The 141,977-nt window shown below is 49.2% G+C and overlaps 8 protein-coding genes across 16 annotated transcripts in view; 6 read left to right on the forward strand and 2 right to left on the reverse strand.

The window, feature by feature from the left end:
- Window positions 1-20,422: 20,422 nt before the first annotated feature.
- On the reverse strand, window positions 20,423-46,543 carry LOC143374830 (uncharacterized). The gene is made up of 2 exons (XM_076823345.1): window positions 45,558-46,543; window positions 20,423-23,511 (listed from the first exon to the last, which is right to left on the reverse strand). The coding sequence occupies exon 2, from the start codon at window positions 23,501-23,503 to the stop codon at window positions 22,325-22,327; it is 1,179 nt and encodes a 392-aa protein (XP_076679460.1). The 5' UTR covers window positions 23,504-23,511; window positions 45,558-46,543; the 3' UTR covers window positions 20,423-22,324.
- A 5,457-nt stretch (window positions 46,544-52,000) lies between these two features.
- Window positions 52,001-53,622, forward strand: LOC143374832 (transmembrane protein 45B). Its single transcript, XM_076823347.1, has 2 exons — window positions 52,001-52,128; window positions 52,318-53,622. The coding sequence occupies exons 1-2, from the start codon at window positions 52,020-52,022 to the stop codon at window positions 53,142-53,144; spliced, it is 936 nt and encodes a 311-aa protein (XP_076679462.1). The 5' UTR covers window positions 52,001-52,019; the 3' UTR covers window positions 53,145-53,622.
- Window positions 53,623-53,766: 144 nt separating this feature from the next.
- Window positions 53,767-56,631, forward strand: LOC143374820 (uncharacterized). Of its 2 annotated transcripts, XM_076823329.1 has the most exons (7): window positions 53,767-54,293; window positions 54,355-54,524; window positions 54,598-54,846; window positions 54,926-55,086; window positions 55,156-55,242; window positions 55,303-55,569; window positions 55,648-56,631. In XM_076823329.1, the coding sequence occupies exons 1-7, from the start codon at window positions 54,172-54,174 to the stop codon at window positions 56,389-56,391; spliced, it is 1,800 nt and encodes a 599-aa protein (XP_076679444.1). In that variant the 5' UTR covers window positions 53,767-54,171; the 3' UTR covers window positions 56,392-56,631. The 2 variants fall into 2 exon arrangements, with proteins under 2 accessions (XP_076679444.1, XP_076679443.1); XM_076823328.1 differs by having other exon boundaries at window positions 55,303-56,631.
- Window positions 56,632-56,782: 151 nt separating this feature from the next.
- Nfs1 (Nfs1 cysteine desulfurase) lies at window positions 56,783-59,455 on the forward strand. Its single transcript, XM_076823344.1, has 10 exons — window positions 56,783-57,162; window positions 57,249-57,328; window positions 57,403-57,519; window positions 57,610-57,747; window positions 57,827-58,032; window positions 58,121-58,242; window positions 58,316-58,473; window positions 58,546-58,817; window positions 58,888-58,977; window positions 59,212-59,455. The coding sequence occupies exons 1-10, from the start codon at window positions 57,057-57,059 to the stop codon at window positions 59,273-59,275; spliced, it is 1,353 nt and encodes a 450-aa protein (XP_076679459.1). The 5' UTR covers window positions 56,783-57,056; the 3' UTR covers window positions 59,276-59,455.
- Rabx6 (RAS oncogene family member RabX6) lies at window positions 58,985-60,686 on the reverse strand. The gene is made up of 3 exons (XM_076823359.1): window positions 60,316-60,686; window positions 59,904-60,148; window positions 58,985-59,818 (listed from the first exon to the last, which is right to left on the reverse strand). Exons 1-3 carry the CDS (start codon window positions 60,493-60,495, stop codon window positions 59,620-59,622), a joined length of 624 nt encoding a protein of 207 aa, XP_076679474.1. The 5' UTR covers window positions 60,496-60,686; the 3' UTR covers window positions 58,985-59,619.
- A 525-nt stretch (window positions 60,687-61,211) lies between these two features.
- On the forward strand, window positions 61,212-63,520 carry Csn8 (COP9 signalosome subunit 8). The gene is made up of 4 exons (XM_076823360.1): window positions 61,212-61,440; window positions 61,557-61,627; window positions 62,390-62,568; window positions 62,791-63,520. The coding sequence occupies exons 1-4, from the start codon at window positions 61,384-61,386 to the stop codon at window positions 63,045-63,047; spliced, it is 564 nt and encodes a 187-aa protein (XP_076679475.1). The 5' UTR covers window positions 61,212-61,383; the 3' UTR covers window positions 63,048-63,520.
- Window positions 63,521-87,275: 23,755 nt separating this feature from the next.
- On the forward strand, window positions 87,276-133,158 carry Hr38 (Hormone receptor-like in 38). 5 transcript variants are annotated; one of them, XM_076823325.1, is made up of 8 exons: window positions 87,276-87,986; window positions 122,798-123,024; window positions 124,478-124,752; window positions 125,148-125,675; window positions 126,199-126,526; window positions 126,639-126,947; window positions 127,311-127,545; window positions 128,207-133,158. In XM_076823325.1, exons 1-8 carry the CDS (start codon window positions 87,890-87,892, stop codon window positions 128,461-128,463), a joined length of 2,256 nt encoding a protein of 751 aa, XP_076679440.1. In that variant the 5' UTR covers window positions 87,276-87,889; the 3' UTR covers window positions 128,464-133,158. The 5 variants fall into 5 exon arrangements, with proteins under 5 accessions (XP_076679440.1, XP_076679438.1, XP_076679437.1 ...); XM_076823323.1 differs by lacking the exon at window positions 87,276-87,986 and adding an exon at window positions 88,004-89,059 and having other exon boundaries at window positions 125,148-125,660; XM_076823322.1 differs by lacking the exon at window positions 87,276-87,986 and adding an exon at window positions 88,006-89,059.
- Window positions 133,159-134,183: 1,025 nt separating this feature from the next.
- The window catches only part of Fs(2)ket (Importin subunit beta Fs(2)Ket), a 12,617-nt gene continuing 4,823 nt past the window's right edge, over window positions 134,184-141,977 (forward strand). The window contains exons 1-7 of one of the 4 annotated variants that reach the window (XR_013086758.1): window positions 134,185-134,659; window positions 135,260-135,318; window positions 135,406-135,588; window positions 135,670-136,023; window positions 136,103-138,114; window positions 138,807-141,876; window positions 141,910-141,977. The exon at window positions 141,910-141,977 is cut by the window's right edge and continues 1,874 nt beyond it. Coding sequence is in view for 3 of the 4 variants with exons in the window: in XM_076823318.1 (XP_076679433.1) it covers window positions 134,599-134,659; window positions 135,260-135,318; window positions 135,406-135,588; window positions 135,670-136,023; window positions 136,103-138,118 (2,673 nt within the window). In the remaining variant the exon portion in view is untranslated. Of the gene's footprint in view, window positions 134,660-135,259; window positions 135,319-135,405; window positions 135,589-135,669; window positions 136,024-136,102; window positions 138,119-138,806 lie in introns of those variants that run through there. The other 3 variants (XM_076823320.1, XM_076823321.1, XM_076823318.1) reach the window with 3 other exon arrangements.

The raw sequence follows: 141,977 nt of genomic DNA on the forward strand, positions 1-141,977 counted from the left end.
AACATTCGTGAACGTCTGAAAACAGAAGAGGCTATTTCGACGTTGGACATGTGTGAGTAACCTACTCGTCATTGATTTCACATTTTATGCTGCGTTTTAGCGTTTGGAGTGGCCAGCTGGGCAGAAATTTATCTTTACGCTTACATTAAGCCTGACGGACAGTTATACCGAACAGTTTTCCCTGGCCCTTTCGTTTTACGTTTATGTCGTCCATTTACTCCCGGAATGAAGGTGCTTGACCGTACCTGCAAATCCTTTATAGCGCGTCGTAGTCTGATATAGGAACGACTTCCGCTACGAAGCACCAAAATCTACGAATCCCTAGAACAGTTTCCTGTGAAGAAATAGGCTGACAGTAAATTTATTTACCATTTTATGGCATTCGTACTTCTGGATGTGAGAAAGTTACCTGGGGAGGTATCTTCGCTCCGTTCAACCCCTAAAATCATCGAAAAAGAAGCGTGCTACATTTCTGGCGGCATATTAAAAGCCTCCCCTTATCGAGGCACGATAATTTCATAGAGCAACGCAGGGGTAATATAAGCTTCCTGGGAAAATTCATTTAGAGCCCCCTTATCATTTTCCGGTTGCGTACAACTTTATCGACTCGGAATGGAAAATATTCGAAATACTACCCCGTGGATAGAACTGCAATTAAATTGCCATTTCCAGTTTTACCGTTTGCTACTAAGGTTCACAGAAGATGGATTGCACGAGGGTGAACGAGCTCCCTAGCTTACCGACTGAACCTCACCCCTATTCTCGCAGATCGATAGCTAACCTACCCTCCAGAGCTTTCAGATGTCAGCACCTACTGAGCCAGGGGTTGAAGCTGAAGAATTTGAACGGAACAGCTTCGAAGAGGGTGGAACAAATTTTTTCCTAAATTTAAGGTGACATCGTCTTTCTGTATTTTTAATGTACCAACCCCTGTGTCGTTCGCTTCTGCCAATAAAATACAAATTACACCCCGCGGCCACTATTTCGCCGGGCTGAAAATCGATGTCCTCGTGGTTCGAATGACTAAACCGTGATTTGGCTGAGACGCGTAACAAAAGAATACACGGTGCACAGGTAGCCCCGAATGTAATCGCCTTAGCCGATATCCTTGAATACCGTACCAGAAACGTCTGCGTCCCATAATGGACATTTGGCACACGTAATGATAATCCCATAATGCAAGGATCCGCTCCAAGTGGGGCGGGCCCGGCAAAATGTCGAATATCTTCCGCCTGGCATACGTCGAAATCATATTCCCTATTGAACTCGTCGTCTACCTTGCGCGTTACGCAGGAACGCGTCGCATTATGAAGTGGAATGCGAGCGTAGATTCGAATAAAAAGACGCACACTTGTGCGTCCAACGTAGATCGACGTAATTTCATGCTGCTGCTCAATAGAGCGATATAAAAGAAGGGATCGGATCGTAAACGCTGCGATTCCCTCAGGTTCCCTTTAATCTACGTCCGCAGAGTCGGATCACTTGGTGCTTAGCTTATCTAAACAAGCTTCTGCCTCTGTTTCAGCTGCAGCGACAGCCGCGATCGTCAAAGAGCCAGCTCTCGGTAAGCCCACTAATGTAATACACTTCTTTTAGGCGTCTTCCGCGGCGAACTTTCCTTTGCCAGTCGACAGTGTAAAAAATAGAATCGTAAAGAAGGAAAGTTGCTGGCGAAGTGACCAGAAAAGGGACACCGAGGGCAGGTGACACTCGAGGCCCCGAAATTAATTGCGACTTCGGGCGCGTGACAATAAACAAAGGGGGATGCGGGGAACTTGGTGGAGAGAAGATCGCGACGCGAGCAAAGATATTTACATATTTACGAAGAGACGTGGCCGGAGAAAGGAGAACGGGGGAGAGGGAAGAGTTTCAATTTGCATGATGGCGGTGTGGCTCTGCAGGATAACTGTAATCTCTCTGTTGCACCGCCGCCCACGAGAGAAGAGCAAATTTTATCGCAGCCATTCCGGGATTCGCAGCCAGGCGGAAAGACGGCCGGGGACGGAAGTCCTGGAAGGCTTTTGCCAAAGGGGCAAGCTTTAACCTTTCATATCCATGTTTGCACTGGGCGAAGCAGCCAGGAGGTACGGCCGTAGTCCGCAAGGACGGAAGTAAGTATACATTCGGCCTTTGCCGGCTCTACTGTATCAACCTACAGACCTCCCGACCTGTCTGCTGCCTACCAACCTTTTCAAGGCGTAATTAAATGGCGGCGTGCCGCTGCGCGACCTTTTCGCCGAGTGTGCTCGCCTGTCTGCGTGTAAACGTGCCACGCGGCTGGGAAAAGTGCGTTTAATTCCATTTGGGAGCCGTCCGCGGGAGTGTCGGCCGTGTGGTTTCGCGTTCACTGGAGAATCGACGGACATGTAAGATCCTCGTTCCCCGCTCCGGCTCCTCGATGGAACCGCTGAAACTACACACCGCCGTGTCGGACTCGTTCAGGTGGTACGTCGCTCGAGATTAAAACCTGCGATGCCCTGCCGCCTCTGTTTGCCATGCGGTTTTTCGCTGTTTCAAAGAGCTTTAAATGTGTTCCGCGGAGAGACGATTACACTGTCCTCGGAAGGAAGCTTGATGTACTCGTTGCGGCAGCAGAAATTTCCTACGCGAGATGGTTCTAGGATATAGGTGTAGAAAGAATTGAAACTCTCGAATTATTTACCAGTTTTGCTGCCATTTAATTTCGTAACGCGAAATGCGACGCGAACTCCACAAGAAATTGTCACGTCGAGAAGATAGAAGAAGCCTCGCCTCTTCTTTTGGCGCCCCATTCCGTGCTCACCTCCGCGAGCGAAAACGATACGCGTACCCCGAACGGAGAACTCGAAACATTAAAGAAAGCGCGCGCGCGGTTGTTAATGCAAAAATGCAAAGGTATACAATATGACGGGGTCATTATTTGAAAAGTACAGTTGAGCTTCGGGTGCCCGGGAGTTGTTTGAGTAATAAAGAGCGAAAGGTTCGCAGGGGCTGTGAGGACCTCGACATCGCAGTCGAGCCTTTGATCAACTTACCGGCGTTCCCCCATCCTGACTAAACGCGCGCTGATCTCCCATGAATATGGAGGATCCAGCAGCCGAGGTTACGCCGGCTACGACCGCGTCATCTAATTGTCGTCTTTTAAGCCGGTTTTAGGTGCTACGCGGCGCGGTGTTCCTAGGCGGACACCTCCGCCAGCGCAGAAACCTCCACCTAAACGAATCAGTAAAATAATTCACCTCCACCCCACGGAAACTCGACCGACAATCCTCTGCGATATTCAAAACCACGACTCCCCCACTGAAGTGAAAAAGGAAAACCAGGGAACTCGTGTCCACGTCGCAACTATGTAGTTAGTAGGATTTGTCCGCGACCACCCTCTCGTTGTATCCGCCATGCCGGAGGACGTTTTGGTCCAGTGACTCGGATACACTCGTCCTCCCTAACGAGACAATGGGTTCGTTTGATAAACAGAAGCCGAAAAAAAGAACGCGACGATTCGTCACGGTGGCGCGAGTCGCTCGAGCCCCCTTTGGCCGCGATCTGGGGTCGAATACGAAAAAACAATCGCACAGGCGTCATTCCTTTACCAACGATGACTACGAGGACGAGAGCATGCACGGTTAAGGGTACCTCCGACTCTCTGAAGCGTCCTCCAAGTGGATAAAATAACAGTGGGGGACGCGCGGGGGTATCAGGGCCGCTCGGATGCCGGCATAGATCAAAGCTAACCTGCGGGGGTGACCGACGACCTACCGAGAGGCTACCGACTCGCGACTCCCTTTCTCTCTCCCTCCGCCTCTCTATCCGCTCTCCGCCTTTATTTCTAGGCGTCTCTGGTCCTGCTCCCTCTCCTGCATTCGCCTGCACTCCAGCCTCGTTCAAGTGGCATCGGCTCTCGAGAATCGAGAAAGGAATAAAGAACGGTCGCGGCCTCATGCGTAAAACGATGCCACTGCAAACAATCCCCCTCCCGATTTGTTTAGGGTATAACAATCTGTCTCACCCCATCGGGGAGGCCCTCCTCCACCTTCCGCCTCGTCTTCCTTTCAATTTACATGCGCCTCCAGCGCTTCGTCGACCGACTGACCGAACGGTTCCTCAACTACCCCTTTGGATATGAAGCGTGTCTCTCTCCTCTATGTTTCTAATAACAGTTACGGTGTATTGCCGCAGCGGGAGGTCAAAGTCCAGTTCCCAGCAGCGTAAAAATATACCTACTCTGGATCAGCATTCTTCTCCAATTCACCATCCCTTACCCGCTTCACACTCGTTCGATCTCATAACACGCTGGAACAAGGGATCCCCGATGATTAGCTGTTATCGCAATAATGGGTGACGTGACGTGTGTATGAAGGTCTCCCTTCGGGGGGTTGAAGTCCATTGTCTTTCGATTGGGTGTCCTTTTCCACCGGTCGGCTTTGGCCTGCCAATCCGGAAACGCCCCGGCGAGCGGCACGATCGAACCGCGCTTTCCATCGTCGAGGGCCTCGCGGGGTCTTGAGAACATTCCCGCGCATACGTTTTACTCGCGGTCGATTGTCCCCCGTGAAATGGGAGCGAAATTGTCTCGAGGCACGCCGCCAGTGGTCGTCGAGCAACAAACGCTTCGGAGGGCCTCGATTGTCCCTCTTGCGACGACAATTTATCTAATTGCCAGCGCTTCCTATGCGCCGCCAGTTACTTTTGTGCCATCTTTCATCTCTCTTATGTACGCGAAGGGTGTTACCAAGTGGAGAATCTCTTATCCGTGGGGTTGAAGTGTCAGATCGGGAAAACAATAAACCGCCGGGGGGGGGGGGTATTACTTTGCCGGATAATCAGCCAATCACGGAATCGGCGTCGTTCGTGATCCTCTTAAGGGCGGCTTTTCGAGAGCGAGGCAAGCTCGTTATCGCATCTTAATCTGGGGAATCCTTTCAACTTCCAGCCTTGTCTACGCTTTTCCAACCTAACTAAAGGATTCCTCTGTTCCCTCCTTCCTCCTCACCCACCCCCCGGGCTCCCGTCCCCGGAGGATCAGCCTCCGCGTCTCTGTTTCCTGCTTCGATCCCCCTCGGCTCTCTTTGACTTCTCTTTGTCTTTCCATCGACTCCGCGATTTATTCCGTTCCGCTCGCGGCGAGGAACTTGGCCGGGATGCATTAACGAGTGTCATGGAAATTAGTGGAGGAAGGTGAACGGGAAATCGGGAGGAACACGGGCTGAATGCTTCCCTGCTCGAAAAACACTGCGGCCTCTCGACTTCCCTTCGTCTCTTCCTCTGCTACACTTATTTACCTTGAAATTTTCGACATTCTGCCGGCTCCGAGGTGTTCTCCGACTCGCGTGCTCCTCCTTTGGAAATATTCATTAAACATCGCTGCTTGAAATTCTGGATTTTGAAGTACGCTTGTTCACTTGGCTCACTTTGAAATTTCTACGGCAGCGCAACGCTTTCGACTCCTCCGCTATGCTCAACGAACGAAGACCATCGTTCAGCCAACAGAGGTTAAAATGGAGGCTGTGATGCGAACAAACCCGAGGCGTGGAAGAGAGGGTCCGCAGTAGCAGAGGCAACACCAGTGCCAGAGGCCGGTTTGGGGGTTGGGTGTGAAGAAGGAACGCCAAGGGATGGGAACGGATGGAGAATGGATATGGGGGGATGAAACACGGGGTTGGCTAGATAGATGGGCTGCTGGATGGTTGGCTGCTTAGCCAGTGGGTTCCTCATTACCGAGAACGCTCTATTCACACCTCCTCTCGAGGTCTACGGATGTCTACGAACCACGCTTGAACTTGACACCAAAACGTTTCCGTTTCTACAGCATCAACCACTCTGTAATTCTACAAAAGACGAGTGTACAATACGTTACGAATAAATGAAGAATTAATTCACCAATTTCCCGGTGACTATAATACTTCCGCCATCCACTGGAATGTCCAAGGAAAGTCTGACTTAATTCCCTTCGCGCTTGAATTGTGTTAATTCATCCAACTTAAGCCTCGTCGTGATTAATTCTCTGTCTCCTTTTCGAGTGCACCAGATTGGAGATAATTCTGGATTTTCGGCGCAGAATCGCAGCCATTGCTGACGGGAAAGTTCATTTCTCCGCGTAACTCCGTTGAACGTATGTACCATTTCACACAATGCCTCTCTCGCCTGTCCGACGAACCGACGAGCTGAACTACTGTTCCTCCCTGCGCTATGCACTTCGTGCAACACTCGAAGCCGCGTACAATGTAGCAGGGCCTCGGGGAAGTGAGAGATTTAAGAAGAGACAAATGTCGTGGGCAAACAATTCAGGGGACGTCGTTTAATGTGTGCCGTGAAAGTTTCTCTCGTTAGTCGGAGCCCGGCCGAAGATTGCACAGCGGGTAGAGCTGAGACTTGGATGTCTCGCCCGTTTTAACGCGCGTTCGCGGCCGTCTGACTGCGGATCATCTAATTTCCAATTGAATTTGAAGTGGTATGTAAATCGCTGCTCCCTCCGTACGCCCGTTTCTCTCACGCCCGCCGAGCGAAATGAGAAGGGTACGAACGCGGTCGTCGATCTACGGTCATCCGAACGAAAAGAAGGGTCCGGACCGGGCGAAGCAACCAGATGAGCGTAAAACGCGTGTGCCGGAGGGCAAACATTGACATATGTCCGCGTTAAACCTAACCGCGAAACTCGAATCGAAGCCCTCCCGCGCAAACACCGAGTCCCCCTCTTTCTAAATCACCTTAGCTTTTTCATCTGGACCCGGCCCCTGATTGCCGAGAGCGAAAGCATCGCGCCGGATCTCCTCTTCAACTTAGCCAGCGATATTTATAATGCGAAGCCGCTTGGAAATTAATTACTAATTTAAAGTACCGCGGACACCTGAGAGAGAAGCGAGACTTTCCGGAAGCGACGCATGGGCGCTATCTTTATTCGAACCTTGATTATCCGATTGATAGACCAGAGTAAAGTTAGCCCGAGGTCATCCGAAAGCAGGGTTATCGATTTCCCCGGCAAACACTAGAGAGATCCAGCAAAGAAACCGCGTGCAGCCCGCGAGCATAGAGGAGTCCAGGCAAACTGTATTTGTGTCGTCGGCACAAAAGTACCGAAAAACGTAAACGGGGTCAGGAGGATCGCCTTTATGCTCTAATGCCACAATGCCTCTGTGTCGGCAGCCTCATGGAAATGGGGTCGTGCGACGTAAGTGTATTTGCTTTTAATACCTAGGCAAAGCCAAAGTATTACCAGGATTAGGGAGATTAGCCGCGAGTCCCTTAAGCAGCGTCAAAACGCAGCCCGGCTAAATCTGCTTGTTGTTGTTGATGTAGCTTTAGCGTCGATGCTTACGGAAATGGAGCCTGTAAAGGGTTGCGGTGCCGAAAGAGGCGGAATCGTATCGAGGCTGCCCAACGAACGAGCATAAGTAGTCGAAATCAACGAAGCGCGTAATTTACTGGTGGACCAGGATATCCTTTTGAGAATTTTAAAGAAGCTTCTTTGTCCACCCAGCTATTACACCCGAAATATTGAATTGCAGGCTGCCTGGAAGCTTCGGTTCATAAACCCTACGAGTCTTGAGGGAGCCCCTGAAGGGAACACGTCGATAATTCTCAATTAATTGACCCGTAAGTATGCAATAACTGGGACCATTTTAATCCACGAATACATTCCATACGAACTCTTAATAGCAGTTATAATTTTGCGTAATAATACTTGTAGCGTCCCCCGGCTCCTCTACAAAAATTCCCCGCACGTGCGAAGCGGCACACGAGCGCTCTCTTCGATACTCCACTATTGAACGTTTCATAAAATTGATACAGCGCAATCGGGGGGGATCAGTAACAAGTGTACTGGCGCATCGGGAAAGTGACTAATTCTTCCCCTTGATATGAATGTATCAGATACAATGTCGCGTGTTGCAGACACATTCTGCCCCGGTGATTGCGAGGCGGGATGACGAACTACGCGCAGTATCAGTGTCTGGGAATGTTCACCTGACGAGATATCGCTGTTATCTTATCCGATCAATTACTGGGATTCGTAGGCGAGCGCGTTAGGAGCGGAATCGTCGCCAGTGCCCACGGACGAGGAGCTATGAAACCGGAGCAGACGTTTACAAGCGTGTGTTTGGAAAGGCTGTCGGCCCTTGTCATCGTCATCGAGGATCCGCCGTAGGGATTCTCCCCGCGGGCATTACGGGGGCAAGCTCTGCTTCTTGCATGGAGATTTCACGAGCTCCGGCACCGTTCCAGCCGGATACACGTGTACCGTGCGTGTGTACACGTATCCAGGAACCGCACCGAATCATCGGCCTATAACCTTTATCCCCAGTGGCGGACTTACTAAGCCCGGCTTAACCATTTATAGACCGTTCTTACGCCCCATTGGCGTCGAGCCACGAACTCTTCGGGGTGCAATGGGAACGTTACGTCTCTTCGTATCGTGCATACGTTTCAGCGCGGCTATAGCATAGACGTTAAAAAATGGGGTACTGATTTCTATCGATTGGAAGTTTTATGAAGTTGGAGTTAGAGGTATGAAACGAATTTTGTGACTCTTGCTTCCATTTGCGTATTTAAGGGGGGAATCCTATTCTTTGCGCTGAAAACATAGCAAAATTTGGGATTTTTTTTTTAAGAATCTAGCGTTTCGATTCATCTGAAATTTGGACCATGTTTTGATGCATCTTTGAAGAAGCTGTGGATTTTTTTTATTAATTTTTAACCACAAATATAGTAGTTATGCATGATCGACCATCACGCCACCAGATCACGATTACCAGGTAATCTGAAACAGAAAAATGACACGGCGCTTTATTTTATATGTATGTAGCTTGAAATTGATGAAACAGCAAAAAACAAAACAATTTATTGAGCAGTGTGGAGAGTTTTCAAACTGATAGGTCTGAACCTTTAATTTTTGCTATCCAATTTGGCGCCAATTTTCTTACGTAACAAAAGAAGTACAGAACTTAGCGGTATTCTGGTTCATCAAATTCAAGCTACATATGTATAAAGTAAAACGCTGTTTCATTTTTCTGTTTCAGATTACCTGGAAGATAATTTCAGATGAATCGAAATGCTAGGTTTTTAAAAAAAAATCCTAAATTTTGCTATGTTTTTAGCCCATAAAATAGGATTCCACCCTTAAGGGGGTGTTCTCGTCTAGAGGGACGAGGTTCTCTGTCCTCTGAAAATTTTCAAATCGTGCGCACCATGAGGCAACCATTTTTGCACACGCTTTACTATATGACACATATGTAAATTAATTATTATTCTAATATATGGCTGAAATTTTTTTTTACAACTTACTGAATACTCACCGTAAAAAACTGTACAGTTTTTCGTCCGTCGTCCCTAAAGAGGGGCAAAAAAATTGGCCTTCTGGACAAGAATGCCCTCTTAAGGGTTGAAGTGGTTAGGAAGGCTTGGTAAAAGTAATGATTCTTTATTGATTTTGGTATCGATGAACGTGGAGGATCGGGTGGCTGGTTTCGATCCAAGCTTCAGAGGTACCATGAATTTCCATGGTTTTTCCCTGAATTTATTTGCCGAATTCCTCTTGTCGAGGAGAAGAGTCTGTGACAAAGACCAATTGCCGCGGCGGCGGTATGAAACGATGGTGGGTACCTGTCACGCCGAGAGATCGCGTTCTATTTATTTTCATAGGGGTCTTTTTTTAAAATTTCAAGCGCTCGTATCACTCAACCGCAGTTTTCCGCGCTCTTTAACAACGGACAATCGTCCCTGTCACGGCAATACCACCGTCGCGGAATTAATCGAGATTGAAAAAGTTTGATCCCGCTTTGACGTATAGCGGATCCGTTCCTCCGCGGACGTATAATATTGATTTTTAATGGCGGGGATGTGGGTCATGCTTCTCTATCAAGAACGCCTGTCTCGAAACGAAAATGAAGAAACGTCTATAGAAATTTCGTTCTACCGGAAAGGAGCTTGCACATATTTCTAAAATCTTGGGCGTTTTAAATTATCCTTTCACGGCTCACGCTGGATTGTCCATTTCAGCCATCGCGATGGAATAAAGACAGGCAGCTCGGAAATCTTCAGTGTAAACTCAAGAGGCCGTGCACTTGTGCATTTTCCGAAGCATTATAATGCTACCATTGTGCGTTACTTTTATGGGCTAGATACATATGGATGGGTACACAGAGAAACATACTCGAGCACGCATCCCGCCGAAGGGTGAGGATGGCCTGGAATACCATTTGGTGCACGCGGGACCACTTTTTTTTGTGCCAGCAGCTTGCCACTTTGCTTCTAAATCGGGGCTAGCTCATTGTCCATCCGGTTTGTACAATCTCGATGCCCCTCTGCCACTGAAACTTCGCTGCCGCTTCATAATTTCTACCCTCCTCTAGTACGTACACTCAATACGAATCACATCGAAGGCAAAGCGCACTAAAACTAACATCTCCAGCAGAAAATTCTCTTTACGTTCCAGGTTTCCAGGATACATCAACGAAACACCCTTTTATTTCACAGATTAGCCGATGGCCTGCCAGGGAGAGTCTTCCCCAAAGAAGGTGGAGATCATCCACCCAAGGAGGGTGAACACCGTGAGCCAAAAAGATGGGAGGTTTCGCGGGATGAAAACGAGTGTCCCCCCTCACCCGTGCACAGTGAACGAGCAGACACACACACGCACAGGGGTGTGGCGAACCATCCCTCTAGAATTGGCGAGATTTCAGTGTCTGCTCGAAATCCACCCCTTCTGTTCCCTCGCGTTTCCTCCTCCTCGTCTCCCAGCGCTTCCTCCTGCTGCTCTGCCTCCTCTTCACCCCACGAAATCCCCGTCGGGCGTGTCATGCACGTTGTATTGTTGTATTGTCGGGTGCAATCTCGCTAAGCGTTTCACGGGGACACAGAAATCCCTCGTACGCGTTAACCTGTCCACCCACGTCACGCACATCCCCGCGTGCGCGACACGCGCGGCTGCTTGATTTCAAGAATCTGGTCCACCCACCGCAGAAAGCCCTTTTTGTTCTTTTGCCGTGGCGAGCCGCGACGTCGCCTGGCGTCCTTTTCTCTCTCTCTCCCTTCTCCTCTCTCTAACCCCCGCGCCCCTTTCATTCACCTATTCCGCGCTTCTTCCCCTCCGCGTTCTCTCTGTCCCTCTTCCCTGGCCGCGATCTAAAAGACGGCTTTTTTTTTATCGAAGAGGTGACGCATCCGCGGATCGCGCGGATAATGCTCGAATGGAGACGTAATTTCTGTGAGTGTGCGTGGCCCCGAGAGCTCCGTGAATGTTGTCACGTTCGGGGCGCATCGATGGCTCATTGGATTATCCAAAATACGAGCGGGTCAGAGGCCCGTTAACTCTTACGTGTCAATCGCAGAAGGCATTAAATACCGATCGACGGTCTTTGCTCGTTTCAGCCACCCCTCGCACCTCCCCTCGATCCGACGGGCTCACCCCGCCTACCAAGAGCTTCACCCCGCTCCCGTTATTAAATTAAATTGGACCCTAAAATTGCCGCCTCTTCCCCCGTGACAAAGAGACCGACGTCGCTCTCCACCATTTTTCGTATCATTGATTTATCCCCCGCAAATAAGCACCTGTTATTTTGATTGGACAACAGCCATCGAGCACCGTTATTCCCACATTTTCTCTTCGTGACAAACGCCCGGTCCATTAATCGAGCCGGCACCCTGTCACCGATCTCCCATCCGTGTCTTCTTTTTTATATTTCGAAACTCGCCTAGGAAGAGGCACCCTAGGGAGGTGCACCTCCGCTGTCGACGCCGAGTGAAAAAAAGAAGTCTTTCGTTCACACGACGACTCACGCGCTGTTCCGCTTCTCAGCGTAATCCCAGGTCCTGGACGGGAGTGCCGGCCGGTTCATTCAGAATTTTCAATGAGCCAGCCAGCCAGGCGAAGGCAGACGGGAACGTAAACGAGCCGCACTAAACAGATAATCGTTAATCTATTAGATTATTATGGGAATTAGTGAAATGAACCGTGGGCCAATTTATTGGTCATAATCTCGGCTACGCCCCCATTGTCGTCACTCCGCCTTGTTGTTGCGATTGCCGTCGACGGTCGGGGTCCTTTAATCCCTGGCCACTGTGAAGTCTACTCCACGGACGTCGGTTTCCTTTATCGTCAGCTCCGCCGAGACGATCGTTTCACGGCTCCGCCGCTGCGCGCGGGCTGGATCTCTCCGGCCATTGATACCCGGGATCCATCAGGAATACCTGCTTGCTTTAATTGACGCTGAAGCCCCAAGGATTTGCCGCCGACAATGCGTGGCTTTACTCCTTTCCTCTAAACCTCTCCCCGTCGATTTCAAAGGGTCTCGCGTTTCGTGCCAGTTCCTTCGACGGAATACTTGAAACCTGGAGTAGTTGCGGCCAGCAGTGGCAGCCTCTTATCTAAAATTATACAACCCCGAATTCTGCGCGCCAAGTTATGTAACTGGAATCGAAAGTAGACACCAGGAAGCAGGTATCCTGGGTCGTTACGTAAAAGTGCGTTGAAAAGATACGCAGGGCTGTGGGATCCTGTGGAGAGCCGATCGTTACCGATGCTGAAGTTTAAAAAAGAATATACAAGAGTCAAACAGAACGCATTCATTCGGCGGCAGCTTCAGAGTTCCGCTTCCTGAATCGCTGCCCGGTCCATTGAAGATTTTCAGGATGTTCGCTCGAGCCGCAGGCAGGTACGAAGCCAGACACAATGGCGACTGTTGCCCCGTGTTCCTCGTAACATCTCAATGGGCCCTTATTATCGCCCCTGTCGAAACAAGTTTCAGGAACACATTCGCTCGTCGTTCATTCACTGGCTCGAACGCGCCGCCTCCGCCGGCGTAGAAAAGAGAACGAAAAGAAAGGATGAAACGACCGTGGCTCGTAAATACGTAATTTCCATGTAGCCGCAATAATTGAATCGTTGGGGTACAGTCTCCCCTGGACGTGCACGAAAAACTGGGATAATACTGTGGCGGCCCTGCACAGTGGCCATATTCGAGGCACGAGTCTGGTTGGACGAATTATTGAAATCATTACGATCTTAATGAACATTATAATCCACTGCTTTGAATGGGCGATGGATTGCTCGAAACGAGTGACTCTGTGCAATATTCGGTGTCCCTGTTTCGATGGAGCAGTCAAGGGTTGTTTTAACCCTCCGTGGTCACACCTTCTTATAATCACAAATTGTCACACATTGTTCGTATTTTTGAATTTTTAAACTTGTGAGTGATAATTGTACATTTGTGATACTAATGCAAGCATATTCTAATAGTCTTTTTCTAGATATATAAATTTTAATATGTTGAAATATGTGCTTAACGGCCGATTGCGCCTTGGTGGGCCGAAAATAGGTAATTCTTTATGAATTTTTTATACAAAAACAGGTTTCTTGAAGTATTGTTCTGAATTTTTGTGTGACAGTGAAAAAACAGACATGACAGATACAGACGGAGCGTTGAAAAATAATCGGGTAGTCCTAGTAGATTTTTTGCCGTATCTGTTACCCTTCCTTTTTTATTTAAAAAAGTTTTTCCCGATTTTAAGGCAAAACCTTTCTCAGACTCAAATCAGGGCGCTTCATCTTCTTCAAAAGGCTGCCATTTTATTTTTTTTTTATTTTCCTTACAGTACTTTTCGTCAACGCCAGGGCCACCCGATTATTTTTCAACGCTCTCTCTGTATCTGCCATGTTTTTTTCACTGTAACACAAAAATTCAGAACAATAGTTCAAGATACAATAAAACAGCTTGCCAAACCTCAAATTAATTTGTCGAACTGTTTTTGTATAAAAAATTCACAAAGAATTACCTATTTTTCGGCCCAACAAGGCGCAATCCCCCCTTAAAGAAATAGTTGTGCATAAAAGCGTTTTTTTTTTGTTAAAATTCGCCGAATTTATAAATTTTATTATCAAGGTGTAAAAATCTACAGGAATATTGGCAAATATATATCCTGGGGTGCCATACACCCCGCGTGACCACGGCATCAAAGATCCTAAAAGAAACTACGAAATGCAGACTAAAGTCACCTAACATGCACCGAAAGGAATGCATCTCCTTCTGTTTCTTTTTCTCAAAATTTACATAAAGTCCCATTCCGTCTAGCGTTTAATTTTCCATACGCAGCCAGGCCAGGAGCCGTAAAGAGTCGAAAAAACAGAAAGGCTTGGGAAACGCAAATGTAACGCGCGATTGCACCATTGTGCGCGCAACGCGGGCCCGATTAATTACAGGGCACCACTTGATCCTCTCGCCTTGACGTCGCTCTCTCCTCTCTCTCTCTCTGGCAGCCGATGCGCGGGAGGCTATTTCCGGTTCGATGACCTTACCCTCGTCGTCGGCGGTTGGTCCGCGGCATACGGCTCGCAAAAGGGGTAGCTGGTTAATTATCCAACGAAAGTGGACTAAGGGTAGCGGGAGCGAGAGAGACGGGCTTCGGGTCGCCCATTCAACGAGCGATCAGAAGAGCGCAGCGAAAGCGAGAGCTGCGAGAGAAATGGAGAGGCGAGAGGGTATGTGTGGAGAGGAGAGAAAGGAGAGAAAGATTCGCCTCATAAACACTTGGAGTGTGACAGGATGGTGTCGAGTGCACACATCAAAGAGACGGTGCAAGGGGGCGCGCCAATCTCTCGCGCCGGGCTCGCGGCGACTTTGGCTGCTCTCGATGCTTAGAGCAACGGAGCGAGGGCGACGGAGAGATGGATGCGGGGGTGCGGCGGCGACGAAGACAGATTGTTTGTCGCTTTGTTTGATTTCGCATTCACGGAGATAGCTTTCACTTACGCACCGCGGACCAAGATTAAACAGATTCGAAAATGTCCCCGGCACCCTCGGCGACAGGAGGTCGCCGAGACCCTCCTTTTCGCCGCGCCTCTTCCAACCCTTCCCGCGGTTGCGTACGTGGCTGGCTGCGTGAGTCCTCGCCGCGATTACGCTTTTTCACCTGCTTGGCCGTGACTTGACCTACATCCCCGGTTAATTAAAGCGTGGCTGATCGCTGAGCTGGATAGGTAGCTGGTTATACCTGCGGGAGCGTGAAACGAACTCTCCTTCCGGAGGCGAAGGGAAAAGGGAAACTTTACCGCGATGCGCTAATGTCTACCAACGCTAGCGAGTCTATTGCGAGCTGGGGTTAAATTGGTTCTAGATTAGCTTTGAATCAAGTAGGTTTCGACAGTGGCTCTGTTCCTCTGTGCTCAGCAAGCTAGAGCTATTGACAGCTGGTAGAGCTACTAGGCAAGATGAGATAGGTGATGTTCAGATATCAGAAGACAAGATACCAGATTCTACGATAGGCACATGCTGAAGCCCACACTGGCGATTTAATCATCCTCTAGGCACCTCGCTGGAGAGAGTTTGCTACCTTCTCTACGAGCATCCTCAGCAACCACGCGCCTATAGCCGCTAATACGAAACTCCACAAAATGCATGGCACCTTCTCGTCATCCGCTGGGAGTCACTGCTAAAAACGTAACAGTCTTCTCTTTGATTTTGCAGCGAGGGGTGCAGCGAAGGTGAGCATGTAATGAGGAAGATAGCTGGTTGAGGAGGCGAACGACAGCGACAAGATGGTGGAGTAGATGGAGGAGGGCGAGGGAAGAGTAGGAGGTGGGTTGAACGAATCGATGGCACTCAGCTAGCAAGAATCGAGAATGGAGGTGTCGTTGGGGCAGGGGGTGAGAAATGGAGCCCTTCACATTTGCTGCCGTGGCTCGAAGAGGGCCGTCATTATAATACCGAACGTCGCGTTCCTCTCCTCCTCTCGGTACTCCGCTCGTTAGACGGTGCGCACGCAAGAATTCGCACTCGACCACTTTCTTCGCTATTTCCTCTATATCTTTGAGCCTCCGCCGTCAGCGGCGACACTTCTACCTGCCCGTGCAGCCAGCAATCCAATTTGTCCGCCCCCCCCCCCCGCCCTCTGCCGTGACACAATAAACTCTGATTATCATGATATATCCAGCTCGTTCCTGGCTTCAGCCAGCCAGGAGCACGTCATTATAATGTGCTCGGTTCCTCGTTAGCTCGCCAGACAAGCCTTTTACTCCGCCATCTCTCCGCGATTACTCTGCGCGGAATTTTTCCATTAGCTGATATACGCGGGGGCGCCCCGTCCGGCCAGAAACGGAAACAGACACGAGATTTAAACGAACCTCTCGTTCGATGCACGGCGGAATGTGTTTTTTTTTTTATTCCTTCGTCCGCCCACCCTCGTTTTTCAATCTTCCCTCGGCAAGGGTATATTCATCGAATGCTCGAGTGGAATACTGTTTAATGAAGAATTCGCGTTTATTAGCGCATCGGTGAAATGGACACGCGACTGGGAACGCTTTGTCGTCGATTGAAAGGGGGGTACGACGAGGCCGTCGCGTGATAACAAAAGGAAACGGTGTCAGCCTGAAATGGATACGCGTCGAACGGTCCGCCGCTCTCTTTTTCCTCCATTCTTCACCCTCGGTCATCCGAAGATCGCTAAGTATTCCGTTTAGTCGACTGACTCGGCCGAGTCGAACGACTCGGGGGATGAATCCACACCCCCGGCCCCCTCTTCGTTTTACGTAGGCGTCGAACCGTGCATAACGATCGACCGGGGCACAATGATCGAGAGAAGGGAGAAGGTTCAATTCTCCGCCGGTGACACCTGATAGCGCGTAATTAGATGGGGCGTAGGTTCAGGGGGTTGCAACCTCCATCATCAGAATGTAACTGAAGAATCGGAAATACTAATTGTGCAACTTTTCCACTGGGTTCCTCTTCGATTTTTCTTTGGATCTGGTTCTTCTCTAGAGTCTTCACAGATGGCAAATACGTTGTGTTTAACCGAATCATCATTAATCATCCGAAAGTACTATTTTTTTCTGAATAAAATGCCAGTTGGTTTGTATTAAAATTCGCAAAATTGTTGATTTGGCAGCTAAAAAGGTGAAGCGGGAACTTATTGCGGTCACTCATGAATAATTTTGCTTTCTTCTTTGTTATTTTTCCACGAATAATTATGTGAGTGGTCTCTGCCAACAACGTAAACCATTTATCCCGGCACCTCGGGAAACGGTGGTCAGATGTCATGACTTTAGTTTTCAACCTGATTTGCAGTAAATATTGTCTTAAAGCAAATATCGACCAGTTTGTCTGAATCCTCAGAAAATTATGAACACATTAGGTTTGTTCTGATAAAATAAGTAATATCTGTATTATGTTCAATAGCCATTTTATATTAGATCGACCGCGTTTCCAGAATTTACCCTAATTTTTTTTGTAGAAAAATTTTTACAAATATAAATAATTTTTAAAAACATAAATATTTTACTACAGAAAAATTACCAAATGATCTTTAAATGTTGCTCTTTTAAGTGCAAAAAGTTCTGTAAAAATATGTGCTTCCGCTATTTAAAAAAAAAATCACAAACATTCACCTCTTTTCGGCCTCCTAACTATAGGTACAACCCCCTAAATTTCCTCTTCCTATACATCCCCTAACGTTTCAATAAAAATATCCTACTATTACGAATTTGCCGAATTATTCTGCTCCTACAAACTCGCTGGTCCAACCCTTTCATTCCGCCTCGCATTCCCCGAGTCTTCCCTCAAGTTAAAAGCTCGCAGATCTCTCCGCGAGTATGATTAGCCGAATATACCGGTAAAGTTCGGCGAAACAATACAGTCGTGCACCCCGGATTTCACGGGATCACGCGTATTGCCGCGCCGTCGTTCTTTCCTCGTCGGGAGCGGAATTCTGTCGCGGCGTATTTCGAGGCGTGTAAATTCACTCGACTGAATTCTTTCATGAACCCCGTAACGAGCCAGGCGTGCACGGGCGATCCGCGATACAATGCAACGCCCTGGGACGGCGTGTAATGCCAACGTGCACACCGATATACCGCGATCTATCGAGGGATGAAGAGGGTAATGAAGAGGCGTTGAACCGTATCCTATAAACCCCTATCGTCGCGAGAACCAAGGGTCTCTTTGCATAATAACTCACAGTTCGCTCATCAGTTACGGGTTTTAACCAATTACGAGGATATTAATGGAGGAGGGATGTCAGGCGGGGGTAGCTGCCGCGATGCACACGATCCTGTGTGTCCCAAAACACAGGACACACACTGAGGGGAAGAGGGATGAGTCTCATTTGTGCGCGTCGCTGTGATATCGAGCGGCAGGGGATTCCTGCTGCGCTGCATTTTCCTCTCCCCCGTTGGAAATATTTGTTTGTTTTGATCGTATTGGCTGGTGCCTCGGTCCAGTCGCTCGTTAATTCCCTGTAAGCACTACCGTGGATGATGAGTTTTGCGCTGCACGCGAGGGAAAAGTGTAAATGCCCACGGTTCGTCACATTACGCTGTCCTCGCGGTAATAAAGTAATATTTGCAAAGTCTCTTGCGAATGATGGGATGCTTTACAATGGTACCTGCTAAAATACCATGGATCGTCTGTTGGGGGATGTTTCTCAAAGGAAACACGAATTTTCCCTGTAAACGACGACGAATTTCTTGTTGCCGAGCACGCTGCACGAAGAGCGCAGGGGCATGGGGCTGCGTTTTCAAACGATTTCACGGTTCCACGGATTTGGCGCGGCGTTTTCTACCCAGCGAAGGGCCGGATTGAAAAACCGGAATCGCGGTAGAACGAGCCGGCGTTAGGGGCGGTTACTTTGCGGTCTCCCTTGATCGCCGAGGGAAAAAGTTCTCGAGCAACACTCGGCCTATCCAAAGGCGAGGAAGCAGCGACTCAAGGAACAGCGTGATGCCGACTCCAGGTGTTAATAATCCTCCCCTAATTGTCCCGCCTCGGGTCGGATAATTCCCATTAAACGCCGCTAAATACTTGTTTGTATACAACCCCCGCTGATCGGGGCGAACTATTTTACACGTTTCTCGAAAGGTAACGGAGGGCTTCCTGCCGTCTTTAAGAACCGTCGGTCGTGTGCGCGCTGATTGCTGCGAGTTTGCAACTGACACGAGAAAGGGGTGGAAATTTGTGGGGCGTAAGTTTGAAAATGCTCCTCGTCTTAACCAATTCATGCTCTCCATTCAGCTTCGAAGTCTTCCCTATTCCGATATAATGCTGGAACGAAGTGTATTTCTATCCATTAAAAATTTAGACTACATTTAAGCTATTAAACGCGGAAACAATGTGGACGCTGAAGCACCCTCCATCCTCCCAATTTCCTTCATCACCGTCGATCGTTTCAATTAAAATATTTCCAAGTAAACCACGTACCTGCATAAATTTAGACGCACCGATTTGCGGCAGGGCTTCGGCACTGCAGCAGGAAACGCGAGGCTCCTTGTTGACACGTACGTCGAACGGGACGTACTACAGAGGCTGCGCTATAACGACCAGCATTTGATAAGGGACGGCAACTCCGGTGGGATGGCGGCTCGGATGACTCCCGATTTAATGGATAGAGGACAGATTCTGCAGATACATCAGAAGGCCGACGCGATATCTCCGGCGCAAATCAGAACAGAAGCACGTCGTCCTCTCTCTCTATCCCTCTGACAGGGCATCCTCCCGACACTCCACGTTCCAACCACCCTCTAATATCGATCCGTCTCTTTTTCCACCTTTGACTAACTTTTGGCCCGTCTCTCTCGCGTTCCATCGATACCCTCTGCTGGAGGTCGCGTCGCCTCTTTCTAACGCCAGCAGATCGCATCGCGTCTAATGGCAGATGATGCGCCACCCCGTTGTCTCCCTTTCACGCCACTCCTTTCTTCTGCTGGCGTTTCGATAATGCTTGCCACTTCTCTCTCTCTCTCTCCTTCTATCTGTCTCTCTATGGCTGTCGAAAGATCGAATCGAGGCGGACGATGTGCTTAAGGGTCGGTGCTTTCTACGGTAGCTGGAAGATTAGGGATCGAACGGATGATGCGGCTGACAGATTAGGTCGCTCGTATCCTCGTTACGTACGTTACACCAGGATTAAGTCCCTTTTTTCCGTGGGCAATCGATGGGATGGAGATTGAGAAGTTGTTGGGGACTTCTTTGGATTGTTAGGAATCAATGAGGGTGTTCGAGAATTCGTTACTGCCTCGAAACGTTAGGTTCTTTGAGGGTTGTCTTCGGAAAGATCAAATTATAGGTTCCTTTATTGGAGATCATATTCCAGTGGCAGGATAAGTCTGTGTGACACGTAGCTTTGACCTAAGTAACTCCTGAATTAGGTCTAGATGCAGCTCAGGAGGTTAGACGTGGATGCAATTCAAGTTGTATTGGATTAAGCCGGGAATCCACCTGGAAACTAAGCTAAGCTGTGCTATGTTTTAGCTTAGCTTTTGGTGGAAACGGTTCCATAAGAATGTGTTGAAGCTAATTTATTTTTTCAAACGTAGCATGGCAAAGCTTAGTTTCTAGGTGGATTCTCGGATTTAAGGTCTCTATGATCGTAGAGCCCTGGAAATGTCACTTGCACCGAAGTGGACACTCCCACGTTCGCATCGAGGATCTGAAGAGAATGAGAGGTGATTCATTGGTACCGATGATTTTATTGCATTGGATCGACTCATATTTACAACAGGGGACACATACATATGCATTTTCATCTACTCTACCGATTATCTACATATATAACTTCTTCTTTATTTTCGACGTTAATCATGCTTAATTAATGAAACCGTCGTTACTTGCGGCTTACCTAATTCGTACGGTAGAAACGTGGAATACGAATTCGTTAAGTCCTCCTCGAGAGATCCCGTCCGCTTGTACAAAACACGTGACGTGTAGAAATTGCAAATGTTCCCAGAGGAACGGAAATCATTCCTGTCGCGTGACAATCCCCCGCCCCGTCCTCGGGGGTGACGGGGGGAAAGCAACGCTGCTCCCCGAAACCGTGAGAGGTAAATAAAAATGCATAGACCAGATACACGCGAGAACGAAGAGTGGTAATAAACATCTTCTATTGCAAAGCTCTGGAATGATCGCGTGCGATCACCGCGGCCGCGATCGATCGCAGACGTAACTAGAATAATTACAATGGTAATAATAATGACCAACATTTCGTTCGCTATCTACGCGTCGCTTAAAGCTACTATCACACCGATTTATACATTTCGCCTAAAGGATAGAATAGATATACGCTCGACGTGAGTTCCTCTGTACGCCGTCAGAATTTTTCTACACGAATTTTCACACACCCCATCGCGGGGGTGATCCACTATTTCACTATTTCACTTCTCCCCCATCTCGATCAGCATCCTTGAGTCCTTAGCTTTCCCTCTGTTTATCGTTTCATCGATGACTCTCGCCGTCACACATCTCCCCGTCGCAGGTACAAATATTTACAAATATTTACACGAATAAATAATCATCTCGGAGGATACCATCCATTGAGCACTGATGCGACGATTAAACCGATATCACGGGGACCCGTATATCCCAATAACGATCGCGCCTCCGTTCTCTGTTGATTTAGCTTGCAGCGCGGTTTGTTTCGCCGATACCGCCGGCCGATTATTTGCGTTCTCGGACGTATATATGCGCGGCCCGTGTTTCGCAGCTGCTCGGTTCGGTTAAAATATCATTGTCCCGTCGGAATTGTGCGCGACGATTCGTCGTCTAATTCGATCATCCGTACTGTTTGCCCCCACGTTTTGTCGCACTGTCGGTTCCGAAATTAAGGACGCCCGTGCATGGTTTCCGCCGGCAAAGGTTTCGGAGCGAGCTTCCGTCGCGCGGTTACATATCTCGGGGGCTGTGGTCGTGAACTGAATAGAAGGAAAGGTCCAGACTGCTCGGCCAAAGAATAATGGAAGTCTTGATCCGGCACAGGTGCGGCGATTCTCACTGAGTCCGCGCACTCGAGCGGATTGGAAACGAGGAGTGATACCCGAAGTACAGTGTAAGCTCGCTTTGTACATTTCGACGAAGGCGTTACGCCTTGCTGTGGATCTCCTCGCGCACCTATCTTTTCATGCGGCTAATTTTCGCCGAGGCCGTTTGACAGATCAAGGGAAACGTCTATTAGCAATATACGACTGAAAACCTGAGACTAGTCTTAAGATAAAACAGGAATAATCTTCGCTCCCGCTGTTTGGTTGCCGTAGATGAGGTAGTTGGTTGTCTCGAAACCACGCAGCGACGCGCAACACGGTGCACGTTCCCCCATTTCCGTTGCGTCTTTGGTATCTGTTCCTGGTCTCCAAGTAGAAACAATCGTCTAGCCCGAATCGGCTGGATAAGCTTTCATCGAATCCCCATTCGTGGAGCATCTGTATCGAGCTACGATCAGCCGAGCCTCGTCCCCAAATACCCGTCTACAGGCCGCAGATTCTATCAGCTTCCCTTCACTTGGAGGGCTGGGCCAGCTGACCGATGTCCGCGGTGTAACAAGGCGGGCCAAAGATCATGGGGCACTGCGTCTTCCTCGGATAGTGGATGTTCTCGCCCTGTCACAACATCTTGCTGAGGTAATTGGCGGATCCTGGCGGCGGGAGCAGAAACGGGCTGACGAACGAGTGGCCGCCGGGGCCGTGATGAACGGACGCGTAACCAGACTGCTGATTGTGGCTCTGAGCGGACGTCCCCATGCCATTGAGGACGGGTGAGCCCGAGTCGTGCAGCTTCCTCATGTGCTTCTTCAGATCGAAGTTCCTGCAAAAGCCTTTCCCGCAGATCTTGCAGGAGAACGGTTTCTTCTCGTTGTGCGTGTGCATGTGGAACGTGAGGTTGTAGACCTGGTGGAACGCCTTGTTGCATATGTTACACTTGTAGGCCTTTTCGCCGCTGTGCGTCAGCTTGTGATTCTTGTAGTTGCCCTTCTGGTGGAAGCCTTTATTGCAGTGCTCGCAGACGAACGGCTTGAAGTTCGCGTGTATGCGCCTGTGTGTGTTCAGGGTGGAGCTACGGTTGAAAGCTTTGCCGCAGGTCGGGCACTTGTGCGGCTTCTCCGCCGTGTGGATGATCTTGTGCCTGCACAGGGTGCTGGCCTGGCGGAAGCCTTTCCCGCAGATCTTGCAGACGAACGGCCTGGCGCCGGTGTGCACCGGCATGTGTCTGGTCAGGTTGTAGTGGGCGTTAAACACCTTCCCGCATTCCGGGCAGGTGAAGGTCTTCTGCTTGTTGGTGGCGCTGAGCTCGCTGCTGCGCGGCGCGGGACTCTTCTTGCCGCGCTGGCTCTCGGGCGAGATGGCCGTCTGGCTCACCTTGGAGAATGCCTCCTGGATGGTGGTGGGCGACGAGGAGCTCTGCGGCACCGTGGGCGTCGGCGGCGGGGGCGCCGCGAGGGCTCTCAGCAGAGGATTCGGGTGATAATAGAGGAGAGGATAGTGGTGCAGGAGATTCTGATGCCTCAACGTCGGCACGTACTTCTTGAAGGCCGACTCGAGGTGCGTGGAATACGTCAGCGAAGGGATGCTGGGCGCCTGCTGAAGGATGTTCAACGTGGTCGGTGGTAGTTGAGGCGGGGTCGCCTGCTGGTTGCACTGCTCGGTCAGGCGTTTGTCCGGCTCCATGATCTTCGCGATGGAAAAGGTCAAGTTCCTGCACGGCGTCGGCGAGGTGACCCTCTTCGGCGGGAGGCTGGTCGGTGTCTCGGTCGCCATTGTGCTGCCGGTCGAGAACGGTTGCATGGTATGGCCTGGAAATGGAAACGACCAGGATCAGTTTATTTTACACGGACAGCTTTGTTTTCGCGCTCGATGCCGCGCTGCGTGGGTTGTGAGTAAAGGGAATGACCCTCCGTTGCGTTTAACACCGCCCATTTGCGATTTCGGTCACGCTAATTTTCTGGGGTTTCTTGCTGTCGGGACATTCCATGCGAACTCGGACAGATTTCGGAGTAAGTTTTTGTAAATTGCTGAAATTTGTACATGTTGTAGTCTTTGGTGATATTTAAACGTACCTCAGAGGATTTTTCAAAATTTTGAAAAATGTCGATTTTACAGCTGTTTGAAGTTAAGTGCTACCTTTTTTCAATACATTATAGCTATGGAAGTAGTAAACGGATGGAGATGAGCTTTACGGTGCTTCTAGAGAAAGAAAAAAAAGAAAATGAAAGAAAGAAACTCAATCTACTAGATAGATGGTTCAATATATTTACTTCATTCCTAACCTTGTGTGGCCTTGAAGGTCATAGTATACCATATGGTTGTATTGAAGTCGATGGTGACTATTTCGATTGATGAAATGCGTATTAGGTTTGTCAAGTAAAAGTTCAAATTAAAAAATCAGAAACGGCCATTTCATTTGCAACAACCTAATAATATTCACTTCTACGAGTAACGTGCTATCATACTGAAGTCTGTAAAAACTCGCCGTGCTCGAAAATCTTCTCCTTCGCGAAACACACAAACACGTACCCTGTTACTTGCAGGTCTGTCAGAATACTGACACTATACTACTGCGACATTTACCACCAGATGACACTGAAAATGCAGCGATAGGAATCGAGAAATGCAGCGGGACGAAATTTGGGTCCTTCACCCTGTATGTATAATAATTTAAGGATCTGGGTACATCGCGGTGAATCGACGCTGTAGAATCGTGCGGAGTCTGAGTGCATATTTTCTAAGAAGTAGAGAATCGCTATCTAGCACACGCGAGCTTGGGAAAAGTTGTTTCCTAAGCGTAATTGGATCGACCCGCGTAATTCCTGGCACGGCAGGCAACGTAGGCGATGCTTCAACGGTGGAGTAATGGGGGAGTGCCCGAATCATGGCGATCAATTTGATGACTTGGAGGAGTGTCGTTAGTGCCCGCGCGATCCTCCCTTCGCAGAACTCTGTTAGTGTTTTAGTGCGTGTGCACAGGGACTGGAACGGAACCCACATGCCGGCGAATCCGAGTGAAACATGTGGTACCGCTATTATATCCACTCAATTGGCCCTCGTGTTGACATAAAAAAAGAGTACGACGGAGATTGAACGATGGGGGCTGGCGAACGTCGAACGAGGGTACGCGCCACTCCACTCTGCATTACGCCTCGGAAGCTAAACGGGCCCCCGACATATCTTCGAGGAAACTCGAATCAACGACGAAAATCACGAATTAAAGAATAGGGGGCGCGAATTATTATTTCACGGGCGATCTTGACCTTGGGCCGCCGTTCGATCTAATCAACTATGCGCACGCTATTTGAACGTTGATTCCGCGCGCAAAACTGCATGAATATACAGGTAGCCATTAAGCATGTGCAAAAGGGGGATGAATGGCGGGGGCTGAATGAGAGACGCGAAATGGTCAGCACAGTTGAAGAGCAAGCTTCCCCGAGGTATCACAGAAGGTTTGCACGTCGAAAAGTAGAAATGTTTGCCCCGCGGAATGGCGTTATGTTTGGACTTGGAATGACGGTTGGAATTGGATAGGGCGTTGCTGGTAGCCTCGTGGAATACTCCGTTTCCGGTTCGCCGAGCTCCGCGATCCTCCAAGTGCAGCACAAATAGGGGATCGAACTTTTAATTCCCACCCCTTATTCGCCGATCGGTAGGGTAATTCCGGGTGAGATGGGCTTGCGGGTGAGATGGCTCCATCACGTTTATGTCCTAGAACGTTGCGATTTTCAGTTGTTTTTAGTGGTATATTGTGCGTCGCTCACACGCCGCATTAATCGTTTGCTTTCAACTGTGAAATCAGGTAAGTTATCTGTAATGTAAAAATTCACTGTTCTCGAAATTTTTCTACGTGTTCTTTAAATTATTATTTACTGACATTTTACGAAAAAGCAATGACTTGTTTTTAATGCAGTGCGTTAATATAATGTTTGGGGGTTATATTTGCGTTCTTATGATGAGATATTGTCGTAGCATTATTGATAAAACAAGCGAGTCAGCGCTTCTCGACTCTCGGGTTAGTTGGCCCGATTTTTTCGAGGATAGTTGGCCCATCATAAAATCATGCAAAATTGCTACTTAGTAAATGTTATTGTAGGACATGCCAACGAAATACAAACGAAGATATAATTAGCGTAGGAAGTTATGGACAAACGAGGAATTGTTGAAAGCCGTACAAGCAGTCCAAAGTGGCAAAATGTGTGTGTTGATGACTGGGTTTGCTCAAATGATGAAGGATGCTCAAATTTTTTGAACTTATGCAATGAGTGTGGATTTGTGGAAAAGATTTGTTCAAAAAAAAAATTTAATCTTATTAACCTCATGACATGTATTTTTATATGGGTCATCTCACCCGGATTGTCCTGCAATTTTATTTTATTTTTTTTAAATGTATGATTACCTTTTTAATTCAATTTTATATTATTTATCCAACTGTATTTCCTCTTGCAAATATATTTTTGTCCTTTATAAAACTACTAAATTCACTGTGTACTGATTGTTTTAAAAAAAAGTGGGCCATCTCTCCCCGACTTACCCTGTGCAGAGAATTTCGAGCCTGGAAACATTTCGCCGGCAGGCGGACACGGCACGTAACACGAGAAACACACGGTTCCGGAAAATGATGGAAACACCGAGCCCCTCGGCGCGGGGTGGAATTATGACGCAGTGGTCCTACCTAAAAGCCCCGCCCATTACCCGCTGCCTTTCGATTGTCCCGCGGCCAAAGGCAGCCCTAATAACCAGGGAACAAGGAGTGGAAAAGCAACCCCGGTGCGAGAAGCGAGACTCGAGAAGGGAAACGATCTCCTCGCGCACCCCCGAAACGCCCCTGTGACCTATAGAAAACCGTAGACGTCGGCTTCATCGCCATGGAACAGCGCAACTGTCGACGGAAATGACAAAGAGCAGGGATGATTATGCGCCTTCGAGTGTGTTCCAAAAAGTGAGAGACTCGGGCCTCACCCTCCCGGCAGCTTTCCCGTTTCGATTTCTACCCTCGTGCCTTTCTTTCCCAGCCCCCTCGTCGCAATGTCTTTCTTGCAGTCTCTACTCTTCTCCTTCTTAATGGACAGCTCTCTCGCGTTTGCACTTTTCCCTCTCGCACTTTATTTTCCTGCCGCGACGACAACTCTCTGCTTGTCTTTTCCACCCCCTCGCTCTTCTCGTCCTTTGCGTTACATTCCCGCTTCGCCGCCCCTCCTCCTTATCCCGCGTTTTCCTCCCCCTCGCGATTCAAATGCCTCCCTCCTTCTCTCCCGCGCGCGTCATTCCGTCTTTCGCGCTCTCCTCGGTGTCACTTTCCCTCCCTCTAATCCCTCGTTGTCCCTCTTCGAAGGGAGGGAGACTCGTATCCGTCTCCCACCCTGCCTCTTATCGTCGCCTAGCGTTTTGTGACCCGTCGCGCTCGGGCGGGAGCGACGGAGACGCGAAATGCACGGCGCGGATGGTGGGAAGGGGCGCGATGGGATTGGTCGGTGGCTCTATCGCCCTCTGAAAAAGGGGAGCGAGAGGGGAGACTCGTGGGGGACGTGGTGGGGGCCAGTATTGTTACAGTACTTAACGAGCGGCCGAGGTAATCAGTATCACTCCTTGCGGCCGCCGACAATTCCGCCAATTTGCTTCAATCTCGACTGAAGTATGGCCGACGGTTTACTCTGGGACCATTTTGCTTTCTTTGGTGCACTAGGAATCATCCGCGCGAAGCTTCCTGGTCTTCGCACCGCAAAATTCGAATTTAAATTCGGCCGGTTTCAACAGAAACCGTACAGTTTTCGTTTCTTGAGACTCCTTAAATTTTTCAACCATTGTAACATTTTTAATCACGCCTAATAACTCGCTGTGGGTTCAGGGAGGCACGAGGAATTTTCGAAAGCTCGTTCTCGTGGTCGATACACGGGGGGTGAAACGTGATCCGGGTTCCGTGACCCACTCGAACAGCCCTATCGCGATCCATCGCAGGTGAGGCCGGCGTTAAATGTACAAAGTTTACCGATGCGGTTACAAATGGTCCGAAGAATCCAATCACCTCCTGTAAACTATTAGCGGGCGACGGGCGTGCGGCTGGGAGCCGAAGAAAGTTGAAGGAGCTCGATGGAACTTGAAATGGCTTTGCAAATTTACCCGCCTCGTTGTCGGCCCCGTTAATTATCTCCTCTCCTACCCCCTAACGATCAGCCTTTCGTTCCGGTGCTCCACTTACATTTTCATTGTTCCTAAGACAATAAGAGTCACGTCCCCGACTGACCCAGCCTCGAGTAAACTGCACCTCGATTCCAGAGGGTACACGTTTCTGTTCGCCGATGGTTACGTACGCTGGAGCATGTATAGGCACAGGTTGACACGCTCATCAAGATAAGACGGTTAACCCCGAAACGGTAAGCAACGATGATTCGAATCAGCTACTCCCCAATATGAACATTCCGGATCGGGGAGGGTGGAAGTGGGCGGATAGGAGTTTTGCGTGTGCAATGCGCATCAATCACAAGCTCCTTCTGCGAATATACCTCTGCTCATGAGGTCAGACGCCTATCGCTCTTTGCCCTTAAGTGGAGATAAGGGAATAACCCTGGCCCGAACGAATCCTATTGCTTAACTTTATTACGATCACGCCCTGGCCGCGAGATACCGTCGAAATGTGTCGCCGCTCGAGGAGAGCCTGCCCGAAAATGGAGAAGACGTTTCTGTTGTGTAAAAGCTGCGCTGCGGACCTATCGCGAGGGGGACGACAGCTCGCAGCCCCGGCGCGAGAGCCGCCAGACGTTGTGTAATTTTTAGCAGAACGTCTGGAGGCCTGAGCGTTGTCTTTGGTGTGGAAGAGGCCCATTAGACGAGCCTCCCTCATTGTTCCATCTCCGACACTCGGCCTCCCGTGATATGGCGCGTGAACGGTTGACATATAATTAGCATTTGGGGTAACGAAAGCTCGACTGAGGATGACAGGAGGCACAATACACACCCCCTTGGTTATCCTCTGTCCCATAACTCGGCCACAAACCCGCCCTTCCTGTCCCGTTCACTCCACGAGTTCGGCGCGTAAGCCGATTCGAAATTAGCCGGTTTAATCGCCCAAGGGGTTCACCAGCTTTCTCAGCGAAATTTTCGGCAGCTCTTCTCCCTCGAAAAAATTCAGACACGTGACGGAAGTTGCGTGGCATGTGCACGTAGCGGGACTCTGCCCCTGTATTAAAATCTAATTGATTTTTATCAATTTAATAACGATGGAGGATTTTCAGCACCTTAAATTGATGTGTTCAATTTATTTGCAATATATTTCGGGATTTAAGGAGAGGCTCCGGTCTAAAAATCGATTTTTTTTTATTTCATTCTTCGAATGTTCAACCTATTAAGAATACGCGTTTAAAAGGATTCTTTGATATTCATAAAATTCACGAAGTTATAGGCATTTGAGAAGAGGGAAATGCATGGGTAGCACCCGGCCACTCGGCGCTGATGTAAAACTTTAAACGCCTTTTTGTTGAAACAGTGTTCTTAAAACCTACATCTCGAAAAGTTATTATCCGATTCGACTGAAACTTTTTTATTTTTGCAGAATATACTTCTGGCTAGTGGAGAACCAGTAAAATTTAAAAAATTGAGAATTTGTGATTTTTAAAGGCGTTGAAAGGGCGAAAAATGTAGGGAAAAGGTGATTTCGAAATTCAAGTGTCGTTATTTTCTCAAAAAGGGCATTTTTGTAATTTTTTTTTTAGTCTTAAAGGGTGATAGAATATAGCTACAAACGTGCAAAATGATAGGTGCAATACTTGTTTCTGTTTTTAATTCCCGAAAATTCACTGGAAAAACTGTTTAATTGAAAATCTGAAAACCCACAGAAAGTTTACAATGTTGAAGTGCCCAAAATAGACAGCCCCATTGCCGAATCTCTACGAAACCATGAAAAGTACAGTGAACGAGGAGGAATGGAGGCTGAAATTTGGTATTTAACGGTGCCAGGAGCAGAGGGCATGAAAACGATATCGTCGCGCTTTTTTCCAGGGATTTAACCGCGCACCATGACTGGATCTCAAAGTTTCGCGTTATGTGGAGGACCGGCGCGGGGGAGAGGGTGATTTAAAGTTAATTGAAGAGTGGTGGTGGCAGAGAGGCGAAGAGGAATAAATTGCGAATCAGGCAGGAGGGGCCGGTATATTCCGCTGGTGTATTCTGAATTAAGTCGCTCAGTTGTGCGCCGTTTACTTTGCTCCTCGGCTGTTCCCGAATCGTTCCGGGGGACGGCTTAATTTTAAGGAACTTTCCGGTCGTTGCGTCAAGTTCAATTTCATCCCCCGGAACAATGTTGTATGCCCCCGCACGTTCAACGACGTGTCCTGACACGCTGACTTGAGAATCGCTTTCCGTGCGTTACGCCCATCAGATTGCTTTACATTGAAAGCGAGGAGTTAGCACCTTCGGCGAGTTGAGCTTGAGGCGCGATTACCGCGAGCGTGGAAATTAATTGAATTGGAAGGATTTCTCGCGGCTTATTCCGAGTCCTTTAATCTTCCCATTCTCCCAGAGGAAGTCTACGGAGATTAAATTTCAATCGCAGAATTAGATTCCACATTTCAACGTTTTCGATTCATCGATTCCCCGGCGGGAGAGGGGCACACGTCGCTGCGAATCTTTTAAAAGCAAATCTTCCTTACTCGCCTGCACGTTGAGAAGAAAAGCCAGAAATTAAAGTCACGAGTCCTCGACGAGAGGCGCATTGTTTCAAACGGAAACGAAGTGAGCTTAACGAGCCCTGCGTATGAGCAAGCGTGGAAGGGTCGAAAATAAATCGGTGCCCACGTGCGTGCCCGTATGAATACGGGGCGGCTTTCCAAAATGGCAACGAGTCCCGCTGGGCTCGATGCATCTCGAATTCACGTAGTTCGACGTATCGTCGGGTCGAGGGTAGTTGGCGGGGGGTTCACAGCTGCGCAGTCCACGGGGGGTTTTCCACCCCTCAGCCCGTGGCGTCGCGACCCCGGCTGGAACACCTCGTTATCACCGATTCGTCCTTTACGTTTCTGCCTTTAAGTCGAGCCTGACTTCCGTCGCAAACGCGACCTATCCGCGGCTTAACGAGGTCCACCAGAAACCTGCTTCCCAGCTACTTATCTTCGCGTTCAAACGGCTTTTCGTCACGGCCGAACCTTGCCACTCGGCGACAAAGTAATTAACCTGGCACATCGACGCGGATAATTACGCCAGGAATGTTTCTAGGGGATGATTCTGCGGTCTTCTGTTCCATGCTCACAGAGATCGAAGGATAAGGGATGAGGACGAATTTCTGGGACTAATAGTCGACCTCCGCGCTTCGTGAACAGCGGTGGCTCGCCGAGGGAACGCGCGCAAACCGCTCGACAAATTAAATATAAAAGTGCACACGTGCCCGCTGGCTACGCGAGCCGGCGATCGCCGCAGCGGGCGTCTCGACACGCCGTCTGTGCGCGTTCATTTCGCATTTTCGGCGTCGTTGCTGCGCCCCGCTGACAATGGGGCCCCGGTAACTTGAGATCACCGGCCTTCGCCGAGCATAATGACGATCGCCAACGACGATCATAATAGTCTCACGGAATAATAAGTGGGATAAAAGTCAGGAAAACAATTGGTACCGCCATTGTCACTTCGCGGCCCATTCAGCCACCCCGCAGGACTGTTTGCGTTCCGCCCGTTCCGTCCAGGAGCGATGGGAATCGTTCGCTCTCACAATGCCCGAAATCGAATTATTATCGGCTGGCTTCGCGTAATAACCGCCCTGACATCCTCGTGATCGAGAACGTCGGCTCCTTGAGAACTCTTCCAAGAACTAGGGGGCCTCGAATTAAAAGTAATCGGGGTAGGCTCCATTCAGGATAACAATATTTAGAACCCTGCTTCAACAGCTTCTAGAATCCCCTGACTGCTAGCCATTCACCACTCGGCGAACAGTTCGCGTCCTCGCGAGCAGGGAACATCCAGACTTCAAGAAAAATCCCGTAGAAGACTGGCTTACGGAAGACAATAATTCCAGCTTATCGTAGACGCGTTTACGAGTTATCCAGGAGTCCCGCTCCTCCGCTCCCGTTCCCAGCCGTCTCCTCCCATCGTTGTAGACAATGTGCATTACAAAAGAGGTTTCTCTCGTGAGCCACGCTGCGTACACAAACGGTGGCGTACGTCTGCGAGCGCCCTTCCGCCGCTTCCGTTCCTGCTATTCAATCGCGGTCTCGATTCTCGAACGAAGAATGGACCAAACTCGACACCGACCAACGGGGGAGGCAAGGGGGAGTGTGTGCTGGAAAGATGGATAGGGGTGGCACCGGAAGTCTTGCGTGCCATTTGCCTCGTACGACATACTTATCCACGTCTTCAAGAATCATCGGATCGGTGAATGAGGGATCTCCTTGAGTGGCGCGTGCCGGGCCACCTCCGGATGACGAGTCTATAGCCAACCTTTAAAATGATCAGCCTCCAAGGATCGTGTTTTCTTTCGGGGGTGCAGAAAGGAACGCCAGATGACGGGGGCTCACCCCTTTCCTCGCGCCAGATCACGTCGAACCTTTCGAACCGGCGACTTCTCTCTTAATTAAAGTGAATGTTGATAAAGGGTGGAAAACCCTAAATTTACACTGCGCGTGTAATTTTGTCGTGGAAAGTCCGAGGTTTCAAAGTCAGTGAGAGAAGATGGCTCTGATTATTCTTAGTTTAAGTCACGTCCAAATGTTCCGTTCCGGGGATATTCCAGTGGCAGAAACGAATAGAAGAAACTCAGACACGTTTCTCACATTTCGCACCAGCAAGATTTGCCGTTTCGTGTGTCTCGAAATCGCGAAATACATTTCGAACGGCACGAAGGTACCAAGGGTATAGGGGTGAATCGTCACACGCAAATCCCGTCACGGCTATTGGTTCCTTATCAGATATCAGTTATGCGCTCGATTTGGGGTGCGTGCAGCCTATTACATTTGTGATCCATTGATAAGCACGTCAAATCCGCCAACAACACGTTTCCTTGCCAGCCGAAACGACGTTCTCGGAGCCCCTTGGAACGGTGCCGCGCTTCCTCGCCACTCGAATCGATTACCGAGACCTTCCGAGATTGGAGTAACTTCGATTCGACCTGTCTTACGGTGTGTCTCAATCGCTCGTCCCTTCGCCCATTCGCTTCGGCCCTTTTCGAAAAGGAAATAATGAACCGCGCCTGTTATTTCGAAGCAGGTGAAATGATCGGAAGGTCCACGATTTTGTGACACGATCGCAGATCGTTGCTTTCAATTTCTTTCCGCTTTCGTCGTGCTTCGATTTCTAATTAAACTCAATGATTATGGCGTTAATGAACGCATAAGGGACACTCTGTTGCGATCATTGATCCCACGACGTGCTCCGTTTTTTGGGGGTTGAGTGTCTACCGATTGTGACGGGTTAAAGTGTTGGAAAGGACTAGTCCGACGGCTGCCATCTGCCACCCCCAACCCCCGGGGGTTTCTACCGGCGGACGCAGAAGCAGAGAGCTCAGAATTCTCGCGAGTGGCTTGGACGGCTCAATGCCTTTAACCGTCTCTTGGCCACCCTCGAGAAACCATCTCCCCCTCTCTCTCTCTCTTTCACGTCCCGTCTCCGTCCCGTCTTTATTCTACCGTTGAACCGTTGCGCGAGGCTTTTCATACAAGATTATATAGGATATTACGCATTAAATGTCGCAATTCGCTTTCTACCCTCGCCTCTCAGCCACGCTCTCCTCGCGAGTCGTTCAAACACGAGGCGAAGGAGCCAGGCACCGAGAACCCCTTGCGGAAATGGTTTGCTCAGAAAAATTGGAAAAGACACACAGCATCGAACGGTCCGTTATATTTACTCGCGAAACGATCCTCGGCTTTTCTTCGCTTCACAATCACCGAGGAGGGAGGAAAGTCGATTCGCCGCTGAAATGAGAAGTGCTTCTCCATGCGTGACTTTCGCGGTTTCAAACCGATCGAGGATATTTAAGACAAAGAAATTTTCACTGGCCTCGGCTCTCGTCTCCCACGAAGTTCGGTATAGATGTTCAGTGAGCGATTCGAATGGCAAGCTCTCGCTACAGCGGTTAATTTTCACACAGGACGACCGACCAGCGAAAGGGTTAAAGGTTTGACTCCCGTCTGGCCAGAAATCCTGGCCGCATAATGGGGCGGGCAGCAGCGGAAGGGAATGAAATGAACACAGGCGTACGGCAGAAAAAGTGTCGTTGGTACGTCGCGTACGGCCCACTCCCCCAATTTTGATCCGAGGGCAGCTGGCTCGTTCCGTGAATTCCATTTGAATAATTCGCTGGTCCCGGGCGCGTGCCGACGCTTCTACTGGACCTTCGCCTCGATCACCGGCGAGATTGGCCTCTTTCCTTCGTATCTCGGATCTCATTGGTCCATATTGCGAGGGACACGTGGCCGGATGTCGGGTCTACCTTCCAAGCGTTTCCGCTCGCCGATGAATAATACCGTCTCGCCTCGTACCGCAGCGCTCGTCTTTCGATCGATCTTTTGTTCACCCTCTTGCCTCGTCCCTCCTCAAGATCGCAAAGGTGCGCGAGCTCCGGATCGCTCTAATTTCTTCGCGAAAATAGGGAATCCCAGTTGGGGAGCTGATACCGCAAGTTCTGCCGTGACTTCTTTGAATATAAAATAGCTGATTCCGAGGCGAAATATTAATTTCGCGATAAGAATATTCGAAAGGGGAATGAGACAAAAACACGGACGTCAGCTGGCAGTAATAAGATAAAATCTGCGAGGGCCCAGTGCTCTTTCCCGGGGAATCGAATTCGATTCAAAATTCGAGAGGGACTGAAGGAGGCAGCAAATAAACAAGCACGAGGGAGGTGAGACCATAATCAAAGTGACCACTCGACGATTTATACGATAAACGGGCCTGGATCGAGGATGGGGGATGCGGTCTCCGTGGATGGAGGTGAGAAGTTTATTTAAGACCAAATCATCCTTCGTCGATTAAGGTAAGAGAGGGTGCGTGCAACCGGGCCGACGGGGACGCGGTCTGGGGGGGAGGACGGAGGAAGGCGGTACGTGTTATTGCTTGTATTGTGGCGCAACCCCTCAAATCGTCGGCAGGGGTTGGTTTTAGTCGGCAAACTCTCCCCGGAGACTTGGAAGTTCTCGTTGCCGTTAAACGGGACGGTGACATGGGGGTTCGAGTGAAAGCTACTTGTTGGCCAATACCGAGGAAACACACTGTCAAAAGCTACGGCAGCGTTTCGTTGCTCGAATCGAGTCCGACGGCGAAGAAAATTCGTTAAACCGCTTCAATTCATCGTCTCGCAATTCGCTCCGTTATTCTGCCAGAAAATATACCAAGAAACGTCCCATACAGCACACTCCATTGCAGGAATGTTCCAGGAAGGTTCCTACGTCCGCTCCTGCGGAACATTCCACGGCAACCCCCATGGAACCTTCCTGCAAGCTTCGGGCAACGGAGCGTGCTGTATGGGGTGGAATGGAATAGATGCATCTCGGTATCTACGATCTTGAGCCATAATAAAAAAATCTTCATTCCACCTCGACTACTGCAACGCGAGACACGCAAATTCGGAGGCGTAAAGCGTAGCGCTGGAAAGCACCGGGTTGCGGTGGGAGCGCGTTTCTTACCAGATGCGAAACGCAGCCCCTATTTTCCCCCAGACAGGGAATCAGATGAAAGAAAGCAGCGACGGATATTTTTCTGTTACGACCATCCCGGCAGATCGATATCGGCCTCCTTACATGCCCGTAGCAACTTGTCCGCGAATAATTCCCTTATCTCGGGGGCGAGCATTACGCGCCCGTGCCCCTGGCCGTAAATATTTTTTCAAAGCATTCCACTTCTCACCTTCGCAGCGGGCGCACCGCGTCCGAAACCGAAATTTCCCTGGTCTCTCCCCGGCCTCGTTTGCATTAATTATCCTTCGCCGTACTCCGTCTTGCGCGTAATTGCGGATGCACACGCACGCTCGAGCACACGCGCTCACCCACACGCAATTACACGGCCAGGAGCGCAGCGTGCACGTACACGGAGCGCTCGTCCGGCCAGGGTGCACGTTTATCGCCGAGCAGCAGATATATATCGGGTTATATCAATCTTGCTAAGTGAGCAATGCATATGCTTATGGCGACGGAAAGTTTTCGACAGGGCGAGAGAGCGTGGGCGTAGAATGCCCGCTGGGCATCGTTCTTTTTATGCATATCGTATGCATATGTATGCACACGCATGCGGCACCGGCCGGATATAAACACCTGCCCATCATGCTCGCCTTTACGGCCGGTCTTCGTCCACGTGTGAAGGGCCCTTTAAATTCTAAACGGGGGAGTCCGGATATTTATTGCCAAAGGTGCTACCGCGAGCGTTTATGATCCTCCGGTGAAATAACGATACCAATTAGCCACGGACAAAAGTCCACATTGTCGCGCTATCTTGCACCTGATGACGATTACGCCCGTCCATCGGCATCCCGCGGCGGTTGGCATTTAAATTCCTCTCAGACAAGTCGCGTCCGTGTATAATGTCCGAACGTCTGCCCAGCAAATCCGTTATCGCTTAAGGGGCACCGACGATCTCGAGCGCGGCCGATTTTCTATCGACACCTGTAACGCAGTAAATCAAAGCGACATGCTCCCTCGCTTGCTCGTGGAAGCCTTGGATTTCTGCAAATTGCCAGGAACCTGGATTTTAATGCCTGAAGCATTTATACATATTTTCTTTGCCCCATGCGTCAATTTATTCCTACGACTCGGCACTCGATTAATCGAGTCAAGATTAAACACTCCGTCGATCCATTGTGCATTAAATACTTTTCAATTGCGGCGGACGTCGAACAGCGCGCATCAAGGATTCAATTGGGCCGAGGCTCTTTAGCGAAAGCATGATCGGCGGCCTTTTTCGTACGGCTAAAGCGCACAACGATCCTCGTCCGTTGATTGTCCGCGAGGAGATACGAAAAACCTTCCGTCCGCGTTTTGAAAAGCACTCGGCTGCTGAGCAGCCAATCTTATCTGATGCCGAGAGCTGATTGATATCGCGATACGGCCTCGACTGGGTGGTTCGAGTCTCATCCACCATAAACCACCCCCATCGTTGGCTTTATGAACTAGCAAGCGGAGGGCAGGCGGAAGGGCGGCGCTGAACATTTAGTGCCTCCGAGGTAGGTACACATTTAATCATAATCTAATATTTAAAAGGTAATTTCACGGCCTGTTTACTTCGTGCGATCCACCCTCTCTACCCACGGCTCTCCACCCTCCTTACGTGCATGACTCCAGCCGCGACCAGTCGTGAGAATCGTGCCTCGGCTAACGATCGAATCGTCACGAATCGCTCCCGATATCCCGTGCTGGATCGTTTACCGCGGATCGAAGTTAGCCGGCGGCACTTTCGCCGCTGCATTCGTCGAACAGGCGAGTCCGAGGAATAAAAGGCGATCGCGTTTGTGCCAGGAGAAGCCAGGTATCGGCGGGCGAATGGTCTGGCACGATAGACGAACGCGTCCACGTGGCGGAATAATGAAGAAGCTAATATATTCGTTTACCGCTCGTAAACAAGCCCGGCATTGTTATTATCACCGGGTCGAGCCATTGCGATTAATCGTCTGCCGTTGATTCATTCCGCTTAATTTATACGTAAATTATACCCGGTCGCCCTTTCGGTGCTCAGTGAATAAGCATGAACTTCCGGTGACCGTAAACTTCTGTTGCATTCTAGCTCGCCTGCTCCGATCGAGCTCGAACTCCGGTTCCCTTTCGCGATAGAAAAATTGGAGTCGCTCGGGAACAATAGAGCGCTGCCGTTGATAACGAGATCGCAACCTTTGACGCGCGCTGGAATCGTCATAATCTACTTTGCACCGCAATGTTGAGCAAACGTGGGAAGGCTTGGGCGCTCTTGCTACGATCTAGCTGAACTTCTGGGTAGAAGAATTAGGGGGGAATGAAATTCAAGATCGTTGTAATCGAAATTGTAGTTGCGAAAGGAAATACGAACGACGTAATCCGCTTTAATCCACGGTATCAGAGGAACGTGCGAAACGTGTGGCGTGAACGAGGTCATCGGCTAATGGAGCCGCGCATAAAAATTAAAATAGCAAATTGGTGACACGACAGTTCTGCCGGCTTTGCATATGCATAGCGCGCGGCGCCGCGCTCGTGTTGGTGCACGTACAAAACGGCGGGTTAATTAAAGTAATCGTGATAATCCGTACGTGCGAGTAATTAGTAACCGCGTCTGTCGAGATAATGCGATCTCGAAGTCGACCTCGGGCTCTATCTACCTTGGGAAACGTTTGCGAAAAAAAATAAAAGGAAACGGCACCCTCGGTCTTGGGAACGCCGTGCGTCGCTGGAAATCAAGGAAACCACGTGGAAATTTCGATGATTATGCCCGGGGAGCGTTCAAGTTTGAACAAGCGTTAATAGGATGCGTGTTAAATTGCATTACATCTGCTTATTAGTCACGGCACGGGCAAGCCGCGTGCGACGTTGAAAAGGCAATCGTGTAATACGTCATAATTTCCATAGCGTGACTGGACACTCCTCCGTTGCCCTCCATCCAACATCGCGTTAACACCTATAAATGGGAATTTATTATTTTCTCAAGTCTCCTCTGCGTAACTCCTTGCCCCTTACACGCTGGGTAATTAAGTGCAGAACGAGAAACAGTCTTTCTCGCTGCTACTTTCTTGGCAAAATTTGAGGAAGAAGCCTCTCTCGTATATATTTCTACACGGTGGTATAGAATTTTTTACAGGGATCGCAAAAGTTCTGGAACTCTTATTTTTAAAAAAGTTCTGTTAGAACTTATACGTTTCGTTTAAGAAAATATCTGTCCCTGTGGAATTTTTATTGAAAGCAATGTTACCCTTAGGAACTTCTTTAGAAAGTGTTTTCATGGAACAGATATTTTAGAACCTATGTAATAAAAGTTCCATGGAAACAGTTATATTAGAACGTTTATTAAAAAAGGTTCCATAAGATAAAGAAAAGTACTAAACTATTATTTCATTTAACAATATAATATCGTATTCTTCGTGTTTATTTAATAAAAGGTATGGAAATCATAACATAAGTAATTAATAGTTTCATAAGAAGTATTGAACAGAAAAGGGAAGTTGTCAAGAATAATACCTAAATGACATTTTTTTATAACTTACATGAACCACTATACACGAAAATATAATATCTGCGTAGAAATTATCTACGTGGGTAAATATTACAAATAAAGAACACATTCAGAATATCATTTTAACTGTAATAATTATTTATTATTGTTTTAGTACTATTCATTAAATAGTATTCAGTACTTGTTGCAACGATTGAGAACTTTTTTAACATTGATGGACAAAATATCTGTTCCTGTCATAGAAAAATTTTATAAGTTCCATTCCAACTAGAACTTTTATTTTCAAGAACTTTTACTTTATCATTTCTCATGGGAACTTATAATGTGAGAACATTTTTAAAAACGTTCCAACGCGATCCATGTTTCAAATAGAACCTATTGAAAGGTTGCAGAACTTTTTCGAACCCTGATTTTATTTATAGTAGTATGGAATCTTTCACACTGCTATTTTTTAACGTAGTATAGACGTTCGTTCTGGAAGTTGACGTCCCTTATTCTTTTATCTTGTGATTCTACAACACCCGAACGAAGAGTAGGTAGATTCCCTTAGCCCCTATTATTCTTCAGCAGACATTTGGAAAAAGAACTGCCATCGTAAAGCATTATAATCTTGCTACATATCTCAAGCATGAAAACTCGCAATTTTCTCCCCACCAGCCCGTAATGCGTGCCGAGCGGCTCCCCGAGGTTTCCTGCATTCGCGTAGCAGTAAAAGTGCGCAATAAAAAGTTGATATTCATTTCGTACGGAAGCTCGCAATTCTTTCGTCAACGTGCTGGAACGTGCCCCGTTTTCTTCGTATTCGTTGCGCAATTAAAACGAAGACCAGCGAAGTAGACGGTTTTTGTACACCGCCTTCATTGTAACGAAGCACAAAAGAGGGAGCGTGTCTTGTATGTATTTTTACGCGCTGATAAATTGACTTGATACTCGTTTTGACATGTAAACTCGCGGCCCTTGCCTTCTGCACGGCGGAACGCGTTTATGCAAATGCCCGCCACATTGTGCAGTTCCGGCTAACGAGTTTCCATTTGTACACGCTGCGATTTTTCCCTCCTTTCGATTCGAGCGAACAGCGTTTTTATCGTCCGCAGTCGCCGAGAGAGGCTCGATCCGCGATGCACGATGTTTTACGAGCGCAGCGAAGGTAAACGACACGTGGATCATCAGCGCCGCCTCACCTGCCCGCCACTCGTACGTTTTTACTATAAACTCCTGAGTGGCGGTCGAAATTAATGCGGTCGTTTCCTCGGGGCGATAGCGGGGGCCGGGCGAATAATCGATATCTCTCTATCTCGTGTAAAAGACGGGATATGTCGCACCTTTCGCCCGCGACCGAGCGTTCCCGTCGATAATGACGAGGGACACGAAATATCCGCGGCCAATTAAACCGTCCTCGTTCGGCAGCCCCGTGAAAATTGGCGCCAATGACGCGCGCGGCCCTTCCACCCAGGATTCCACGCTGCAAACCCTGGCGAACGGAGGCAAACGGAGCAACTGATAAATTTTACACGGATTAGGGAACAATGCGCGGATGGCTGCATATCCGCGGGCACCCCGCCGCTTTTGGAACGCTGGCCGTGGCGTCGCTTCACACGGAATACGATTAAATCCGTTTCGATGAATTTTTTATCGGCCTGGCCGGAGCGTTCCGCCCGAAAATCCGGAAGAACCGTGCTCCAGCGAGCCGTGGCCCTATAGGAGCTGCGGTTTTCAACGAGATTTTCGATGCGTGCGCGGCGATATATTGATCAGCGAAATTGAAACGAGTTGCCATGCAGCGGTTAACGAGCTTCAATCGAGGAGCGGGATTTGAGCTTATCCTGCGAAGGATAAACGAAAGTCTCGTTGCCGAAAGGTCGAAGGGACCGCGCAGAGTTGGGTATTAACTAAAGAATTATTTAAATAACGAGAGTTACTTTAACTTTAGATTATTTGAAGAATAAAGTCAATCCTTTTATGCGACACATGACGAATAATTTTTTCAACCTTTATTCGACATTCTATTTAAATAAAAGTGTTGCCCATCTCCGGGAACGCGGTACCCAGTCTTCGACCAGGAAGTTCTACCGATCGTATAAATAAAAGGCACGCTGGCACGTTGCAATTCGAGGTTGCGCACGGGAGGAAGTGGTGCATTAATTTCGAGTTACCCCTCGAATTTCCTTCAACCCCCGTACGTGTGACCGACACAGAGGCGGCCGAGGCTGGCGAGTAGCAGTTACCCCGAGGTGTTCGGGACGGCTGGTAATTTGTAGGTAGATATACGATAGACAATAACACCGGTGAGGGGCGGGCAGCGCCGACTAATTTGTTTATCATAACTTTATCTTGATTTATGGCGGCCACGGTGCTCGGCCGCTTTCGTAACGCCAATCGCCCACGTTCGTCCGTTCCCTTTGATGTATTTACACGGGCATGAATTAAAACAGGAATCGCACTATCGCCAGGAAGTACTCCAACAATCTCGTTGCTAGCGAATCCTCCCGTGTTTTGGAAAAAATGGAATTACGTATTAATGATCATTCTCTTTAGACACAGAGAGAGAGAGAGAGAGAGAGAGAGAGAGCTTGAAATTCATCCCTTCTGGATCTGAGGAAGAAGAAGACCACAAGAAAGAATTAACCCCCATCGCTACGCTTAAAGATCCGTCGCTGAAATGTTACCACGAATCGGTAGCGTCTCAAACTTGAGATTACAAGATGAGCGAACCTCCCCGCTATCATAGATCCCGAGATTGTTTCATCGCGCGTGAATCACCGGTGGAAAAAAACGCGGTCACGACGGTGGGGAAGGACGAGGAAGCCAGGCATGCGACAAGATAAAAACCGCGAGGCGACGTCGCATCGAGGAGCTAATTTTTTAAAGAGCACAGCGAAAAGGGGGTGCGAACAGGCGGAGCAACCCCCGGTCCCACTGTTCCCCTCTCTTTCCCTCTCCTTCTGGCAGCTCGATCGTGCACGCAACCCGCTGGAAGAGCTTGGTAGCCGGCTCGTATTTCTCGCCCTCCAACAAGATACCAACCACCTTTAGCCCCATCCTCGACTTCGCGGCCACACGTACAGGCAGGGTGGCGAGGGTGGAGGGTAGATAACGCCTCGTACGAATGTACAGGGTGTCCAACACAGAGAAGCCTGCCTGTACACCCACGGAGTGACTAACGTGGTCACACTGGCGCGAGCTCCTGCACACGTGAGCCAGCTCGGAAAGGTAGATATCGTCGTACGTGTTCACGCACGGCCTCCCACACCGATGGAAGGCACCAAGACACGGCGAGGGTGAGCTGGTATAACCGACATCCACCCGCCACGGTGCGGGCTCTGTAACGCTGCCGGTGCTATCTGGCTAACTATCGCTGATCCTTGGCGCGAGACGGGCACACGGGGGAGAGGAGGAAGGTGAACAGGCGGAAGGGGTGGTCTTCGAGTCACGGATAGCTTGAAACAGCACCGACGGCTACGAGAACCTCTCGCGCATCCGTGAAATATTCTGCTGAGAAAGTCTGCCTCGCCGTCGAGGTATTAATTCGTCGAGCGTGACGCGGAGGTCTTGTATCGCGGGCGGAGGCACTGCATTTAGGTTGTCCCTGAGTTTCGGTGACCCGAGCAGCGTTAATTACTCGACTGTGGAGAAAGTAAGGTGGACCACGAAGGGTAGATATGAGAGAAGTAATAAATGCGATACAGGAGAGGATATATTAAGGGTTATGGCCCCGAAGGGGTGGTTTTTGGGGAAATCTGTTTGTACGTCTAAGATGACAGTGCCAGGAAGCGAGTTTCTCAAAAGGTGAAGTAGTGGACGCTCCACGTCGCAGTAAACTTAACCCAGCTCGATGTCCCTTCGAGAACGATTCAACCCCCGTTCGGATACTTAGAATACTTGGGTTTGCTCTTCCGGCTCGCGTGTTCTCCCCCAAGTTTCATTGTTTCGCTCGTGTCTCTTGGGGCTTCGCGATAAAAAGCATTTCAGTCGAGGTGCAACGATCCTGAACATCGAAGGACACATTTCTACCCCACCGAGGATCGTTTCATTAATGTCTGCACGCCATGAAACACTGGATTTTTAGACGATACCCGCGATGAAGCGACGCTACACCTACTCCCGCCCGTCGTTGTTGGGAGAACTTGTAATCTGCTGGAGAGAAGCAACGAATCTCAAAGGGCACAACAGAAGCTGAAGCTTAAGCGTTCGGTAGGGCCCAAGTCGTGCGGGGCCTCCTCAAATATTAGCGGAGGACCGCGGGGTCCCCTTTGAGCTCCGATCCCCCGAAATTTCTATGGTGAATAATCGGAGACAGCTGGCACGATGCGAAATCAAGTAGCGTAATAATGCTGGAGCACTGCGGCAACCAGAACGGGGAAAAATGAAATGGGGAAAAAAGGAAAATGCACGGGCTCCCTGCGATTCGAGGATCCCGTCGTCTTTACCCCCCGACTGTCTTATTTCAAATATTTACGGAGGAAAAACATCGGGCGAGCTCGTTCCGACGACCGGCAACCTTTCGACGCGAGTTTTCATTCCTGAAAAAAACTGGCCAGGAGCAGTCAATTAGAAAAGCAATATCCGCGGGTTGATTCGAGGGCGATATTTAATTATTTATAATTCCAGCGAGGCCCCGATGGCTTTCCCTTTCCCCTAATCTCTCATTGCCTGTTAATTAACAGCGTCCATCAGAGAAGCCACGAATTTCGAGTCGATCCTTTTCGCCAGTCTGTCCCTGCTTATCTGTCAATAAAAGTGGCGTTTAGCCGGGGACACTTAAAAGCCACGGGTGCATAAACCGCGGGATCGGCTAATAAAGCGATATCTCGCCGTTTCAGCGGGAATACGCGGCCACATCTCAGCGGTCGGATCGGCAATTAACGTCGTTGTATAGTCGCGTTTCAACATCGGCCCTTTACAAATAAATGACACGCACCACGCGTGATAGGTATGCTAATCGCCCGAGCCGCTGTAAAATTCGCTCGTCAGCTGCCCTCGCAACGATCAGCAACAAATTTGACGTGCTCGACGTATCGGCCAAATTCGCTGGCAATTTCAATCCCCGCGAATTAACGAGCATCCTTTACGACCGGAGGAGCGAACCTCCGGCAAAAGTCGAGGGGGGAAGGGATTCGATTACTGTCGCCCGATTTCATCGAACCCGGCGATCCTGCGGCGCGATGACACGATAATTCGAAGAGTAATGATCCGTTCCGCGAGCGTCCCGTGCGGAGGAACGCGCGTTCCACCGGTTGGAGAAGGAGAGCCGTGTAAAGCTGGAGGAAACGAAAAGTGACGGAACCCTGGTATCGGGCAGTTTATCCCGCGGGAGGAGCTGCGATACAATGAATAAAGAACGAAGCAGCTTGGTCGAGTGAGCCCCGTGAACGAGGCCTTATTGGGATATTAATCGTCGTACCAGGCGAACGCCCTGTCCCCGAGTGTTTGCACGAGGTTTGAAGAGGCTGCAACACCAAAGCTGCCTTGCAGCGAGAAACCCTCTCCGTGGAACCCCCTCCTTTTAAGCGCAACGAAACACTACAAGACCCCTTCTACAGCCCCTCCAACGTGTTCCTCATTCGTGCCCGTGATACTCGAAAAGCCTAAGTACTACCACGCTCGAATACTGCTCGGATACTTCGGACACACTCGAACCGGAGCCACTTAGGTAGCTCGCGTATACACGCGGCAGATAGGTATAGGTAAGCTGATTGGCGCGTTGCACGAATGCTTCGAAATAATGGCCCGTCGATAGGCAGTATAGGCAGCCGTGTTTATAAAACATAAACGGGGCAAGCTAATTGTTCGCTAATTTCCAGTGCCACTTGTAGGGCCGTCCCTCGGTTAATGCGTCGGGGGTAGCGGTACGCGTTTTGCGCACGATTGTCCCCGCATATGCCACTCTCGCGATAGGTACATGTTGCGGAGGCTGCTTGTGTTCCTTTTGGAGAAGCGTCTTTCATCTCCGCCGGCCATTCTGCGCCCGTCGCTCGCGAAGCTTATTCCGCTTCGGGAGTCGCTGGGATGTGAACATCGGGGGCGATTCGGTTCGGGTTTCTGTGACTTGGGTCGCTCGTTGCGGGGCTATTTTGTGAGCTATGATTCGATGAGAAGTGTGGGGGCATTTAGGTATCATATAAGTGTACTGTATTCAGGGTAATTGATGGTTAATGGACGAAAGCTTGAATGGTTTCAACGTTTGCTTCTGTACGTGGTATTCTAATTGATTTCTAATGATGTCATGTATGATACAATTAGATTACTACCGAACTACTTTATCTTTGAGGATATACATTAAGAACAAAGTGGGAATGCAAGTAGTTTAATTTTGTATGGGTTTTTGTTCGATGTTTGTGGAGATTAGGGACTGTTTCATAAAAACTGTAGTCTTATATTGAGGTTGTTGGATAATTTTCAAAGGATTGAAACGTTGAAATGCATTTCTCGCGAGCAAGATACTTGAGCCGCGCCAGCTTGCAGGGGCATTCGAACGCGACGGGCATTTTAATCCTTTTAGTTGCCAGGGTGGATAGAAGCGGCTCCTCCGTTTCATCCACTCATGAAATCTGGCTAATTGTGCTAAGTCATTCGTCTCGTAATCCTCCCCCGACTTCGTACCTAAAGTCTGTCGGTCCTTGCGTCCAAGTATTTAAGTCAATTACCGTCCAACGGGTCCCAATTAATTTACTGTCAACCCAAACTGGTAACGTCTGCGGTTACATGACTCAACGGAGGGTCGCGTATTAATTAGCCAAAGTGAAAATCGAATACTTACAATGCGGATGCAAATTCGGCGACGGTTCCGCTGATTCCAGGCAACCAGTCCCGCAATCTGAACAGGTTCTGGCCTTCCGATAATCCTGGACACTTTCACCAACCCCGATTCACGTGGGACAGAGTTTAAATGCCGCGACGATGTTGCTGCATTAATTTCGATGCTTGATTCTGCAGTTCGTTCGACGGAGAGGACGTTGCTGCAAGGCGAACAGTTGCGTCGGGGTCACCAATCCAGGAAGCCTTCGGTCTTCATGAAGACAAGCGACGGACTGCGATACGTCGACATCCAGTTCCCGAAAGTCCCTCAGATCTTCCGTCGACATCATCGAAAATGCGCGATCAATTCTTCAGCTTCGATCTCCGACGGTGTGCCATTGCCACGCGGACGGCTGACACTGAATCTTTCAGCAAATTGATACTTCCTCCTTGTCTGCTCGAGTCACGTTCATCGCGTGAACGAACTGGATTCTCCAGGGGAATGGGCCTCGGGATATGCAGAACACTTTAGTTAGCAATGCATTGCAAGTGAAATGGACTCCTGCCTCTCATTCCAACCAAGATCATCGGATAACGAAAGCTGACACGAATTAGGTGGGCAAGACATCAGTCATCCTGGTTGTACGTAGCATCCACGCCGCTTCAAGGGTGGAGAACGTTCTTCCTTGAACCTGATCACTTTCTTCGACTATGCCATTGTCATCCTACAGTCGTGTCTTCGCGGAACAACACTGTCAGAGGTGCACAGACGGAACGCACGCGGGTGTACTGGCAGGAAGCCGCTCTCACCAGCTGCCCCGTGACATAATAGTTCGATCACCCAACGCACGGTCACTGGCGGGTCAGTTTGCAAAAGTTCTCTCGCGATTTCCGAACGATATGATCGGTGATCCGTGGCAGATGATCGACGGAGATCGCGAACGATCCGTTGGCCGTTGGAGGCGCCGTTTGCCGCTGCTGACGTGTGTGCGGTTGCTGCTGGCGAAACCCGACGAAGGTTTCAGCTGCAGACAGAAGGGTGAAGGGAGGTCGCGAGTTGAAGGTAGCAGCAACCACCAATGGGGCGGTGCCAGGGGCGGAGCAAAGAGCAACCTAAAAACACGCCCATCTCGTTGCATGATCATAGGTTGCAACACCCCAAGGAATGCTCCATCCCTGTCCCTCTGTCCCGTTCCATCGCTCGTCTTTCCTCCGCGCAGCCCAGCCACCTTTTTCCTCCCTTTCGCTTCTCTTTTTTTTTTCTCATTCAATTGGGTAGGAAGGCGACACGGAGCGCGGCGACAGTAAAAGTGCAGGCGAGCGACGACGGTTTCCTTGTTCGCCTCGTTCGACACTTTTCATCGATCCTTTCATCCCTGGCTGCCTCGCCTCTTCCTTGGCCAGCTTCGGTACAGCTGTGATCGCGATTTTCGACACCCTAACTTTTCGGGCTACTCCAAAATGAGTTCCTTTGATGCCAGCGATCCGTTTGGGTGTCTGTGGCTTCCCTTCAGGGAAATTGATCGCCCCGGTCGTGGAGGAGGCGTGAGATAATGAGAAGTGTTCGGTAGCACGCGCACGTCAGACAAAGAGAATCCGTTAATCTGAGATACCTACGCGAGAGAATTTTCCAAGTTTGGATGGATTCTAAAGGCACGCAGCCACCGCGACGCGCTCCATTTGGCCGAAGTAGCGAGCGAGCGCAAACAGCCTCGGGGAGGAATGCAATTTTCCCGCGACCACGTGGGGTGGAAAACAAAAAGTTCGCGGGTAGAGTGGCATCGCCGGGATGCATTAATGGCGTAGCCGCGGTACGCGTGCTTATTAAAAAAATATTTGCTTAGAAATATCCGACGAATGGTGAAAGCTGGCGGTGAAGTGCATTGAAAAGATTCCCGCGGCGTACGTAGGGGGTGAGTCGTCGCATCGGACTTCTGACGGGTGGGGGGGGGTTAGAGGGGAAAAGGGAAGGAGAGTAAAAGAGAGACAGGGTGTCCGGATCGAGGGGTCGACGAATGAGGCAGCGAATGAATACCGAGTATGGATCCGTGAGGAGCCAATAGGGGTGCATGATGTCCTCCCTCGTTCGAGGGAGCCACGCCAATCGGGGGCGTCCGTCACCCCTAGGCTTTCCCCGAGGGGTGGCGGTGAGAGACGCGTAGCTGGCTTTCGAGGGCTCTACCTGGCTGGCTGATAAAGACAGACAAACCTCTGTCTTCCCGTGCCGGATCATGCCAGCTTTGCCAGGCAGACGACCTCGTAGCAACCACACCTCCACCTTTGCATCCACTTTCATTCACTTACAACCACTTTCCACTGACGCCAATGCTCCGACGCCTTTTCTTAGATTACGCGCCTGTTTCCTACCCTCTTCCACGTCTGCTGTGATTAACGGATTATGGAACTGGCGTCCGGGTGGAGGGGGAGGAACGCGACTACATCTCTTCCACCATGCATTTCTAAACACCATTAGAGGGTGGAATTTTAAACGATGACGATGATGACCGATGTTCCATCAATATTTGACTTGTTATTTGCTTAAAGGTTGAAGCACGTCTCAGGTGCTGGCAATTTTTTTGAGAATTAAAGATTCGGGGGTGGTGTTTCGTAGGGAGATGCGAAATGTATTAACTTCCCCAAGAGATCTCGCCACGCGGGCGCTCGTTTATTTACAAATCTTGCATCGAACAAGCTTTTATCCGAGCCCGAAGTGCCAGGGAAATAAAGCTTAATTCATTGTTTGCTCCGTGACGAGTTCGGCGCTGGCGCACGTGCCGTGTCATGTGACAAACGTGCGCGATGCAGTGTCATAAGCAAGCACTCGAAAGACAAAGGGAAATTCGAGTTCGCACACTGTCATCACAGCCTCGCGAGTACGTTCTCCTCGGTACATCTCCGTATTAGTGGTTATTTTCTTAAAAATCCTACGTCCCTGAAAAAGTGCAAGTTTAAAAACTTGCACCTGCATTTGCGTGTTTATCGAAGGGATCAATTTCAATTTCTCGTCCGCATTGTATACTTTTATTGTTTGCCAGCCACGTCTGTGCATACCGACGCGTATTTGCGTCTCGGCCGAATGAAGCGGCGGGGAGTGTTGGCGAGTAATCTCGTTTCCGCCGCTCGACGAAGTTAAACTCGGAGCATTGGTCCGTCCAGCCGACTGCCTCCTGTCCACATCTCGTCTCGTTTCCCTTCGCCGTCCTCTTTCCAGGGTCCGCGCAACTTCGAGGGGGAGTTACCCCGGACAATATATCAGTTTACAATGATAAAAAGCAAACACGGGAAATAACGCGAGGAATTACTGAACCAAACAATATGTCCCTCGTCTCTGGAGAGACGGCGTATATTTCGCCCGAGCAGCCTGGCAGCATCCGACGGAGGGTGTGCCAACACATTTTCCTTACAATGCACCACCGATTTCGGTTTTATTTCGCCACGGGGGTGACACGGCCGCGGGGATGTTGGAAATGGACACATTATCGCCCGTTGAACGGATCACGTTTGAGTTGGATCAATTATGTCGCCCCGCTTTTGTTTGCCTTATCAAAAAAGATACGCGCAATTAGGTACTCCACAATATTCTACAGAGCTCCTCGATTCCCCCTCCTAGATCTCTTTCTCCAATTATTCTTGTTCCTTCGTAAACGAAAGAAATGGTCGATTGCAACTAAAAAGTACTCCTCGTTTCAAAGGTAAGAGGCTGTAGCGTCGCGTTACCTCGAGGGATAGAGGGACGGAGGATGACTAAAAATTGGTACCCTCTTGCTCGCGGGTGCCTCTTGGTGGGTAGTGCTCATGTAAGCAGTGACTAGTGAGGTAAACTCGAGTATCTGAGGGGCAGAGGGGTGTGCAGAGGGCCCGGGGTGAGGAGTTGCTCTGGCGGGTGTAAGGAAGGAGGGATAGTAGTGAACCGAGGGATGTTGCCCCGGGGGCGGGAGAGAGGGTGGTTTTTCCTCAGTCTGAGCATTCCGTAGACGATATACCAGGAGGTTGGCTCACTTCGTCTTGGTTCGCATGCGGCTTGCACGTACACACGTACAGCTCGGTCTCTTTTGCTCCGGCTCAGGCCGCCCTCTTCCCTCTGGCACCCTTTCTTCCTCTCGTCTTCTTTCCTCCCGCCTCTCTTTCTATCTTCGCCGCGCACACGCGAGCCACCGGCAAGAAGTAGACAATTCACAATTAGCAAACACAAACAGAAGTACGAGTGGCTTCAAGTTGCTTGGGACGCGGTGGCAACGGGCTTAGCCGGAAGCAAACGGTGGGGTAGGGACTTCTGGGATGCGAAGCGACTAGCTTGGCAGTCCCTGAGCGTCAGCCTCCGCTCCAGAATACTCTTCTCAACTCCCGGCCCGACAGAGACCAGCGAAGGCGCATGTATGCTCTGGAGATAACGGGTGTACTAACCGATGCATCTTCGTTTCTCCAACGTCCATCGAATTCTTCAGCTCCAATCAGTCCAACGGCGAATGCAGTTCGTGGAAGACACTTTACACTCATGAGTTTCACTTGCATGGAAGCATCTGACCCTATGATGCCTCCTTAACGGTCAATCCAGGGTTGCCACATTGCGAATGGAAGTAACGTTGCTCTCTACTTGAAGCAGGAATCAAGTTCCCCTGTTTCAAGTCTTTGGGAATGTTCAGTGGTTTTCAAGATATTGTCTTGTGAATCCATTTCTGACGATTAATAAATCGTACGGTTTACTGCTGCTATCTGGATGTACACCCGGTATATACGCGCATCGGGCTCTCACCGTTGCGTTGGAACACTTGAAGCCCCAACCAGTTACGGCAACAATAGGCTTTGTCTTCGCGCCGTCGGCGCTCGCAAATTGGTAGAAATCTTGATTAAAGGTGCAATTCCGCTGCTGCCTACGGACAAATATGAATTGCACCCCCAATGCTCCCACCCTCTTCCTCTTTCTCCTCCTCCTACTCCTCCTCATCCTCCAACCTCTACTCTTTTTACCGTTCCGACAAATGAAAATGGAAAAAACGTGTCGTGCTATACTTCTTACGGCGCGACAAGTCTGCGGCTTTTCGAAGATCAAGATTGGACCAACCCCTTTGAAATCAGACACTGTCGGTGTACCCACGTTAACGATATTATTGCCTGCCAAATAAGGCACACAGGCATCTCTGCTCTCGTCTCGATCCTCTCACAAGTCCTTCGAAGCTTCTTCATTTTTATCCACAATCTGAAGATGCTGTATTTATTGGTCCAATTCTATCCGTCGACACGCTGTGATTCGATTTCGTTTGCGGTTCCACGAGATAATCCGATTGCGAGATTACACGGTAATTCGGATCGATATAGCGTGATCCCCGGAATGGGATAGGGAGAAACAGCAAGACGTGTATAGAAATGGAATAATAACGTGTTGTGTATGACAGATGCGACAGGACCACTTGCAATAATCCGCCTTAGGCTTATCCCTTCGCAGTGAACCCCGAAAATGGGCTGTATCACACGCGTGACCCATCGGAATTGCTCATTAACATCAGTCTGCGCGCGGTTGTTTAAAGTAAAGCGTTTTATATCAATGACGATACTCTGTTCTGATCCTCCTCTCCGGTAACATATTTTTGTCCCTTGATCGAAATTCCTGCGGTCTTGATTCCACTCAATCGGAATCCCCCGCACACGATAGCAGCGATAGACCCCGAAGGCTTCGACACGATCATGCTCATCCCGTGCAGAATACACATCACAAAACTGAGTCAATTTACATAACGATAATTGAGACGTACATGAAAGGCCGTTCCCGAGTCTCGGCAATACCATCCGCAAACGGCTTTGAATTTCGAAAACCGTATCGATATTCCCTGCAGCCCATATTGCCTATACAGAGCAGTGTATAAACTTTTGTTGCAACGAAATGAATTTATTGAGGAGTGTAATGTTTAACAATTTCTATTTACGTATTTCACAGAGATTCGTGCTTATTAATGGATGCTTCCTTAAAATAATAAAATCATTCGTGGAAGAGAATGCTGTGTAGTTATATTTTTAAGGAATTAAGAAATTACTGCAGCTCCTGGAATGCAGAAACTTGCAACAGGAAGTTGGGAAACAGCGCAACCTAAAATTAAAGAGAGGAAGTTTTAAGATCTTGAATGCACGTTTACCAACCAATGGTACTTTATGTCACTTGTTGTTAACCCAGTTATTTTATCACAAACTAACACTTCGTCGATGATTTTATTAACTATAAAGGACTTAATTTGTATGGATTTAATGACTAATAGCATACATCATTTGTCTACGGAGGATTCCCAAAAGCTCGACGATACAATTCAACTTCTATTGTGTTTTTGAGCTTTGTCAAATAAATGAAGATACATTGAATACCAGATTAAGAATACTGATTGATTGTTATTGCGATACACATTGCATTATTACCTTAGGTATACATTTATAGAGCCACAATTCTTTGTAAAATAAGTTCTATAAGGGGGGCGACCAGTGCAAACCATTGCAATCAATGCAATTCTCTCTTGTGCCAAGTAGTGGCGCTGCTGTTCCTCTGGCATACCTAAATCTGTACTCATTGAAAGATCCAGGGGGTAGACCTTGCAGAGTTGTAATTTACAGTGAGTAAATTGAACTAATTGCGCCTTTTATGTATAGATTTATAATACCATTGTATAAGGAAATTATTGCTCCACGCTATAAGTATTCTACAGTGATAGGGAACAATCAAATACTGTTCACTAGCATCATTTATCAGTAACTTGCTATTTCAGTATATCTAATATATTTTGTGTAATTTGTACTTACAGGTTCTTACAGGTACATTACCAAAGGACAGCTCATCTTCCAAGCAGCTCATTTTTTAATATACTCCATGGATAGCTATCTGCCTTGCATCTTTACTGGATTTATATTCTATAGTTTCGGCTTGAAGTGGTGCTATGAATATGCCAAGTACTGGGTATCTCTGAGACCTAGAGACGATTCAAATACAACAAAGGGTTTGAAGTTTGCTGAGAAATGTGAAAGGCTATTAAATAGTCACCCCATTGAGGGAAGCTTGAAGTTGATAGCAACAGCTGTAGGTCTAGCTGGTACAATAACCGGTGGCTTGCAGCAAGTTGGTATTGTCTCTCCAAAAGTTGTACTTGCTACGATCTATCTCTTTTTTGCATTCTCTGGTCTTGTCGATGTTCTGAACTTTTATTTCCCACACAATGTGAGCGAAGGGTTAGTCAAACTTGCGCTTGCGCAAAGCTTCTTCATAGAAGGCTTTCTGTTTCTATGGGGAAGTGTCGGGAGCAATGCAATAGTGAACTTAATTTTAGCTGTCATAGTATGGACAACGTCCACATCTATTATTTTAGAACTTGTGTGGCCAGAGTTGAAACTTTTAAGAGCTTGTACCACGCTTCTTCATGGAGGTTGGATAGCACACATGGTTCGTATGTACCATACAGTGCCAATGTTACCAGAAGGTGTTGCACTGGTGTTCTCTTGGCATGTCGCAGCTGCATCAGCTGTGACATTGTGCGTAGTAGCTATTACAAGAAGCGGCGCGCCCAGATTCATTATGGAAGAACCACCAGAGATACCTATTTATGATTATTGCCAAGAACCAGACCAGAGAATGTAATAATGATGTTGTGAAATGCAATTTAACTTTGTGCGCATATAATGTCTAGATAATATGCACAAAAGTAATATTTTTAGAGTAGTATATATTTATACTGTAGTGCCAAACAATCAAAATGCACAAACCAAATTCAATTTTTACACTGTATCAGTATTTTTTTACTTAATATTTATACAATCGAAAAATAATTCATTTTGTAATACAACGAATATCTCTATTTTATACGGCCCTAATTATACAGATGTGATAACATAAGCAATTTTCTAATACCTTGGTAATGTAGGTACAATACTCATTAGGAATTAAGAGGTGCCTTATATTATTGCTCACTTATTTATTATTAGGAGAATACGCAATTTCATCTTTTGTAATTAATTTTTCTACTTTATCATGAACCTGCTATACGTGCCAAAAGAACTCGCATAATCATCCACTCTAAATAAATCATTTTATTAAACATTTGTAACATTGTAACCCATGAATTGTTGTACGTTATTCAAAAGTCTCTTCCTGACCATATTAGTGATTCTTTAAGTATAATATGCTGATCATAATCAGCATCTGCCCATTTCTATCTTTTCGTATAGAGTTCGACCTGCAATATCCCTAGACCTTAGTTCCAAAACCCATTGCAGTACCAACATTGAGAATGTATACACAAATCGCAGAAGGAAAACTGCTTGGTTATAACAATAGCCGGGACCTCTACAATAACCAAACAATGTTTTCCTTATTAATAATAACAGTGTGGTCGAGGTTGGGCTAGGTGCCAATGATAGTACGCAATATGATGACTATGATACAGTATCCAGACTGCTGTTTGCTGTTAAATTAACTTCTGACCATTATTGTTGCGCGATGCAGTGTATGTTATTTACAGTAACCAATAATGGTTTGACACTAATAAATTGTTTACTGCTTAGTATAAATTATTTATTAGTACAAAACAATGAATTTGTAACGACTTTGAAAGTTGCAATTTTGCCTAGAGTTAAATTTATTTGCTACTAAAGAAAGAAGGAACAAAATGGAGACATCAGGCACAGAACCTATGGAGGAGAGTCCTGAGAAGATTCAAATAAGTCCTTTTACACAAGTGGTACGAGTACCAGTAAAACACGCAAATCTTGGGATAAGAAGTCATGCCATGTAAGACAATGATACACAGTAGATACCATTTACAACATAATAATCACAATTTATATTTCAGGGATATGAGTACAATGGTGGAACTTACCTCTTTTAGCACCCTTGGAAAAATACAACCGTTCTTAGTGACGGTAACAACTACTGCAGCTTTGCTGGTAGATTTACATTGCCATTTAACAGACAAAGAAGTTTGTGGCTACTTAGGTGGTCATTGGGATATTAATTCACACAGTATATATCCCCATGCAAATTAATGTAAATAACATGCACTTTCGTTGACTAAATTCTGTTTCCAATGCTATAGATCTATCTATAACAACTGCCTTTCCATGCCGGTATTCTGGCAAGGATAAATCAGCTGCAGCTGCAGTTGAAGCTGAAATTGCTAGAGCTATGGAATGGAAACGGGTAACCTTAGTTGGATGGTATCACTCTCATCCTAGGTCGCATGCTTCCCCTTCCCTCAGGGATGTTGATTCGCAATTAGACTATCAGATTAAAATGAAAGGACCCAGTGACAATGGATACACACCATGCGTGGGATTAATATGTTGTAAGTTTCCTTTGTTGTATTCAGTACATACGATTTTGTAAGTAAAACTTACTTAAATAATAAAATAATTTATTTTCAGCCCCTTACAACACAGATGGTAGCTGCTATGAATCAAATTTCAATGTCTTTTGGTCTTTACCGCCCCCCGAAAATCGACCTCATGAATACCCAAGGCCCATGCTATTGAGTTATACATTATCCCAAGAGCATTTTTTATCTCAAGATACATTAGAAGAAATAGTAAGTATATATCTGTATACTTGATAATTCATAAAACGTCAATAAACTACTACACACGTGCCATTGCAGAGAAGATGTATAGAATATTACAGAAGTGAAGGAGGTATTGATTTTACCGCCAACTTTAACAATACCACTTATCTTGAGCGCTTGAGGGTAGGTATATATGAAATAATATTGGAATAACATTCTATTAAAATACGTCCATGTTAATAGTGTTCTCTCGCGTCCAAATTACCCGGACGGAATAGATCAACCGGCTCCTATTGGGATGTTATTAGAGAAATGATCTGTCCCGGTTCCGAAGACGGAACAACAACGGATTTTCTTGCCATGAAATTCCCATTGGTACCAGTTTCGGAACCACTCGTCCCTTCGGTTCCACCAGGCGTTGGTCTTGCACCCAACAACGCAGCAGTCTTCCTTACTCCCGTGAACTTTAAGCCTGGTGGTGCCATAATTACTCCGACATCGAAACCATTTGTAATGCAGCCATCTACTTTTAGAAATAATGTTAAAAAGGACAGTAATGTAGATACTAACACCGCATCTATCACGCAGATGAAGGATGGTAACTCGACGACGTCTAAGCAGCACATATCGCCGTCCGAAGTGATGCCTAGCTTTCAGTCCGGGGAACTCACGGTCTCCGTGAAGAATACCAAATGTGACTTTGACTTTCCGCCAGCTGATTTCTCAAAAGTGCCCAATGCTCTCGGGACAGACACCGGTGTAAATAAAACACGCTCGTCTACCACACCCGATTTCCCTCTAGCAGATATAACGCAACAGATCTCGAAGTTTTCAGATTTATCGAAGTTAGCAAATTTCTCCACGACGGATTTAGCGAAGCTCTCTGGATTTTCTATTGCAGACTTTACAAGGACCTCGTCGCCTTCGCCGGCAACGTCCGCGTATATGCGTAACATCGCGAACCTGTTTGGTCCAATTGGTAAGATCTCTCCTGCAAGAGATATCGAAGATAACGAACGTAAACCAAGCGATTTCGCGATGGTTGATCCCATTCAGTCGCCCTTCAAGGCGACCACCGGATCCTCGGAGACTTGTAGAAATTTTTCTACCACTCCCGAAGATTATTCGACTGATAGGAAGAAAATGGATATGCAAAACGACAACGGGAAGCTCAATCGATCGAGCGAGTATCAAGGAACAGAAGATCTATCGATATCCAGCGGTAAGTCTGACTTCGGTGGAATGCTGGACATGACAACTATGCATAAGAAGCAACAATCACAATCTAGCGACATCGGCGACTCGCTAAATTTGTCTAAAGATCGTCAGTAGACTGACGGCGTAAATCAGTATTTTGCAATTGTGATTATTTCTATACGTTTATATACTGTGCTGCACGTCTAAAATTGTCTCGCCTGTACAAACGTATTTGATGTGATTTGTACACTTGTGTTTACTATTGGCATACGCCATATTCACGCGCGAATTAAGTTATTCTTTTTGTAACTCTGGAGAAATCCAAAATTCATCACTCTCATATTCATTGTACCTAATAAACTAATGACTTTTTAATATCCTATCATCATTTATTTAGAAAGATGTAGTCCCTCCATTTTATTTGTGCGTATCTACAATCTATCTACATGTAGAACCACATATATACAACTTAAAGCATGTTGTATATATAATCGACGTTCTGATGAGAGTTGCATCACAGAACTCAACAGTTATTGAGTGTGGATGTAGCATTTCTTAGTGTGACTCAGTGGCTGGTAGATTACTGAGCATAATAGTTAAGGACATCGAGTAGGCAACACTTGCAGTTAAGAAATAAGGGAAAAAAGTACTATTTTTCTATAGATAGTTTCAAAAGTATCTAGATAGAAGTTGAAAACAAAACTGCACACTATCATAGTTAGGTTACCGAAGGTTAGAACATGCTGAGTTCCGGAATTCGTCGACAGTTTAAATGAGTTCCTGTTGTCACAAGAATTAACATGTTTCGACCGGCGAGAAGCTTATTATCTGCACTGAATCGCGCGAAGGAGTGCCGCGCAGTACACGCTAGCACGCAAAATTTATCAGAAGCCACGGAATATGAATGTGAGTGTTGCAGATTAGAAAGTCATGTGCCACAACCAATGATATTTCATCGAATTTATGCATGCAAATGTAATGTTTATTTGTAGCTGTTATCACGGATGAGTACAAAAGAGGATCCGTTGGAGGCAGGGCTCTCTATTTGGATGCTCAGGCAACTACACAATTGGTAAGTCCAGGACGGTGCAATTCTGTGGCACTTTTTTAGAATCAGAAATTGAAACACATGTTATTCCTATATAGGATCCACGAGTGTTAGACAAAATGATGCCTTATTTTACATCACAATATGGGAATCCTCATTCCAGGACTCATATGTATGGCTGGGAAACAGAAGCGGCTGTTGAACATGCTCGTAATGTTAATATCAAATACAATTTGAATTTGCTGTATAGATTAATAGAAATTATAACTTAGAGAGGCACTAATCAGATGTTTTATACTCGACAGCAAGTAGCAACCTTAATAGGTGCGGATAAGAAGGAAATCATATTTACATCTGGAGCCACAGAATGTAATAATATAGCGGTAAAAGGAGTGGCGAGGTTTTATAAAGGCAAAAAGAATCATATTGTGACAACACAGACAGTACGTTAAATGCATTTGAATAAAAAACGAGTATTATGTATTGTTGCGGATTTACCTTTGTGTAATTTTGCTGATGTAGGAACACAAATGTGTATTAGATTCCTGTAGAGCCTTGGAAGCGGAAGGATTTGAAGTGACTTATATTCCGGTGAAATCGAACGGGCTTATCGATGTTAATCAACTGGAAGCTGTTATTAGACCAACTACCTCTCTTGTTTCTGTGATGATGGTGAACAATGAGATCGGGGTGAAACAGCCGGTCGCGGAAATCGGTGCTATTTGTAGGTCAGCAAATAAACATATCGTGGGTGAATAAAGAAAGAGAATACAAATATTTCGAAAATAATAAAATAATAAACGATCAATTTTACAGGAAAAAGAAAGTATTTTTTCATACAGACGCGGCTCAAGCTGTTGGGAAAGTTCCAATTAATGTTAATTTTATGAATATTGATTTACTGTCTATTAGTGGCCATAAAATATATGGCCCTAAAGGTAATTTAAAAATTTACGAACACTACTGTTGCATATTTCGTAGTTGTATAACCATAATTTGTTGGGTATTAAGGAATAGGAGCTTTGTATGTGAGAAGAAGGCCTAGAGTGCGTGTTGAAGCAATTCAAAGTGGAGGTGGGCAAGAAAGAGGTATGAGGAGTGGTACCATTCCAGCACCTTTAGCGGTGGGAATTGGCGCGGCTTGCGAGTTGGCACAAACCGAAATGGAGGTAATTTTCAGAGAAAAAAAACACCGCAAACGTCGGATGCCCGATCCGAAAATACATTTTTTATATTTTCAGTACGATCACAAATATATCAAGATGCTCTCGAATCGTTTAATTGAAAAGATAACGTCGAATTTGCCACATGTTATACGCAATGGAGATATTGTCTCTGGGTATCCTGGATGTGTGAATTTGTCTTTTGCATATGTGGAAGGAGAGTCTTTGTTAATGGCGCTAAAAGATGTTGCTTTGAGTAGTGGTTCTGCTTGTACTAGCGCAAGTCTGGAGCCAAGTTACGTACTGAGAGCAATTGGAGCGTCCGAAGATCTGGCACATTCCAGTATTAGGTAAGTCACGTAAGTCATAACATTACAAAATACTATTAGCCAATGCGGCGATAATTACTTATTTGTCCAGATTTGGTATCGGTCGTTTTACAACGATCGAAGAAATCGACTTCACCGCAGAACATACGATTCGACACGTTAAGAGACTTCGGGAAATGAGGTACATCTTATTAAGTTACAATATAAATATTTATTTAATGCTAAAGCATGATTATCGTGTTTCAAGTTTATTTACGTATATTTGGCCGTGAATATGAAAAGCACGGCAGTCGTAAGAAACGGAGGGCACAGATTCAATATCGGACGTTTTTACGGTTCAAAATCGAACAAATAATCCTAGAGATCGATAGTGAACCTTGAATACCAATTTTTATCTGCATTGTTTGTTTTGCAGCCCATTATGGGAAATGGTTGAAGAGGGAATCGATTTGAAGACAATCAAATGGACTCAGCACTAGCAGCTTGTCACCTACCTAATTATATAGATAGCATGGATTAAATAATACGAAGATACCAACCGTAAGTTACAGAAATAGATCGAGCCTAGTTAAGTAAAGTACTTTTCAATGTGTAATAAATTTTTATTTAAAATCCTGTACTTTTCGAAAATCAAGATTTGGCCATAGTGGTGTATAAAATTCGTGTTAATATTCCTCCTTTTCCCCCACCTTCTGCCTCGCGACACTCCTTCATAAAAAAGTTATTCGCAATAATTAATATAAAAAAAGATACCGCTACGCTCCTCACACTTTATTGCCGTGCATAGAGTTTCTGGAGTTACGAAAACATCAATCCTCGCTGCCTAGCACAAACACGACGGGTCTCCAGCTTCGTCGATGTATGAAATCTTAAATCTATCTTTATCCATTTCGTGCAATTCCATCCGCGATCTGTTAGCCTCAACCAGATGCTGAGCTATATCTTCGAACATTTCGTGCACACCTTCTCCAGTTTTACACGATGTTTTGTATATACCGGAGATCAAATTGTGGCACTGTTCGCTGCAACAAACAAGAAAACCCTGTCCGTTAAGATACGTATTACGGACTATGTTAATGGTAATAGGCAGATTGCCATTCGACTTACCAGAATTGCTCCATTTCTGCATCCGTCACTTGTGGAGCGACACTTTCCAGATCACTTTTGTTCCCGCAAAGGAATATCTTTGCGTTCTCGGCGTACGTTACGATATCAAGTAAATGCTGAGATAGAAGGTGGAAAGATGTCGAATTGTCTAACGCGAATACTAAAATAGCAGCTTCCGCGAATTTGTAGTAACTCGACGTTACGGACGCGACTCTTTCCATGCCGCCGGTGTCCCATAATCGCAACTGAAACATTCAATTATACAGGGGCTACTTTAGACCGAACATACGTTTGAAATAAATGAGCTTGGGCATGTAACAATCACCTATCCACGTTACGTTTATTCGTAAGTTAAGCACACGCGAAAGGAGAGAACACTAAACGATTGTCAAACTATATGTAGGGGCATTACCCGTATGCGTCTGTCTTCGACGACATATTCTTTATCGAAATTATCGAGTCCGAGTGTCGACTTTCGATCGTTGCTCGCTACAAATGTGTTATTTGCGAAACGTCTAAATATAGAAGTCTTCCCGACACCGTATTCCCCGCACAGAATCACTTTCTGCTCGGTTACTTTAACAGTAGCCATGTTAGGCTTATGTCACTTCGCCGGTTGCACCGAAATACGAAAACAACATTAGCAACAGCGAATCATTACGGGCAGGTGTATTTTCTACGGTAACACGAATAGTCTACTCGGTAGCCGTTTGTCTTTACATGGCTACTAATAAAACGGGCATAGTGACAGTCGTGACTATAGAAATACTACACTTGTGACGGACCATAAAACACTACTACTATAGAACATCTATCCACATCGATAAGGTGCGACAGACTACCTAATGAACGTGTACGTAACTTTTTCAAGTAACGTCGCGCGTTCGACGAGAACCTGATCAATTTCAACAAGCGTTTAAATTCGCAGCTGAGGCTAAATTGTTTTAAGTTCAGTGGAAATAACAGCTTACGCTCGTGATTAACTCTGGAGCACTTAGATAGGGTTTTAATTACAAGACGAATGAGTATTTAATTGCTGTCGAGTCAAGTCAAGGTATTGGTCAATGATACGCACCTCGCGGAAGAGACTTTTAACGTTGTAAGTTCTAATCTGTTTCGGGTAAACTGATTTATTAGACTTGAGTACACTTCGTGATAAGTCTTTCTCCCTTTTTCGCTTCGCTTTTGTTCAAACTACTCTGTTTAAAGTAAAACAATGTACTTCGGACGAGAGGTGATACACTTTCGATAATATATCGAAGTGACTGACTCAACGATTGTTAGGAACACTTTTAAATCTCGATTCGCCGAGTGGCGCCCCTCCGTGGCGAAACAACGCTCCATTCGTAAGCATGGTGTGTGTGTTCGGTCCTCAGCTGTTTAAACTTTTAGTTTGACGTTTTTTTCAATGTTGGCGCGTATTGTTAACACCATAGTTTCTAAATCGTTTCTTTCACCGAGGAAATAACGAATTCTCGTCATGGTACTGAACGAGGTGGACAAATTTTTACACGAACTAGAGAAAGCAGAATTAGAGGTGGGTGCACCGTTCGTGCAGTTGCCAACATAGGTTATGCCGACTCTCGAGAACATTTTTGCTAGCAGTGTCGCTAAGGGCTACTGAGAATTCATCCCACCAATATCTTTTTACAGGCACCAGACGGGGTTGCATCGGCACAGACGTATGCTCAATTACTAGCTGTATATCTTTATCAGAATGATTTGTGAGTACCGAACCATTAACTGCATTCCTGTTCATTCCTTGTTACCTGAAAACATGTCTAATACCAATGACTAACGAAACACTCGATAGTTTTGTCACGCGAACACCCCATACGCTTTATTTATGTTATTTCTACGATGATGTGATCGTCTGTATTAAGTATTCGTGCGCTGACGCCATCTGTAATTTCTATGTCGATATTTATGAAGGTTACGCGAAATTTTCAAATATTTTCCTTTCTTTGGTGAAAGTTACGTATGAAGTTTCGTTTATGTTGCTTAATACGTAAGTACATAATTTATTTCTTCATTTGAACGTGAAGGTAGTCGGTAGAACGTATCGCTTTTCTCGTCTTGGTCAAATGGCGGGAGATTTGAAAAAGTGGTTAACCTCGCTCGCGTATATTCCGTCTCTGCTATGTACTTCGAAACATTTCATTCCCGATTAACCGTTGATTTCATGGGACATACTATAATTTTCTGTGGCGCAGCGAACTCCTACCGTGTGACCGCATATTTATGGCAATTTAGCGAATAATTTACAGCAAAGTTGCACGTCGTTCTTAACAAGGTTATATTTATTACACCATGTGCTTTGTTATAATTTCATTGCACTTACATTCGCGAATGGATTAACGTTGAGACGATCGTCCAGTTTTGCGTTCCTATTAACACGACACTTCCAAGACAAACTCCTCCCGTAAAATATCTGCACGGGTGAGATTTCGATCCGTGTTTGTCTGACCGCGACATCGGCACCGCAGATGCAACGCTAAGTACCTATGGAAGCGGATACCGTCGAATCTGAAAACTAGAAGTGCGGAACTTGGGCAAATATGGCTTGTGGGGCAACGCATGTGGCAAAGGGATTGGCCTGGGATACACGTTGCCCTAACAGTAGAATGGAGCCAAGATGTTTCCGATATTATGGCTGCTCTAAAAGGTATACTTTGTGCAACACGCAGGGAGTCTGAAAATACTATCTGAATAGAAAATTCTTCGCTTTCAACCTGAGGAGCGATCCTCGTTAAGAAATGAATCGAAACTGTAGAATGGAAATTTCCGCACGCGGGCCCTTCCTTTCAATGACTGCTGAAAGGATATTACCGTTTCGATCCATTTCTTCGCGAGGCATCACCTCGTCAACTATCGCTCGTTCTTTCAGATAACGTTCGAGAAAGAGCGATCACGTTAGTATCCAAGGCGTATTCGTCGCTGGATGTGACCGTGTTCGCATCGATGACGGGATTCACGTTGGAGGAGGCACGCCGTGTCGCCATCGAGAGAGGCTGGACCGTCGATGGGTCGATGGTGCAGCCATGCAAGATCGAGAAAGAAGAGAATAGCCTCGACAACGAGGTCTGCCTTACCGAGGATCAGCTGCACAAACTTACGCAATTCGTGTCCTTCTTGGAGAACTGAGCGGAGCTGGCCGGCTTCGTCGGTGTGACGATGCACGCATCGCGAGAGTTCGATCGACATTACTTTAAACTTAGTTTTACCTCTCGTAATCGTATCATATAAAGGAGGAAGTGTGCCTCAAAGGAAGCACCTGTGCCCCTACCCTATAAACCATACACCTCGGTCTACCTACGCGCTCTGCCCATTCGATCGGAAGAATCATTCGATGAAGCTCGCTGTGCCTGCGTGGAGTCAACAACTCGATTAATCAATAATCGACGGGCGCGCTGCGGCAAAGCGGATTGGCATTTTCTAGAAGGGACTCCTTCGGGAGATATCCACGGACGGAACCACGGGTACTGGCGACTACTATCCGACACATCCGTGTTCATCTTAGCACTAAACTGCTGGAACGAATTATTCTATTGTACAAAATAATAATTATGGACGTGAGTAATACCGTCCAGGTACAGCGCTCCACATTGCAAAGCGTTGATTGTGTTCTAATTCATCGCCACCCTTTACTCCCGTACACCCCGTCGAGTTCTAAGCCCCGATCCCAGCTTCTAACTCTTCCCAAGCCTGCTGTGTTTTTGGGGGATCCGAGGATTGATTGCGTAACCGAGCCGCGAGACCGATAAAGTCACGGTAGCAAAGGGGAAAGGGTGATCTCGAAACGAGTGGCTCGGATCGCGCGTGAAAGCAAGCGGGTGTATCGTGCCTCGCCGTGGAGGACGTTCGAAAAAGTCCGCCGCTGCGAGGAGATTCTGCCGCGAGCATTGCGTCAGGCAAATCGAATCCTCGCGGGTCAGAAAAATCGCGGACAGATCGGTATGCCCGTTGCTCGTGGCCTGGCCTCCGACATGCCTCCGAGAGTAATTCCCTATGAAATCGATTCTGACCGTCCCGCATTGTAAACGCTGAATATGCACAATCGCGGCCCCGATTGCGTAACGCCTAGATATTCTCAAAGAAATCGTTTCCACCAGCCAGCAGGTAGCCGGCGTGTGCACCCACCGTCGTCGGTGTGTCGGTTAGTCTTTTTTGGGCTCCACCACACTCTAGAAAGTTGTTGCACCGGTATCACCAATCCTACACGCTACCCGCGTTTCATATTTTACGTGTATACCGGCGCGCGTGAATTTCCGTATAAATCACCAGGCGATACGGAAACCCGCGATGTTTGCGTTTCGTTTAATCACCGTACCTGTGGTCGAGGTCTTCTCAAAATCATTCCTATACTCGGGATACGGACGGTAGATTCCCACCGGAGAACGAAACGATCTTATCGAAAGTAGGGCGACTTTTCGTGGGGTACCACTTCCGCAGAAATACTCGCGATATGTTTGCGGACTGTCGATGACCGTAATATTTGTCGATTCACCGTTGCGGAAACGTGGGAATTAATGAAAAGAAACGCCTCAGACGTATCTGGAAGGCGTTCCCACGCGTTCGTACCACGTCAAAGCGCCTATCCTAGACGCTGTTTATATCAAGAACGTGCGATCGGCGCAATAATCGGTATCGAAAAAGGCGTTCGGCCAGCGGGGGGTTGCGAAGTGGATAGGATGTAGCCTAGGATGAGGATGACGGTGCCCCGCGTTGTATGTACAAGAGACTCGTTGGCCACGGCGTATTCTGTTCACCGTGCCTTTGAATAATGCAGATTCATCGTCGTTCCAACGAGCGATGATTGCATCGCGATATCGCGCCGTTTCTTCCTCCTTTTTTCACTTCTCGGGCCCATCGCAGAGGCTCGATAGGCGGAAAGCACGATCATCGGGGAAAGGGTGAAATCCAGCGAGTATCGTCACGAATCGTTCTGAATCTTCCCGGTTCGCGATTGAAGAGGAATCTCGTTAGCAGGTGTCGTTCGTACATCCGAGTTTGGGCAAGCACTTTGGATGAATGGAACAGGAATAAATCGGTTTCGATTGAAGCGAGCAACTAACGAAGTTGCCTCGCTACTTCTTCCTCCATTACAGAAACGCTCTTTTCACGAGGACTAAAGGACACATCAATCTCTCGAGACCAATTGTCGGGCATCAGCGTTAGATCTGATTAGGGATACCCATGCGTTTTCAATCCTGTTCAAGTGACTTAAAGCTTCTAAACATTGGAACTAGTGTCCAGGTGCTAACAAGTGCCACTGAAGATGAGTGCTGGTTTGCAACACAGAATGCGACGGGGTTACATGGACGTTTCATCGGGAATATGGTACCCGTGCAGGATTAGTAACCGAGGATTAGGGATACCGCTGCATTTCTGCTCGCAGTTAAGTGACTGAAGGATTCTAGAAGCTTACGCCTAGGTAGCATCGGGTATTACTAAAGACGAGTACTAGTTTGCAACATAAAACGCGAAGGTGAGAGGCAAGAGGGAAGAGCCGGGTTACCAGTTACCTTACCTGACCTCCCCTCGTAAGAGTACGCGCCGGTGACTCGCGTCTTCTTTCCCGAGAGCGTAGCTAAGCCGCGGCCTGTTGCGATGACCTTTGCACGCCGCGGAAAACGCCGATGCTCCGTGAGCAGCGAGCGAGTGGCACGAATCGAACGCGACTAGTCGATTTCGAAAGTCTCTCCGCGGCGGAAGAGCCATCGGGGTGAGGCGACGGGGACGAGGAGGATGATGATAATGATGAAGAACAACTAGAAGGCCGAGAGAAACGATCCCCTTCGTTCAGCTATCGACGTTGCTCGTCGTGCCATCGGTGAATCCCTGAAAGTGAAATAAGGGATGCCGCGGATCTCTCTGTATACATCTCAATCCGTAGAACGGGTAGTAACGTCTCACCCCCGCCTCGTGAATAGTTAATGTATTTATCAGTTCCGAGAAAAGCTTTTAATGAAATCCTTTAACGAAGAAATGCAATGCACAATTTGCTCATGAAAATTCAAGCCCCGTGGATGATGCGCACTGAGACTATGCACCCCTCTTTCGTCCATAAACATTGAGCCTCACTCTTCCGCTTCCATTCTCCCCAGTTATTACGTCTGCCAGGCAAAGTGAAATGAGGTGCACGCCACGATGACAATGTTTCGCTGCACTCTATGATCCAGCCTTGCTTCCAGGTTGCGTAACACAGTAATCCACCTAACCAGAGATTGCATCTCAACCATGATCCGAGGAATCCTCTTTCCCCGTTCATTTTCGATTTAATTCTACTTCCTTCCCCCCGTCGGCCACCTTTTTCCATCCTCGAGGCGATCTTCGCCTTCTCCTCCCTTGTTCGCGTTTTCGCCAGCCCCTTCCGCAAACATCTGCGCCGAGGAAATTATCAGGAGCATCGGGGGGGAAAAAAATGGAATTAGCTCTGGTCGAATTAAAAACCGTTCGAATCGTCTGGAACAATGAGCCCGCGGGGGTTGTACCGTTAAGAGAAGCACGGCGTATCCACAGGTCCGAGTGGAAGAAGTGAACAGGGGGAACGAGAAGGAGAAGGAACAATTGAATGTTGGCGGACCCGTGGGCGGGACGCGGTTCGATTGTTTCTTTATCGCGATCATCCTCGCTCCTTCTTCTGCGACGGCAATGGCAATCTCACCACCGATCCGCACAATCATTCGCGTACTCGCCGAGATTTCTATATCGTGCCTGTGTATCATTGTCCCTCTCGCGTCGCGCGACGCGTTTCTGTTCGCGCGGGTCGGTGGGTGCGCTCAGAATGCACCTTCTCCGCGGCATTCCACACGCGGAAAGAAAACCGATCGTTACCTGTGCACAATTGCATCCCGCGGAACGTAACGGTGATCGGCCCGATGGATCATCGATTCGTCTCGATCCAGACACCCCCGCAAATCCTCCAGCGCCATTCGTTGATCCGGGTCGGCCAGCGTTTGCGCAACCCCGTTCTCTAATTCGTGAGAATCGAATTTTAGGGATAGTTCGATTTAACGAGGCGTAGAACGAGCTACTCCCCCCCCCAATGGATTTCAGAGGAACGATAACGATAACACAGACAAACGGCGGCCTCGTGCGTTTCACGTGGAAATGCCCGGGCATTGTGAGTCGCTTGACTTTTGCCGCTGCTTCCAGCCTCCTTTGTCTGAGAATGCCCGATCGAAGTATTCCCAACCTGAAACCTAATACGCAATAATACTTTCCCGCGGCCCGCATTGGCCACCCTTTGTTGTAACTCGCGATTACGGTCGATCAACGATAATCGAATTACCGCCGCTGCGAAATATTCTAAATAAGGTGTCTCGCGCCGCCTCGGAGACGGATTACAGGCTCGGTTACGTAACGGGGGATGAAGTATGGAGGGAGAAACCGAACTCGCAACACCGCTGAATTTAGCTCGCATTAGGAATTCATGACTACCGAGGAGAAATTGGCCGTGACGCGGTCCCGTGACAAATACGCGGCTAAGGTTCCTCTCCCGATTGACGCGATAACCCCCGTCGCAATTGCAACAATGTCTGCTCGTGACTCACCCGGCAGAAGTGGATTCCCTGGTACCTTGCTACCTTGTCACCGCAACATCCCTCGCTCCGAGAATCGTGCACGCTTTTCTGAAATCAGGAAGACAGAGCCCTCTATATCAACTCGGCGACACGAAGTACTTTTGCGACGAGTCGAAGGGAAGAGTGGCTTACATGTTGGCGTTGAAGTGGGGATGTCATTCTTGTACCTGCCTCGGATATGAAGTAAGAAAGACGATGAGTGGAGATCAGGAGACCAGACGGAAACCGGAGGAAGACTAAAAGGAGGCGAAGGAAACGGTAAGGAACTCGAAGGTTACCCACTATGCGGATCTCCCTTTCCCATGGAAATCTATCAGAAGCGTGATGGATCCGCCTCGAAACTTAATACGCCAGGCTTTTCCGAGGGTTTCGATCCTCGGCCCTGATAGCTCCCTCCCTCGGTTGCATCGGTGGCACGCCACGAGGCGGCTGCATAGCGCAGCGTGCGCAGACTTCTGGGATTTCGCAAGCGGCACTCTCGCCACTACGAAGATAAAGAGAAATACCTGAGAAGGTGCAGGTGAGGTAAGGCGCAACCAGCCGTCAAAGGGGAGAGGAGGAGGAGGATAGCTTCGCTCTACAACCCAGCACAACACTCGCGGAAAGAAGAGAGCCGGGCGAGAGGGAGACGCCGGGGAATCAGGGGGAGAGAGAGACAGGGAGGAGAACGTTGAACGGGAGAGAAGGCAGAGAACGGAATATGGGATCACCTAAGGTTAGGGTTCGCGATGCTGCGCCCACGTACCTCTATTGTCTCTAACTTTCGTGCGCTGCGGGAAAAAGGACAGGAGTTGCCTACGGTTCTATCGCGGTGCACCACGTGCATCAGCGCGACCTCTTCTCGCCATGGGATGCTCCGATATTCCATTTCCTTGAGCGAGAGAGAACGAGGCAGAAGGACGCGTTCGCGATACGTGCAACTTTCGTTTCACGTGTCGCGACAATTTTGCCATTTTTCCCCTCCGCATGCGAGCCCCTGTCACGAGCGATGAGTAGCCTTCCTCGAACCGAAACAGTAGCCTGCATTCCGCTTACCCAAAACAATAACGCTTGCCTTCGATCGCAGCAGCGAGAACGAAGATAGAACCAACGCCACTCGAAGTAAGGTTGATTCGATCTAGACCCCGTAATCTAGATCGTAGGCTTTAGCGCGGTCTCGTTTTGCAAGTCGCAATGCTTGGAAAACTTTATCAAGGACTCGGGCACATCAACCCGAAGGGTACTGAAACTCAACTGCAGGCTCGCGAGTACTTGTTAGATCTGCTCGGTAGAAATTTCTTCGGGTCCGGAAGAATTTGCATGGATCTCTTACTGCTCCAGTGATTCACAGTTTCATCCACCCCATCTGTGATTCCATCAAGCATCTCAGTTATGAAGGCACTTGTGCGGACTCTCTAAGTACAGCCTCCCAAGGAACTCCCGTATCCAAGATACGTATTATCGTGGAGAGCGATTGCGCAACTTCGGGCACACGCGAGGAACGCAGCAGTGACCGAACGGACCAGGGGATCGCGAAATTCGAGAGTTCGCAGATTCCCTTAGATATAACAATAGATAGTAAATGAATGGGGCACAAGGAAATCTGGTGACTCGTGTCTGTTGCACTGGGTGGCGGCCACCAACGTTGTGCACGACTCTCGTCGACGGTTCCCACCTACTGTGGCCGCGCGATCGCCGGCTCTAAACGTATCACAGTTCTTTAACAATCGTCCCGAACCACCGTGGCTTGTAATTAGACACGATATTCGTGTCAAACGCCGGCTGGAAAGACTTTCACGAAAGGCAGAGTGTCGAACGTGTCGTGTTTTGCAACTACGTGGCGATCATCGTACTCTTTCATCGAATGTCCTCGAATTTTATTCTACTCCTTAAGGGGTCATTCTACTTCGATCGGCCGATAAATTAAGGTATTCGTAAAGATCTTTTTCTCCGTAAATACAACATATAACGAAATAAATCTTTTTGGTATTTATTAAGCTACTCTTATATTATAGATAAAAAAATAAAAAGGATTTTTATTAATTTGTTTTAATGGTTCTTTTACAGCGTCAATATGGCACTTAAAAAAAGAGGTATGTTCATGGCGCAGGTGATTTCCCGGCTCAGGTTTATCCGAAACAAAGAATTCCGAAAGATTCTTAATCTGTATGAGTGTCACTATAGTCTCTTCATTATATGTTGCATTTGCTGAGAAAAATATCCCTCAAACACACCAACCGCGATAGCAAAATTCTGAACTTTCACGTTGGAAAAAGTATAAAAAGAGTAGAGTGAGTTATCCCGAATTTCGTGACGGCACCGCAGATACCGCTGTGGTCAATGTCACTGTCATTTTCGCGCGCGCAGGCGTGTCCTCTCGATTTCTTTCGGCGTCAATCATCGCCGCGTGGGATCGCGGAGGTACGCCTATCATCGGTACACTTACGTAAATTCACAGAGTTTAGATGTTTCGAAAGTACCATCGACGACGCTGTTCCTAGAACCGTTAAGTGGCGAACGCGTTTACACATTGTTCACCGGTGGTTCGATCCGCCCTCCGTTGTTGCGCTTGATTCTTTAAGCGATCTTATTGTTCGGCTTTCGATCGCGTGTTACTTTTGCCGAGCGAAAATAAATAGCACGAAGGCGCGTTGCATCAGCGGGCAGATAGGCTCGCAAGTTTTTCACGGGAACGCAGCAACGGGATTACGCTGTTGTTTCGCAATCGGGCTTCATTTCGATCCCCCCCACCCCCAGCGCCATTTCGGACCGTCGTTTCCGGGTGTTCGCGCGCCTCGTCTTGGATGCACGGATTCGCATCGTGACCGGGTTCGCGGTTATCTGGAATCTAATCAGTTAATTAAGCTTTTAACGGGATGGGCGCATCGCCCAGTTGAAAACAAGCACGTCGTTAAGTCGCGAAAATAGCGAATTATTCTTGTTCCCACTCCCCTTGGTTACTGTATAATTGTTTCTGATCGAATTAATTGTTCGCAAACCCTCCAACCCAACGAGCTTTATAGATAGATACTCCATAAACCAGGTTCCCTTTACAAAACCGCCAGAACAGGGCAACTGCCCAGAGCGGCAAATTTTGCGGCGGCAAAATTGGTAGAAAGAGAAGATTAAAATCAATAAAAACTAATAAAAAAGTATAGCTTTTCGAAAAAGTTTCAAATTGTTTTTAAATCATCCATATAATTACTATTATACCAGGGAAAGTTGCGTACCCGTATTAAATTTTAATCTTTACAAAAGGCTTTTGTTATTCAACAAATACCTACAAAAAATTTCGCTCGCTATAATAATTATTTATAATTAAGTATAAATATAGAGCGGCAAAAGTGATTTTAGCCCAGAGCGGCGGAAGAGCTAGACCGGGCCCAGTGCTTACCATTCTAGGAGTTGTCGACATTCATCGGCTACCACATTTTAAGCCAAGTTCCATTAGAAAATTGCTGCTGGCATCTTGGTCCCTCCTGTTGAGCAGAACGACGGTGCCTTTCCAGTCAGACTAACCCCTGCTCACCCCCTTTATCCCTGTTCCTCTCTAATCGTTCACGCAGTAATCGTTTGTGTCCCACTTAACTTGGATAGCGTGGGATAGGCCCTTGGGAGATGATAATTACACGTCGCGTTGCGGGTCGACCTACGGGCATGCCGGCACGACCGTATCGTACCGTACGTTACGGCCGTGCACTCTCACCGGTACTCTCTGTCCTCGCCTCTCCCTCTCTCTCTCCCTTTCCTTCACTCTCGATGCCGTTTGTCCTGTTCTGATCCTGGGAGCCACGACTAGGCGTTCGACACCGTGCGGTACTCTCTGTACTATCATCGCCGACCGTCCGTGTCCTCGCCACGAGTAGTACCGGTAAGTACCGGGGTCGAACGCGCGCTGTGCACCGCTCGCGACCTCCGTATCGCCCTATCGCTCAGCCCTGGCGCGAGTAACGTCGCGATTAGCGCCGTATAATCGAGCCCCCCCCCGGTGTCCCTCTTCATCGCCCCATCGTTCGCAACAGGAGGCGTTCAATGGCCGGGTCCCTTGGCTCCGTTTTGGGGGAAAGCCCTGCACCATCTAGCTTTTTCCCACGCAGCAGGTACCAGGGAGTAGGTATCTACCTGTAACGACTACGAAGTGTGAGAAACACCCGGGAAGTTCGCCCCGCCGTGCGCACTGCGAGATCTCACGACGAAGTTTCCTCATTGCACGCGGGCAATCGGTTTCTTATTAATCCAACTTTATCCTCCTGGACGACGATGTTGCGTAAAGCACCGTGCGTGGACGATCGGCCGCGCAGTGCATAGGGGAAGCTCGACGCGTTCTTTTCGACGATTGACAACGTCGTCGCACGGCATCGGTGAATTGGCCATAATATGATAATAGCGCGAGGCACTCCCCACGGCGGGTCCTGTCTATATACGTTCGCCTTCGTCTTCGAAGTGAAAGGCGGGCGAGTCGCGGCGAGCACGCTAGTTTATGCCGCGCTAAGCCTATGCCTATGCCTGAGCTATGCCTGAGCTATGCTGGCACGGCACGGTTGCCGCAAGGTCCCCGTCGCCCCTCGCCGGGTCACAGGTCGGCTCACCCACTCCCCTCCTGGCCCTTCACCTCCTGTCCTCCATCCTCTCGCCTCTCACCTCTCAGGCTCTCCCTGCTCCACGCTGATCTCTCGTTGTCTTTTCACTCCTCTCCTTCTCGCTTTCTCGCTCGCTCACTCTCTCCGCCTCGTTTACTCGCCACACCGTCTGTCTCTTTGCAATTTTTTTCTTCCCTTCCCTCCTCCGCCGCGCCGCTGTCTCTGTCCCGCGGTCGAGATGCAGCCGTTCGTTCGTTCCTGTAAAAGACTCGGGCCAACAGGATCTAGCGTCGCGAACAGATGCGCGATTGGGTCGCCTCAGACGACGCACAGTGGAGAAATTTCGCGATTTTATGGCCAAAACCACAAAAATAAGTTTCTGAATTCGACAAAGTAAATGCAAATGTCAATTGAAGAACTAATATGAGTATCAAATCCCACCAATTTTACTGTTAAATGTTTTAATACAAAGCTCGTATAGACTCGCAAATGTTTATGTTCATGCGAGGCTAGACCGATCGCAAAGAATTAATCCAGATTTTCAAGTTGCTTCGAACACTTATATTGTGTTATCCAAAGATCTGAAAATAATTTGAAGGCATGGATTCAATTCCTGGTGGTGCGTAAGATATCTTTTTGTCCTCAAAATAATTATGTTTCGGTTTTTAATACGTAATTTATACAATTTTTAAAGTAGTGTTTTAGAAATAACCTTTTCATATAAGAATCAATTTTCATTACATAAAATACTTATAAACCTCATAATATCCTGCAATGATTTTCATTCCTGTTTTACGTTGGACTATTTTGATTCTATAAATGCAATTATTAATTGCTAATAGTTGCTAATCTTGTAATTATATGCATTTTTTTTAAACACGATCCAGTGTGTCTTGTCTAACATACGACATAACTGTGACCGAGTCTTACAAACCTTTTTATTCTTTTTAAACGATTTTATTCAGCTTCGATCCTCTGTTTGCTTGTTTATCGTCAGAAGCAATAACCCTTCTGCTATGCCCTGCTGGACTGTAGCAGAGGCATGCTCTAACAAAGAAAAAAATGTATAAATGTGAATAATAAAAAAATCTTTATCGTTCGTAATTTTTGTAAGTGCTGTTTCTCGGATAATTTAGTTTCTCATATATTAGAACGTAAAAGTGCCGAATTTTATATATTAAGAATAAGTTTTGAGGTTCTGGCCACGAAAATGGATATAGTTCTTCAATTGACATGTGTATTCAAATTGTAAAATTCAAAATGTTCATTTTTGTAGTTTTGGCCATAAAATCGCAAAATTTCCCCACTGTGCGACGCGCTCCTCGGATCCACTTGGACGTTTATCCTCGACGCATCGGCCACGCGATTCAACCGCTCCAGCGTGCACGCGTTGGGAAAGCTTCGCGAATGACGGGTCATTACGGGGGGCATTACAAGGAGGCTGAGGTTCCCTGCGATTTTCACGATCGATGGAATCGAGGTGTTTCTTGACATACGATGACACACAAATATCGTCCACGGTGTATTACATCCACCTGAGACTTTCTCAAACCCTCTTCAACTTCCATGAACTAAGGAAAACCGTCGTATCTCTCGCAGATACCAAACGGTGCACTCCAACGTTGTTCAGACTCAAGTGCACGTCTGACGGTAACCCGCAGTAGTGACGGATCGTCTTGGTCAGACGGGCCAGACTCGGTCCAAACCAGCGTTGCGAGGCGGTTCAGTACGCCGTACTGGCATATATGACATCACTCGGCTTGGATTGGCTAGCGTTGGTATGACGTCACGGCGTCACCAACCAAATATAAGTGTTCCCCTTCTCCTACACCGTACGGCCAAAGAGAAGATATGTATGACGTCATACAGGTCAGCGCACCGCCATTTATTCAGTAAGCCTGGCAACCCTGGCCCAAACCGTCCGAACCGACGTTTCTGTTTACAGAAACGGAATAGTCGATCAGCAACCATGTAGGTTCAGTCAAAACGAAACACATACCATGCAGGAATATTCCTCCGGTGCTATGGATGTTCTCACAGACGCGTGCACGGATCTATAGATCAAGGAGAGGACCCCTCGGCGGGCTGGATAAGATGGATGGCGTCGGTCGTGGTAAAAGCGCGTTATAACTGCAGGGAATAAATATTGGAGTAGGTACACGGGCGGTATTACCATACAATACGCATACCGCGTAGAGTGATTTCGCGGGCCACGCAAGGGTGCGACGGTCCATGTTGTTGCTCCTAGAGCCGTTTTCTGCGCGCACACACGCTCGCGTCCCGTACGCCGTAGCTCTCTCTTTCTCCGTTTAATCGCCATTAATCACCGCGATCTTCCACCCAGTCCCACGCAAGCAGCCTCGCGAACACGATATCGAAATACCGGGGAATAGGTCTTACCCCAACACCGAACTTCAGGCTCCAAACACAAGCGGGATGGAAATTCTTCTGCAAATGGAAATTGCCACGCTCGGCAATCGGCTCCGCGTGATTCTTCCACGAATTAACCGCTACGCGATCCCAGAATCAATGGAGGATTCATTTTTCGAAGATGTCTTCGTATTACAGTAAACCCGAGCCAGTGATCTGGGGCCCCGTATGGCCAGGCACTTTGTTTAGGGTCCCTCGTTTGATTGCACAAGTGTCTGCGCGCGTGTTCGAGGGATAGGTGCTTGGGAAAATGTGCGTTTGCAATCGGCGGAGGTAGATCCGTGAAAGAGTGCCTTCTGACCTGCAAGGTGCGGTCATGAGAAGTGTACGAAGAAAGGGAAAGAGAGCGAGAGACGTTCCGTGCTTTGTATTATTTTCTATCACTTGTTCCGCGAGATTTCCCTCGATCCTTTCGCACGAAAAACATTTTCTGCGTAACGGGAAGCAGAATTCTGATGAATGTTAATTTCAATTTCCCTTTTTGCTGTACCTTCTTGTAAATATACACCAAGCCGATGGATAATCTTTGGTGCATTTCATGTGGGGATCATTTCGGGAGACTTTCCACCGCGAATTTCCATCGGAACCTCCATACAAGGAGCCACTGATCCTCTGCAGCGTTTGATCGAGTACACAGAATGCGAAATCAGGCGCAGCAGGTATCACGATCGTCGCGATGTCCTTTCAACACCCGTGTATGTTTGCCAAGGAAGAGAGGATCGCGTCAGGTAGCCGAGGCATCCCCGATTCCGGTCGATCTTGGTGTCCGCGCGTCCTCTCCTTCGCCGCCTGCGGCGATCGTCCTCTCTCCTTCGTTTCTGCGCAGGTGACAGGTGAAACGACCTATACGTGCAGGACACCGAGGTCGTGCACCGTTCGCCGGGGATACCTAATTCCGGAGAAAAGGGGAGAGCCAGTCGCGGGCTCGCGATGAGAGCGTTTTAGAAGCGTAGGAGAAACCGTCGAGGGGGAGCTTGGCGATTTTAACGGTGAACGGAGTTAAAGCGCCGGGGGAAAAAACGTGTCGTTAACGACACGCTCGCGGCCAAGGGGATATAATTTATCGGCAACGCGCCCGGGGTTTATGTGTATCCAGCCGCTTTTCGATACAGAAAAGTGTTAAAATCGTGATATAGTACTGCTCCACCATGCCATCGGCTGTGTTCCATGTACACCGTGGAAAATGTCGCGAATGAATCAGGGTGAATTGTGATTTTGTTCCCTGCTTTCGTTATCGTGTCGATCTCTCCCTTTTTCCATTCCCCTTGGAACAAGATATTTAGCTGGATAATGCGGACGTCGCGACTCGACGTATATCTTCGCACGAGCTGCGAGGCGTGTGAGTTAATCATCAGCTTCGACTCGTTCCATCGATAACCTCTACCGATCATTTCGTTCCTGTCGATAGACGAATCCCGTGTTATTAAGGATGGTTTCATTTTTTTTTTATTTTTGCAGCGCTGATGGCGGAACGTGCTGGATCGCATTAGTACGGCTCCGAGTCCGATGAACGGAGAGGTAAACAGTTACAATTACCCGCCTCTGGACGCCGGGGATAGGTACGAGGCCGGCGGGAGTAAACGACGGATTAACAATCCGATGAGTCGATCGTCTATGAATTTCCTGTACGTCCCATTAAATTCTAATCCAGCCGGGTAAAGATTATCTTCCGCCGTAATTAGAGAGGCGAAAGTGGTGGATACGCGCGTCCTCGTAAACGCATAATTACCGCTTGTCTCTGCGTCGGCACGATCAGAAGTCGCCGCGCAAACGGAATCTCTTACGATTACTTAATGTAAGTAATTGGCAAGAGTAGCAACTAATATTACTTAACGCAGGGCCCACGGCCGGCCTGGCGTGGAGCGGAGGCCGCTTTGAACTATTTGCGACACGAACATTTGAGACGCTGTTATATACGTTAAATCGAGAAACGTTGACACGCTCGTTGCGAAATTACGGGACGTGCGCTCGGTACCTGGGGTATCCAGTAGTGGAGCATTGCGTACCCGTACCGTACCGAGGCTTATCTCGGTCCATAGACGCCGGTTGATCCTTCGTTTGAAGCTTGAGAAGGGAGGCTCTGACAGACAGAAATTTAGATGCGATTGCAGCAGTTCCATTCGAGCCTGCAGTGATACGAGAAAGTACCAAATTTCGACTCAAGTTACTGCAAGTATTACAGTACTTGGCTCACAAGCAGTTCGTGACAGGAGGTTGAAGAAAAGCATGGTTTTTTGTTTTGAGAAAAACACGTTTAAAGTTTTAGCTGCTGTCTTTTTTAAATAATTTTTTTTTAATGTTGCCTAAATATGTACAAATATAGGCATAAAGTTTTCAATTAATATAATTTCAGGGATTCTGTTAAAAAAAATCCCAAGTGTCGCGCTACTTTTCAGGCCGTCAAAGCAGGGTGCTAGACGAGAATACCCCCTTAAGTGCAGTGAAATAGAAGAGAGTAGGGAAACGAGAAGACAAAGTGCAGCCCCGAAAAGAAAGTGGCGGAGGTCTAAAATTACGCGTGCGAAAGGACCCCCGGATCTTATGAATCTCTGCGGCATTCGGCTAGATAAACGCCCGAGACAATGACAAACCGCGCGCAGGAGTCACAATGCGCTTAGCAGGAAGTAGATACGGAATCTAAAAAAATGTTCAGCCCGTTAACTATTCCTGACCAAGGCCAAGCAAAGTTGTTAACGACTTTGTAGGCTCGGCTGAGCGTTGCTCGGTTGCAGCGGTTCAGCATTAGTCATCCGTCAAACACGATGAAACCCGTATTACGTGCATCCTCGAGTCACCACCGGCGAGATCGCATCTTGTCTTTCCCTCGGCCTCCCCTTCTGCCCCCTCCGCGTGTACGATAAACCTATATATCTGCGATTTCACGCAACTGCTAACGGGCATTCTGCCATTTTCCCTTGTGTAGTGGTAGCGACCGCTCGCAGATCCTTTTGTTCTCCGCTAGATGATCGAACGCAGGGGCGATAGTCTCGAGTGGATCGTAAATCAGCGAAATTACACAGTGGCGTAACGGAAACTTAAAACCCTCCTTTGGTCAAAACTCACACAGAGACGAATGGTCGTACGGTTCAGTCACGCGACAACGGGCCTCGCTGCAGGGATTTTCTTTTCCGCAGATGTTTGCCAAGGAATACTTTACTGGGTCCTCGAGGTTCTCAATGATTTTTCATTCGCTGTTCAAAGACAGTCAAATTGGGGTTAACGAGAAGACGAGGGAAATGGTTAGCAGCGTCTGGACGCAGGTACACCCACATGCAGAAGCCACCGTCTTGCGTAACGAGAAATTCGTCTTACATAAACGATAAGTAAATGATTCGAGCGCTGATACTCTTCTTTGGAATGTAATGTCCCGGTGGTATAGTGAAATTTCGTCGTGGGTGGTCCGGGATGCAAGTAGCATCAGGAAGAGTTTCTTTTGGTTTCTGATTGTGTCGTATAACAGAGAGTTTAAATATTCCTCATGCTCCGTGCATCCAAGAGGAGTCTTCCTTCGAAACAACACAAGAAGCCAGTGGAAACATCCACAGCACAAGTGGCAGCCCATTCAGCTTCCAAGATCACGAAATCTGATCGATGATAACGGTACCCACGAGGCAACGATAAATTCTCGATCCCCTGACCGAATATTTCCCGGCAGTTCCATCGCGGACCAGCACGGACCATTGACCCAGCTAAGCGAGTAGCAGACACATCTCGAATCGCGTCGTCCATGCAGCTGTCCAAGGGAAGGGGATATAAACAATCGCAGGTAGAAGTCCAGGAAGGTCCTGGCGGTCGGTGTAGAGCGGAGGCGTCGCAGCCGCGGTGCAGGGAGCATGCAAAAGACGACACACCGAAAAACTATGGGAGAAAGTACCTGTGTGTCTTCGAAGGCTGAAGGGGGACGACCTTCCCGCGGTTCTCCGGCATCGTGTCCAACCGCGTCTCTTTCTCTTTCCTTCTTCCCGCTACTCCCCCTTTCCGCACGATTCCTTCCTTTCTATACCCCCCCGGTCCTCCCTTTTTCATTGCCCCCCTGGCCCAGGTGTTGCTCGCCTAAGCAGCCCAACCGTTTGCCCGCGCGTACGGCCACACGAATCCACGGAAGATAACGAGGCGACTCGTTAACGACGTCGCGGGACGCGACGGTGGCCGTTGCGCCGTAGGTATCGGCTCTCCCACAGGGCCATTCCTTCTCCGTCCTCGTCCAGGTGGATCACAGAACGCGGGGACGGGGATCCGACGGCGGTACAACCCGCGAACGACCCCGCGTGTGACCCCACCGACTCGCCGTCGATCCTCTATATGGCGTTATAATCGTGACCGCGGCGCTGCCGACCGGGAAGCCACTCTCCTCGATAGAGAATCGTCGATAGATCCGACGTTAACCGCTCCAATGAACGGCGAGGAAGCCGCGAGTCTGTGAACCCGGGTGCATTGTGGGTTAAAAGCTGCGGGTCGACCGCTCGTGCCCCGATAGACGGGCGCGGGGGGGATCGTAATGAACAATTGATGTCGCGATTTCAATCGGATATTCCGTCTTCTCGTATTAGTAAACGGCGGTGTAGGTGTGCGTGGCTCGAAGAATGTTTTCTCCTCGGTTTCACTCGGAGATCGGCTCGCTCAGCTCGTGCGTGAGGAAGAGGACCCTGACGAGCTGGAGGTGTCTCTGATATGCTTCCTGATTTTAGACTAAGGGTAATAAACATGGGCAGACTTCCAACAGGTTTGAAAAATATTTATCGAGGACACGAATTATTCCTCGAACTATCGAAGACGCGGGAAAGTATATCGCGTAGGTTACAATAGATATATTTTGATCACGTTTTCAAGATTTCATCTGATCGTAATAAAGAACTGAATATATGTGCGGGCGATTACGCTCCACATGTTAATTAACCTCTGCATCATTTTTAGCATCCGCTCTTAGCTGCCGCTCTTAAATAATACCGTAAGTCGCCGGAAGTGGAAGCCGCGCCTCTCCTGAATTTTGCCACTCGCTCCGACGGTGTATCAAAAATTAACCGCACTTCAGATATTAATCTGGTTTCGACTTCTTTCCATCCATTATTCACACGTGTGCTTTTATCCTGGATTGCGATTTCGCGGACGAATTCCAAGCCGGAGTCCTCTCCAGTTCGTCGATCCAAGTTTGCCCAGGGATGGTATTGGTCTTGGACGCTCTCTCATTAGCATAGCAACGCGGAAACGCAGCGTCACGGCTGTGGACATACGCATGAAACCCGCGGTCCCGCGGTTCTGCTTCTTCCAGGACGATTCTGAGTGTTTGCCGCGCGACTTCAGGTCGATCATCGATGTCGATACAGCGAATCGTGGAAGCAACGTGCCGCGACAACGCGTGGAACAGCTGTCCCCGCGTGTCTCGAGGATGTTGCGCGCATCTCAGATTCTTGCGGATGGTCGGCACGTGCTTCAAAGAAAGTACAATCTTCTCGGTAATTGGCAAGTATTCGCGGCATTCCACGCTAGCCAGGAGCTGAAAGATTCGGAGTATTCGATTCCACTCCGGTTGATACTGTTACACGCAGCGTGCCAGTGTCTTTTAGCTAGCCACTTATCTTCGTTTGCAGAACCATTGACATAATGTTAACAAGTGCCAGGGGATATCGGAAGATATCTTCAACCTGTCTTCAACAGGCTACGAAGTCCCGAAGCCCCAGAAAAATGATCGGCCCCCCCCCCCGATCGAATCGTGACCCACATCGCCGCCGATTCTCGAAACGAAAGAAGAAAGGGAGCTTCTCGGTACCTCGGCAATTAAATCATCCTCTAAAAAGCTGGCCCGCGACGGGGGTGTCGAGGGGGCTTCACGCCGCCCGGAGGAAAAAAGGAGGAGGGACACGGACAGATGGTCGCGCGGCAAAGGAGCGAACGAGAGAGATTGTGAACGGGGGAGTGGGCGCAGGAGAGACGACGAATACATTACGTACGGAGGAGAGAGTCGTTTCGAATCGTGCGCCGGGTCGATCGTCCTCCTCCGTGAAGCCGGCCGCTCGCTTTCCCTTTCACACGCGGCGCTAATCGCCCATCGTTCTCTGATCTATCTGGTGGGAGGCAGCCAGAGAGAGAGAGAGAGAGAGAGAGAGAGAGAGAAATGGTTAGATGGAGGGGGTGAAACGAGAGGAAGAGAAACGGGAGAAGAGGTGGGCAGAGGAGAGAAAGACAGACGGACAGGAAGGAGCAGGAGACATAGAGGAAGAGAGGAGAAACAGGTACAGAGAGAGAGAGGAAGGATCAGGAGGAGAGTCCTGGTCCAGCCTGGCGGGAAGATGCAACTGTCGTATTTGGAGCCAAAAACTGCGCTCGTCGCTGGATATCACTTTCTTCGGATGAGCAGACCTGCTGTCTTGTCCGGTAAATTACGTAGGCGGCTGTAATATGAGCAGAGAAATCATAATAAATGGAGGGAGAGAAGGACGAGTCGAAGCTTGCCCACGGGCCGCTCGAATCCTCGGCGGTGACTGTTGCAAAATCTTTTTTATCGACGAAATTTCGATGGCCATTTTATGGACGTCGTTCCCTTGATGCACGATCGCGAGCACTTGATCGCCTGGGCTGCTCTTTAACAGTGATCACTTGTCGCAAATGGAATTGATGTGTCATAATAGTTGCAACATTCGTTTGGTGTCTGACAGGTTAAGGGTGATTCAGGGGAAACACGATGCAAAGAGGATATCGAGGATTGTAGTATTTAGTGCGGTTGTAGGGAGCATATGGGCGTGATTACCTATCAGCGGAATGAGTCTCGGGGACGACATCGAGGCGAGGTGAATTAATTCAAACTGGCAGCATGAATGGAGCGGGCAAAGTCAATCAATGAGATCCCTGTGACAGATGGGTGCGATATGAAAACTTAATCGCTTCCATCGATTTTATTCTTCAGGGATATCTACTATAGTTTCATCGATCTGATTTGCAGCATAAAACTGGGTGAAATTGTTCAGCCAGGCATTAGTATTCTGGGAGGAACGGTGCACTCACAGCGTTGCACTTTTACGAGTTCCAGAAAGGACGTAGTGCTTGCAGAAAGAGGAAGCACAAATTTTAAGATCGCTTGAACTATATTACATTTTTGTATTGAAATTAGAAACAGAAGTGGCTGGGTTTCAATCATACACAGTAGTTTTTTTTTATTATTTTTAACAGATTGTTCATAATTTTTTCCTGTATATTTAGTGTAATAGATTCTTACAATTAATAAATTTATTTTTGTCCAAGGAACTATAGTTATATTCCTCATAACTAGCCTCTTTTCGTAAAATGTAACAACTTGTGTCGCAACTTGCCTCTACTCGGAGTACGTTGATACAACATGTCTCGACCTCCAAAATGATTTTTTCCAAGGTCATGGTTTTCGTTTAATTACACGTGATAGCGGTCATTAGTAGACGAAAATACGTACTTTAAGTGCGAGTCATTGGTAGTATTGAATATGGAATGTAAAAAATATAAAAAAGAGAAAAATGTCACAACTACCCCCGGTCTCCTGTGTAGGGCCTTACAGGCCCAAAGCACCTGTCTCTGAAACCTCAAATGCACCACCGCTAAGTATCTTCAGCCTCCCCCTCCGGCTGCTTCCACAATCTATCCACGCTTCTTCCAACCCCTCCGTCCACACCAGAACCAATCATTCCTCTTCTACCCGACACTCTGATAATAATTATTCCAGCGTAGTTGACGCAACAGTTCTCCATTTCGCGAAAGGACTCGCCATCCTCCGTTTCCGTCTCGCAGTCCCCTTGACAGTCGCGCTGGTTGCGCGCGTATTATACAATGTTCCACGTGCGGTTCCGTTAAAGACACCGCCGCCCACGCGCTGTGCCGCACGCTTGAAACGCGACGCAGGGGAAATGTCGATGTTGCGGTGAAAATGAAAGTGCGCCGCTCCGCTGCGCCCAGGTATTATTGACCACCGATACACGCGGCCGGCGTCGGTGCTTTATTAGCATTTTCATTCATGGCCAAAGAAAGATGGGATTAAAGCTCGATTTATGGCACATCGAGGGAGGGATATTGTCGCCTCTGAAAATACCGCGAGGATAATCGGCGTAGCCGTGTAAACGGCCAGCGTTGCTACCGATCGGTCCCCGGGACCGCTTATGCGAACGGAGCTCTCGTGTATCGGTGTTCAGCGGAGTTGCACGCGATCGGCTGTTTCGCCATGCGGACCCCTGCGGCTTGGAAGTTCACCGGGTATGCAATTAAAAGTGGCCTGCAATTAGCCGTTTAGGCGCTGCGCGTAATAACCCGCGTTACGGCAATCGTAAACAAAATATTAGCATCCTAAACGGGCGATCGGTGCGATTACGTTGCGTAAGCTCGCGCGTTGTAATTAGATTTACATACACCGGCTGTCTGCGTGTCATTACTTGTATTACCGTAATGAAAGGGAGAGGAGGAGTCTGCAAACGACGGCACGTCTTCGCTACCCTTCTATCGACAGTCCCGGCTGAAGGATCGTTTGTCGTTCAAGAACGCTAATCTCAAGCCCGCTTCTGAAACTTCGCGTGTCTCGCGGTTAAATTCAATTACGCCCGTTGCGCAATCGCTGGCAGCAGGGGGGGGGGATAATAAAACGGGGTACAGCCACGGTGTCGCAATAAAATTCGTTTAATCGCGTATCGTAATTATTCGTTCCCCGTCGGCGGGACGATTTCTTCGAACCCAATGATCACAGCCGTGGCGACATAAATAATAATTATGCCGCATCGTTCCCCCTCCCCCCCCCCTCCTGATGAAAAATGCTTCTCGTGCAGCGTAACGGTCTCGATCGTTCTTCATCTCCCCCCCTTGGTGTCCTCCACCGATTTTCAGCCGATCTTTCGTGCATAAAAGGTGAACGTTCACATCTATAAATAGTAAGGTAAACGTGCGTAAACTCTCTGTGCACGAATATCCGCGCGACACTCTCCTTTCGTCGTGTAAAGCGACGTGCTCGGGGCCCAGCCGGTTGCGTAATACCGCCTGTAAAACCTCTCACCCTCGCCGGTTCTTCCTGACTACGAGAGAACCCATGCCGGCCAACCGGTTCCTCCTTCTCCTCTTTACCCTTTTTTCTCGTCCTCGCGCTGTCTCCTTCTACGTCCGCATCCTTCTTTCCGCGACGGACCGAAACTGCTCTCGCGAAAGGAGCTCTCGAATTCGGGGCCAGGCCGCGGACTTCCTTGTCCCACGCGTCGCCATTACCGAGTCGTCCGCAGGGGATGAATTAGAGGATAGATGGCTCAGTACCTGGATCCCAGGGGTACAAGATTGGTAATCCAGTTGGTGGATTACCATCTCTTACCGAAGGTACAACCGATCCTGTGCCATCGCTTACGTAAGAAGCCTTTCACCCTATCAATCGAGGGTTAACACGTAACACGATCTTTAATTGCATCTTTTAATTCATTGTAACGCGGCGCAATCACGAGCATCTTTATCATCGGCTCGCATCAGTATTAAATACGAAGCTACAATCGCTCCAAGTCGCTTTCGTTCGACAGCAGGGGGAGTGGGCGACCCATTCGTCCAGGACGAATTATCGAATCCCACTTCAACGATCCTATAGGCGATCTTCTCTGTTGTCCCGTTTCCAACGAGGTTTATCGCGCGTAACTTTCTAAAAAAGAGATGGTCGGACCTTCGACATCGCCTTGGACCGAACCGGCGGGATTTCTTGAAAATGCAAGAACGTGTTTGGTCTAGTATGTGCAGCTGTTCCAACTTTCGGAAGACATCGCATTGATTGCGCGCTGGAAGAGACGTTAATCGATCTCCCGGCGGTTAGGTGGCGATGTAACGGGAAGTACACGTCGAGAGTGAAAAGCGATATCACGGAGGGATGCGACGAGAGAGAGAGAGGTTCACTGGCACCCGAGCTTTTCCACTGGCAGAGCATTATACGGGAGAAAGGTCATCCCACAACCTAATAAAAAATTACCCGCCGTGCTGCTCCCGTGTAACGTTATACGGTACAGTGGTCTTCAGCGCGGCCGGGCACAAAGCGCAGGCGAGCTTATTAAAGAAAGTGAATAATAAAGTGAAAACAAGCTGTCAGAAAAGACGGTCCCGTGTGGTACCACGGACCAGAAAAAGGCACGCCGAGTTATCGCGTAATTAGCAAAAATAACGCCGAGCCACTTCTCCCCTTGGCAGGACCGTTATAACATTATTGGTGTGTCGTCAATGAAATGGCATTGACGACAGCGTTTCTGCCGCGATGCATATTCATCAACGATTGAACAGCGTGTCGTCGATTTCCTTGGAGTTTCAAAAATACTGAGACCATCATCCAGTTCGTCACTGTGTCACTTAAGCGTGCCGAGGCAAACGGCTTTTTTTCTCTTCTTTAATAACCGCCGAAATTCATCAACGCTCTGCGGTGTCACCGGTCTCGTGCGAATAGTTGTTTCGACAGCCACTGCGACCTTCGCGCGCGATGCCCCATCGAAAGATTCCGGGTAGTTAATTAATTGCGCGACTCTCGCCAGAGTATCCTAGATCATGGACTAAATTTGGTAAACGTCTTCTACCACTGTCCGACCACGAGCATCCGAATATTCTACTGTGGCGGTTGATTACTCCCGTCGCAACGCTCGCCATTGATCAACATCATCCCTCTCCGCCGATCTACTATTAAGCGCAAGTGGAGTAGGTGTCGAGGGGTTCGTTCATCGAAAGAATCCCAAGGGGCTCTCCTCGAGCATCCCCCGACGGGCGCAGGGATCCCTCGTCGCGGTTGAATTCTCGGCAAAGTGTCCGACCGGGCGACCTTATCTTTCTCTCTCGCCTCTTCCAGATCAGCGCCCGTTTCACAGGTGGCCGACACGACCACGACGACCGCGACACGAGCCTGCCGCGTTTCGTCACGTGTCGAAGGGAGCTCGTCTTACGGCTGATTAACTGGGGCGACGTCGGCTCGTGCTCACGCCTCCGCTCTACCACGCGTGCACCAGTCACCAGGAACGGTCAGGGCAGCGTTAGAGGGCTGGTTGGCTGCGGAGGGAGGCTGAGGGGAGGTAGTGGCTCGAGTGATGCATGAATGAAGTCTTGCGGAGGTGGTGGACAGAAGAGAGGAGAGAGAGAGAGAGAGGCCGACAGCCCTCGACACGGTGAATCGTGGTTCCGTCTTCCTTCGTTGCACCCTCGGCCTATCTCTGTCTCTCGCCCCCTTCGTCCCTCGACTATCTCCGTCCCCGTCCGACCTGCGCGATTCCCACGCCGCCGACTCTCTCCAACGATGTCTCGCGCGCGCGTACAGAGAAGGGATGATCGGTGGCGCAGGCAGTGCACGAGGGTGAATATCGTGACGTAGTTACGACACTGTTCCAGAAGATGCAGGTAATTGGCGTTACTTCCGGGCGCGTGCCGGCTAGAGACGCGCTCGCGTGCGCTCTAGCAAGCATGTGTGCGTCAATCTGACGAGCCAATTGGCGGATTTAATAACGTCGATCCAGGGCAGAGTGTGGATTATGGCGAACAAATTGGGGATCGCGCGGTAATTACAGCTGGCGCGGTTTGCGTTAGCCGTGGCTTATGGGTTGGATCGTTTATGGGGAATTTGGGGGACAAAATGGGGGTCGTAATATAGACACTGAATGGAGGCAAAGTGTGTCGGGTGAAAGAGGAACACCTTGGCAGGCAAACATCGTTTCCTCCTATATAATTACGTTCCGACGATGCCTCGATCATTCAGCTCGATAAAGTATTCTATTTGCGATGTTATTAATGATAACGCGACAGGTATCAGCCTTCCAGTGATCGTGCGGCGACCAGATCCCTCCCTATCGATTTTCCCGTATTCCTGCGGCTGCTCCATTCTGCAATATCAATAATACAGGTTGATTTATAAAACGACTAGACGCCCATTAAGCTCCAGTCGAGAGCACAGCCGGAATGAGGAAAATTCTGCGTGGAATCTTGTTACATATTCGAGATGCTTCGAGACAGCCGCCTACGAGCGAACACCTGCCAGCGAAGATCGTCCTGCTGCACCGACCAACCGTCGCCGAAATGCACGGGTAATTGGAATCACAGTGGTCGTCCACAAATTCCCGTTAAGACGCCGTCCAAGTCTATCGTGACGCAAACAATCCGCCTCGGGAGCTACATGCCTGTCGATCGAGGGTTAACAAACGACATCATCCAGCCTGTATTTCGGTCCATCCAGCAGCGTAACGGCCGCGCCAGCTTCCGTCGTTTCCTTTTTACCCCGGCTTCATCGATAATTCAAACGCGAGAACCTTCCGAGCCGGCTATGTCCGCGGAATCGGGCCAAACGAGCGATAAACGCGAAACGGGGGGAGGTTGGAGGAAGATAGAAATACACCGTTGGAGCGACGGGGACACACCCGGCGTGGGAAGAGGAGACGAGGAAGGCGCGAGGAGTACATAGAGCGGCGTGTCTCTCTCTCGTTCGAGACGGAAGGAGAGGAAGAGGCAGAAGGAGAAGAGGAGAGGACGATCCGCGTGCCGTTGTTGGGTCGGGTCGGGTTGGTTTGGTTTTGCGTGGGGTTGGCCAGCCGAGGGGTGGGAGACGGGTGGCCGGTGGGTGGCTTGCTGACGTCATCGTAGCGGCATCATCGGCCTCGTGGGCCAATAGGGACGCTCACTCGAGCCAGGTCCATCGATCCGTCGACCGCTGTCGTGTGCGTCCCCGGGTTATGACGTCCGAAGGCATGTGACGTCATCGTTAGCGCCGTTCTCCGTTCGCCGCCGCCGCCACCGTCGCTACACACGCTACGGTTTTAATATAGCGGAGGAACGCGCGCGATCCGGACTCAGTTACGCGGCGGCCGGCCACCCGTGCGAGAGCGTGTCGCTTTCTTGCAAAACATTCGTGCCGTTTTCTCTTCTCTCTCTCTCTCTATCTATCTATCTATCTATCTATCTGTCTGTCTGCTCTCGCTCTCCTTCCTTCTCGCCGTCTACCACCCGCGCAACACACCGCTCAGGTTCTGTCTGGTGCCTCGCTGTTCCGCGGACGATAATCCGTAGCGGCTGACGTCGTAAAACGCGCGCGTGAAAAGTGCGGAAACACCTGGGATTACAGGAGGTAGGAAGAAAACCGGTGGTGCAGCCAAGGACGTTTGTGTTTGAGTTTCGCGTGACCAACGGAAGAGAGAGGGAGGCTAGCGCGTCTGGACGCGCGTGGTTCCGCGTTTCGGGCTCTGCGTGCCCCGTGACCACGCACTGGCACGTAGAAGAAGTGGACGATAACTTTTGAGAGAAGCTTCGCGGTTGAACGTGATTCGGGTGTGGACTAGTCGAGGCCGAAGAGATTCCGCGTTACGAGCAGAACGTGGCAACGACAAGGTCGAAGGAACCAACGAGGGATCGCGCGAGCGATGCCGCTCGCGGTGACGGGGGAACGATAAACCGGCAGATCGCGGTGGACAGATAAGAATCCTGCATGCGAGTACCCAGGGCAGAAGTGTTTGGGCTCCTTCGCGGAGTGTTGACCTCCGAGGACGTCCGGAAGGATCCGTCTGGCCACACAGCGTACACAGGTCGGTGATACACGTGTGCCATCATCATCATCATCATCATCGTCACATCGTTGTTTCGTTCTTTTCCATGTGTTGTGGGTGAGTTGTGTGTATGTGCGTTTTCGGCTGGATCTTAGAGCACGTACGTCCCGTTTTTGATTGTCATTCCGCCCGCTTCGCTCCCTTTCTTTCGCCCGCACCTGTAATGATACAGCCGAGAGATTCTACGTCCCGCTGACTGGTACAGCCGGTGTTTACGAGCCGTGAGAATTATCGATCGTGCGAGCTTTCGTCGACACAGTTCCCGGTTTCATCCCCTTTCACTTTCACCCGTCCGTTCATCATCGCCTCTGGTCCACCTTATTTTCTCACCCGGCGAACGTCACAGCGTGCTCGTTGTGAATGCCATTCCGAGGCTGACGCGATTCGTCTATGGACACTGATCGCGATCGGCGAACAGTTCGATTTCAAAGACGACGCAGGAACCATCATCGATCCGTGCCTACCCGCGGAGTCCTGCTGAAAGTGAGACCGCGACCACGTGCAACATCCGGAGGCTCGACTTTTCCATTTAGCGTTCCGGTGGAGCACGTGCGCGCGTGCGTGCCTGCGTCGCCGCGAGAGGAGAGAACGCAGCTGAGAGGAGGGAAGCGAGGAGACGGAGAAAAAGTGTGCGAGATCGTTCGCGTAGGATGGTCGCGATCGTCGCGGCCATCGACCGTCCGTGCTGGGACATTTAAGGGACCACGAGAGATCGACGGCCGATCGTGTACGACCGGTTGGTGAATGAGACGAGGAAGAACGAGGCGCGACAGTGCTGATCGTACGTGCGATGCGTACCGTGGAGGATACGGCCACGGAAGCGGCCGCGGCTGGTGCTGCGACCACCCACCAGCGTGCTACCACCGGCAGGCATCTACTCGTCGATCACAATCACGATCGCGACCACGATCAACGAGATCGATCGGCCACGATCCATCTGCCCGCCACACCGTACCACCAGGTCACCATCGCGGCGGACACCAACAACAATCATGACCATCATCGGAACCTCGAGCATCACGCGGCGCAACGGCACGATCATTGGAACAAGTGTAAGTCAGTTATTAAAAAAAAAAAAAAAAAACAGAACGCAAGCAAAGGGAGTCAAAGACCTTGAGACAGTCCTGTATTAGTTAACCATCGCGCACGAAGGATCGAAGGATCGTACATGCTCGCTGATGGCGGTCAGGTTGCGGTTAAAGGTGGTGGTGGTGGTGATTGGTGGTGGTAACGGTCTGCTGGACGATGCTGGTGGTTATGGATTGAACATCTTTAGTGGGATTTGATCGTCGATTTCTTGGATCGTATGGGGGTGGTGCGCTTGCAATTTCTCACCTTAATTTGCGCCTGCAGGGTTGTACAATCGAATGTAATCGTCGCAGGTGTTGCTACGTAGTTGGGCTCTCGACCCACTTCTGGGTGCGATGATACTGACGTAAACGAAGGCGGTCATTTCAAATGCACAGCTCCGTATATATAGTTTTCGTTGATTATTTCAGTGGTCGCGCTAAGTAGACTCTGTGACACGACTTTTAATTCCATCGAATATCGCGATTGCAATTGATAGACAGGCGAGAGCTATCTACGGATTGTAAATTGAATTTGTGAAAAATCCATGGCCCGGGATGGATAAATGCGATGGAGATCTTTTAAAATACCGCGCCGATGTTGGAAACCGTTAATATGGATCTTCGATAACCTCTCGCGTGATCTGTCACTGGAATTTACGTTTCTTATTATAGTTCATCTCTTCCCTGTCACTCGGTCCCTCTCCTTCCTATCAAGCATTCATCGAACGGGCCTTCAAGCCGCCCAAAACTGTCACAACGTTCAGCAACAATAGCGCGTAGATCACAGTCGCGTGCGTCGGAGTTAAGAAACGAAAAAGGTTAATGGGTATGGCATTAAAGAAGAAAGGAGATGAGGTGCGAACGATAGAGCGAAGGGACGAATCTCCCCCTCCCTGGACACTTCTCCTTGGCCAATCGATTTCAGCTGCGAGAGGGATCTAAAGGTTGCAACTCCGCGATTGGCTGCGTACCCACTTTTAAGCAAAACCGTCGATATCGCGTCTGACACTCGCATCCGAATCGCACCCCCGTCGTTGCAGCACCTCCGTCGCCCTCGACCTGTCGATCCCTCGAAAAGACCGTAACCCCTCGTTCCCTTCGCAAGAGTCGTTGTTTATAGATTGCACAATCGAATCAGCGGGACGGCGCTGTTAAATTATTCACCCGCGCCTGTTTCTTCGTGCCCAGCGACAGATTCCATATTGGAGTGGCCGAGAGGCACGCTCGATCGACCATAGCCGCCCCGATAGGACTCGTTACAGGTGTAATCGGCACGTTAAGGTAAATATAGTCTGGCAGTCGGCCGAGTGCAAGGCGCGTTTCTTTTCCGCGTGCATAGTTGGCCCGCACGAGACCTGCCCGCGCAGGAAAGAAGAGAGCACGGGAACGAGAACAAATATAACCGCGCGTGGAGTGCGGCGCGAGCGTGCAGGTGCGGTCACCGGTTCTGCAGCATTGTGCGGAGGGCCCGGCCGGTCGAATTGCGAAAACCGATTGTCAGGTTCGCGGCGCTGGTAAACGGCCGTGACAATGGTAAATCACCGCTTATGACTTCCGTTCGCGCTGCTTTAAGACCGCGGCTGTGGCGCTGGTACCGTTAACCGGCCGCCGTGCTATCGATAGTCGATCGGCTGTCAGTTTGACCGTTACGTGGGCATGTAATTGCGATATACGCCGGTTTCGGTGGGGCAGAGAAAAAATCCGGACGGCGGTGGACAGCCCGGAGGGGGTAGGATAGAGATATCGGCCGCGAGATCTGAAAGGTCTCGATCGCAGATCGGTGAACGCTCCCCGGAACGGTCTCGCCGTGGAAAATCGGCGGTCGAAGCCGGTGACACGCGTGCCACCGGAGAGTGTGTCGGTTAATGAGCTTTCGTGCAACGTGCTAGGCAATGTGTGTTTCCGCGGCGCAAGTAGTTAGGCGCAATCAGACTCAGACATTAGCGGGACGTGCATCGAGCGCGGCGTGTCTGAGCTGGCACGTCCGTAACTACTTAATTCTTTTTAAACGCTCCGCGTACTTACCGTGCGCGCGGCCGGTCCTCTCGCGGTGTAATCTCCGCGATGAACGATCAAATCCTCGCCGATTATCTCCGTGTAATAACGAAATGCAATTTATTTTATTACGAATAATTATCGTATTGGTAATCCATAATGCGGCAGGCCAGCCGCCGGGATGGGAAAGTAATGGGCGATGCTCGGCAACGCGAATGCTAGATTGCTGCACGAGACAGGAATTTGGACCTATCGCAACGCGTAATCGATAAAAGTTTACGTACTCGCTGCGGAAAGGCAGTCTCAACGTCATGTATACTTTCCGCGGTTTTAGATAATAACACTGCGTTCTTCTATTTCCGACGAACGTATCTTTAGCTGGCCTTCTTTGCACTCCATATATAGCGCTTGTAGTTGGTGGATTTTTAAAAAGATTCTTATAGACGGTAGTCGCACGGCGATCGGGGTATGGAACGAGGGTAAGTAAATGGTCGGGATTGTTTCGCGGAATCGTAAAGCTGGGTAGTATTTTGACGGCAAGTGCCCGTGGGACGGGCAGCGCTTCCTAGAGGCCAATTGCATTGTTTTACTGGGCAAACTAAATATACGTGCGAGGCGGGCGATCCGCGGCTGCTTGGCTGGGCCACAAAGGCGACTAAAGAGACGACGAAGGCGCTGGGCATCACGTGCCGTTACACTTTTCACGTTTTCAGCGTGCTAGGACGATGAACGACCGACGACTCACCGCGCTCGCCAGCCCGACACTTCAAATTTCGAGGGGGTTGCACGTCTTGACACCGCTCGACGTCGGTTGGCCCACCCCCTCGAGCAGAGGCGCACTCGGGATTTCTCGGGGGGAGGCGAGTTGAAGGGATAAAAGTATTTTTACTGCAAATTCAATAAAATTCATTAGTTGATTATACAAATTTATTTGCAGAATAAAATTCAGTTTTCTTTTCTTCTTACGAAGCTCTTGAATTACGTCAGTCCTGGTTACATTGCCACCCGCACCCCTCCGGGTGCCTCAGTGTCCTTGAGTCGGTCTCGTTTCAATGGAACAATAATTTATAAATTGCTTCTTCTCCTTCACCCATTGGAAAGATAGAGCAACGAATTATCTTCTGTCTATTCATTCCCGAGTAGATAATCGCAATTAGGGGTACAATATATCCACCCCCTCGGGGCATCGACATCGAGACTTCGAATCGCAGACAGGCGATGACAGATTGTTGCTCGATAGTCGCTGCGTTTTTCATGAAGCTGCGGTTTCGCGTGGCGTCGAGCATCCCCTCGTTTCCGGGGGAGTGACACGCGATCAGGACACGAGGGGAGAATCACCGAGGACGCGGAAACGAGGGTGGATAGACGGGGCACACGATACGTGTTGCACAAGTGCTACGCCGTTTCTCCAATTATCTATCGATCCCCTCGCGTCTGTTCGCGGATAGACTTTCATAGATCGCGATCTCGCGGGAAGACAAGATCCCCAGTGGGTGCCAGCGATAATTACGATCCACCTAAAGCTCGGCGCGGGCCGGTAAACGTCGATAAACGTCGATCGACGGGCTCGCGGCGATTTCGCGTTGCGTAACGTCGAAATTGCAAAGGCGATCGCCTGGAAAGAAGCGTTCAAAATCGAGCCGGCCTCGGCTGGAAAATGCCTGGAACCAGCCCCCGTCTCCACTTCTCTCAGCCGAAAACCTGATTACGAGCCGACTGAGAACGCACGCGACGGGTGAACGTGGGTGAGAGCGAGCGGGAGAGGGAGAGGGAGAGAGAGAGAGAGAGAGAGAGAGATTACACGAGCCGCGTAATGAGATTGCGACTCGCATAATGACTCTGGAATCGATAAGTGACGTTGATGCATATGAACGCGCGTGCCAGCGGTGAAAGGGTCAGTAGTCAGACGGTGGCGCTATAAATACCGGGAGGACTTAATTCGTTGTGTTTTAGCACGGTTGATTAGCGACGGATCGATAGCGATCACGCGTCCGTTCGATTCAAAGGCGAGAGACAGCGACAAAGGGAGAGTCAAAGCGGAGGGGGTAGGGGGTGGCAGGCAGAAAGAAAGGATAAAAGACGGCTGTACGCGATGCATGCACACAGCCGAAGCGACTGTGGCGGTCGCATGCCCGAGAGGTTTATGGTAATTCGGGCGGACCGAGTAAAAATGTGTAACGCGACTGGCTGACGCACGGCCTTGTTTCACTTGAAATAGATTTCACCGCGAAAACGTATGTATTCCGCGCGCGAGTTTTGACACGGTGAACCGCCGGCTATGATTTCTCTTTTCGCGGTGTTTGGCGATCGAGGGGTCTCATTGGGGACTTAAAATTGACGCTTCAGCGATGTCGGACCTCGAGGACTCCCGCTATACCTGCATTCGTCCATTCATCTTATCGTCCGAACCGTCGCACAGTGGGGAAATTTTGCGATTTTATGGCCAAAACCACGAAATTGAAGAACTATATCCATTTTCGTGGTCGAAACTTGAAAACTTATTTTTAATATATAAAATTCGGCACTTTTACGTTCCGATATATGAGAAAATAAATTATCCGAGAAACAGCACTTACAAAAATTACGAACGATAAAGATTTTTGTATTATTTACATTTATACACTTGAACCTATGAAATTATATGCCCTTAAAACTAGTACTCCCAGACAGAATCGCTTTTTTCTTTCTCAGAGCATGCCTCTGCTACAGTGCAGCAAGGCATAGAAGAAGGATTATCGCTTCTGATGACGAGCTTTTTAATTTCTTATCGGGAAGTTTTCTTAGATTACTAATTAGTGGATATGACGATAATAGAAGCCAATTGAAAACATCCTCCATAGTTTTTTCCCTTGAGCATTTTCGAGAAAAATTTTGTCGGTACTTTTTAATATCCTTATTCCGTGCTTGAGCTTCCTTCGAAAACTGTCCAATTGGAAGGACAGTATTTTCGATTATGTGACGACCATGAATTAAAATTTTGTGTACAGTAGTAGGCATCAGGTACCAAGGATATAATGCAACAAATAATTTTGCCGTTTTTACAGCATACATTTGAAATTTTTTAACACATTTATGTTGTATGCATTAATTTTGTCAAATTCAAAAGTTTATTGTTGTGTTTTGGCCATAAAATCGCAAAATTTCCCCACTGTGCGTCATGTGTATTTTCGGAACTCCATCGGCTCCTCTCGCATTCAGACCATGACCTAAGCCATCGCTCGATCCCTTTCTAATACTCTGGTCCTTCGAGTTCCTTCACCTTGCAGCACACTTTTCCCTCGTTCATCCCCCGGCAGAATCTGTTCTTCGGGAAGAGGGGACCATTCCTTGGAGCACGCATGCGTAACGGTCTGACGAGCCGCGTCAGGATTCGGTGCACCTCGAAATTCCAAAAGCCCGCGGTGCCTATGCGCGGCGACGTCACGCGGACGCAATCCGTCGGGCGATTTGCATAGCCGAGTGTCTATTTAATCGATTAGAGGGCTCACGTATCCCCCTCCCGGCGAAAGAATACATAACGGCCGACGGAAGGTGCGCGAGTATTCCCTCGCTGTGGCCAGGTTCATTCAAACCTGACGCACGAACCGCCGCGCAAGCTCCGTGGCTGCGTCGCGGACTCCGCCAGGCTGTGGCATTACCTCTGACGTCACCGCGCCGCCCCCGTCCGTCATCGACCGACCGACGGCACGACGACGTCACACCTGCCGCCAAGGACGATGCTATTTCGGGCGTTATGCATCGCCGTCCTCGTCGCCGTCTTCGCCGTCTCCTTCGACGTTGCCGCGGCTCTCTCTGTCGTCGTCGTCGTTGGCGGCGGGTGCTGTCGATATCGCGTCCCCGGCTGCCCGTTTCAGTTCGCCCGACGGGATTCCCCGTTCCGCGTCACGCCGCCACGACGCGTCCCCGTGGCCACGCGGCCCGCGATTCCGCTCGCGAATTACGTAAACCGTCGCGGACCTGACGGCCGAACGATGACGCAGTGAACACGGAGCCGCCACCAGCTCCGGCGGCAACGCGAACAGCCGACTCTTCGCTTTCGTTTCCCGCTCCAACGCGAAGCCGACGGAGGAGGCTCCGCGCGTGCATCAGGGACCATCGTCGCGTTCATTCCTGGATGATCAATCTACCGACTGGACGGCCCGTTTGCTTGGAATGAGGTAACGGAGAGCTTGTATCGATTCGCGGTCTATTTCGAACACACTTTTTCCCTCGCCGATTACCGCGGGACGTCTCATTGCACGCTGTTGGCATGATCAAAGATCCACTTAAAACTGCTCCCCGGCTAATGGTCGGCAGTGATCTATGATTTTGTCGTCTGGTCCCCGTGTCACCGCGAGATCGCTGTATTTCTTGCGCCAAGTGTCTAGTAAATGGATCAGACTCGACCACTCGATTCTTCACCCTTCGATATGGATGGCAGGGTACACACCTCTGTCAAGAGGGTCAATCTAGGGTATTGAAAGGTTGATGGAAGGATCGATCTCAACATCCACCCGGAGCAATTGACCGTAAAGTTCCGTCTCCTGGGAGCAAGGAGGAAAAAGAGGGGAATCGGCATTCATTCACAAGGGTTGGTGTATTTGGTTGGCGACCTTGGGAACCGAGCGTCACGTGGCGTACGTAATTTTTGCAGAGGTGTCACGGGCGCGCATCGTCGCGCAATCGTTTCCGGGAAACGACGGAGAAAAGCGAGCGGAGGAAGAGGCGGGTCAGGAGAGTTACCCTGCTCGCGTAATAGTCGGCGTGTCAGTGGGTTTAAATTTAACGACGAAGCTCGGGATTAGAGCGTCGCGCGACTGGGTTCCGCGTGACGTTGCCGCGAGGAAAAACGAGAAGGGACAGGGTGGCGGGCCGCGGGGATGTCGTAACTCGTGCCAAAACAGAGCCGTGACGACGCATCACGAGCGTGCTTTGACGCGAGCATTTCGCAGACCCGCGGAACGTAAATACCGGTCTAGGTGCTAACTCTTTGGTGAATGACCGACCGGCGGAAAAAGGTTCTATCGATCTTCCACAAACGTATCGCAGGGTAAAGAGTCTTTAATAAATGATCCGGGGTGGGTCCGGCTGATTGAGAACTCCGAATGTTATTTTCTGCGGGTTGCCCGAGGGTTCGCGATTTCCGAAGCGTTGGTAATTAAAGTTGAGGCATTGGAGAATGTTCGGAAGTTAGGAATTTATTATTATTTAAAGATGTCAGTGGCGAGATAGCTGAGAGTATTCCTCGCTGGCAATTACAACTATCAGAGTGTAAGAGTTAGACCTTAACCAGGAAGTCGAGCATTAATCTTTCAAGGATTAGTAACGAAAGCATCGATCCATTGGAGACCTAGGCGTTCCTCCGTCTTGCACTTTCTCGTCATAAACATAACGGTACTGTTAGCCGCCTCAAAGTGAGTCTCTGTGATGTCATCGAGTAGAAATGCAAGAGCTATCAAAGGAGGTGGAGAAAAGGTAGTGTCGCTACTGTCGTCCACGTGCTCCCGCTGAAACTTTTTATGCTGTGACAGAACAGAGGGAAGAAAAACACAGAAAACGTGCTTCCGGAGGACCAGGCGTAGGAATATTCATCCGAGAGACTTGTTCCTTCTACTGAAAGGCGAGGGAGTCCACTGAATATGAGAGTAGAGTGGCATGTACGAGCTAATTGCTGCCACTGCCGGAGAGCTCTGTATTGATTCAACGCAGTAATCTGGTTGGCTTAACGAACGCTCAAATTAAATGTCTTCCTTCTGGGGATTCGAGTTCGCTGGTTCGAAGCCACCTAGGATAATATCATATTGCTCTCTGTGCAATAGAATTCGTTGTCTGATTACCACTGGGGCATTTCCCTTCCCCCGGCCTCTACATCCTCGACTCGTCGCTCGCCCATCGACCCATTTACCGACTTTATACGTGTAATTTCGATTTCCGTGCCTCCGTACCGAAGGCATTCCATCGCGGCCGAGAGGAATAACTTAATCTAACTGTCTTCTAAGGCATACGCGTCATTTAACTTTCATGCGCAAAAGCTGTCGTCCTCTTGCCGTGACCTCGCCGGGGAATGTTCGAGACAGTTGTTTGAAATGCTGTCGATTAGCCGCGCTATCGATACCGCTAATAAATTTCTACGCTTTTCCTGGCCTCCCGCGTTGATTTATAGTTTTCTCCGATCGCGAGGAACGCAGGCACTGCCTGATGCCTGAGAGTCGACTGGCCAGCTACCGCGGCGATGCATAATCCAGTGTCCAGCGTTAGCCGAGCACGTGCAGGGCAATGGAATCGAAAAGCGCGATGCAACGGGGCGCGCGCGGGCTCCGTGGAAGGAGTCAAGGACAACAGTGGCGACATTGCCAGCAAAATTTCCGGCTCCGCGGAGCTTCGCGGGCAGCTTCTCTGACATTCAGCCGCCGAATCCTTGAACGTCTGACACGTCGATCAATCGAATCAACATCCGAGTTCTCCCTTTGCGAAACGAGTCGCCAGAGCATTCGCGGAACCGAACGCTTCGCTCGAAATATCGCGCCCAGGGAACGTTTGAGGGCCGGTGGCGATCGCGTCAAAGGCGGCACGGCGAGACCCGCGAGCTCTTTGAAGTAGCGGGAAGCTTCCAGCAAAGCGTGGCAACGGGGGCACTCGGTTTTCCGCCCCTGAACGTGCAGGGGGGTGGGCGTCGATCGATGAACGGAACTGCGGTACAACAATGACGTCATCGACGACGTCGCAGTATGACGTCACAAGATCGGTGGGAGCTGGGTGGCGGTCGAAGCGGGTGGAAATGGGGAGGGAAGCAGCTGTGCAAGGGGGTGGATGATGGCGACGGGGCGGAGGGCAGGGCTGCTCGGTTGACTGTGTGTTGACGACCCACACTCCGGGTGGCAGTGTGTGGTCGCTCGTGTACGTGTGCGGCCAAGTCTGTTTAACGGGGGCGAGCAAGGCCGCATGTTAAAGGGGATAGACTGGCGCGGTATTGAGCGCTGAATTTTAACAGGTGGGAACGGTAGGGGTTGCTTCGTCTTACCAACAATGTTTTGATGCTTCTCTGCGGGTTGTTTGATTTTAGTTTGATAGTTCTGCGAGTCTTCTAGCTTCGAACGGGTGTTTAAAACGATTTAAGAGAAGGGGTGAGATAATGGTGTTAAGGCTGAGGGGGTGAAACTGGGTGAGATAGCGACGAAGTAGGTAAAGATTAACCGCGTTAACGGGATAGGTTACCCTAAAAATTTTCGAATATTGTTTTTTTAGGATTTTTGCACATTCCGATAGCTACATCTTTTCTACGTATTTTAAGCGCAACCAGGTGCCGAAATTCCAAAAATTGAAGGAATTACAGCCAACTATGTACGAGCCTGTACATGAAATCGGATGACTACACAGAACTGCATGTCCAACTTTAAACGCGATTTCCTAGAAACTACGTTTTGCAAAACGGTACACATAAAATCTCGAAAACCGCTCCAACGATTTGAATAAAAATTCACAGGGAGGTGCAGGAAACTATTCTCCACAATGTGTCGGGAGCACATTTTCAATATAAATTCTTAAAAAAAAGAAAAAATATTTTTCTTACGAAAAGAGGATAAAACCATATACATCAACATAAAAATTGTATTAATTAGTTCATCAAAATTTTGCTTTCGACACAAGATGGAGACTGTCTTATAGATTATAAAAATGCCTCTACTCCGTGTTTTAGGTAATTCACCTGAGTGGAATCGTGTTCATCATCAGAACGGTGCATCGCGTACACGCTCTCACATTTATATTTATACCTTTTTTCCCTGTAAATATATTTAAAATTTTCTTTTTATGCATTAAAGTCAACGAAATGACGATTAAAAATTAAAAAAAAAATTATCTCTATCTTCGTTTGTTACTTCAGAATATGCGTTTGAAGACGGGCCAGATTTTGGGCTGCTGAGGGTAACCTACCCCCTTAATAGTTTCCATTCTTTCTTACTACAACCTTCCAATTTGACTCTTCGTGCATTAGCATCGAGATTTGACATTTATTACACGAGCTTGTTCAAGTAGAATTGGGTTCTGTGAAGTTTAAAGACGTTCAGGAAACGGCACCCCCTTTTATTCGGATTTCTATCGCTACAAAATGTATTCACAGCATTTCCAACGCGCCAGATGGAAAATTTCAGCACAGACTCGAACTGTCCCCGCGCGAAGTCGAAGTTCGATCGCTGGTAATGTTCTTTCACAATGGATAGGCGCGCAAACTCGGCCGCCCGGCGTCGATGCGGATTTATCAGATGTGTTGTCGTTCTGTTTTCCCAGCTCGTGATCCGACGTCGAGCGTGTGTGTCTTGGCTACTTGATTTGCCCCAGCGACTTCGATCAGATAAATTTCGTGGAATCGTGGCTACGTGTCCCAATTTACAGCGGCTGGTGCGCGCGCGCGCGCATTTTCTGCTTTTCTACGGTTTCGCCAGCCGCGGAACACGAGGAAGCTTTATCTTTCCCGTGAATCTCCGGGCCGCAGCTTTCCGCGGGCAGAGCTTGTTCGACAACGGTGAATTAGCGCCCCTGGAGGCCGGGGAGCGAAAAATTAAGCAGATAACACGACGGATTCAACGAAGATTGATGGCGTTTGGTCGTCTGCCAAGGTGATTGCCACTTATCAAGCGGCCTGTAAATTGCGCAGCTTTTGCGGCGCTTTCGTGCCGTCGAATTCCTTCCCGCTATAGTAAGCACAACAAATCTCCCGTGTCTCCTGGCTGGTGGAGCCGCAGGCTCATTCACGTTCGACGGGGCATCGCGAGACACCTAGATCCCCGGCTGATCCGTGCCCCATTCAGAATTTCTCGTCCCCGATAGCGGCGAGACGAGTGAAATTATCTCGTCGAAAGCTAGGAAATTACTTCGTGCCCGTTCAAGGAGGGGACAAAGAGTGCCGGCGAGGCTCGCTCGTAACCAGCAATTACCCAGCGTTCACGGGCGCAACGCAACAATTTGCAAACATTAACATTAACGATGGATATTCCTCGGCGAGGTCCCGCGGTGGTCGACGTCGCTGACGGGGTACTTGCTCGCGGGTTACGGCCGCGATGCACGCGTGTCGTCGCCTCTCGCCTCTCCGTCCGGCGCGGTGAAAATCCGCTGCGGCGAACGAGGGAGAGGCACGAATTGGCTTTACGAGCTCGGCGGCCTTGAGGCCTCGAGGCCCAACGGGGTCTCGATCCGTACCGAGTCGGTCACAGTCGTTCGGTATGCGGACCTCGATCCAGCCGACTAAATCACTCGTTTGTTCGCTCGCTCCACGAGCTACGCTACCCGTGTACGAACGAATCCTCCTGCCGGTGTCTTCGCGGTGTCCGCGCGCTTTGTGCCCGTTCGCGTCCGCGAGGAGAGGATCCACGGATCGCTGGCGTACGACCTCAGTTGGCTCGTGCCGCGACACGTGAATCGCCACGCAGATCGTTGATCGCGTGTCCATGATTGGAAGTAGCAGATCTGGAGCAAAGAATGGGGAAATAATGGCACAGCGGTAGTGGGGTGTTGGGAGTTTAGTCTTTCGATGCGAGAGGGGGTTCCAATGGGAATAGGAATTATTCCTCTAAATTCTGCTGACTAATTCGGTGTAGCTTTGTAGATCCCTGGTCCCTGATCCGAGCGTGGAATTAAGCTACTCGTCATACAGGAAGATCATATCCCACGTAGATTATACGTTTGTCATTGGTAACACGGGTAACAGTAAGTCATCGCGAGTATCGCAGGATTGATTTCTCTATCCCAGTTTACAATATTTATAGTACCTACCCTGCACTAGCAGTATCGACACGACGATACGTAAACAACCGATTTCGTTCACGCGCATCAACAGAGCGCGGACTGATGCCCGGTGAATGTTTGCATAGATCCCTCGCATCACGATTCTTTGCCAATGACGTACCGACACGGCCAATTCAACCATCATCCCGCAGATTATCGCGGTCCGTTCTCATCGATGATTTATGTGTAACGTCCCGATGGTATCGGACGTTCGTATTTGCATCCAATTATGCGCTTATGGATGCATCCGCCTGCCAAGGCATCGTCCAACTACGTAGACGGCCGTCAAAGGCGAGGGTTGAAGCGTTTCACGCTTGCCACGAAACTCGCGGCTCGTGCCCCGGTCATTAGCAATCATCTCGGTGTAATTAAATGCGGCTCGTCTCGTGATCCTGTTTGGCTGTTACGTTGCTGCATCTCCGACACGCGTTCCTGATTATCGCGACAGAGGAGCCGCGTAGTCAGCGTGGCGGTGTGGGTGTTTTGCAACGTCACGCTGAGAAGTGTACGCTTTCAAGAACGGCGACTGATTGGTTTAAGCTTGTTTGGCGGGGCTCATAGAGGACACCATAATTACGTGGGACCTGTAACGGGTAATTAATTTACGCCGGTATCAAAAATATTGGAACACGTTACTTCCTGCGGCACGGGGAGTACATATTCTGCCACGGTGGACGGTAATTGGAAATCGTAGGTGGTGTTGCTTTCGGATACTAAGCTTGGAGGAACAGGCCACGCGAATAAATCGATCGAAATACATAGTAATAATTAGAATTATGTGGGAGATAAGGAATTCCTCTTCGCTATAATCATAAATGACCCCAGCGTTTATCGCGATCTTCCTTCTGAAAAGTTTTTTAAAAAAAAGTAAAAACCCGGCTTCAAAGGTGCGCTAAAAAGGATAAAATAGTTCTGTTTCTATTTTGGCAACGATTTAAAATAATATATATTTTATCCTTTTTAGCGCAACATTGAAGTCGGTTTTTTACTTTTGTTTAAAAAGCTTATTATTTATTAATTTTTAGTGACCCTTGTCTGAAGTCGGTTAGAAAACATTTATCATGGTACCAAGTGGGGATCATACTCCATATAACAACGAAAGAATCATCCAAATCGGTCCACGCGTTACAAAGTTATGCGCGAGCATACATTAACACTGGAAATCTAGCGTATCTAGATAATAAAAAAATAATTAACACGGTACCACCGGCTTTTCATACTCCTTCAAATAAAAAAAGAATCATCGAAATCGGTGGCGGAGGAAAGAAAGTATACAACTTTTAAAATCGCACAACTTTTTCAGAATTGGTCCAAACGAAATGAGTTTTTTTGACAAACTAGAAGGATTAGTTGGCTAAGTGATGTGTTTCGTCGTTTTGAAAAAAAAATACAATTGGTAGGAATAGCAAAAAAGATAGTAAATGTCGTTTTTTAAACTTTTTTTTGTGAGCTTGTAATGAAAATTCAAGAAACCCATTTGTAGATTGAAGTAAGTTGTACACATGCCTAAAATTTCGTAAAAATCGGTTAACGTTGCTCTGAGCTATAAACGCTTAAAGATCGCAGAATAAGGTGGAAAATCGCGAAATCCCCCAAATCAGCGCGAACTGTAATTCCCTATTTACTATTTTTTTTGCTATTCCGACTTATTTAATTTTTTTTTTTTGAAAACAACGAAACACGTCACTTAGCAAACTAATCCTTCTAGCTTCTCAGAAAAAAAACGCATGTCGTTTGGACCAATTCGAAAAAAGTTATGCGATTTTAAGAGTTGTAAACTTTCTTTCGTCCGCCACTGTACATGCATACCTAATGAAATATGCGTGACGAATTGAGTAACCTCCTCCTTTTTGGAGTCGGTAAAAAGTGTTCACTGACCACTCGCGATATCACCTATCACACCATTCCAGCCCCCCACGGAGCCCACGCCTCCCCCAACATCTGAATTTTCCTCCCCCCAGCGCGAGTCGCTCTCCCATTTCCACGGGGACCTTTAGAAAGCACATCCACAGGCATTCCTTGCCGCAACGCCGTCAACCCTGTTAGTTTTATTCGATTTCCCGGCGCAGCGGCCGGCACGGTCGGCGGTATTCACTCTCCCGCGCGTTCGTAATGACGCATTTAATATTCCTTAATTGCGCCCGATCGCTATCGGCCAATTAGACCCGTCCGGAGCTTTCCTCCCGCGGACGAGTATCAACGGGAGATCGTATCCCCGGTTTCGGGGTCACGGAACCTGCAGCTAGTTTCCGACCGCGGTATGGGTGTCGCGTATTGCCCGCTCCGTCGCATACCAACCAGAGAGATCCTATCTAGCACGTTGTCGCGTCGACACGCACGCACACGTGCACGCCACCGCGCGCGCCTTCTTTTCCTTCTCCACTCTTTTCCCCCTTTTTTTTCTCTCTCTATCCCCTTCTCCCGCCTGTCCGAATCGTTCGCTACCGGCGGGGGATCAGCAACGAGTAGAGAAACTTGAAGGAGAAATCGAAATCGATACGGGATCGACCCCGAAACCGAGCCTCCGATAGCGGATTTCCTTCGTGTCCTCGCGCCGCTCGTGGATGGCAGGACCAGCCGCCTCTATTTTACGAGGGAAAGCGAAAAAGTCAAGGGACTGTTTACGAAATTAATGCCCGATTGTCGGGATAGATACACGGAAATGTTGTGTATCGTTTTTGTTAGTACAGGCTTGTCATGCTTCGACACATTTTGCTCGCCGTTTCGAAAGTCCGTCGGCGTTATCGGCAGATCAATTTTTCGGCTGTGTCTTTAGCGAGGGCGTCATTGATCTTCCACCTTCCCTCGCCTCGCGGGGTGACCTGCACTTTCCTAGATCTCCCTCGGCGATAGCCTTCGATCACATCTATCAGCGTGATCTTTTTTGGCAAGCTAGAATTATCGTTCCTCTGTCATGCTTTACGCGAACTGTGTCCTCGCTATCTTGGGAATTAAAGGCACGTGATATCAGATGTAAATTAGTGGACGAAAGGGGAAAACGGAGCACGTGAAAGTGGAATATCTATTAAGTTTAATTACGTTGCTGGAACAGCCGGCAATTTCGATAAGTGCTTGTCAAGTAATCAAGTAATAATCTGTACTGCTCCAAGCACGTAAAGATTTCCATGTTCTGTATGCAACGTAGAAGAGAGCGGCAGGCGGAAGACAGAGGGACGTAGTATCACGCAGTTTCTCCATGCTCCAGGAGGCTCGAGTCGCATTTGCATAGAAGACCTTTGGGGGATTCGACTAGGAGGCCCGTAATTTCCCACTGAAAATACTTAAAGCCTCCTCCTTTAAAAAAAAAAAAACATCGCCAGAGAAGAAGCGTGCCAGTGTGGACAATTAGCGAAATTGGGAATGCTTTCGGCTTAGGCACCTCGCCGATCGATAGGATAGATTTGTCTGATATTAACTCGTCGAAGGGACAGCAACAGGTTCCCGCGAGTTGCTTTTCTTCATCAACGTTAATGCCAGGTTGCGGCTGATTAATGAGACTAATAACTCGCCCCGACCATCCTCAGCCGGCGCATGATATTTCGCGAAATTGTTTGACAGGTGGCACGTTGCGTTCCTTAATTCACATTGATTCCCCTGATTAATGAGCCCTATAACTCATTCTACGTGGAGGCCGTGCATGGCGCGTGTGTATGCGCGCCGAGTATTAAGAAATCCACTCATCCTGCTGCTCTGCATCTCGAAATAATCGCGTTACATATTAGCCTGCTGAATGAACCGTGACTGCCATTGACAGCCGGTTCATTTCAATTCTCGAGCGATCGATTGATTGATCCAGAGTACAGAAACGGAGTCCCATTCTATTTGGGAGCCCCAGTATTTAATTAAAGAACCGTTACCGAAGCAGGATCACAGGATCCCCGTGGTCAGTCGATGAATTTTCTTCGGGATGAAAATGAACAGCTGAAAATGTCCACGGGTAGCTTTGCCATGCTTCGTTCGTCCTCCAGGAGTATCCTATCACTTTTTTTTACCCGACCCTACGAGTCGCTGGTAACCTGGCCATCGATTTTTCTCGACGACGCGCAAGGACGATCACTGAAGACGATTACCGAATACTTGTATCACCGCGGTTGCAACGCTCGTCCTTCACCTTCAAGCATTTCACTATGCTCGCGTATCTCGCCGCGACCCACCGCTAGCTTCACCATCGATTTTCGTCGCTGCCTCTCGCACAACCTTCCCCAAGGGCAGCCGAGTCTCCACCTTCCAGGCTTCACCTTTCATTTCCACTCTGTTCCGCGCCTTTACTTCCTCTTCCGCTTGGCAACAGTTTAATCCAAAGTATTTGTTGCACGATTTCTACTGGTTTCATCGCCAGCCACCGCGTCCCTGTTGACTGTGCCATGATTTACCGGGCACAGTGTAAACATGGCCACAGTGGCTCGCCTGTTCGATCCCCGTCCCGTTTAAATTTACTCTCGCGGCAATTACACGCGTTGCAACCGGTTCCAACTTTGCTTATTGCCCTCCATTGACACCGCGCGAAGCCTCGCCGCTCCTGGCCGTCGTTTTTCCGATTTTCCACCGTAACCAACGACCGTGGAATCGACGCTCCCTCCCGAGGAAACGCGCGTGGACGTTTGCGACACTCGGCTATCAGTCAACGTCCCCCCTCGAACTTCAAAGCATACCGTGGGTGACGTTGATTAACAATCTTTATTCCTCGAAACGCCCGCCAAGGACGGCGGCCTTACCTTCGGCAATGCAAAAACTGTTGATCTTTACGAAATAAAGCGGCGTTGCACAAACCATCGGGGATATTAATTCCACCTCGAAAAACGTGGAACGTTGAACTTTGCTGGGTGGAATCTCGCCGACCAGCACAGTGTTTACCCTCTGTAACGCGCCACGTACGCTTCCGAGGGTATCGGATTCATTTCGGAAATAGAAAAGGCACACCGAGGCTTGGCCACTGCGAAGATCGCCTCGATAGAAAGTCCTCCCCTCTAAATTGCTGCAACGTTGCAGCATCGTTGGATATTTACATGCACGACGAGCCGAGGAACCCGGCCGAGTATCAGCCGCGAGAGCGTAGGGGTGATTATCGTTTACGATTAGGCGCCGTTAAAAGCCGCGATAACGCGTCAGGCAATAAGGACCGAGGCGGGAGAACGCGGCGAGCATTCGGAGCGGCCCCGGGTCGGTGATTATGATATTAGCCGGAGATGCGGGCCGATAAGGGATAATAAGCAGCCTCGTCGGCGCGAACGATCGCGGGATATCGGCGGAATAATAACGCGTCGATGTATTAATTGGCTGGGCGTAATAAGGCGGTCACGCCCAATCGCGGAGGGCGTTCTGCCGTTCAAGAGAGCACCGATAATAGGGACTCGGGGAAAGTTCGTGGATGAAAAGTTGCACTCTCTCACGGCCGGCCGCGATGCTTACTCGCGTGTGTTGCCGGGATTTCGTAATAAAATTCCGCCCCGCGACTGTAATTTGCCTAGGCGATGCACGAGCCTCTATCGACTCGCATTCATCGCCCCACGATCGTGTCAGATGGGTTCAGACGGTCTGCATTGTGCTGAACGATGATTATCTTTCGGGTTGAACGTTTCCAGTGCCAACTCTTCTCGCGTCGGATTTTTCAGGCTTCTGCTTTTTGGAATTTGATAATGGGCGGGGGCTTGAAAGGTAAAGGTTCGTAGAAACGAAGCTCCACAGTGGCGCACCCACAGGAGGGCGAGGGACCTCAAAGAAGGGGCTTTGTAAAAGGAAAAGGAAACTGGATTATATTCTGTAAATAATTTTTTGTTATCACCTAATGAATTCTATCGAATTTGCATTAAAAATACTTTTATTTCACTCGGCTCTGACTAAAATTAAATTCTGAGTATGCCACTGAAGTTCCAGATGAAGTTCCTTAACGCCAAGTTTCACTGGTCGACGTATTCCGTCGCTGTCTGAATGGTTTATACGTCACTCGAGGCTTTGAGTGAATAACAGAGCCCCGCGGTTCGTGGCTGGATATTTCAACGGGTATTAGCCGATCTTTGTATGCTAACGCGAAACGATATTTGCGGACACGCCTGTAGCTGTCAGTATATTAAGACAGCCGTGTCGGATTTCCTAATAATTACAGCCGCGAATTGCAATTTGTACGTCAATCGGTGGACCGATAGTCCGCGAAGAATTCGCGAGGGGCGAGTATCGACGCCCTGTCTGCATTCTGACGGGCGATTGTCTCGTTCGATTCGGTATCACTGCCCTGTCGCGAGGTTAATACACCGGCGTACCTAGTAAAACGTATCACGCGTGTCTACGCGCGCGTCGGCCATTTACTTGGCGCATACGCGATCAACGTCCCTGCAATTACTCCCTCGTGGCGATTTAACGTATCATTAGCGCGAGTTACGTGAGCAAACAGGCTCAAAAGACTGGGAGACGCTTATGTATCCCGTTACCTCGCTCGTGGTCGCCAGAAGGGTGTGTGTGTGTATGTTTTTTTTTAATATCGTCGAAATGGGCAACGAAATTGTCGAGCGGCTTTCTACGTCGATCCATTGTTCCCTGGGTTCTTCTCATTCTTAGATCTCTCCTCTCAATGGAAGCGTTACGACATGGCTTTCGATCGACGAGGGTCGGGTTTATGGAAATTCTTTGATACTCGATCGAAATTACTCGGGAAAGTGGAGGTTTTCTGTGGGGTGGCGGATGCAGAAAAAGGGAGGATATTCTTCGCTAAAATGTGGAGGGTGTTTTCACCTTTGTGTCACTTAAATTCTTCTTGATTTCCCCGCGCCTCTTACTGTCTCCTAGAAAGCTTCGTTTATCGTGGAATAGCTTCATCCCTTCAGTGTACGAGGATAGCAAGATTGAATCGATTGTACGTACGAGAGAACCGTGGAGTCTAAGAGATTGTCAGTCAATGTCAGTGACTGGTGGCCAGCCAAATTACGAGTGCAGGAAACGAGGCGATTGCATTGATACTTGAAGATGAATAATGAACGAGCATGGAAAGGAAAGCGTCTACTGAAGAAAGCTGATGAATCGGACAATTCTCGGGTCAAGAATGTGCCCATCAATAATCGCGAATGGAAACGTCAAATCTGCGGCGATGCTATTGGCGTCTAAGGACTCGAATCGATTGGATTTATTTGTCGAATAAATCATTCGTTTGTCGAGCGTATAACGCGAGAGGATGCTCGGATTCGTCACCGTTCCTCCTCGAATCTGGTAGCCTGGGGAAGAGAGATTGGAAATCTCCTATTACCAAATCGACGGGCGAGGGAGCAACGGGGAAGAAAGTGTGAAACGGCACTTTCGATCGGCGCATCTCGATATCTGCGATTCGTACGCAACCGCTGGATGTGTACACACCGACGAATGTGTACGGTGGATGCGTGCGCGCGGGAGGTGGAGGGGTCGTAGAAGGAACAATCCATGGGAAATGGCCGGCCCTTGAAGCGTGTTCTGCTGTCGTGTGCGAGCGATTCGCTGGCTGTACGGCGAGCGTCGGCGCGAGCGGCTGCTCGCCGCGGGCGGTGTAGAAAGCTGGGATGGGATTAGGGTACCTATTACGATATTCGTTGGTTTGCGTCTACCTGCTCGTCGACTTCCGCACTCGAATTCTTCGTAGACACTGGAGACGCGCTGGATCTCTCGAGTGGCAGCGCGCGAAAGCTGCTTCGCCCATCTTCGATTAAAGAAAAGCCTGCAAAACTGATTTTCAGACCTCCTCTGTTGTCTCCCGCTTTGTTAACATCGCACCTGTAAACGTCACGGAGAAATTATAGCGTTCGTTCGTAACCGAAGCGAAACTTAAATACGCTAATCGATAGCTCTCCTTCTTTACACGTTCGTACATAATCGAATTGTAATTTGTTTATTAACTATTGTTTGCAAGCAATGTCCACGGGTACTTAAAGGTATGAGAACATTGCGAACCTCGATTTGTACAAACCTTTTTTGTGCTGGGATGTTAATGGAATTTTAACTGGTAGAAAAGATCATTTGAAGTAGCTGATGGGATGAGGTTATACCTAAGTGGTTTTAAATTATAATTCTAATTTGGAACTGTGGATAGCACTATCATCGACTCGGGAAACCAGTTGCTCGCGACAGTCACGATACAGTTAAGGAGCAGCGGGAGGCTTCAGAGGCTTGTGTCTGACCAATCACTACCCATTCTACTGTCTGTGGAGCAGCGACACTTTTGGAACCGTGCAGCTTTGCCGTGTGCCATCGTGCCGAGCAACTACGGCACTCCAACCTCTAGGTGTATGAATAGTGAGGCAATATTAGCTTATCAATAATCCAGCGAAATAATTAATAATATAGGAAAAGTGCACCAGAAAATACTTCTAAAATGGCTTCGCGTCATATATGGGATAGTGTCACTGAACCGACCCCAATTCTAAAGCTGTATAATATCTAATTGAACAAAATAATTCATCATTGCGTCCTCGACTAAGGCACTTCAGCATTCACTGAAACGTTCAACAGATTATGGACGTCATCGCGATTGTTAATTCAGACGATCAAAACGTTACGTGTACCTGACACTGTTGAGATGTCCAGAAAAATTTCTGGCACTCGCTTTTCCACCGCCACTGCGCTCAGAATTATCCAAAGACACAGGCTTAATTGCTAGTTGAAAGTATTCGGAATCCACGAAATCGACGCTCCTGGACATTCGCGAAACGCGGCACGAAATTCACCAGGTTCCGTAACCTCGAGCTGATTCCGCGTCTGGCCGCTTTCTAGCCGACGCATTATCATATTTATCCTTAAACCGGCATGCGACCAGCGGACACCGTGTCGTTACGCGCTCGCGCGCCGCGCAAAAAGGCGTCAGCGAGATTTCAATTACGGTAACGGAGCGGTCCCGCCGGCCGCCGGTCGGGATTTTCTCGGATAGAGGCATTAGAAAACAGCGTCGGAAAAACCGGATCGCTTAATCGATCTTTGATCGCTTAATCGAGCGGAGCCGATGCTACTCGCTTGCGACATCCGACAAGCAGAACCAGACTCGCACGGGGGTATGGGGCCTGGAATGGCCGCGAGGTTTCTTCCTTCGATGCGCCTGCCTTTTTGCGGAACGGCGATCGATCTCATACCATCCCGTGTATCGCCATACGGGGCGCACGATCGTTTACGTTCCCCCGCGAATGGCAATCGGTGGTCGTCTCGACCGCGAAGGGAAGAAGGAAGACTGATCGCCCTGATATTTATCAGATGGACACTTTTTCCAAGACTGCACCGGTATTGAAGGATCGTGGGCTGGACAGTTCATTAAAGCTGACGATAATTGAATCGACAAAGGGGAGAGGGTAACATCTCCATCGATTCCCATCACTGAGCCACTCGAGTTTGAAATTCAAAACAAGAACAAATGTTCAAACAGGAGTCAAGGGACCCTTCTGTCTCCTGGGGAGGTTTGTAGAGACACCGATTTTTTGGAATCGGTAGAGAATTAACGGGATCAGAGGCGCAGGCAGAACCCAGCGAGATGGGGATTTACGATGGAGGTTGGAGAAGATCTGAGCGCGCGATACTCGCGAACGTTTCCCACGAAGTTTCCTCCTCGGGTTGGCCGGGTTGCGCGCGAGGCAACGCCGCCGCGCGAAGAAACCTGTCCGACAAAGTTTCTTTTTGATCGAACACACACGCTTTACCCTAAGCGACCCTATTAGTCGGCGGTTATCTTGGTCGTGACGGGCCGCGTAGACGCGGTGACCCCGGTAAATCCTTTCTCTTCGACGTGTCGACCGGTTGCAGCCTCCTCTCACAGCTGACTGCCAGAAGAGGTGCCAAGCACGTCTTCGATGCGCTAGCGTACGCGCGCGTGTCCCGTCTACGTGCACCTTGCCGTCTCGCAACGGCTGATTTACACGCCGACGACGCGAAGATTGCGGGTTCGGTCGCAGTGCCGCTGAGGATCTTTCGTTAAAGGACGATTCGCCGAAGGATCGCGTTAACTGCTTTTACCGGCGATAGTCTGTTATTCTTGGCGCGGCAGGTGATTGCTTTGACTGGAGCCTGCGGAGGTTAGCGTTTGCAAAGGAGTACTTCGGCATTGTGATTGATTATTATGGGATTTAGGAAGCGTAAAGAAGGAAAGTTTATAGTGAAATAAGTTTCAAAGTGGTATTTAAGTTGTACAAGCTGCTGCAAGGGTTTTTATATTTCACCATTATTCTTCGTAAATACTTGGAAATGACTGAAAAATAAAAGGTCTGATTATGAAGTAGAAGAATTTGTCACAACTGTTTACTTACAATGTAATTCACTTACAGACGAATTGATTATTATAAGTATTAATTCGCTTGGTTTCTTAACACCTTGTCGATTACGTCACGTTCGATTTTCAAACTCGATTGATACTTATTGTTAGCGAAAGTCTGTGGGAACCACTTGTCAATATTCTCAGAAATTTGAAAGATAGGTACACAGCTGCAGTCGTAACTGTTGCACTGAGGCACTCAATCAGAGAAGTGGTACCGCAAGTGTCTGACTCTGGTTGTCTGGAACCCCTGCAAACTCTCCTCGCGCATTTACTCTAAACTATTCTAGGCATGTCTTCACTCCACCATCAAGAAGAACATAAACGATAATGTATCTCTGCAAAAGAGCCCTTCCATCGCCCAGCAAGAAGTGTAATAGAGAAATCCACGATCAGACTGTGTTAAATTCCCAGCAAATCACATTCATTCCCCGCACAGCATCCCAGTCCTCGTCTCAATCATTTAATTACAAATTTCCGCGACGTACGATCGCGGCACGCTCTCCCTTTCTCGCGGAGTGGAAGGAAAAAGTTGAGCCGCCCGCCGCGAGAGACTCGCGTTGATGAAGCGCGATTACAAGCTCTCGCGGCGTTGATCGAGCCGATAGGGATCTCGCCGGTGGTTTTTCAAGCGGACAGCTACCCGAGTCAGGACTCCTGGGGATCCGTCTTGTCCCCGCTTTGACGGATCAAAGTGATGCACGCTCGCGAGACGAGCCGTCGCCGAGCAGTTTGCTCGACGGGAACCTACAGGGATCCCGTAATTGATGGCGCGATTCGCGCTTCGGAACTTTCGTCGATCCCCGCGAAGATAAAGCCGCAGCGCGTGCCGCCAGCGGCGCGTAAATCGTCGCGCTTTTTCTGCCATTGTTTACGCGACCGTCGCAGCAATTATCGCCTTGAGCTTCTTCGTTACGTAAAATAAAGATTTCACTAACAGCACGCGTGAAAAATACCAATTGACGTTTCCCGATCGAGCCATTACGCGGCTCCGAGTGTAAAATCCCGCAGTGCTGCAACCTTTACGGAGTCTTCGATCGCGTGGGATAACTGGCTCTCAAAATTTCGGTTGCCTAATTCGAGTGGGCGTTCCTCTGCTTACGCGCAGCTTTGTAGACTCGTTACCGGAGGTCGGATATATAATATTTACGAGGACTGTCTCAATCGACGCGTTAGATTAAAAGCACACACACACACCTGACAGCTATAATTTCCCATGTCTCGTCTGTGAAACGGGGGTTGTGTTTATCACAGTCAGATTGTTCGAAGCGAAGAATCCAGGACGAGCTCGTCATCGTCAAGACTAGAATCTGATGGACCAACTAGACGGTCGTACGGTAAACATTAATTGGCAACAAGCTTCTGTCACTGCGATCAGGGAAACTCACGCTTGAAACCTTGTCGAGAAGTTTCAATCTCACGATAGGAATCTATTCCTGCATCATCCTTCGGTCGTAGTCTTTTCTGTGCGTGCGGACATCGTCGATGTCTCCTCGTCGAGAGTGAGAGGAGACGAGCGACCGGTGCCACGACGGGGAAAGGCGACTGTGTCTGACACGTGTACACGGACAAGTTGGCTCACGCTCGCGAATTATACGCCCCGACGGGACCGTCCAGGCTATCGGGGGACGAATTCGCGAGCGTAAACGCACGTGGACACCGCGCTTTATCGAGAAGACCAATGGATCCTGGTCGTCCTTGAATTCCGCGACGATCGCTCGCCCGAGGACGTCCCATATGGCGTCTGCCGCACAGACGATACATTTTATTTCTGGAAATCGCTGGCATAATGTCGAATTGGTAAATTACAGTCCTCATCGTCGCGTGGAACTACCGATGTCTTGAGGAGGTAGTGAACTATTTCAGCTTCAAAAAATCCTCTATTTTTTGTATTGATTCTGAAAGTCTTATCCGTTGGATTGCCATAGGGGACTTGACTTTGAAGCCGTTTTTCTCGAAACACCATTTTCAGAAACGGTGTACATCATAACTCTTGAACCAATGAATATTTTCACTTGAAATTTTCACCGCACGTGTAGAAATCCTTCCCCTACACAGTGGAACACTCGCATCAACATTGGATGTTTCTAAAATATTTTATAATTGATTAAAGATGATTTTTGTCCGTAAAAATGTGGGGAAAAATTGATTCGTGTCTAACTTCCACAATTCTTGATTAAATTCATCGGCAAATTTCCATTCTATAGATTTTGGCGCATAAAGTGGTCCCCCCAAAGCATTTTCCTTTCAGATGATTGGCTCACCTGAATCGATGTACACCACCTGCAGCAGCGCGCCGTACAGTGCTATCTTCGACGATTAATAACTTCGACAATTTTATACATTCTGATGATTTGTTTTGAGGTAGTTACTCGTAAACGTGCCCACAGTAGCTTGTGAAAAGCACGACTATAACGCTTAATTGGTATCAAAGTAATTTAGCGTCAAAGAAACTAATGATTTTACGTATCCAATAGTCCACTACCCCCTTAATTTTCGAGCCTCCAACATAGGGCTGTCGAGTGCTCGAATATTCGGGCGGCTTGAAAAATCCGGGTAGTCCGAATCGTTTCGGGCCTCCCGGAAGAACCGGATAGCCCGTATTGTTTCGGCCCAAACACCCGTTTCCAAGTTGGTATTGATTAATTTATAATCTTAAAGTTTACTTATTAAAAGAATTTCTAACTACATTCAAACCCCTCGGGCTTGTGCGAACTTCGCACTACTCACGTTTTCCACGTATATAGTGTGCGTATATAAATTTTTGGAGGGTGTATTATTGTGCAATATACAGTGCTTATGTATCCGCTTCTTCCGGGCGGCCCGAAACGATTCGGACTACCCGAATTCTTCGAGCCGCCCGAAAAAATTCGAGCTACCCGAATTTTTCGGGCCGCCTAGATTTTACGGGTACCCAGCACGGCCCGGTCGGTCGAGCCGAGCCAGGCTCGGCTCGCTTTATTCGAGTACCCGAACAACTATCCTCCAACGGCATTGGATTAAACCGGCATCAATGGATCAATACTTTTGGACAACTGGAATAGTAAGTTGCTTATATGTAAAGCATCAAGAATTTACGCGGACCATTACTAAGTAGACCCGAGCGTGCAGCCGTTTCAGCGGATACCGAGCTACGCGCGGTATCAAACAGCTATTATCATTCATATTCAACGGCGTCGACTGCTTATGTCATTAGAGCCGTGCTTTCCAAGTTACCATAATTCACGGTGTTATTACACCGCACCGCGAGCCATACGTTTATCCCCGCGTTCGCGTCTGATATTAAGTAACCTGCTCCTTTCTCTGACACCGACGATCTCTCAGCACTCGTAAAATTCTCATTAAGACGTCCCACGGGGATAGGCGCGCTGCAGCCACACTATCCAGGCGCGAACGGTCAAATTCCCGCTCCGGCGTATTCCCGCGGGGCACGGGGACCCTGGAAAAATCGGCGATAAGCCTCCCATTTACGACCGCAAATGGACCAGTTTTTCATCGAGAAACTAGTATCGGGGCGTAGCGTGACAACGTAACGGTAGGAAAACGCGGTAGCCGGACACGTGCCCCGATAGAGAATAATTTATTAAATATTCCACCGGGGCCCATCGAGAGCGGCGGCGCGCCGCTAGCGGCCCGCTCCTAGCCCCAAACCGACTAGTTTTCGAAGGCGAACTCGCCGGGCAGCTCGGCTGCAATTAAGACCGGTCGAACCTGCCCGGAGCGGACGCGCCAAACGCGGCCTCTCTTGCATAACTGTCCACAGGAGAGTTCTGCAGGATGCGCGAGCGGTCTCGAGGTGATCGCCGCCGCGCGGACCATCTCGTAACGCGCGCTCGCGCAGCCTCTTCCCATCTCCTTTCGTTGCCGGCGGAAAGTGACTCGACCACTTTGCCTCCTTTTTTCCGCCTACCGCGCTGCTTCGCCCTCCGCCTTGGACGCTCGCGACGATCGCAGTGACCATTAATTACTGCGACGGACAAATGCTGGATGCCGAGGATGCTGAAGATGTCGTCGCGCCCACTCGCTCAGATTCTGGATATATATATATATAGTTTTTATAACTGTGTACATCGCATCGTGTAATTCTGGAGCAGGGATCCGTTGAGGATCCACAGTGGAGCTTCTGCTGGATGGGAGAGCAGGCAGCGAGATCCTCTCGCGGATGTTGCGACAGCTTTAATTACGCGTTCGATCGCGCCAAGTTAATTTCGTTACGAGGCACGGCTCCAGGAGGCTGCGTGGCTTCGCGCGAGCGAATGAAACGTCGGATTCCGCGACGGGAAATCAGGAAAATCCCCGGCTCCTCGCGGTGATCTCGACGCCTGACAAGACACACGCTTCACGATACCCTCTCTCTCTCTCTCTGTCACTCTGTCTGCCTTCGTGTCTTCTCTGTCTGCTCCATCGGGAAGGGAACTAGAGGATCGATATACGAGAGAATGGAACACGCATGCGAGGATGAGGACGTGGGTGGAGCCGTATTCTACAGCCATTTTGCGTCACACGCCATTCGTTTCGACAAGGGGGTGCATTTTTTACATATCCTCCTACGTCCATTTTTTCCATCCCCGCTCTCTGTCTTGCCAGCGAAATTATGCTAAGTTTCGCAAACCGTCCGCTGGGAGATGTAATTGCAACGGTGGAAGCCAGTGGCCTCACAAGTTTTCTATTTGCTTATTCTTTCGTCCGAAGTATGCAGGACGATCGTCGCGCAGAAAGAGCCGCCTGCGTCCACGGCCGAGTTCTCGCGTTTTTCAAGCGGGCAAGAAAACGGAGAGGCAAAAAGAGGATGATGACCGAAGGAATTAACCCCTCCTCGATTAGCATGATCGTGAATTACGCGCCGATGGGATCGCTGCTGTCGTGTTTGCTCTTCTCCGGGCCCGGCCGCGTCAAGAGTCACTCGTAAAACTTCCTAGGCCTGCAATTATGGCCCCGTGATTTTTTTCACTACCGCGATTTATGCACGCCCGTCTACACGCCGTTCCCTTGTCCCAGGATTCGTCGATAATTTCCCGCCGCGTCGGACCATCTCAATACCGAGGCTACGACTGCGGCAGGGGTGGTTCTCGCACGATCTCGTGGCGAAGAACACGCGTTGCGTTTCACGCGATTCCCTGGAATTTCCGTGTCACGACTCTAGACATCTGCGAGAATGGGCAACAGTCGTACAGCGCGGTTCCCCGTATCGTCGCTGCAGGTACTTTCTCCTATCCAGCGATTAGCAATCCGGGATACCCGAAAGTCATTAAACTCCGTGAGAACGTGTATTCTTTATCTGCCAAGGAGTTATCCCGCGGAATCGCTCGCAGTTTCGATTAGCCCCACATCGACGTCGCCTGGGAATCGTAGCTATCTCTGAAAAAAAAAACGGCGTGAATCTTTTACCGGGTGACTTTTAAGGGGACGTTCAGGTCTAAAAATCGATTTTTTTTTGTTTCACTTTTCGAATGTTCAACCTTTTAAGAATACGCGTTTAAAAGGACGTTTTGAGAGTCGTAAAATTCTCGAAGTTATAGGCATTTGAGTAGCGGCAAATGTATGGATAACACCCGGCCACTCGGCGCTCACGTAAAACTTTAAACGCGTTTTTCTCGAAACAGTGTTCTTAAAATCGGTGGAACCTATATCCCGATAAGTTATTATCCGATTGGACTGAAACTTTTTTTATTCCGTCACGTTAACGTCAGGTAGTTCTGAAAGTTGTTTATTTTTAAAATCTATTTGAATGTTTGCTTTCAGATGCATCGTTTAGCCTAGGGAATGCCCACCAGCTAATGCTTTAAAAAAAGCACGATTCATATACAAACCGATATTTCCTTTAATTAATAATAATATCTCACGAAAATTTAGAATAACATAGTTGAAAGATGTATCTTTTAGCAGAAAAACATTGCGTATGATTTTCACTTATACTTTGCCCCCAAAAAATTCCTGAATTTGTATGCTTTTTCCGGAGCTCTAGGTGGATGTAACCCTTAATGGACATCGACACTTTTCGGGGGGATAAATGCAGTACATACAAGAGAAATATATATTAAACACTACTCCATTCAAATCAGTAGATACCCACTCCCTCCTCGAGGTACCATTGAAAACCCAAGGCTCCAAAAGTGCCTCGCGCACTAAAGAATGAAGATCCTCCGAGGAATCCTCGAGCATGCTCGGTGCTCATCGAAACAGCCAACGGAGAACAATCCCCGCGAGCGTAAGTCATGCTTCCATCGGTTACGAAATTCATTGCAGCGGTTGATCGCGAGGCCAGGATAATCCCGGCGTGCCATCGAAAAGCCCTCGCGTCCTGTGTGTGCCACTGAATGCAGCGGGGCCGCATTGCAGCTGCACCCACGAGTCATCGGCATCTCCTTCGTTCTGTCTCCCCCTCCTATCCCTCTCCGTCTCTCTGCTCCTCTCCACGAAGCGTCGCGCTCGTATCCTGGTGTCACGCCACGTACCCTTCCCACTTCTTTATTCCACGGCGCCTGGATGCACGGTGTGCATCGCGCACACTTATACGCGCGGCGCATACGCGGTGCACCGTCGCCGGAGCAAAGGAGAGTGCTCCCCAGCACTCCGCCGTGCTAAGCCGGTCTCACGGTAGTTCCTCGGGGTCAGGGGGCGATATACCTACCTACCTACCTACCTATCAGCCAGGCTGCTCGAGCCTGCGTGTCGCAAGCGGCTCTCCGTGTATCCTCCTCCTCTCTGCCTCTCCCTCTTTCTCACCGTATCTCCTCCCCCGCCGAGCCACGTCGATCCTCTTCTTTCACCTCCTTCGACACCGCCAGCCTGCACTCTAACCCGCTGCAAGCCGGCCCCCACAGCCTCCCGCGAGCGTCGCCGCGGCTTCTCTGTTCTCTTATTGCCGCGCGCCAGGAATCTTTTGTCGGGAGAGGTCAATCCGCCGGGAACGTATCTAATCTTTCCAGGGTATCTGGACAATTTGTTTCAGCCCCGGGTTTCCTGGTCCTGCTCGCTACTTTCACAAATCTATCGTTTCACTTTGGACTCCTACTAGGCACGTTTGGAGCTCTGCTCCCTCTTACATCGATAGGGGTGTTTTATTCTTCCCGTAGAGCAAGTGTCTTTAGATGCTTCCACAATTGAGGGTGTCAGAGGCGGAAGGTCCAATGTGATTAGCGCTTTGTGTATGTAGCTCGTTCCTTTTCTTCCCACTTTTCGGCAGCAGAAAGCTCGTTGTACCTGACAAATTACGAGGCAGGTGATAATTCGATCCTGTTAACGATCACGGTGAATGGACCGCTAACGACCACCGTGAGAGGGGCGATAAGTGAGGATAAATATCAGGGTCCCGGAGAAACGATCGCCGTAATGACGACGGGAAGGTGACTCGGGATTTGCACGGGTTTCCATAGTCATATTCCTAATTACGATGTCATCAATCTTTCACTAAATTCAGAGGAGAAAGCTGCACGAGCCCGTGGACCAGTTGCAGCCTGCTCCTCTTCCGGAGACTTTCAAATTAATTTACGTACGAAATGGAGAGAATGAATTTTCCAAATCACCAATCTTACGTAATTAAACAAACCTTTCACTTTTGTCCACGACTATCCACTTCACCCTGAAAAAAATTTCCAAACTTCGTAGAAGCTTCACGATTCCCCAAATGTCGCTAATTTTCAAATCTAATCGAACTCCGCGACCCTGTGACAACAGTGAAGCATCGAGAGAGAGAGAGAGAGAGAGAGAGAGAGAGAGAACATGGCCATTTTCAGCCGAGATGGGATCGATTTCAGGACCGTCCAGCGTGACGAAGCATTGGCGAGCGAGGACGCGGCGAAGAGCATTCTAAAAAGTAGGATTGGAGCGTGCAGAGCCGAGGACGATCCGGCACGGCACTGTCTCCACTTAGCAGTGAAAGGGTTAATTACGATCGCTCGGTCGGAGAGACGCGTGGCCCGTGTGGGCGGCCAGATGGGAGTTTAAGACGAAAATACCTCGGTGCGCGAGATTATCTGTCGTGCGACGATCAGAGGCACCGGGATCAGGTCCTACTTTCTCTCGTGCACGCACCCACCACCGCATAGGTGGCTAACGCTGTTAGGTGTGCCCCTGCATGCGAGACGAGCCCGATCCAACAGTGGAATATGACTGTTCCCGTCAGACGCGAAGGTAACGACGCACGTCGACGAAGAAAAGCCTGTCTATAAATAGCGGGCCTGCCTGTGCCTCTGGTTTTTCTCGCATTAAACGTCCCGTCTTCGAAGGAAACTCGCGCCGATCCGATGAATTATTCATAAAGGATATCAATTATCGCGGCTCGGCATAGAAGCTCGGTCGGGAGAAAACGGTGGTCGGGGAGGAATGGTTGCAATTAGCTGCTAATTTATAGGAATTTCGTGCCTAATTGTAGTGAACACGGTCGATGGTGCCCTGACGTCACCTGCGTTCTTCCCCGAGCGAGTAGAAGCCGCGGTAAGTAGGTCGTTCCGCTAATAAAAATCGCGCCAAGTCCCGCGTCACTTGGGCCCGATCGGTGGCGACTTTCCGCGAGAAGATTGCTAGGAACTTTATGGTCCCTCGGCGGGTGTAAAGTGGCGGATAATTTGGACAGTGACGAGAGTGTTTGGTCACGTTTATTGGGGTCTATTTTGTTGGGATCGATTGAGTGGATGCTGAGTGGATCTCGAGTGGCTTAAGTGGCGCCAGATGATTTCACGGAATTCACTGAGTCCACGGAATCCTACTTTCGATCGTGCGACAGGGGAATCTCTGTGTTTGCACGGGGACCTGCGACAATGCGCGTTTCTCCTTCCGCAACGCGGATGCCCGCCGCTGGGCGCGGTTTCCGAATAATTTCATGGTAATTCCCAGCGATGTACAAACAGAAGACGCAATCCTCTGCGCCGTGAATGGACACGTTGTCAAGTTGTTCGCGGCTCTTGTATCAACATGCTGTTAAAAGGCTTCCTACACTGTCTCCGTCAACGTAATCCCACTTGCCTTCGACGGGTTGCCACGTAGGAGAGTGAATTCAACCCTGGAGCAGCTCGTTTCGAAAACTATCTAAGAAGAACCTACCAATCACGCTTTGTTGAAAATTCTATAAATTATACCAGCAAGTTAACTCATCACTGAAGTCTCTGCGATATCTCCGTCATCAGAATTACATTATCACTGCAGGATCGTTAACATGTCCACGCGTTGTCATCACGATCAGTGGTTGTTGATGTTCCAACGCGTCATTCTTAGTTCCTCCGCAGCTAATATTATTAGGTACTCCTAGGAATCCACCTTCCATCTTAAACCCACCTGCACAAAAGACTCCCCTTATCAGTCCCACCTAACGTCTCCCCAATATCTCCAGGACCATTCTCGTGTCTCGTCTAAACACCTCTGACTCAGCGCTACACTTGTCCCCGGCTCTCCTGCAGCCGAAAGTGCGCTCTAATCCCTTCACCCACGCTGTCCATCGGAGCACGTCCGCCTGTGGGGCACGAGAGGCTCGCCAGGCAGAACCGACGACGCGGAACGAGGAAGCGAACGAGGGAAGAGGTGGAGAAGGGAAAGAGTGGTTAATTCATGAGAGCAAATCGACGTGGAAGCGGTGTAGCTCGCCGTGAGCTGCACGTGGTGGCACGTGGAGAGGCGTGGTTCGTGGGAGGGCCGTGTATACCGGCTGTAATCCACTTGGCACACGCTGTTCGGCTAACCCTACTCTTTCCCGTCCGTTCGCTACCCTACCCTGGTCTACCTCCACCTTTACCCTGCCTACGGTGCTGTCTGGCTAGCGCTCTGCTCAAGTTAATCGAGTCCTTCCTGTGCACGTGCACACGCCGCTCAGGTGCGGGGCCACTCTTTCCTCCAGTATGCGCTCCCGTAGGTGGGATCGGTTGAGCCGCTCGCGGGATCCGACTGATCCCCGTTGTCCGATAGGGTTCATTGTTTTGGAGCGAGCTATCTTAATTGGCAGCGGCCACCTTACCCGCCGCGCCGACAGGTTACAGCCCCGAGGGGGGGGAAGGGAAAGGTTAAAGGGAGGCCAGAGAGAGAGTGGGCCGATGCATTTGCGACTTTTCGCCGGGGCAATGACAGGCCTCGCGCAGATCGTTCTGCATGCCAGACACGGATTTATGGCGGCGCAGATAGGATGGGAGGCGCGTTTCGCGTGGATCGTTATCAACCGGCACCGTCGCCGATCTTTTAATCCGGCGTAACGGCACGACCGTTCTGTCTAATCGCGTGGCACCCTCTCCGTACACCCTCGAACCCCGCCGACGGCGCGGCCGCTCACCAGCGGGCCGACGTTTTACGACGCGAACACCGCTGGGTGGTCCGTTTAGCCTCGCAGTTGTGAAATTAAATCGAACCAACGACTTAGGCAACCGTGACTATCTCCGATTCGAATCTTGCTGCGGGGTTGAGGGGTGAGAGAGCCTCCAGGGAGGCGCATCTGTTTATCCGCGTATCACGTTCCCGTTGCTTTTCAATCCTCCTGGCTTGCTCTAGCTTTCTTCTTACCATTACCGAAGCCGTGCGCCGAGTAATTGCAGCAAATGCTCTGTAACAGTCGATGAAGTTCACTTACAGCGATTGACGAGAATCCGAATGAAACTTGAATTGCAGAAACTCGAACAGAATATGTTATAAATCCCACGTCGCATTTGTGTAGAATTCGTTTGGCGGCTGGGAGCTTGAAAGAAGACAAGCATCGTCCTTGTTAACGGGAGTATAGTCATCCCCCAGGCGTTGGGGGATAATATCGCGTAATAATAATCGAGCAGGGGGTGTGGTGGCTCTATAGGACGGGCTAGGTAGTATTTTAAATGCCAATGATTTCATGTCTCCCCGGGGTGTCAGAGCAACCCTATATAGGACGAAACGCCGACGTCGAGGACCTCAGTCGACGACGAGGACTCGACGATTGACACTCCTTGCTACTCCTGGACAGTGGAGTATCAGACAGTAAACTGGCGACAAGTCATCGCCCTGGGAGGAATCGAAGCCAGTGAAAGTGGTTTCCGAATTCCTTTGGCTGCCAGGCCAAGATTGGCCTGGTGGTCCAAATTCACTCGTATCTCGTAAATATTCGCTCGGGTGACACGGCACCTCGTCCGAGTATCACGCTCGTCCGGACTCGAGTTCGCTTCGTTCAGAATCGGCAGAGATGATCACCATGGACACCGGTCACTCTCAATATCGCAGATATTGTACGTAACAGGCACTTGAGTAAACAACCGTCCCCTCTTCGCGCCAGACACTGACAAAAGAAGCGCTGCTCGCGGCTATCATCGCGACGGAAGTGGTCTGCCGCGTACACTCAGTGCACCGTCAGAAAGTTTCCATTCTGAAAGGGGCTGCTGATCCATTTTATTTCACCGCCGACAATGAGCGTCTACGTTTCTAAGTGAACTTTCAGGACACTCTGAAACAATGTCCTCGATAAACACCCTGCGCGAACAATACCTATTCGTCCTGCTTTTTAATCGGTCCCATTCAAGACGGGGGCCACTTCGATTATTAAGCTCAAGGAGAGAGTTCTCTTATTCCTAAAAGAGAGAGAGAACACTTGTAATTATTACCGTCCAATACTTCTGGGCGACGTTTTCACGAAGATTGAAACTAACGTCAGCAATTGCTTTTCTGAGTGCTTCACGCCTAGAAGCTTAACAGCGTCAATTCCAAGAATCTAATTCATGAATATTTTTCATAGAGATTTCGAGAGACACGTTGCTGAAATTTGTGGTTGTTTGTTGCAGGGCAACTCCACTCGCCGAACGGAGACAGCGATAATAGCAACGGCAGCCAGCGTGCGGTAGCTGTGACTCGGAACGACGTAGACCAGCAGCAACAGCAGCATCGCCAGCGACAGCAACGGCCGCCAACAGCTACCGTTCCAGTTCTCGCCTGTACAAATCACTCTTCTACGACCACGACAACCACCGCCTTCACGGTAGCGTCAAGTATGCTTCTTCTGCAGACACAGGTGAGTTTCCATTCATCCTCTGGCATCCTTGATTCATCAACCTCTCCCCTTCGCGGTCTTTACTCGCAAGGTACCGAGCATAACAAATAACACGGAGCCCATTCTTCGCCCCTTTTGCGACCCTGTGTTCTCGATGATACCACAATCTATAGCAATTCGTTATCCTCGAGGCATGACAGCCGTGTTTGCTAGCGCGGACGGAATTTATGTCGCCCGGCGGAGCCGGCCAGGTAATTATCGAATCCCGTATTTAGTGGGGCAGGGAACTTTCACTATTTCAGTATCTTATCTGCCGTACTCTTCGAACTCCGCGAGCTCCAGCCCGACCTGCAACAAGATCTGCCCTCCTACGTTCCGGCGTTCTTGATCGTCATCTGCATTCGCTTATCGCGCACCATCTGCATTCCTGCCCACGTACCCGGATCTCGAGTGTCGTCCTACCTGTTTCTATCCCTACCCCCTACCACGCCGATTTTCCATCTCGGTTTCACTCAGAATCGGTGGATCGTCACGCGTAATTAAACCAGTCGACCAGGCTGGCCTGGCTGCTGGGCGAAATTAGCGATGCAGGGAGCAAGGTGGTGTCGTAATTGCTTAGAGGAAAAAGGCCGGTGGAGGGGGATGAAAGGGAGGTGGTGCATTTAGGAGGTCGTTTAGAAGGCCGTAGCCAGGGTTGTGGAAGGCTGAGGCTTCGATCGTCTGTTCTCTGGGGAGCGATGAACGAAATGTCAGCCCAACAGCGGAACCAACCTGGCAAATTGAATATCCAACCCCATCCACCCTTCCTTCGCCTGATATCCTCCTGACGCCCCCACACCCGCAGACGTCTTCCGCGTCTTTGCTTTCGTTTCGCATCCTCGTCGATTCCATAGACTTCGCTCTCGTGACTTGTTCTTCTCTGTTGCCACAGAGGCTTTGACTCTCGTTACTCGCGTTAGTTAAATATTCTGGTACCTTATAAAAATTTAAATATCCTAGCGAAAGGCATTGCCGGTTTCAGATGTTGATGAGGATTTTCACGAACGATGGTAACAGAGTCGCGTAGACGGATTATATTCCGAGGCAACGATCGAGCGTATCGATTTAACGTTAGGGGGTTCGAAGAGAAACAGTCCGTTCGATTCTTCAAGGTAGAAATCTCCGGCAAGGCTGTCTATAGCTGAGTTATAGACAGCACGCGATACAAGCCAATCCTCTCCGACATCCTCACTGCGCACCTCAACTGTACATCGATATCTCGACACAGGCTTGCGATTGTGGTCGAGCAATGTTACCGCCTTGCAGTCGAGTACTTCGACTTGCCGCTCGTGCGGCTCTAGAACTGTTCCGACACCCTCGGAACAGCAGAAAGCGCGAGTAGTTGCTTCCTTCTTCGAGTACCTCCGCTACATCCGTGCCCCATGTGCTTCGTGAGGCAGGACAATTAACTAGAAGTTATGGTGAACGTTACCAGACCGGTCAAACGGAGTGTAACGTCTGTTTGCAGAGCCCCTTCGGATGTAGCACTCTGGCGGATCTGTTGAGCGCATCGTACACGGATCCTGCGGATGCGGGAAGCCTGCCGGAAGAGCTGGACCCGTTTCCAGAACTGCAACTGGGCAATCCTCAAGGGGTACCGACAGCTGACGACTCGGCACAGCCGCAGCAAACCGTGCACCATCAGCAACCACCGCAGCCACCTCCATCGGCAGCGCCTCTTCCCGAAGACGTCCAAGCAGACTCGCTTAGGTATCCATTCTTCCCATCGTGCTTATCACTCACAGCGCCGACAGAATCGTAGACCTGCGTGATAGCCAAAAGATCGGTCCCACAGTTTCCTGTGCCTCCTCCAAGGGACTCCGAATGGTACAGGGAGTCCCACGTTTTATCGTCCAGAGCATGACAACCATTTAAGCTATCCTCGACCTACGCGCTCTGATAAAAGCGCACAACCCTGTATTTCGTAATTCTGTGATAATCTGCGACATCCCGCGTACCGCAACGTTCGATTCAACCGCGAGAGTGCAGTTAACGTTCGAGCGGAACGATCGTCTAGCGACAGATAAAAATCGTGGCTGGCATTTTGTTCTTCGGTCAAGGGTTAACGGTTCGTTGGCATTTAATCCTCGATCCATCTGACGCAGCTCAACACCCTTGCCGAGCTTCCAAGAGACCTACACGGCGCCGCGGTACACCAGACAGGAACTCCAAGTCCTCGGTATTAAAATGGACGAGGAGTGTTACGACAGCGCGGTGTACCCTTGCGGGACTGGCCACTATTCCACGGAGTTCTCGCCCAACACGATGCCCTACCACGATCATCAGCAGCAACCACAGCAGCAGCACCATCACCACCACCATCCTCATCAGCAGCCCCAACAACCACCGCCCCCTCAGCAGCAACACCACCATCATCATCACCAGGGTTACTTCGCGACAGAGACGGCGCCGACACCGACGACCGCTGTTCCATCCCCGTCGAATCATCGACAGGACTCCCCTTATGGCGCGGCAGTCAGCGTGCCCATGGTGTACGGGCCACCGCCGACCATAACTGGCGGCGCCACCCCCGTCGCACCCACAGATCTCTGCTCCAACGTGGACAACGTCGTCGTGGGCACCTCTCGCCCGCGAAGGGCGTCCCTACCCACTCAGAGGTCAGAATCAGCGAGGTAAAGTTCAAAGTCCGTGAATTATCCGCCTCTATTCCCTTGGTATTTCTGCCTCAATTAAATCCTCTGTTAATTATGTATTCCTTGCGTCAAATACGATATCCATTTCCTTGTTTGTGTAATGCAATCGATTAAATGGAGCGCTATTTTCTCACCCATTTTACCGTGATCACGATGAATCGCCACTTCGGAACTTTCTGGAGCCGTCCGCGTCGTTTTTATTTATTATAAACAACTGGTTTTGTCGCGGCAAATAATTGCGGTAAATAGATAAATAGATATTCTGTTTAACTTATTAAACGTCACGAGCAGAGGATTCGTGCGCCAGCGTTATTTCAGCGATGCGTGTAGATTAACAAGAAACGAAGGACTAGTTTTTTCCCCGGGGATTCATAGAAAATGACACTCGTAAACATTCCTTGGAACTTCTTCAAAGTGGTTGTTATTTAACCCTTTTTTTTAAATGTTTGTTGTACACGATGTTCCACGAGATTCTAAAGAATCGGCTTGTTTTTGTCAACAGTAGCGGCAGCACAGAGTCCCCGAAGGCTCGCGGCGGAAGTGGCACAGGTAGCTCCGTGAGCTCGCCCTCGCCAGGAAGCGGAGCCAGCAACGAACGAGCACCGCCGAGCCCGAGCCAACTTTGCGCCGTTTGCGGCGACACAGCAGCCTGCCAACATTACGGCGTGCGTACCTGCGAGGGTTGCAAGGGCTTCTTCAAGAGGACCGTGCAGAAGGGCTCGAAGTACGTGTGCCTCGCTGAGAAGGCCTGCCCTGTAGACAAACGCAGGCGGAACCGTTGCCAATTTTGTCGCTTCCAGAAGTGCTTGATGGTCGGCATGGTGAAAGAGGTGAGTAACAATCGTCATACCTCCGCTTCAAATGGTCCACCAAAAGTGGTCAGCGTGCTCGAGGTAGAATAACGTCGAAAACTGTTGAGATGGTTGTCTGTCTGCTTCACAGGTCGTCAGGACGGACTCCCTGAAGGGTCGTCGCGGTAGGCTACCCTCGAAACCGAAGTCACCGCAGGAATCGCCGCCAAGCACACCAGTTCCTTTGATCACGGCTCTGCTACGTGCACACTTGGACACCACGCCCAACCAGGCCAGCTTGGACTATTCGCAATATCGGCAGCCCAGACACGGCGATCCACCGATCACCGAAGCCGAGAAGACGCAACAGTTCTACAACCTCCTGACCACCTCCATAGACGTGATTCGAAATTTCGCCGACAAGATCCCTGGCTTCACGGATCTGCTACGGGAGGACCAGGTACGTGATTATTTAGATCCTCCAACGGCAGACAATGTGCATTACGAATTTAGCCGGGGTTTGTGCACCGTTGAATAAACCCGTGTGTCGTAATGCAACTAAATGCGAGTCACGTTATGTCCAGACAATATCCGTAGGGAAGCTTTCATTAAAAGAGATCGATAGCTTGTACATTTTATAAAAGGTCAGTCCCTGACGAGCTTACGACATGTTTAATCGACGGTCTGATTGGCCAGTTGTCTAGCAGTAGCCTCCAGCTGCTGGCCGAGCTGAGGTTTCCCCGCAAAATCGTGATCGCGGGGGCTTAGGAGATCCTCTCCTGTGTCGCTGTGAAGTTTATGTTTCGTCGTTGTTGGTCCTTAGGAGTTGCTTTTCCAATCGGCGAGCCTGGAACTCTTCGTTCTACGGCTGGCGCACCGTACGAAACCGGAGGACACAAAGCTGACGTTCTGCAACGGCGTGGTCCTGGCACTGGAGCAATGTCAGCTTAGCTTTGGCGACTGGCTTCACAGCATCCTCGAGTTCTCCAAAGCTCTTCACGTGCTCGACGTAGACAATAGCGCTTTCGCCTGCTTGTGTGCCCTCACCCTCGTTACCGGTAAGTTTGCAATTGAAAATAAACACACCCTCATCTTCTCCGAACGTGCACATGTCCCTGTTTTTATGATTCTCGTCACGTGATTTCCTCCCCATTCAATTCGCTCGTGTTTCCTCTCTCACCCTTGCTCCGCGATTCTCCATTACGCGTGGCCGTCTGGACGATAAACTATTTACTAATCCGACAATGAGTTATTGATGCGACGACGAAAGAAACCGCGATCGTTCGTGGCCTGCACGCGATACGTCGCCGTGATTCTCCGCGCGTGCTGCATGTGCGTGCTCCTTTTCGGGGGCTGCACAGCCGTTGAAATTCGATTGCACGCAACATCGATCTGCCGATTCGGTGGAAAACAAATCAGAGGAAATTCGATAGCTTCTCCAACAAATAGCTCATGAATCCTAGAAATCGCAATCGCTAGAGCTAACAAAAAACTAGTTCATTCCCCCATCACGGTTTTCACAAAGCTGGTTTTACCAGGGTGCCTCTGGTTCTCGAATTTTTCTAAGTGTTACCAGCAACGTTTGTCAATCTATAGACACCATCCTCATCGAATATTACTCCAACCAGCCCAAACCAACTACCCAGTCCTAAATTCGTTACCCATGTCTGTACGGCGAACGTCTGATACAAACGCGAACGTTTCCACTTGGGATTGCAGAAAGGTACGGCCTGAAGGAGCCCCATCGCATGGAGCAGCTGCAGATGAAGATCATATCCTCCCTCCGCGACCACGTCACCTACAACGCCGAGGCGCAGAGGAAGGCGCACTACCTGTCCCGTCTGCTAAGCAAACTCCCAGAGCTGAGGAGCCTGTCGATGCAGGGGCTCCAGCGCATCTTCTACCTGAAGCTGGAGGACCTGGTGCCAGCACCGCCGCTGATCGAGACGATGTTCGTCGGCAGCCTGCCGTTCTAATCGCCTTCCGGTCGGCTATCGTCGCGTCGAACAATTTCGCTCTGAGTTCCGTGCGGTTGCGTTACACGATTAAGTTTCCTTAGCTCTGTACGTAGTTTCTACTATCTTGTTGCGTGTATCCTCTCATGGTTTTCACGAGTGTGGTCGCTCGTCGACGCGGCTCGAATGGACACGATGGGTGTGCGGATCCTCTCCGACTCGATCGTCCCCCGCCGAGACGTTCACGGACGTTCAAGGGACGCGTGTGCTGTGCGTGGCGCGAGTGACCGTTTGCGTGGATGCGCGGCCGAGGCGGAGGACATTTCGCGACGCTAGATTTAAGACAAAGTTCCCTTGCGTGCGTGTGGTGCGAGAAAGAGAGACGCGTGAATGTTCGGGCGCGTGGCTTCGCGATGCGTCAGGCGGCAGGTGTTACTGCCCGGCGCGACAACTGTTACTATTGTTACTACTATTACTACCGCTATTACTACTCTAACGCTGTACCGCGTACGGCTGCTCTTGCTATCGAAAGTACAGGCGCCCAAGCAATCGAAGGTCGGCCGGGACTCCCCGCGGGTCGTCGAGGCGGAGGTAGCGACGAAACGAACGGTGGACATCCCTCGCTGTCGTTCCGCGGCGAAAAGGTTCGCGAGGACGGGGATGCGTAACGGGGCGCGTGATTTTCCAAGCTGGCGATTCGTCCAGAGGCTACGCTAATTCTCGCAAAACGGTGCACAAAAAGGAACACGAAGAAGAAGAAGAAGAAAAAAAAAGAACGTACACACGAATTTTTATCACTTTTCTACTTACTTTATATAAGTCGCCACGTCAACGAACAACCACGGTTTCCTTTCATCGCTCGCGAGCCTGGCCCTCGATGATCCACAGGGGACGGCCGAGCCTGCTACTTCGGTAACAGAAATCTACTTATCCGTCGGTGACGAGGAGGAGGCGCATTCGCAACATATCGGAGCAACGGCGGAAGAGCGGACCCGCAGAGATTCCGTCGCTGGTTCCCCTTCGAATCTTCGCTCTTCCGTGTTGTCGGCGTAGACGTAGGGCGTGACTCCGCGATCGCACTCGATCGTGTCGCGATGATGCTAAAGTACCGTGTCGCGTCCTTCTCACAACCCTTCTCCCCCGTTATCCGTTCGAATACGCGTAGCCCTTAGGTTGGAGGCTTCTCGGTGTGCCACACCCGTCCCGCGATCACACGGGGTTTAGTATCATTGAAAGCACGCGAGTGTCTTCCAAGTCACGCGTTCAGGTCGAGACCGCTCGGCCCCACAATTTACCACTATTCTTGCGTTAATGTGATTTTAGACAGCTAAGGGAGAGAAAGAATGAGACAGGGCCCCAGCTGAGGCAACCTGCCGGCAGGCAACGACGCACGATGCGAAGGTAATAAGGAGACAGAGGAGAACGGTGCCGCGGGTCATCGCCTCCGGCAGGGTGTGCAGCGCGACGGGGCCCGGCATAAAGTTACCTATTACGTTACGACATTTATTTTTAATCAAACTAACGTAGAAAGTCCTATTTATACGTATACCGCGCCGTTGCTACTACTTATACTTACTACTTACTACTACTATTACTTACTTACTACTTACCGCTAGCGTTACTATCTAACGGCGTCACTATCGCTGCTACCACTGTTACCATCCACTACCTTCTTACCACCACCTTGTGTTACCAATCGCCCGCTACTGCGTAAGAATCGCCGATCGACGTTAAGCACACACTTCGCCAGTCCCCCCGCCTGGGAATCGTGGACTCGGATCGACCTGCCGAGGGTCGATCAAAGGGCTCGACGATTCGAGGAGGGCCACGATTTCGTCTATCTTTAACCCCTCAGGAGGCTTACCGATGCGATCAATAAGCGGCTGTCGCTCGTGGTCGCCGCGAAATTGACGCAACCACATGGAAGGGTCTCCAGGAATAGCCGCCCTAACTCTTCGGCAATAACACTTTCCTCTTTTGCGTGCATGTTACTTGTCGACTCGTTTAAAAGTACAGCTCGGTAAGCCGATCCGAAGCGGCTCAGCGCTTACACGGGATGATGACTCGGGAGCATCACAGCGTTAACGTTTTAGAGCACCTAATCAGAAGACGACGCTCCGCGCGGCCGCCACGTGGAGCCGGCTATCTTAAGCAGGAACACGTTTAAATACATGTATGTGCACAATAGGTATAAAAGTAAATTACGTGTGTATACGTTATCTCTAACGCCGTGTGTATCCGCAAATGTTCGACGCTTCAACAGGGGAACGTCTCGCTTCGGGGCCTGGCGATCCACGCGATCGACGGCCCCGAGACGGACCCGTTCTTCCTCGATCTCTGCGCTGAATATGGTTCCTCTGAAAGATGGATCTTACTTTTCTTTTTTTTTTATACTGCCCATTCGGGCGCTGTTTCATCGCGTGAGAAGTATTAAAATCGCTCGCCTTCGCGCAAGAACTATCGTTAGCACGCGCGGTCTGCCGTTGCGGAGTGACGCGCGGGGATCAGCGCGGAGCTTCGTTTAGAGATTCGGATCTTACGAGCTTACTCTTACGAAAGCTCCTCCGCCTGTTTCCTCAGCGCGAGCAGAGCTTCAGTCCGCGTTTGCTAAAACGTTTGCGGATGGATACGATCGCAGGTGTACGGAGAAAACGAACAAACAAACGCCCGGGAGGAAAGCAAGGTACAAGGATCGGGGAGGTCCGCGCCAGGCGCGTCCTTTCCCGATCGAAATTAGGATAACGCGGGCGGAAGCGTGCGGTCCCGGAAGCCGCGTGGCCGCCACGTTCGGCCGGGAGCAATCGAGAATTTCTAATTAGCGATAATGGGCTTGGATGCGCGTTACGAAAGAGGACCCGTTCGCTTCCTCCGCGTGTACAGGGCGCGTCGAGTCCAGAGGAGATCCCACAGGCAGCGGGAATTCGTCAAATTAAACGGTGCTATTAGGGTAGGTAATTGCGATTAACGAGCGCTTGATGAATTCGCGAGTTCTTCAGTTCTTACTTCTCGCCGGGAAGGGTATTTTTGTTCCTATTACTTAAGGAAAAGTGATGGAAGCTTTCCGCGACCGTTTCTAATCCCCTATTGGAGTGGAAACGATTAATACAGTGATTAACGTGCTCCGGTTACGGTTCCACAGGGATCTTCCCTGGACTCGACCCGCCGACTAGCGATGTATTATTTTATACGATGCTGCAGCGATGTGATTCGCGAGGCGACATGTAAAAAGAAGATAAAAACGAAGTAACAAAAACAGAAGACAAAGCGACGAGGGTGTAGAAAGAGGCAGGATAGACGGAAGGAGATGATACGGGGATCTCGGATCGTTCGAGCGTAGAAATATCTCGACGGAGGACGAGATCGCCGGACTATTGTTGTTAATTAATTGTCATCTGCTGTAACGAACAACGGTCGACTCCGTTAGGTGTACTATCCTCTTCCCTCGATGTAACAATAAATGTTCAGTCAACGGATAATTTCAGATTTTTTTTTTCGAAGTTTTTTTTTCCGTTAATAAATTAATTCTTGATTAATCAGTCGCTGTCTGTCGTTCTCGATTACTCGCTGGGAAGTGGTGATCGTCACTCGCTCCCTTATCCGTCCACTGATTGGGGGTAGCGTTGCCAGGCGCATTTGAAATACACGAGCAAACGTCCCCGACGATTTCTCCCTACCCCCTGTCGAATTCTTTTGAGAGATTTCGAGGATAAATAAAGGAACGCGGGAATCGAAGAATTGTGGCGGATTCTCGTTTACGCGCGGACATTTCTACAACCGATCGATCCGTACTCCGCCGAATACGAATGTCTGCGGATACAGCGTGCGATAAACGCGCGATAACGCCGCCACGCAGCGGAAGCGGAAGACGTGTCGCGCCGAAAGTAAATTTACGAATTTATACACCGGCGAATGTGTATCCGCCAGCGATATGTCGGCGAAACTCGGTGACGGTCGTCGACCACGTGGGAAGGATCCGTCGGGAGTGAACGAGCCCCGTTCTCGAAGCGATGCCAGCGATCGGGGGTGGTTCGCGAATGCGGTGGGAAAGGATAACGGATAAACGAGTGTCGATCGATCGTCGACATATTGACGGCCGTACAATTGAAAAGGAGGTGCGTACAATTCAAAACGATCCCTAGCTCGCCGATGATCTTGCCGATCGATCTGTGTTCTCCTTGCAATATTTCTTCTTCGGCGACGACAATAAAAGGAATTGCAAAAGGAAGTTTCCCGATCACCGGCCTTTTCACCCCTACGACCGTCGATAACTGAGAAACGGAAACGTTATACACTCTTAAATATTGCAAAGTATCCCACTCGAGTTGTTTACACGCGCGCACATTCACGAAACCTTCTTTCCGCGGCCTGATTCTCTGAGCCACACAATCACAGTTCCCTCTCGCTTGGATAATATATATGATACAATATAATATATACATACACATACTTATAAATATATATATATATATATATAAATATAATGATTAATATATATAAATATAAATAAAGAAATATATTATATATATACTTTCGATATGCGATGAAGAAAGCAAGTTCAAAGGCACGACGCGAGAGAAAACATTGTGACCATTATATTTTATAAATAAAGAAAATTGACATGTGATATAGATGGTAAGGCACGCGGACGATGCGTTGCGATGCATTACGAAAGCAAATGTATTCTGTATATCGTTTCATTAAATCTATTAAAATAACCGACCATCCTTTTTCCTTTCAGTTACAGTACCCTGACGCGTTTCCAAGACATTGTACCCCTTTGCCAGCTCTCGCAACGAAACAGGTATACGGAGGCCTGCCAATAGCGTGGAGGGAATGGGATCCGTGTTCGAGGGTCCCGGCGACTTTACATAAAGTGCACCTGGTGCTTAATACCAGCCTCGGGATCTCAAGCTCTCGCTGTGCTTCTTTTGCCATTTCAGCGTAACAGTACGACTGACGATCTGTTACGATTCTTCTATATTTATTTTATGAAAGACGACAGTCCAGGCAAAGCCTTTTTTGCGGAATATTATACAGTACACCCTTCTATCTTACTACCACAAATCTCAACTATAATTCAGTGCAAGAGCTGTGGTAGAAACATGCAGTAATCAGATACCAGTGTTTCCCTTTCAGAGAGCACATGACTGGGTCAAGAGCAGGATGAGACCTTGACACAAGCCATGAGCCCTCGTGCGTGAGCATCAGGCGGTGGCTATCGACTGCAAGATGATTTATGTGAATGCTTAAGGTAAGAGGGTCCGAAAGGATATCAAGGAACCCGATTGGTATTGTCAAGGAGTAGGGATTTTATTCCCGAAACACCTGGCTACAGAATGAGGAGAGCAAGTCTTCCGTGAAGAGGCCTGCGATAAAGCACGCAGCATTTACCCTCGAATCTTAAATGAGATGCAAGTACTTTTCAAATTACTATAGAAACTGCGCACAGTTATTTACCCTTATACGAATTCGCACATAAAAATCTAAAAGAATAGTACTCCAGCATTGATCCAGATGAAAAAACACCTTCAAGCGGCGTAAATTACGAAGACAATCAGCGATAATGTTATACCCCGCAGCAGCACGGTGTACAGCACGCGTTAAACGCTTTCAAATTTCGCTGGCATAACGGTTGGGCGTACCGCGCATATGCGGGGGCGCCAGTGTCGCCGGCAGATGGCGCTCGGGGTCGCGGAGTACGCGTGCGCGAAACAAATTCTGCCGACGCGCAGAGAAAATAGTCCGCGCTCGAGGAGACACGACGATCGCTCGAAGAAACGTGACTCTCGTGACAGTGGTTTTGCAACGTTCATGTGATCCAGCCAGATCGACGAGCGGGTAGGCCGATCAACGGTGGATAGTAATACACGTGCTCCGTCGTTGTTTTAACGATCCGAAGAGGGGTTCCCGTGGCGAGCGGTGGGCGCGAGAATATCAAAGGGCACGGGTATCACTACGCCGCACGTTGTGTGGAAGGAAGCAGAGCTCGAGCACTGGCAGGAAGTGGGTAGAAGGGGGGTACGTCGTCGAGCCAGTTGATTCGGTGGTGGCTACATGTGGCTGTCCGCCGGTCGCGACAAGGAGACATTTCCTATCAGGGCATAAAAAGTTACGTATCCAACGACGGTAATCGATAGCTGAAAAGTAGCCGAAATCATGCAGATGGACCCGACGACGGTGCAACTGATCCAGGTTCTCGAAAGAACCGTCTCGTCAGGTGAGAGTCCCTCCTCGTTTGATTTTAATCGAGCACTCGGTGCCCGACCTCTGGCGACATCATGAAACCGAGAGTAATTTCTCCCGGCCGCGTCTCGTTCCCCTTGACCTTCCTATCGGCCCGATTCCGCGGAAAGGTAGCGATACCGATGCTTCGCGAATCTTCGCCGTGTTCGCGACCTTGCCTGCAAAAGTATAGTCCTATCGCTCGCGCGTCCCTTTTGTATTCCGTCCCGGTGCGCCCGCCGAGCACGCCGATATCTTCGTTCCTTCTTTTTCCCCGGCTATCTTCCCGAAGCTGCTCGATATCGATGTGCTCGTATTTTATCGGGATCTGTCGCTTGAACGATAGCACGCCGTATTCGCGGTCTGCTTGGCTGTTGCTAGGGGCTTTGTTCGCGGCCGGGAAAGTATTGTCCCGTGTGACGGTTACTCGCGCTGCACGTCCCCGTTGTCGGTTGGCACGATGAGCACGGGTGCATCGTGCTTCTATAACCTCTACCGTCGCCGTCGAAAGCCCCGCGGCACGATATTCGCCGCGCGACCGCCCCGAAAAATCCACGATCTTTAATTACGGCTTATTCCCCGCCTGGGTTTTCAGACAAAAATGAGCTGAAGGCGGCTCTGAACTTTTTGGAGCATGCGGCACAAACTAATCTCGTAAGTTATCTATTTCCGTCAACAGATGCTTTTTCATCGGGACAATGGAGACGTAGAAAGACTGTTTTCTGAATTGTATATTTTTAGCATGAGTTCTTGCAACGACTCAGCGGCGTGCTGGTTACTGCCGCTGCGAGCCCTGTCGCCCGCATGGCGGCGGGTCTTCAGCTCAAAAATCAACTTACGTCCAAAGATCCCCAGATGAAGTTCCAATATCAGCAACGCTGGCTCGAGATTCCTGTGGAAATCAGGGAGTTTATCAAGAAAAATGTAAGCCGCCGGTTCTGGCGATACTCTTGCGTGTAACATCGGGGGTTTATTAAAATGTTGGGAATTGCGTTCTGCCGGTAGATTTTGGGAGCGCTCGGTACGGAGAACAATAGGCCCAGCTCGGCGGCACAATGCGTGGCATACGTCGCTGTTGCCGAATTGCCTGTCGGCCAGTGGGGCGATATTATTCAGCGACTAGTCAGCAATGTTGCGAATCCAATCAGCACGGAGATGATGAAAGAGGCGACGCTGGAAACCATCGGTTACATTTGCCAAGAAATAGAAAGCGATGTTCTGGTGCCTCAATCCAATCAAATCCTCACAGCGATTATCCATGGCATGAAAGGGTCCAGTACCTCGAATCACGTCCGCCTCGCAGCCACCAGCGCGCTTTACAACTCCTTAGAGTTTACCAAAGGGAATTTCGAGATAGAGGTTAGTATCGTTTAGATAGTTATTCGCACGGTTTTGGCGTACAACAGAAGTTCCATGTCTGGATTCTTTGCATGTACAGTCGGAGAGAAACTTCATCATGGAAGTGGTGTGCGAGGCAACGCAGTCTATGAACACGCAGGTCAAAGTAGCCGCTTTACAGTGTCTTGTGAAAATTATGTCCCTGTATTATCAATATATGGAGCCGTACATGGCTCCGGCGCTCTTTCCTATTACCCTGGAGGCCATGAAATCCGACATAGATGAGGTTGCACTGCAAGGAATTGAGTTCTGGTCGAACGTGTCGGAAGAAGAAGTCGATCTGTCCATGGAGGAGGGTGAAGCTACCGAGGGTGGACGGCCGCTGGTAAAAGTATCGAAGCATTACGCGAAGGGTGCTTTGCAGTTCCTGGTACCTGTTTTGATAAAGAAGCTGACCAAGCAAGAGGAGTTCGATGACGAGGACGATTGGAATCCCTCAAAAGCGGCCGGAGTGTGTTTGATGTTGCTGTCCTCGTGCTGCGAGGAGGACATCGTTCAATTCGTTCTTCCATTCGTCAAGAATAACATTAAGAGTCCAGACTGGAGGTATCGGGACGCTGCCGTGATGGCTTTCGGATCGATCCTTGGCGGCTTGGACGTGGCTACCGTTAAACCACTGGTGGAGCAAGCCTTGCCCACGCTCATCGGGTTGATGTACGACACTAGCGTCGCTGTGAGGGACACGGTCGCATGGGCGTTCGGTCGGATCTGCGATCTCATACCAGAGGCAGTAATCAACGAGACGTTCTTGAAGCCTCTGCTAGAAGCCTTGATAAACGGTTTAAAGGCCGAGCCACGCGTGGCAGCGAACGTTTGCTGGGCGTTTACGGGACTGGCGATGGCCAGCTACGAGTCCGCGGAGACTGCCGAGAACGGGCAGCCAGAAACTTACTGCATGTCTCAATTCTTCGATTTCATCATCGAACGGCTATTGGAAACCACGGATCGGCCGGATGGAGCACAAGCTAATCTGAGGTCGGCCGCGTACGAGGCCTTGATGGAGATGGTGAAGAACTCTCCGCGCGATTGCTACGTAACCGTGCAGAAGACGACGATGGTGATCTTAGAGAGGTTGCAGCAGGTACTGCAAATGGAAACGCATATCCACACCCACTCGGATCGAACCCAGTACAACGATCTACAGTCCTTGCTGTGCGCCACTCTGCAATCCATACTGCGCAAAGTCACTCCGGAGGATGCTCCTCAAATATCCGACGTGATCATGACGGCGTTGCTGTCCATGTTCAACTCCAACACTTGCAAAGCGGAGGGCGTGCAGGAAGACGCCCTCATGGCGGTCTCGACCCTGGTCGAGGTGTTGGGAGAGGGTTTCCTCAAGTACATGGACGCGTTCAAGCCGTACCTCTGTCTGGGCTTGAAGAACCACGCCGAGTATCAAGTCTGCTGCGCCGCCGTGGGCCTCACGGGCGATATCTGCCGCGCTCTGAAGAACAAGATGCTACCCTATTGCGACGAGATCATGACGCTTTTGCTAGAGAATCTTGGCAACAACACGGTCCATCGCTCCGTGAAGCCTCAGATCTTCTCCGTTTTCGGCGACATCGCGCTTAGTATCGGGCCCGAGTTCAAGAAGTACTTGGACGTGGTGTTGCAGACGTTGGCACAGGCCTCTCAGGCGGAGGTCGACAGGAACGATTACGACATGATCGATTACCTGAACGAGCTGCGCGAGGGCGTCCTAGAAGCTTACACAGGTATAGTGCAGGGATTGCGCGGCGATATGGCGAACCCGTGCCCGGATGCTGCAGTCGCGCTTGTGGAGCCGCACGTGCCCTTCATCATTCAGTTCATCACCACGATAGCTCAGGACCGCGAACACTCCGATGGCAATGTGTCCGCCTCTGTTGGTCTGTTGGGTGACTTGGTCACTGTATTTGGAGTGAAACTGTTGCCAATAGTGGAGACTGGACCACTCACCGATCTCGTCACTAAGGGTAGACGATCGCGCTCTCAGAAGACCAAGACCCTGGCCACTTGGGCAGCCAAAGAGATTCGAAAGCTCAAGAATGATGCCAACTCCACGTCCAGTTGGTGAGTAATTACTTTCATTTCATCGATACATTATTCTTTCTCTCCTCGTTTCTTTAATTCTCTTATATTACTCCATATCCGTGTGAACGATGTGTGGTGCGTGTACTCAACCGTATTTTACCCATATCTACTCGTCACTCATTAATCACTCTGCTCATCCATTTTCTACTATGTCCTTTTCCACCCGATGCTACTACTGTACCATCGGCTCGATCCAATTGAAAGAGATTCTTAATGATACAAGATTAATAGGGCAAAGACACGCAAGAAAGAGGATGCGTGGATACAGAGTTCTGAAGAGCAGGGACGCTTAAGAGTAGGGTATGGTAATCGAACCAGGTGCACTACGCGAAGGAATTCACGGTACAGCCATAATAGGGGTGAATTCTTGCGCAGAAATAAGCAAAACAAAATTTTTATTCTTCACCCTCGACTTATCTTTGCGCAAGAAATCGCCCCTCCTCTCCCCAATAGTACCACGCATTTGTCCCCGCCCTTTGTAGTAGTAAATTTCGTACGTTGCTCTATATTATCGCCCCCTTTTCTATTGCCCCTTTCGATACGCGCGCAGGTACGTGCACTCGACAAAGAAACCCCCAATCTAAAAAAAAAAATACCAAAAAAAAAAAACAGTATCTTAACCACCGGTGAGCGACGGTTATTGATATTTGGCTCGCTTTTGTTGTTTACAGATCACCCCACGGTTGTACTGTCGTGCAATTTGATTTGACTAGAAAGCTATCAAACACAATAGAAAGACGACAAGATTGGATGGTGCGGATGCGAGTTGATGGATGTGCGTGAGCGTTCCGAAGCGATGACGATGATGGGGTGAGATGAGTCTGCACGTGTCCCTGTCTGGCGACGGTATGTTCGAGATACCGACGTCCGAGCGCAGCCCAAAAAATCTAATAATACGGTCGAGAGAAAGAAAAAAAAAAATTTAAGATTACCTGTCTGCCTGCCCGGATGCCGAGACCACGGATGATGAGGAGTGCAAGTGGATGTTGCCGATGAATGAGCGCCAAGGCCGAAGCCTGCCGAGATGATGTTCCGGTGATGCAAGTATGCCTGATAACGAGCCTGGGGCTTCTATCCGCGTGACTGAGAAGTTGCACCTGAGCTTTAAAGGACGACTTCGATGGACGGTGATCGTGGCCAGTGAGAGAGGGAGAGAGAAAGGGAGAGAGAGAAAGAGTGAGATGAACGGAAGAGGACACGAGAGAATGCGACAGGGAGACCAAGAGAGATTGTACAGTTGAACGAGAGAGTATGTTGTTTTTTTTTATCATGTATGTAAGCGTGAGTGGGAGAGAGAGTCGTTGAAATAAATATCGTTGTCACCAATGAAAGAACGCTCGAGTCTGGGAGAGAAAGTGTTTAATATGCCCGTTGTTGAAGAGCTCTAGTCCCGTCTAAAGCTTGTCAGCGAAGCGTTGCACGACGTTTCGAGATTTCTCGCTTAACGATCGCGTCGCCTCCTCGGGAGCAATCGAGGAGCGTCATTGGTCCTGAACGGTCGTTGACGCGATTCGAACGGTCGAACCTAAATAAAATGATTGCCGAAAGCGACGCGCGAAAGTGAACAGTGAGAGAGCGAATGGAAGGAAGAGAGAGAGAGAGAGAGAGTAAAAGAGAGCTAGAGAGAAAGAGAGTGTGAACGTCGAGAGATCGTGAGAAAAAAAAGGGGAAGATTTTTTGACAGATAAGAAAACTGCTGAGAGAGACCCCCTGGTCCGATCGTGCTGCGCGAGAATCTAAAACGATCAGTTGTAGTATGATGATGTGTATGTTACTTTTCCCCGTATGTGAATGTCCGTTGCTGTTGATTCATTAAAATTAATATTTTGCTGGCATAAGTTATTGAGTTGTACCGAAGTCCTCGTCCGGCCTGAACGTTCGCGAAGTGAACGGAAATTTTTGCGAGAAACGTGATATCGAGTGCCCCCCCAGCCCCAAGTGTTATATCCCTCTCCCCTGAGACGTAGCCGAGCGTAGCCCTGCGAATAAACGGAGAATACCGATTTAACGCGATCACGGTGTCGTCGCCGAAGGTAGATCGTCGATCGACGCGGGATGTCGGACGGCAGCTTCTCGCACTAATTGGATGCCTCGATACCCTTGCCCCGGACGCTTCCTCGACGCTCGTCTCTTCCTTCCCGTATCGATGTTCGACGATGTCGATAGAGCGCTTGCTCATGGAAATATTGTCGGGGAAGCTGTCTTCCGGGCATCCGTGTCGTTATCGGAATGGCATTTACTCGAAGATCTGGCGAGCGATTCGAGAGAATCGTACCCCATTCCCGTGTCGAGCGGGACGATCACTGTGATCGCGCTAATCGGATGAACTCCGTCGAACGAAGAAGGTAATTGATATAACCCAGCGCCGTATCGAACTGTACCTCCAGCGGGCTCGTGATAAGAATGAAATAAATCGAATTGCACGCAACGCTGGACATTGGACTCTGGGATATTTCAAATGCCTCGCCACGGAGCTGTTGGGATACTTTTGCTTTCACACGCATACGTACGGTTTTCCCGTTGCACGGAGATTTCGTCCAATCCTGGAGGTGATCGCACAGAGACTACGGACATCTCAGGATCGTTGGACCGCGTGGAGACCTTTTTTTTTTCTTTTTTTTATTTCCCCTCGCCGCAGATTTCGGTAATTCCGCCTCATCTCGAGGGTTAGACGGACTCCGCGATGTTTAGCAACATTTTACGCGAAAGATTAAAGCGGACGGTCGGTCGCTCTAATAATATAATACGAAGTTGCGTCACGTGGCCGAAACGCGGCTGTGGCAGTGCCATGCATTCCAAATACTTTTGCCAGCGGAAGCGCACCGGTGACCGGTTCTTTCGTGATTTTCCACTGTGTTTCAGTAGAGGGTTTTCGTTCTCTCCTACGTTTACCGGGAACGCCTCGTTCGCGGAAGCCTTCGTAGATAGGAAGGGATCGCTGATAATCGCCGCGAGAGATTCGAATTTTAATCTCGAGGAGAACCGCCTGGAAACGGGGCGGAACGTGTTTCTTCGACGTGATCAAATAAAGAGAAACGGAGAAGGAGACCGCGTGCATTGGCGTGACAACGAGGCACAACAAAATGGAAACCAAAAAGAATGAAAAATAGGGGGAGAGAAATAATAAAGGAAACGAGGGAATTGACGAGGGACGACTAAAACTGAAAAGGATGTTTCTTATTGAATTGATTATCTTTTTTACGATTTTACATATCGAGGGAAGGGGAGAAAGTGTCTGCTCCACGTCTGAGTATAAATAAGTATATATACACATATAATTTTTTTACCGTTGCGAACGATATTGCCAAACTTAGCGTGTAAGGGGTCGAAAAATGTCGATTTATAGTTTTTAAAACGAACAAAGGGGTTGGGGTGTGGGGTTGTTGCATAGACTTGGAGCCTAAACCTTCGTCTCTTTGCCGTTCGCGTGAATTCCTTTCGCTGGAGGATCCTTTCGAAATTCCGCCTGACGAAACACGGTGTCTTCCACTCACCGAGCCTCCTCGAAAAACAGCTTCGTCTTTAGCCGCGGCACTAGATATCGTTACCGTCCTCGACCTTTATCGGTCAAGGTACCGGTACCGTGTCCGAATCCAAGAAACGAAAGAGAGAAGAAAAGAAAGACCGAGGCGCAAAGTATCCTTTTTCTTTAACATTCCACGTAGCAGTGAGTAGAGGGAAAGAGAGGAAGGGTGATTCAGAGAGGAGTGAAAGAATGCGTGCAAGGGAGCGAGAGAAAGGGTAGGATTATGCAAGGAAGAGAGAGAGAGAGAGAGAGAGAGAGAGAGAGAGAGAGAGAGAGAGAGAGAGAGTGAGAGAAAGAGAGGAACCACGACGGAGAG

The sequence above is a fragment of the Andrena cerasifolii genome, chromosome 11 (genome assembly GCF_050908995.1).
Source record: "Andrena cerasifolii isolate SP2316 chromosome 11, iyAndCera1_principal, whole genome shotgun sequence".
Taxonomy (NCBI): Eukaryota; Metazoa; Arthropoda; class Insecta; order Hymenoptera; family Andrenidae; genus Andrena; species Andrena cerasifolii.

Bases quoted from the DNA above. Each gene is read 5' to 3' on its own strand.
- LOC143374830 (XM_076823345.1), bottom strand. From the start codon at position 23,503: ATGCAACCGTTCTCGACCGGCAGCACAATGGCGACCGAGACACCGACC.
- LOC143374832 (XM_076823347.1), top strand. From the start codon at position 52,020: ATGCAATTCTCTCTTGTGCCAAGTAGTGGCGCTGCTGTTCCTCTGGCA. The intron at 52,129-52,317 runs GTGAGTAAATTG...TTGTACTTACAG, and splicing joins TTGCAGAGTTGTAATTTACA to GTTCTTACAGGTACATTACC.
- LOC143374820 (XM_076823328.1), top strand. From the start codon at position 54,172: ATGGAGACATCAGGCACAGAACCTATGGAGGAGAGTCCTGAGAAGATT. The intron at 54,525-54,597 runs GTATATATCCCC...CCAATGCTATAG, and splicing joins TTGGGATATTAATTCACACA to ATCTATCTATAACAACTGCC. The intron at 55,087-55,155 runs GTAAGTATATAT...GTGCCATTGCAG, and splicing joins AAGATACATTAGAAGAAATA to AGAAGATGTATAGAATATTA.
- Nfs1 (XM_076823344.1), top strand. From the start codon at position 57,057: ATGTTTCGACCGGCGAGAAGCTTATTATCTGCACTGAATCGCGCGAAG. The intron at 57,748-57,826 runs GTACGTTAAATG...TTGCTGATGTAG, and splicing joins ATATTGTGACAACACAGACA to GAACACAAATGTGTATTAGA. The intron at 58,474-58,545 runs GTAATTTTCAGA...TTATATTTTCAG, and splicing joins TGGCACAAACCGAAATGGAG to TACGATCACAAATATATCAA.
- Rabx6 (XM_076823359.1), bottom strand. From the start codon at position 60,495: ATGGCTACTGTTAAAGTAACCGAGCAGAAAGTGATTCTGTGCGGGGAA. The intron at 60,149-60,315 runs GTAATGCCCCTA...TGAATGTTTCAG, and splicing joins TCGAAGACAGACGCATACGG to TTGCGATTATGGGACACCGG. The intron at 59,819-59,903 runs GTAAGTCGAATG...TGTTTGTTGCAG, and splicing joins GCAGAAATGGAGCAATTCTG to CGAACAGTGCCACAATTTGA.
- Csn8 (XM_076823360.1), top strand. From the start codon at position 61,384: ATGGTACTGAACGAGGTGGACAAATTTTTACACGAACTAGAGAAAGCA. The intron at 61,628-62,389 runs GTGAGTACCGAA...TCGGCACCGCAG, and splicing joins TATCTTTATCAGAATGATTT to ATGCAACGCTAAGTACCTAT. The intron at 62,569-62,790 runs GTATACTTTGTG...TCGTTCTTTCAG, and splicing joins TATTATGGCTGCTCTAAAAG to ATAACGTTCGAGAAAGAGCG.
- Hr38 (XM_076823322.1), top strand. From the start codon at position 88,798: ATGCGTACCGTGGAGGATACGGCCACGGAAGCGGCCGCGGCTGGTGCT. The intron at 126,948-127,310 runs GTACGTGATTAT...GTTGGTCCTTAG, and splicing joins ATCTGCTACGGGAGGACCAG to GAGTTGCTTTTCCAATCGGC. The intron at 127,546-128,206 runs GTAAGTTTGCAA...TTGGGATTGCAG, and splicing joins TGCCCTCACCCTCGTTACCG to AAAGGTACGGCCTGAAGGAG.